This window comes from Chiloscyllium punctatum, chromosome 45 (genome assembly GCF_047496795.1).
Source record: "Chiloscyllium punctatum isolate Juve2018m chromosome 45, sChiPun1.3, whole genome shotgun sequence".
NCBI lineage: Eukaryota > Metazoa > Chordata > Chondrichthyes > Orectolobiformes > Hemiscylliidae > Chiloscyllium > Chiloscyllium punctatum.
Genome location: NC_092783.1, coordinates 47074974 through 47177408, shown reverse-complemented (window position 1 = coordinate 47177408; position 102435 = coordinate 47074974). Strand labels below are relative to the sequence as shown.

The 102435-nt window shown below is 41.3% G+C and overlaps 1 protein-coding gene across 1 annotated transcript; it reads left to right on the top strand.

Moving 5' to 3' along the window:
- The first annotated feature begins 15010 nt into the window (after positions 1-15010).
- Positions 15011-97213, top strand: LOC140467364 (TBC1 domain family member 30-like). The gene is made up of 13 exons (XM_072563676.1): positions 15011-15415; positions 28017-28078; positions 32824-32889; positions 38140-38265; positions 45929-46114; positions 64068-64236; positions 69363-69531; positions 79601-79697; positions 83963-84060; positions 84156-84277; positions 87220-87414; positions 90153-90891; positions 94852-97213. The coding sequence occupies exons 1-12, from the start codon at positions 15250-15252 to the stop codon at positions 90863-90865; spliced, it is 2169 nt and encodes a 722-aa protein (XP_072419777.1). The 5' UTR covers positions 15011-15249; the 3' UTR covers positions 90866-90891; positions 94852-97213.
- Positions 97214-102435: the final 5222 nt, after the last annotated feature.

Here is a 102435-nt window from a genome sequence, read left to right as displayed (position 1 = left end):
CAGGACTGGCAGCTTAATGTTCCAGGATGCAAATGCTACAGGAAGGACAGAAAGAGAGGTGAGATAGGAGGGGCAGTGGTGTTTTTGATAATGGATAGCATTACAGCTGTACTGAGGGAGGATACTCCCAGAAATACATCCAGGGAAGGTATTTGGATGGAACTGAGAAATAAAAAAAGGATGATTACCTTATTGGGATTGTATTATAGACCCCCGAATAGTAAGAGGGAAATTGAGAAACAAATTTGTAAGGAGATCTCAGCTATCTGTAAGAATAATAGGGTAGTTATGGTAGAGGAATTTAACTTTCCAAACATAGACTGAGACGGTCACTCTGTTAAGGGTTTAAATGGAGGGGAATGTGTTAAGTGTGTACAAGACAATTTTCTGATTCAGTATGTGGATGTACCTACTAGAGAAGGTGCAAAACCTGACCTACTCTTGGGAAATAAGGCAGGGCAGGTGACTGAGGTGGAGGAGCACTTTGGGGCCAGTGACCATAATTCTATTATTTTTAAAATAGTGATGGAAAAGGATAGACCAGATCTAAAGGCTGAAGTTCTAAATTGAAGAAAGATCAATTTTGACGGTAATAGGCAAGAACTTTCAAAAGCTGATTGGGGGCAGATGTTCACAGGTAAAGGGATGGCTGGAAAATGGGAAGCCTTCAGAATTGAGATAACAAGAATCCAGAGACAGTATGTTCTTCTTAGGGTGAAAGGAAAGGCTGGTAGGTATAGGGAATGCTGGATGACTAAATAAATTGAGGGTTTGGTTAAGAAAAAGAAGGAAGCATATGTCAACTATAGACAGGATAGATCGAGTGAATCCTTAGATGAGTATAAAGGCAGTAGGAGTATACTTATGAGGGAAATCAGGAGGGCCAAAAGGGGACATGAGATAGCTTTAGCAAATGAAGTTAAGGAGAATCCAAAGGGTGTTTACAAATACATTAAGGACAAAAGGGTAACTAGGGAGAGAATGGGGCTGCTCAAAGATCAGCAAGGTGATCTTTGTGTGGAGCCGCAGAAAATGGGGGAGATACTAAACGGGTATTTTATTGTGGAGAAGGATATGGAAGATATAGAATGTAGGGAAATAGATGGTGACATCTTGAAAAATGTCCATATTACAAAGGAGGAAGTGCTGGATGTCTGGAACGCATAAATGTGGATAAATTCCCAGGACCTGATCAGGTGCACCCTAGAATTCTCTGGGAAGCTAGAGAATGATTGCCTGGCCCCTTGCTGAAATATTTGCATCATTGATAGTCACAGGTGAGGTGCCGGAAGATTGGAGGTTGGCAAACGTGGCGCCAGTTTTTAAAAAGGTGGTAAGGACAAGCCAGGGAACTATAGACCAGTGAGCCTGATGTCAGTAGTGGACAAGTTATTGGATGGAATCCTGACGGACAGGATGTACATTTATTTAGAAAGGCAAGGACTGATTAGGGATAGTCAACATGGCTTTGTGCATGGGAAATCATGTCTCACAAACTTGATTGAGTTTTCCGAAGAAGTAACAGAAAGGATTGATGAGGGCAGAATGGTAGACGTGAGCTATATGGACTTCGACAAGGTTCCCCATGGGAGATTGGTTAGCAAGATTAGATCTCATGGACTACAGGGAGAACTGGCCATTTGGATACAGAACTGTCTCAAAGGTAGAAGACAGAGGGTGGTGGTGGAGGGTTGTTTTTCAGACTGGAGGCCTGTGACCAGTGGAGTGCCACAAGGATCGGTGCTGGATCCACTGTTTTTCGTCATTTATATAAATGATTTGGATGTGTGTATAAGAGGTCTAGTTAGTAAGTTTGCAGATGACACCAAAATTGGAGGTGTAGTGGACAGCAAAGAAGGTTACCTCAGACTACAATGGGATCTTGATCTAATGGGCCAATGGGCTGAGAAGTGGCAGATGGAGTTTAATTTAGATAAATGTGATGTGCTGCATTTTGGGAAAGCAAATCTTAGCAGGCCTTATACACTTAATGGTAAGGTCCTAGGGAGTGTAGCTGAACAAAGAGACCTTGGAGTTCCTTGAAAGTGGAGTTGCAGGTAGACAAGGTAGTGAAGAAGGTGTTTGGAATGCTATCCTTCACTGGTCAGAATATTGAGTACAGGAGTTGGGAGGTCATATTGCGGCTTTACATGACATTGGTTAGGCGACTAATGGAATATTGCATACAATTCTGGTCTCTTTCCTATCAGAAGGATGTTGTGAAACTTGAAAGGGTTCAGAAAAGATCTACAAGGATGTTGCCAGGGTTGGAGGATTTGAGCTATAGGGAGAAGTTGAATATGCTGGGGCTTTTCTCCCTGTAGCGTCAGAAGCTGAGGAGTGACCGTATAGAGGTTTATAAAGTCATGAGGGGCATGGATAGGATAAATAGACAAAGTATTTTCCCTGGGGTGGGGGAGTCCAGAACTAGAGGGCATAGGTTTAGGCTCAGCGGGGAAAATATAAGAGACCTAAGGGGCAACTTTTTCACGCAGAGGGTGGTACATGGATGGAATGAGCTGCCAGAAGTATAATTGCAACACTTAAAAGGCTGGATGGGTATATGAATAGGAAGGGTTTGGATGGATATGGGCCGGGTGCTGGCAAATGGGACTAGATTAGGTTGGGATATCTGGTCGGTTTGGACAGAAGGGTCTGTTTCCATGCTGTACATCTCTATGAGTCTATGACATGGATAGGAAAGCTTTAAGGGAGCATGGGCCATATGCAAGCAAATGTTTCCTCAGTTTAGGAAACTTGGTCAGCATGGACTAGTTGGCAGAAGGGCCTATTTGTGTGCTTATGATTTTATGGATCTCTATTGTTATTTTCTTTGAACATTTCTCTTTACCAGATTTAAATATATGGAAAATAGTGGATAAAAGTCAAGCTTCATCAAATTGGGTAATGAGTCTTTTAACCTTTCCAATTGGTGTAGGAAGGGACTGGGTCACCAGGTTGGATTTATTGGCTGATTAATAACTGGAGCACTGGACACAAGTTGTGTGGTGAAAGCTCCAAGAATAAATTCAAAGTTAGCAATCCTTGTGGTATGACCATTTGCAGATGTACGAGATGCACAATGCCCGAATCTCTCCAAATAATCTCTTGTATCTTCTTTCACCAAAATGACAAGAACCCACCAGTGCCTCTGAATGTGGGTCAGTTAGACCACATGACAGAGCAGCAGAAGTCGGCCATTTTGCTCATCCAGTTTCCCTCCGCCTTTCAATGCGATCATGGCTGATCTGATCGCCTTCAACTCCATTTTTCAGCCTTTTTTCCAAAGCCCCTGATTTCTTAATCTTTTTATTTCAATTTTCCTAAGGTTGGGAATCAGGATAGAGCCTATGGATCTGGGTTTGAAGATTATTATCTGGTTTGGGGATCTGGTTGGAACATTGGGGCATGGTTCTGAATTGGTCTGGTCTCCTTGACAATCCAGTAGACTGCATTGCTTCCTGCCCTGTAGGTTGGAGCCTTTGTATCTGAACAGTACCCAAAGCAAGTGCTGGTAACATCTAGGCCTGACAGAAAGCTTTGGTAAGTAAATTTGTCACCTCCATTTTCTAGTATTAATGTTTGCTCCATTGCAAAGGATTTAACTTTCATTTATTTTACAGAAGGTCCAATGAATAAAAGTGTAGACATTGAGCAATAAGGGTGGTTTTCGATCTATAATTGAGCTATTTTAGCTCTGACACTGGTGTACCCAGATAAAGTAGCTTTTTATTTCATACTCCTTGTGAATTGGACGTTGCAGACAATGCAAATAATTCATAGAGAATTCTATAACTATTCCTATCCTAAAAGAACAATATAAATCCTTTCTATATTATATATAGCATAAGGATCAAACTGATTCAGAGCTCAGTGAATACAGCAGAAACTATTACTCAATTTGGATGTAACAAACATTCTGACAATGGTTGGTGATGTTGGGGGAGTGCACATCAGCTCCTCTGAGCCCCTTCCTGCAAGGAAGCAGTGTCTTTGACAAGCCAGGAGGGTGCTGGGAAGAGGCCACAAGAAAGTGACAATGAATAAAAAGTAGAAACTTCTGGACTTGAAAGGAAACCTCTGATGTTGGCTAGAGAATCGAGAAGGGGAACTTGAGCACACATGCAGTTGCTCGATACCCACCCCAGCATCCCTGAGCAGGAGAGGTCTTTTGGGCCTGGGAGGCAAATTAATTGGTTTTGCATGGGCATGGGACATCAGCAGCAGGAACCCTTCCAATAAACTCGTTACCAAGCTGATTAATGATCAAGAGTTAGGCTCTTCAACATCATCCTGATGAATCTCCAACATTAACTGATATCCATTGTTCACAGCTGATTCCTACAAGTTATGTTTTTTGTTAAACATTTATGAAGCTTAATTGCCAACGGGACAAGAAAATTCTGTTTTATAAACATCCAGGAGAGGTATTTGGTAGAGATAAGTTGGAGGCTAGAAGACCTAGAACTGAGCCTGTCAATGAGGGAGGCTGAAGTGTCTGTATTTCTAACTGAGGTGCAGGGAACACAGGAGAGAGCTGAGGGACAAAGTGACCAGGATTCCAATGTACTCTCCTTTGAGACAACTGAAGATGCTCAAACTCTCTCATCGCAGGTATTCTACCCGCCAATGAGTAAAGGCCTGGAAAGATCTGGTGGACGTTGGGAGACATCTGATGATCACTTGGCTGAAAACTGACTGAGACTATAATCCAGGGGCCTCAATATGAGGGAGCATGTGACATTTGTGATGAAACATCCACGCAGGAAAGTCCATTGGGGAATACTGGGGAGATGTACAGATGTTCAAAGAAGTCACAGTGAACCTCTGAGCTACTGTCAAGTCTGTTGGCCAATCCCAGCTGCAACAGTGCTTTTCCTGAGTACAGGCAAATCTGGTCAAGCTGTTCAACCACATTGACCTTTTGGATCCTTCCTTCAAAAAAATCAGAGGCATATAGCTGGAAAATCATCTAGCTGAAGCAATGAGCGATGAAGGTGTCCAGTTGGAGTTGGGAAGCTTAACAGTGAAAAACTACAATTGTCTTTGTTTGACAGGGTGTGATTCTATCATCACAGTCATGGAGATAGACTACACTCCTAGAGGAGTGTCTGGTGGCATGGGTAATGATGGAGAGGTCAGCTTGAAGAGGTAAGTAGAATATGTTATTGCACAGGTCCTACGTCTATAGTTAGCAACAAGGCTGAGCCTCCCTAAAGGTTAACCCAAGGGGGTGCTGGAATTGTAAGGAAATTGGGCACTTCAAACGAGACTACTGTTAAAGTAGCTTTTTGAGACGGCTCAGGGAATCCCTGATGGATTCGGCCAGTAAGCCTCTCGTGGTTCGTCCCGGAGATCATACTCTGTGGTAGATCATACTCTGTGGCAGTGTGAAATATTGGAATATTTTGGAAAAATGCAGATGTAGCAGGGTTGTTGTTTTGGGTGATTTCAATTTTCCCAATATCAACTGGAACCTCCTTAGTGCAGATGGTTTGGATGGAACCGTTTTGTCAGGTGTGTTCAGGAGGGTTTACTCACTCAATATGTCAACAGACCGGCGAGGGGAGAGGCCATTTTGAATTTGGTGCTTGACAATGAATCAGGACTGGTGTCAGATCTTGAGGTGGGAGAAAACCTTGGTGACAGTGACCACAACTGCCTCACATTTACCATAGCCTTGGAGAGGGAAAGGAGCAGTTTACCGAGGGAAGATATTTAATTGGGGAAAAGGAAATTATGACACTCTCAGATAGGAGTTGGGAAGTACAGCCTGGGAGCAATTGTTCCACAGAAAGGGCACAGCAGACTTGTGGAGACTGTTTAAGGAGCAGTTATTGTGAGCGATACATAAATTTGTTCCTCTGAGACAGGTAAGAAGGGGTAAGATTAAGGAGCCTTGGATGACGAGAACAGAGGAGCTTCTTGTCAAAAGGAAGAAGGCAGCTTACATAAGGTGGAGGAAGCAAGGATCTGTCACAGCTTTAGAGGATTACAGGCTTGCTAGAAAGAATCTCAGAAATGGACTGAGGAGAGCCAGGAGGGAGCACAAAAAAAGGCTTGGCATGGATAATTAGGGAGAACCCAAAGACATTTTACTCTACGTGAGGGATAAGAGAATGATCAGGGAGAAGGTAGGGCCAATCAGGGATAGTGTAGAGAACCTATGCGTGGAGTCAGAGCAGATAGGGGAAGCCCTAAGTGAGTTTTTTGTTTCGGTTTTCATGAAGGAAAGGGACCCTTTTGTGAATGAGAACTCTGAGGAGCTGAGATACAGGCTTGAACAGATCAAGATTGATGAAGTTGATGTGCTGGAAAGTTTGCAAAACATTAAGATTGATGAGTCCCCAGGGCCAGACCAGATTTATCCTAGACTGCTCCAGGAAGTGAGAAAGGAGGTTGCTAAGACGCTGGCAAAGATCTTTGCCTCCTCATTCTCCACGGGAGTCGTACCGGAGGATTGGAAGGAGGTGAATTTGTTCCTCTTTTCTAGAAGGGTAATAGGGAAATCCATGGCAATTATAGACCAATCAGTCTTACGTCTGTGGTCAGCAAAGTTTTGGAAAGAATTCTGAGGGATAGGATTTATGACTATTTGGAAAAGCATAGCGTGATTAAAGGCAGTCAGCATGGCTTTGTGAGGGGCAGGTCATGCCTCACAAATCTTATTGACTTTGAGGCGGTGATAAGACAGGTCAACGAAGGTTGAGCAGTGGATGTGTTGTATATGGACTTCAGCAAGGCATTTGATAAGGTTTCCCATGGTAGGCTCATTCATAAAGTCAGGAAGTATGGGATACAGGGAGATTTGGCTGGCAGACAGAAAGCAGAGAGTGGTTGTAGATGGAAAGTATTCTGCCTGGAGGACAGTGTTGAGTGGGGTCCCGCAGGGCTCTGTTCTTGGGCCTCTGCTCTTTGTAGATTTTAAATAATGACTTGGATGAGGAGGTTGAGGGGTGAGTTAGTAAATTTGCAGATGACACAAAGGTTGGAGGTGCTGTTGATAGTATCGAGGGCTATTGCAGGCTGCAGCGTGACATAGACAGGATGCAGAGTTGGGCTGAGAAATGGCAGATGGAGTTCAACCTGGATAAATGTGAAGTGATGCATATTGGAAGGTTGAGTTCAAATGTAAGTGGCAGTGTGGAGGGACAGAAAGATCTTGGTGTTCAAGTACATAGATCCCTCAAAGTTGCCACCCACGTGGATAGGGTTGTTAAGAAAGCATATGGTGTTTTGGCTTTCATTAACAGGGGGATTGAGTTTAAGAGCCGCAAGGTTTTGCTACAACTCTGAATTAGTGGTGCTGGAAGAGCACAGCTGTTCAGGCAGCATCCAAGTAGCTTCGAAATCGACGTTTCGGGCAAAAGCTTATTCCTGATGAAGGGCTTTTGACCGAAACATCGATTTCGAAGCTACTTGGATGCTGCCTGAACTGCTGTGCTCTTCCCGCACCACTAATTCAGAATCTGGTTTCCAGCATCGGCAGTCATTGTTTTTACCCTTTGCTACAACTCTACAAGTCCCTGGTGAGACCACGCTTGGAATACTGTGTCCAGTTCTGGTCACCCAGTATAGGAAAGATACAGAGGCTATGGAGAGGGTGCAAAGAAGGATTATCAGGATGCTGCCTGGACTGGAGGGCTTGTCTTATGAAGAGAGGTTGAATAAGCTCAGACTTTTCTCTCTGGAGAGAAGGAGGAAGACAGATGACCTGATCAAGGTATACAAGATAATGAGAGGCATGGATAGAGTCAATAGCCAGAGACAGGGCAGGACTGACTAGCACGAAGGGTTATAGTTTTAAGATATTAGGAGGAAGGTGTAGAGGGGATGTCAGAGGTAGGTTCTTTACGCAGAGAGTTGTGAATGCATGGAATGCGATGCCAGCGGTGGTGGTGGAAGCAGAGTCATTGGGGACATTTAAGTGACTGCTGGACATGCACATGGATAGCAGTGAATTGAGGGGTGCGTAAGTTAAGTTACTATATTTTACATTAGGATTTCATTGTGGGCCAAAGGGCCTGTTCTGTGCTGTACCTTTCTATGTTCTATAAAACTCTTTCAGACAGTTTAGTTTAAATTATTACCTTTACTTACCAATGGCACTGACACTCTAACAATCTAAGCCCATCACCCTACACTATCCTATTATCATCCATATGCTTATCCAAGGACTGTTTAAATGCCCTTAATGTGGCTGAGTTAACTACATTGGCAAGCAGGGCATTCCACGCCCTTACCACTCTCTGAGTAAAGAACCTGCCTCTGACATCTGTCTTAAATCTATCACCCCTCAATTTGCAGCTATGTCCCCTTGTACGAGCAGATATCATCATCCTAGGAAAAAGACTCTCCCTATCCGCCATATCTAATCCTTTGATCATCTTGTATGTCTCTATTAAATCCCCTCTTAGCCTTCTTCTCTCCAATGAGAACAGACCCAAGTCCCTCAGCCTTTCCTCATAAGACCTTTGCTCCAGACCAGGCAACATCCTGGAAAATTCTGGTAGGTAAATAGATACCTACAAGCCAGGCTTGAGCTACGGTTCTCAAACCTTTAGCAGAGTAGCAGCGCCAACTCTTACCCTTAAGAGCTCTCTCAGGCTACTCTCCTTATTGCTGCAAACAAGCTGTCTTTATACAGAATTTGGTATTAAAAGTACAAAAACACCGCATGTCCTGAATCAGATAAGCAGCAATAAAATAGCAAACGTTTGCAGAGGAAGAGAAACTCGTTGACAGGTCTGAGTACGCTGACTAATTAAGCCACATGCACATCAAAGTGGGAAACCTTGATCAAGCCAGCCCCAAATGGATGATTGCTTTGGCTAGATGACCTTCCCTTTTAACAGTACATCATAACGAAAGACTAGTCTAAACTATATGGGAAAGGTCATGAGGTAGCCTTGCTCAGCGAACATGTCCAGTATCATTGTCCCACAAAATGACTTTTTCTTTTAAAATCAACTGAGATTCCCAGAATGCAAATTTAATTCATAACATCTCTAGATCTCATAACATCTCCAGGGAACAACACACAAACATTCAATCCATGACAAGCCTATGTTCACTCAAATCAGACCACAAAGAGTTCATCTTTCCATCAGCTTCCGTCCTGTCTGTCTCTTTCTCTCTCTCTCTCTCTCTCTGTGTCCCTTTAATCCTTCAGTTAGTGAATGTAATTCACAGAAGAATGTTTTCTCATCCTCACTTGAACATCTTCCAACTTCCCTACTATGTCAGTTTCAGTCTTCGTGTTTTCCCAGCCTGTAAGGGTAATGAGACATTAACAATCCAGAACAGTCAAGATGAGGGAGCTGAGCTTCATAAATTCAAATCTGCTCAGTATGGTTTACATGAAAATGTATCAGGATTGTTCTATTATGTGCACATTCCACTCAGCTTATTAAATTACAAGTTCTTTTCCGAAATGAGTATGAGTTTTGTTAAGAGTTTTCGACATAACCAGAATTTTAGCTATCTGACATCCTTCTGTGAAATATGCACAATCTTTCAGCCCCTGGTGTGAGAAGGAAGTACTGCCACACATTCCACAAGTGAACAAATGTTATCATCTTACTTACACCGATCCATTGACACTGAGAACAGATGTCCCCAATTCTCACTACCTGAACCAATCACAGGCACCACTGCCATCAGGTACATTCCAGCAGAAGTCCATTCCTTTAGGACTTGAGTATAAGAGTCGTGAAGTCTTGCCTTAATTATAGAATCTTCTATTCATTCATGTGACGTTGGCATCGCTGGCTGGGCCAGCATTTATTGCCCATTCCCTAACTACCCAAAGGGCAATCAAAAGTCAAGAACATTGCTGGATCTGGAGTCACATGTAGCCAGACTGGATCAGAATGGCACATTTCTTTATCAACAGGACACTGGAAAGCCAGGTGAATTTTATAAACAAACAACATTGGTACATGGTCACCACTGAGCTTTCTTTTCAATCCTAGATTTTTATTGAATTCACACTTCATCTCTCATTGTGGAATTTGAACTTATGTTTGCCTTGGCCCAGAGACAAAGCTTGCTTAGACTGTATCTGGAGTAGTGTGTACAGTTTAGGTCTCCTTATCTCAAAGACAATATTATTGTCATACAGAGAACGCAATGAAGGTTCACCAGACCATGAAAAGAAAATGGATTATTTGGGCCTGCAATCTCCAGAGTTTTGAAAATGAGAGGTAATCTCATTGACACCAATAAAATACTCAAAAGTGTTAGACAGGTCAGATGTTCACCCTGCTTGAGCAGTCTAAAATCAGGGGACATAATTTAAAAATAAGGGGGATGCCACTTTGGTCAGAAATAAAGAGAAGTTATTTTACACTGAGAATTGTGAACTTTTGGAGATCCCCAACACAGAGGGCTGTGTAGCCCCAGACTTTCAGTGTGTTTCGGGTACAGCTTGTTAGATTTCTGATTACCAGTGGCATACATCTTTATGGGTAAAGATATTTAGGTATTTCAATGGCAGGACAGACTCGATGAACTCAATGTTCCTATGTTCCCTCACCAGAGACTGGCATGGGTCATCGAAAACTGAGGCCCTCAGCCAGAAGACTGATCATAGGAAGCAACCCAGTTTTTAGAGTTTAGTCAGAATTTCACCTGATTGCAGGCTCAGGCCTCAAGCAAATGACAGTATTCACAGCCATACCTCTGCAGGATCTGCACAGAGCATTGTCCAAGTATCATTGGTGCATTTATGAGGCAGATCCAAAATCAAGAGATTCTCTTGCAACAGTCGTCTTTGAGTTGGGGTAAGCATTTCTGGTATCATGCCGTTATTTCGGAAGCTTGAATTATTCGATTATACCATTGAAGACTGGGCCTGGTATGTGGAAAGAATGGGATACTTTTTCAAGGCAAATGACATTGGGGCAGATGAAAAACAACTCGTAATTCCCCAACAGCTTGTGGATCTGCAGCTTTTTCAGTTATTAGGAGCTTAATGATTCCCAAGGCACTAGATGCTAAAGCCTTTTAAGAATTGACAGAATTTAAGGAATCTTACAATCACAAGCCTCTAATTCTGAGATGATATTGGCTTTACTTGGCAGTTCGAAAACCAAGGGAATCTGTGCCAGGACTTTTGACTAGGGTAGGTTGACTTGCAGAGGCATGTGATTTTGGTTTAATTCTTAACAAGATACAGAAAGACCATTTGGTATGTGGGATTAATCATGTAACCAAGCAAAAGCACCTACTAGCTGAAACTCAATTAGACTTTAATAGGCAGTACAATGGCTTTGGCATCAGAAAATGTGACAAGTGGAGCATATGAATTATAGGGTGTGCCAATAGAAGTAGACACCCTTGCCAGGCCAACTGAGCTTGGGGGACACCTCTTGAATGATAACAATTGTGTAGCCTCAGTCAGTGTATATCCTGAACAGAGTAAGAGCAGGCTCTGAGGAAGCCAGACCAGTGTCAAGTACTACTTGTGTGTAAATAAAGGGTGACTGGGTAATGGGACACTGGCCTCTGGAGTTATTTCACAAATGCAATTGTGAGTGGTGGAGTCACATATGGTTTCACCTTTGTTATCCATCACAACAGAGGACCTCAAGGATCTCGAATTGGTAGATGAGGACACAGAGCTTACACTTCATCTGAACATTATATGCCATCGACCTCGCATTACCTAAAGAAGGAGATCACTTGCGCCTGTACACTGCTGAGGTACCTGGGGAGGAAGGCAGCATTCCATATCGGTGACTCCATGGTGAGATGAAGCCGCTTCTCATTCCCGTCAAATCTCAAGCTTCGCATGGTGGAGGCTGACCCACAAGCAGGTATCAGAAAAGGCAGCTTCATTGGCAGGCTGGTAGTGTTACTGGCCAGGGATGGTTACCAATATTTCCCATTACCAACAGAACTGTCAAGAGATGTCCTTTGGACAAAGCAGGAAAATTCTGAAGCTGCCTCCTTAACAGTGCCCACACTATCTGAACTGCAACAGTGCACGAAGGTAGTTCACCACCATCTTCCTAAAGGAATCAAAGGAAGAACAATCACTGGGGGCCTAGCCAGCAAGGCCCCAACCCTATGAATGAATTTAAAAAACCAATCGCCTTGACCTGATTAAGATAGTAATATTACCTTGAAATAAATGCTTTATGTATTGTATGCATTTCTGACAGTAACTCTAATACTGTGAGCGTGCCATCACCGAGGGATACCAGCCTGCTGTAGAGGGGAGACTCCATTCCAACCTTCCAATGTCAGGCATATCCTTTGGCAGCCAAATTAAACTCTGTTCCTTTGTTATTAACAAGTATAAACAGCTACATTTGGATAGCATATTTAACATCTTTGGTGATTTTGAGTGCCCACCTGGCAATAGGTCACCTTCCAAGAGGCTTCAAATGGCACCATCCTGACATGGTGTGCAGAGTTTCCTGAGACATTTCTGATCAGAAAGCTCCGGGAAGCGGATCCTCCGGCCATAATCCCTGTATTTGGAGGCATTGCCTCCTACAAACTGCAGTTCTGCACTCCTCCCTTCTGTGCTGTGGAGCAGTGGGTCAGTGGGGTGGCACAGTGGTTAGCACTATAGCCTCACAGTGCCAGAGAAGTGGGTTCAGTTCCTGCCTCGGGCGACTTTCTGTGTGGAGTTTGCACATTCTCCCCGTGTCTGCGTGGGCTTCCTCCGGGTGCTCTGGTTTCCTCCCACAGTCCAAAAATGTGCAGGTTAGGTGAACTGGCCATGCTAAATTGCCCGTAGTGTTAGGTGAAGGGGTAAATGTAGGGGACTGGGTCTGGGTGGGTTGTGCTTCGGCGGGTCAGTGTGGACTTGTTAGGCCGAAGGGCCTGTTTCCACACTGTAAGTAATCTAATCTAATCTAAACTTGCTGCTACTCCTCTTGCTGCTGCTCATTCATCCCCTCATCTGAGGTTCAAGGTAAAGCTGCATCAGGGCCACCCGAACTGACCAGAGGTTTGACAGATGGAAAATGTCAGTCAGACACACTCACCTCCAGGCAGCAGAAATGACCTCTAGAAGAAAGGAAATCACCTTCATAGCACAGATAGCATGCTCTTGAAACACCCTGTGAGGAAAAGCCTTTCACTCTGAACAGGAAGCGGCTCAGTGGGGCCTGAGTAGGTTGAGGATTTTGTGCCATTTGTTCAACCCCCCTCAATTCCTGATGTCTCCATGTCTTGCTTTCACTGACAAGTTCCAGGAAATACTGGGAAACCTGGAAACTCTAGGTACATTCATAAGGCCCAGTAGCACCAGCTGGTATTGGCCTTTTAGCAGACTCAAATTGGCTACTGGTCTCTTCCATGAGAGATAAGAAACTATTTTCTAATCAACCTGTTCAGAGATGTTATTACACACCTCTGGAACAAGTGGGACTCGAGTTGACTCAAGATAAGGATACTACCACTGCCCTAAAGAGAGTATTCTTCAAATGCATCTGAACACACTGCTGTTAAAGATGAAAGTTAGCAGGCTACAACCAACTGACTGCCCATAAATATTCATTTGCTTCCAAAACTTTTGTCAGGTTAAAGATCACTCTATCCAAGAACAAAACTAAAAAATTAAACTTTCAGAAAACATTGACCAGACCTCGGCTGATGTGCTGTGATCAATTCTGGGCCTCACACTATAAGCAGGATTGTGAGGATGTTATCGGAGAGTAGAGGAGTCGGTTTTTGGAGAGACTGGGCAAGTTGGTGCTGTTTTCCTTGCAACAGAGAAGGTTGAGTTGAGATTTGACAGAGATGTCAGAAATTATGAATGAACTTGATAAGAGTTGATAGGAGAAACTGTTTCTGATGGCAGAAGGGTCACTAACCAGAGGACACAGTTGTATGTGTTTCTCTCTGTGCAGTGAACTATTGTGAGAATGCACTGCCTTGAAAGATTGTAGGAGCCTTAACAGATGAAATGAAAACGCTTGCAGCGAAAAAGGGTTCAGGAGTACAGAAAGCCAGCACAGCTCAATGAGCTGATTGGCCTTTTTTGGTGCACTGTGATAATCCACAGACTGATGCATGTTTGATTGTATTTACCTAAGCTATAAATCTTCTGTTATCTTGAGCAAAATCCGATATGACGACCCTGAAATCTCCACCAACCGAAACGCAATCCCCACAAAAATACCAAGGGCTCTGCAAATCCTCCTCCACTTTGGTGACTGCCGAGTTCTGCAATTGGTCGTTTTATCTCCTGTATTTACGAAGCCCTTGTCATTTTCCAAGAAAAGCAGGAATGAAGTGAGCGCGGAAGCAACTCCTTGAGGTCGGTGCAAAAGGTCTCCCCCAGGCGTTGACTGAATTAATCTATCCACTTGATACAGACAGAGATGTGTGGTCTCTGTGTGGTCTTGGTACAGTCCACGCCCTACTGTGTAACGGCGCCTCGCACCTGGGGGAACACACCAGAGGGTCGTATCCACGTTTTAGTCTGGGATATATTTCCCAGGTTGGCGATGTGGGGAAAGTTGGGGAGCTGCTGCAGATGAATCAAATCGCGACGTGATTTTGAAAAATGATTCATACCATATCTATTCGTTTCACTTCCAACATGCGGCTCGCCTACATTTAAAACGTTTTCAGTCAGTTATTGCACATAGTTAAATATGCATTGATGTGTTCCAGTGTGAAATGTTATTTCGAAAAGAAACTAAAACATGCACCGCCCACGACAGTCGAAAGTGCACCTCCAGTCAATTCGGACTTTATTTGAGTTTTACACATTCTGACAAGATGTCCGAGCTTCGATACAAAGGAGTTTGTTACAATTCCAGTGATCAAGCGGCAGGCTTACCAATTGCAACAGTATCTATAAGGTGACAGCTTCGGTCGACAATAGGAAGCCGCTTTCCAATGCATGGAGGCGGGAGAATAATAATAAATGTTTATTGTGTGTGAATCCGACCACTCACAACCCAAAGTATCTGTAACACCGCCCCAAAAGGGGGTGATGTCATGTAGCCAAAGTTGGTAATAAGGCGGAGCGATAGGCTTTTTTGTACATTGCTGCCTGATTGTGTAGTCTGAGGTACATTGCTCCCTCAGTGTGTTGTCTAGAGCAGACTATTGTAGAATTGCTTGGTTCTCGCTGTGCAGTTTAGGAGGGAGGGAAATATCAGTGACTGCAAAAAAAAACCTGACATCTGAAACTTGCATTGGCTTGTCTGGAGCTTATTTTACACTGTTTTGAAAGTGTAGATTTTCCCCTCTCCTGTGTTTCATGCGAATTGGTTCTACATGAACCACGATCAAATCCCTGTAGTAAATCTGAATGCAGCCAGACATGCTGGAAGGCGCCTTAGAAAAAGGAACCGCAGCCTCGGCAGTGTCCTCAGCAATGTTCTGCAGAAAAGGAAGTGCATTTCACGGTCTGCACCTCGATTGCTCTGCACCTTAGAATCAGGTACAGTGATGGTTTAATTTACTGGCGTGAAGTATGATGTTTTATTGTTACTTCTTAATGACCACGTCCTTTTCACGTATTTATGGGTGTACCCTGGATAATTTTCATAAACCACCTTTCTGGTGCACATTACATATACTGAATGCTAATAATTACTTAATTTATATGTGATCATCTTCATTTTTGGGACGCAATTTTGATTAGATTGTTGAGTATGTAGGTACTGCAGTCGTATTAGCCGGGTAATTCTTTCAAAGTATCTTTTTTTTGGAATTAATTATTTTACTTTATCACCTCCTCCTGCCTTTATTAAGGGCATTTTTCTACCGCGCTGCCTCTTGCAAAAAGTGAGACACTTGATTCCAACAGGCTTTTTACCCATCTTCAGAACAGGCGAGAAACATTGCTGAAGGTGTAAGAATCACAATTTTTTTTGTTTAGTTATTTCTGGTTTATTGTTAAGTGGCAGCTAAATTGCCCAAGATATTTATAAAGGTAGCAGACAAATCAAACGTAATTTTCAATTGTCTGACTCAGTCTTAGCTCTGTACTGGTGAGCAAGTGAAAAACAAGGGAGAGACTGAAATTGAAGTTTTTATCTTGAGCTCCTATAAGATTAGATTAGATTACTTACAGTGTGGAAACAAGCCCTTCGGCCCAACAAGTCCATACCGCCCCGCCGAAGCACAACCCACCCATACCCCTACATCTACCCCTTACCTAACACTACGGACAATTTAGCATAGCCAATTCACCTGCCCTGCACATCTTTGGACTGTGGGAGGAAACCCACGCAGACACGGGGAGAATATGCAAACTCCACACAGTCAGTCGCCTGAGGCGGGAATTGAACCCGGGTCTCTGGCGCTGTGAAGCAGCAGTGCTAACCACTGTGCCACCGTGCCACCTATAAATTGAACATCAGGAGCTTAGCTGGTATTTCAGATGTAGTAGCAGCATTAGCCTGTCCAGGATGTCACAGGCATGCGTTTCAAGGGTCTTGCTTGTTGCTGATGAAGTACAGTGGCTACAACTGCCTGGGATCAATTGAGGCAGAGGACTGTCGCAGCAAAATTATCACATTCATCCTTGCAGCTTTGAGGTGATAGTTGTAAAACCTGTAGCTTCCTAACTCCAGATTTCTGCTTGTGGAACAATCGAGAATGAGTGGTCATTATTTTCGGATAAGGGATAACAGATTTAAAACAGAAATGAGGAGAAATTACTTTTCATGAATCTGTGTCTCAAATCTGAAATAGCTGGAGAAACTCAGCAGGTCTGGCAGCATCTGTGGAGAGAAAATCGAGTTAGTGTTTTGTGTCCATTGATCCTTCTTCAGGTCCATGGATTTCACTGCCCCTGAGTGTGGAGAATGCTGGGACCCTGAAGAAATTAAAGTAGGTGTTTGACAGTTTTTGATTAGTAATAGGTTGAAAGGTTATAGAGTGTGGGTAGGAAAATGCAGTTGAGGCTGAAATGAGGTCAGCCATGATAATATTAAATGGCTGAGCAGGCTCAAGGTGCTGAATTGCATACATCTGCTCTTAGTTCTTATCCCACACTCTGTCATATGATGGAGACTTCTAGTGAATATATGCGCTAAAATGATCTTAACTGAGCAGGATGGGAGTGTTAACAAATCATTTTCTTCTCTGTATTAAGTGTGAGATTTCTAGGACAATCCTTTGAGATCCTCATACTTGGACATCTCAAGTTACTACACTGTCCCCAAAAGCAAAACTAATGATCTCAGTGGAATGTTTATATAATTGTGTTTATAGTATTGTATATAGTTACATTGTGTAGTTGTTGGTTGCTGCATCACTGTTAAAAGTAATTTTCAATATGCATTAAATGTTCGGAAAGTAAATGAATAGTTTCTTTTAACAGTTTTCAGCCTGACACCAAATACTTCTTGCTTATGAGACCCTTGTAATTAGAATGAAAAGTTGACTCTATCTAGAGGTAGTTGCTGTGCCTTGGTTAACATGAAAATTTCCTGCTTGAAGTGCTAAAATGAGAATCCTCTTTCTGATTGTTCTTTCTGACCACTGGCTGATCTACCTGTTCACTTTTGCTCAGTACTGGTATAGGTGGTCATGAAGTTCATCATTTCTTTTAGAACCAAAACCTTTCAAACACACTGTTCCCATTTCTCATACCTGAGATTCTGCATGCTTCATTGTTGAGTTAGTACCCACATCTTTTGAGGGGCTGAATGGCCTGTTTTGCGCTGTAACCATTCCTTAATATTACACTGATTAGAGGCCAGGTTGACTTCCAATCTCTGCTCCCATAATGGCCATTAACCAGAGAAGATTGGTGCTGTTGCTGTCATCCCAGTCGCATTGCATATTATAAATAAATAAATGTGATTTATTTTGCTAATGATGCATCCTTAATTAATTTGGAACATCTAGTGGAGCATGTTCCAGTTTCCTAGCCACAATTTGTGCTGTTCATATAACAGATATGGAGCAATTGAGTCTGAATGTGAGAAAAGCATGGATAATGACTTCAGCTCCTGAGGGACCGAAAGAAGGGAATGGTGGTCAGTGTTGCAGAGCTGCAAGTAAATAGTCTTCGAAATAGGTAGAATTTTGGATATGCAGCTAAATTCAGGATCCATCACAATGTTCAAGATTTCAAAATTAATTAAAACTGAATTATGCTTGGTTAATTGCTTTCAGTATTCGATATACAACTGGATTTACAAACCTTTTGTTCAGCAGTGTTAGGATGGTGCAAAGTTAAGCAGCAAGATAGAAAGGTACCTGATGTAAAGTAAGCTAAGAATTTTGTTGACTAAAACAAATTGATACATGTTTTCATATTTGCAATTAAGTACTCATCAGTATGTATCATTTGGAGTCAGTGCAACATAGGCAATTGGTATGGATCGTAGTTACAGAAACTGATACAGATCAGAGAGGGCACATTTTGTAAAGTGAATCAATTTTGTATTGTGAAATATTTACGACTTGCATCTATTTTCATAGTATATTTGGTATAGAATACTTCCCCAGGCTGTGCACAGAAGCAATACTGTATATAAGGTAAAAACAGAAAAATAGATTTGTTGATAAGTCATCGACCTCAAACTTTCCCTATTGCTCTGCACAGATACTGCCTGAGCTGTTGGTTATTTCCAACATATTGTTCTTCTTTCAGGTTTCCAGCATCTGCAGTACTTTGATAGCACACATAAGAGTTAGGCTGAGGATCTTGAAGTCCAAAATTCCAGTTTAGGGAAAATGTATCTTCAGTCATGCAGGAAATTCCAGTCGATGTTTGGTGCACCAGAACTGGGTAATTGAGAGTTTTGACAGCAATGAGTACAAGACAGTAATGGACCATAATGTGCTTTTAAAGTTACTGCTAATTAGGCTAATGATACTTTTTTGGTGTTTAAGTGCAAATGTTATTGCAGCTGCAGGTGATGGCTAACCTATGGTTAAATGTGGAAATCCAAAGCTAGCTGCCTGCGTTACACCAGTTCACCGTTAGCTTTATAACACTGGCATCATGCCAACTTCCTGACTATTGGACATGCATCCATTGATGAGACATTGCTGCATTTATGTTGTCGATAGCCTTGTCCATTTTGGTCTATATACCCTTTCAACAATGTTAATAACTGCCAATTAACTAGCAGTGAAAATAAACTATTATAATTATAGTGTGACATCTCTTTCAGATTTTAGTTGTTAAAGTCCTTGAAAGTGTAAAATTTACAATTAATATCTTTTCTTTACCTTTCTCTTTCCTGCTCTTTCTCTTATTCCAGTGTTTCTTTTGTTTCCTTTATTTTCCTTTATGTTACTGATTTGACATGAAATTATCCTCATGAACTTACAGTTCCTTCTTTGTACAGGTGCTGCTATTTTAACAATCTTAAAATCTGACTGGTTAAGAAGCTTGCCTTTTTCATTCAGGTCTCTCTCTTTTAGGGTTGTGATCAGTTCATTTTTAGGAACTTGCATCATAAAGTATTATCCCGATTGAATAGTCAAGTCTCACCAGTGGAGGATGGTGTTCCTTTGTCCTGTTATAGCAGGTTATGGCTCAATTGCACATCCAATCTAACCTCAGAGGAACTTATGGTTCTGTGCTCATTTTTGAGTCCCTATTTCAATCATATTGACACCTAACACAGCTTCAGAGGACACTATCAGTGGTCTGATGGTGCATTGCTGTCCAATTAAGGGAAGTGGAAGCTGTCAGGAGGTAGGGAAATTGAAAGGGTGAGCAACTGAGGTTATGGACGTCAGAGTCCCTGGAATGGCACTGAGCAGCAAAACTGCAGGAGATCGGGCATGTGTAAATGGATGGTCCCATAATTTTTTGATGCCTTGCTCTTGATCATACAGGTCAAGAGAGCAGACGCCACATGAGAAGGGGGTCATATTGATAATGGGGTACACAATTCACCAGCCGACATCCAATGTGGAGAAGACCCCTGATATTGTCAGGATAGCTACTTATCAGGCCATCAGTGCTAGCGATAGGGATGTCCATCCAGGAGAAAAGACTGAACCATCTCCAGGTTCTGGGTTAGAGATTCCTCCTCTTTTACTTGTGCAAAGTCCACCTTTCTCTAGAGAACCATGTCATGAAGAGTGGAGTGCCATAAAAGAAACCCTTGAGGAAGTACACCAGGAGTGTACCCCATTGGCCATTGTGTACCAGTGCAGGCTCTCTGTTGCTGCCTCCACTCTTTCCTGGTGAAGGGTTGTTCTTCCCTCTATCATGGAACCCCATCCCCCAGCCAGCCCCACACATACTTGTAAGATCCATTAGCCAGTTTCCTCTGCCTCGCCTTTCTAATCTCATTCTGAGAGCTCAATTACATTGTTTGCATTCCCCAGTGATGCACCACCACTTCAGGCTTCCACTACTGACATATGGCAACTCCATCAGAGCCAGGCAGCACAGTGGCTCAGTGTTTAGCACTGCTGCCTCACAACACTAGGGGCACTGGTTCAATTCCAGCATCGGGCAACAATCAGTGTGGAGTTTGCACATTCTTCCTGTGTCTGCGTGGGTTTCTTCTGGGTGTTCCAGTTTCATCCCACAGTCCAAAAATGTGCAGGTTAGGTGGACTGGCCATGCTAAATTGCCCTTAGCATCCAGGATATTAGGTTAGGTGGATTGATCATGGGAAGTGCAGGGTTACAGAGATGGTGGGGTGAATTTGGGTGGGATGCTTATCAGAGTCAGTATGGACTTGTTGGGCCAAATGGCCTGTTTGCACACTTTAGGGATTCTTATAATAAAAAAGAAACATCCATCAGGAAAGCAAGAAGCTGGCAAACTGAATCCTGCGCCAGGGAGGCTGGGCCCTGCCAGGAATCTGGCACACTGCTTGGTTATCAGATCCTGCTTCTGCTCCCACCTTCACAGTGTTATGAAAATTCAGCCCTTTGTGCTTGAAAGTGCTCCACATGAGCTGTAATTATAGCTTCAAGTAATATTGTTCCTGAACCTCCCTTCCTGTTGAGATTCACAGACAATTTCAAACCAGATATCTGATTTTGCTATAGTCCTGGCATGTTTTCTACTCAGATTGTGCTGGTACACTCAAAACCTTCAACTGGGGAATCTTCTCGTACCTTGAATGCGGTGAAAGTTATGGTCATCCCACCTGAACAGTTGATCTTAATCAGCCCCTAATGCCCAATTTTTCACATGTTCAGTAATATCTGCCCAGGAAATGGAAAAATAGCAATGGGCTGAATCTTATGACAAATTGGCTACGGGTCATTTTTGTAAGGTTTCCAGGAGGGTTTCTCTCTCTGACTCCTAGCGAGTTTCCGCACACTGTCTTCCCAAACTCACTTCATTCCCTATGTATCAAGACTCTTTGTCCTATTTTCCCACTTGCCGCAGGTTGGGACTTTGGGATTCTAGGTGTTGGCACCATTTTAAAGTCCAGCCGTTCACCTGATCAACTGCTGGCAGTCAGCAGTTGCCGTGGGTAGTTCCTGTCCATTGGCACAGACATATCAGAGGGAAATTGGCAGCCCACTCTGCAGATCGAGTCCTGGAGGTCCTGGTGGATGAGGGAGTGTTTGCAATCATTGCCCATGGAGTATGTCCTGACATGTAGGAGACTGGTGCCCAAGAGGGAGAGCTAAAGGAGAGCTTATTCTAACTTTCACCTTGGAATCCTTGTCCAGTTTCTATCTGGTGGTGGGAGAATAGGAAACTGCATATTAATGAGGTGAGCTGATGTAATAATGAAAATGTTAATGCATGCTAATACATGCAAATAGTCATCTCTCTGCTCATTAACGAGAACATCATCTCACTGTTGGAAAATGGGATATTTTTCTCTTGACATCAGGAATCTCTTTCTCGTGTGATTGCCCCAACATTTTTAGCAATGCCCATCTCATTCAGTGGCTGGGAACATTCTTCCGAATGTTTCTGAACATTTTATTTGTTAAAATGTTTCCCGGTTACTAAGGCAGGATTATACATTTGGGCACGAATTTCTCCCCAGTAACAAAACTTAAATCCTTTAACACTAATTATGCTGAACTCCAATTTCCCGAAGAGGCAATCAGAACAAAGCATCAGGTATTCCAGCTGAAGACAATGCTGGCAAACAATATGGAGTTCTCAGACTGTTGTGAAATTTGTTTTAATGTATCTGTTCAATTATGTTTGTTCCACTCCTTTAAGTTTGCATCTTCTTAGGCTATAAAATATTTAAAACGTAAGAGGTTGGTATATAGTTGATGTTAGGTTTGGAGCTGCTTTCACCTTGATTGCTCTCTGTGTCTAGCATCACGCTGTGTAGTAAATATCATAAAGTCTAGTGCCTCAACAATCAGTGAAGACCAGAAGCAAAATAGTTTCAGTGTCTGAAAAAAGCATGGCTAATGTAAAATGTTAGAAATTTAGTTTGACTATTCAAAACCATTTCATTCAAAAGAGGAAGATAAGTTGTCTCCAATTTTTTTTTACACAGATGTAAATATTTCCCTTCAGTATTTTCTGAAACAGTATTGGTTTTGCAGCTAAATATGCATTAATCATTTTCACAAGAGCATAATCAATACTTCAGATGGAAGGTTTAAAGCTTTTAATGTAACCATAAATTGCTATTTAACTAATATGTATATCATGTGCTGTTGACCACTGAATGAGCCATCAGTAAAGTGATGGAAAGCACTATCAGCAGTTACTTATTTATTAATAAACTGGTCACCAGGTTCCACCATGGCAACTAGACTTCAGATTTCATTACACCCTTGATCCAAAAGTGAAAAAGAACTACATTCCAAAGGCAAGAGTGACTGCCTTTATCATCAAAATTCGATTCATTGCGGAATCAAGGAGTTCTTGTGAAATGGTAGTCCATCGGAGTAACACCTTGTAAAAAGGAATATGCCTTTCGATTTTGAAACCCGAGAGATTTATCAGGAGTTCCTCAGGATAGTGTGCTAGGTTCAATCATCTTCATCTGCTTCATCAGTGACCATCCCTCCTTCATTAGCTCAGAAGTGAGGATGTTCGCTGATGATTGCCCTGAGTTTAGCTGCATGTGCAACACCTCAGGTACTGGAGTCAATGACCCCATGGCAAGATTTGGGCAACTCTCAGGCTTAGGCTGATAACTGGCAAATAACATTCCTGTCACACAAGTGTCAAATAATGAGCATTTTTAGCCAGAGTATTGAAACATCTCTCTTTGACATTTGACAGCATTATCACCACTAAATCTCTCACAGTCGACATTCTGGAAATCACTTTTGATGAAGCACTAATCAGCTACTTAAATTATGGCCACATGAGCAAGTCCAAGGTTGGGTATTCTCTACTAAGGTGCCCATCTCCAAAATCTCTACCCCTTTCCACCATCTAAAAAGAGTGTGTTAGAATACTTTCCATTTGCTTGCAAAGATATTCGTGAAACTTTGTACCATTTAGCTCAAAGAAACCTTAATGATCAGAATCCCTAACTACTACCTTAAACATTCATCCCCCTACCATTAACACACAGTGGTCAAAGTGTGCACCATCAACAAAGTACACTGTAGTGTCTTGCAAAGGCAGCATCAACAGCACCACAAAAACCCACAACCTTTATGCCTGGAAGTACAAGACCAGTAACTGGTGCACTAACTGCAAGTTCTTCCCCATGTGCCACACAATCCTGATTTGGAAATAAATTGCTGTTACTCTGTTGTAGCTGGGTAAAAATCCTGGAACTTCTCACCTCAGCGTACTACAGAAGCCCGTTCACCAAACGGACTGCAGAGGCTCGAGAGTGTGGCTGGCAACCACCTTCCAAATCTGGAATGGCATTGTGAAGATTGATGGCATGAATCCAAATTAAAAGGGTAAAGTGTGGGTGAAATATTAGAAATCAGTTCCGACATATTCAAAAAGTGTTTCAAAAACAGAAAACTCGAGACCCATCTTTCAGCCTGACAAGCTTCTGGGTCCAGGCTTTTGTTTGATTTCTTCCTGAGGACTTGTTTAAACAGTAAAAATACTTCTGCATTGAAAACCTAATCAGATAGGCCCCTGATTTCAGTTTCGGCTTGTGCTGACTCAGTAAGGAAGATGGAAGAGAGACTATATTTAGCCCTGACATCCCTGAGGTGAGGAGTGGGAAACTAAGCCAGAACCCTGTAGCTCATCGCCAACTCACTTGGAGGGCATTACTTGTGGGCAAGTTTGGCTTTGCCCACAAAGAATTAACGTAGATGGGCCACGAACATTGGCTAAGGGAACAGCAACCATGCACACAGCGAACCTGCGAAGGCCCCCTTATTAATATCGGGGGCTTGTGCTAAAGTTGGGAGATGATTGTGCTTGTTAGAGATCAGTGATTTCAGTTGTGGGGCATCACTGCAGTGCCCTTGGTCCAGCTATTTTCAGGGCATCTCCAGTTAAGACGATGAGAAGATATTTATTCTCACAGATGGTCATGACTTTTCAGGACTGACTTTCTCAAATGGCAATAGAAGTAGTCTTTGGATTTTTTTTTCGGATAGAGATGAATCGATAGACCGTTGATAAGTAAGAAGCTGAAAGGTTAGGCAGAAATGCTGAGTGATGACCTTATTGGATTCTACCACAAGTCTGAGGGGCTAAATGATCCACTTCTGCTTCTAGGTCATACGTCCATAATCATGTGAATGATACTTATTCAATGGTGCATATCCTCTCTTATGCTGTTGTGTAACAATGATAATAAAGCATGATTTATTAACTTGCAACGCTTGCTTAATTTATTTATCCGAATGTACTTAAATTCTAACCTTTGAAGAAGTTAAGTAATTGTAATATGGATATTGTCGCAGTTTCAAGCATTTTTTTAACCCTACAGTCCACTGGTATTTAAAAATCAAGGGCAACCTTACAATTCTGCATTTCCTGAACTGTCTTTGAATGTGAAGTTAAGTATCTGCTGCTTATTTGTGTTTAAAATATAAAGATAACCCACCTTGCCTTAGCCAAAAGTATTGCAACTGAAATGCCTACCATTATACTTCTGGTCTCCATATCACCAAAAGGATATGGAGGCACTGGAGAAGTTACAAAATGATTTACACCAGAACTTGAGAGATTTGAGCTATCGGGAAAGGTTGAGTAAGCAGAAGTCCTTTATGTTGGAGAAGAGAAATTTGAAGGGAAAGTATTCTAAGTTATGAAGGAATGTCATAGGGTTAATGTTCAAAGATGTTTCCACTTGTAGGGGAGTCAGAATAATGGTTGATCAGTGTAAAATGGGCACTAATGAGGATTTACAGAGAAACATCTTTACCTTGAGAGTGGCTGGAATGTGGAACCAACTACCACATGGAACAATTGAGGCAAATCCCAAAGGTGGATATGGGGGAAGGTAGATAAACAGGTAAGGAAAGAAGAAGTAGGAGATTAGCAATTAGGGAGAGAGTAGGGCCCCTTAAAGATAAACGAGGATGTTATTGTGTTGAACTTCAAGAGATATTAAATGAGAAAGAGATAAAGGCTAGGGAACTCAGAGAAATAAAAAATAATGTTTTGAAAACCTTTCACATTACAGAAGAGGAAGTACCAGACGCCTTAGAAAACATGAAGGTGGATAAATCTCTGGGACCTGATCAGTCATATCACAGGATGTCATGTGAAGTTGGGGAGGAAATTGTGTGGCCCCGATAGAAATACTTGTATCATCTGTAACCACGGGTGAGATGTGGGAGGACTGGAGGATGGCAAAAGTTGTGCCTGCATTTAAAACCGAAAAGCATGGTGCTAGAAAAAGCACAGAGGTCAGGCAGCATCCGAGGAGCAGGAGAATTGACGTTTCAGGCATAAGCACTTCATCAGGAATGTGGAGGGGAAAGGGAGCTGAAAGATAACTAGTGGGGGTGGGTGTGGGACTGGGTGGAAGGAAGGTGGGATGGCAACAGATGGATGTAGGTGGGAGGTGATTGTGGTAGATCGGTGGGGAAGCTGGAGCGGATAGGTGGAAAGGAAGATGGACAGGTAACTCCCGTCAAGAAGACAGTGCCGAGTTGGAGGGTTGGATCTGGGTCGAGGTGGGGGCTGGGGAGATTTAAAAACTGGTGAAGTTAATGTTGATGCCATGTAGTTGTAGGGTCACAAGGCGGAAGGTGAGGTGTTCTTCATCCAGTTAGCGGGTGGCTTCGATTTGGCCCTGGAGGAGGCCCAGGATTTTCATGTCCTTGGGGGAGTGTGAGGGGGAGTTGAAGAGCTTGACCACAGGTGGTGGGGTTGGTTGGTGCGTGCAGACCAGCGATGTTCCCTGAACCGCTCCACACGTTGCCACTTGGTCTCCCTGATGTAGAGGAAACCACAACAGATGTGGTAAATCAGAAAGGCTGTAAGAAGAAGTCTAGGAATTATAGACCTGTGAACCTGACTTTGGTGGTGGGTAAATTGTTGGGGGTGACTCTGAAAGACAGGATTTACATGCATTTGGAAAGACAAGGAATGATTAGGCATTTTCTGCATGGTTTTGTATGAGGGAAATCATGTCTCACAAACTTGATTGAGATTTTTGACAAAGTTACCAAAGGCAGATTAATGAAGGCAGAGTGGTAGATGTTTCTTGGATTTTAGTAAAGCCAGGTTCCATGTGGTAGACTAATTAGTAAAGCTAGATCATGTGGGATTCGGAGAGACCATGCCAATTGGATACAAAATTGGCTTTACAATAGGCAACAGAAGATAGTGGTGGAGGGTTTGATTTTCGGACTGGGAGCCTATGACCAGCAGTGTTCTACAGGGGTCGGTACTGGGTCCACTTTTGTTTGTCATTTATATGAATGGTTTGGATGAAATATAGGAGGCCTGGTTAGAAAGAATGCGGATGAAGCCAAAATTGGTGGTATAGTGGATAGTGAAGAAGGTTAACTAAGACTACAAAAGGATGTTGATCAATTGGGTCGATGGGCTTAGGAGTGACAGATGGAGTTTAATTTGGATAAATGTGAGGTATTGTATTTTAGTAAAATAAACAAGGGCATGACTTATACAGTTAATGATTGAACTCTGGGTAGTGTTGTAGATCAGAAAGGCTGAAGGGTTCAGGGACATAATTCTTTGAAATTTGCATCATAGGTGGACAGGGTGGTTAAGAAGGCTTGAGCATGCTTGCTCAGATTTTTGGAGTATAGGAGTTGGGACATTATGTTGAGGTTGTACAGGATGTTGGGTAAGGTCTCTTTTGGAGTATTGTGTGCAGTTCTGATCGTCCCATTATTAAACTAAAGAGGGTTCAGAAGAGATTTGCAGGATGTTGGTGGGAGTGGAGGGTTTGAGTTATAAAAATAGGCTAGGATTCTTTCAAATCATGTGTAGGGTATTGAGGAGTGACCTCATAGAGGTTTCTAAAATCTTGAGGGGCAGAGATGAAGTGAAGAGTAAAGGTCTTTTCCTTAAGTTGAGGGAGTTCAAAAGTAGGGGGCATATTTTTAAGGTGAAGGGAGAAAGATTTAAAAAGGATATTTAAATATGGGCAACTTTTTAAAACAGAAAGTAATTAGTGCGTGGAGTGAACTGCCTGAGGAAGTGGTCAATCCAGGTACAGTTACAACATATAAAAGACATTTGGATAAATACACAAATAGGAAAAGTTTGGAGGAATATGGGCCAAATGCAGGCAGATGGGATGAGTTTAGTTTGGGAACATGTTTGGCATGGACTAGTTGGATCGAAGGGTTTATTTCCATATTTTGTATTGTATGATTCTATTATGCTGAGTGGCGAGGTGGAATAGAGTAGATGAGGCTCACATACAGTACAGACTAGGTGGGCTGAAGGGCCTGTTTCCTCTGCTGTAAAATTCACATATCTCCATAACAATCACCAAAATTGATGTCCCAGGACACCCCAGTGCATGCTTGGCCTGCAATCCAATCTGAAATGTTTTTCATTATTTTCAATAAGTTTTATGGAGATTGAGTTCCTCAACACCTCAGCAAGGCATCTCCCACAAACTCGACTGAACATTTTCACTCCGTACTTTCCGTGTCCTTCCCATATTTTTGAAAACTCATTTTGTTCAAATTGGTTTGGAGATCTAAGTTGCTTTTGATTTAATCTGATTGTACTATGTTGCTTATTATTTTAACAGGTGCTGATCCACGAGTGAAGGTTAACACCGAATGTTTGCCTGTACAAAATGAATTTCAGCAGGTTTGTTGTCTTCTAGTTCAACTTCATATTCAGTGATAACTATGGGCATATGTAAATACTGTCATGACAACAGTGAATAATGACTGGATAACTGAACTGTTGAACTATGATATCCATTCCAGTCATTCCCTTTCTCAATCTCCCTATTTATCATTCAGATCCTTATGCACAATACCCCATTTTTTGGACAACAGTATGGGACAGCAATCTGTTCTGAGATATACCGTAAGGTATCATTTTGTGTTGCACTTGATGTGGCAATTTGTTGCTTCCTTAGTTATAAAGTCAGATAATTGTAGCTGAGGCTGCATGAATAATTGTGCATCTTCGTATTTTATCAGATCACCATCGAGCAGGGAGTTTGACCCAATGTATCAAAAACTGTACTCAACATTATTGTGGTCTTAGATCAAACTACTACAGTAAATATAACTGTTGTAATGAAATCCTTTTGCATTTGGCCCAGTGACTTCATGGAGAAGGGTAAACCTTTCAAGGAGTTAATGTATGTCAGAATCTAACAGAACCAAATGTAACTTTCTTCTGATGTCAGTAACAGTAAAATGAATGATCAGATAACACAGAAGAGACAATGGTCCTTTGAAGTGTTCACCAAGTTCACAATTATAAGCATAGACTCAGGGGATGCACAAAGCCCAAGATGAATCGTTAAGATCTTCTTAAGATTAGGTAATTAAATCTCTTTGATCTTGGTTTGAATCGAGGCCAGAATGCAACAACCAGGCTCTCATATCTATATAAGGTAAATTAATTTCAGCAACATTAACCCTAATGCATGCAGACTGATGGCCCCAAAACTGCATGCATTTAGACATAGCTTGGCAAAGAAAAAGCACAGTTAGTAGTCGCAGAAAAGATGTAGGCATAGTTGTTGTGAGAACTGGAAAGCAACAACAACAGTGTAAGGCTTTCAATAATAAACAGCTGAAGAAGTGCTAATTGGCGAAAGCAAAATCTACAATGTGGTCAAATTGGAACTGTTTCGAAGGAACTGAGCCTTACAGTTGAAAGGACCTGTTTCAGGGAGGAGCACTACATGGCAGATATTTTTCCTTTGTCAATATGGCGGGTGGCACACTTTGAGCTGGAAATGTGAATGTACTTCCTGATACTTTAATTGGGAACTGAATGGAACTGTTTGCATGTGGAAACCAGCATATTGAGGCCCAATTTATAGACCTATAAATCTGCTTTAGGCATCTCAGATAGAAATTGATTGCCATAACTATTTCCATTAATATAAATTTGATCTAAAAGTCCATTTGATGCTCTTTTATAACGTGAATTGATTCTAATGGTCATGGTCAGGCCTAATTGTAGAAAAACGGACTCAGTGAAGCTGAAATAATGTTAATTGAATGAACAAAATGGTATTGACCTCACATTCCAGACTGTTAGTGTTAAATGGTTATAGACATTGACCATGAATAATGTCCTCTGTATTTGACTTAACTGTACTCAGCCCTGTTTAGACATTGTCTTACATGAATCATTGAAATACCCTTGCCAGTTAGGTTGACAAGACTTCAGGAGACACTTGACAAAATGCCTTGCTCTTTCAATAAGGTGCCACATAAATGACACATATCAACGTCCGTTGAATCAGAGGGTAATGAAGCATTATGGGCTGAAAAGTGGCTACAAATGGAGTGTAAGTATGAAGAGAAGTTCCCAATCTTTATCAGTGATTTTGATTGGGAGACTTATTGCAAATTAACTACATTTACAGATGACACCAAACTAGAATGGTTAACAAAATTGAAGGACACAGCCCAGAAACTACAAACAAAATATTTCACTGTACCAGACTTAACTTAATACAGTTAAGTATAAAATATTACACACAGGAAAGAAAGATGTGCAATATGGATGCCTTGTGACTGATTTTGAAATGCCTGAGGATAAAAATTGAAAGAGAGCTCGGACCGTCGATAGACTCAACATTTAACATGTCCAGCCAGTGCAGAACAATAATATTCAAAGCTAACAGAGCTGAAACAAAAACAGAAATTGCTGGGAATGCTTTGCAGGTTTGGCAACATCTATGAAGAGAAATCAGAGTTAATGTTTCAGGTCAAATGACCCTTCCTCAGAACTCTGAGGACTGTTCTGAGGAAGGGTCACTTAACACGAAATGTTAACTCCGATTTCTCTCCAAGATACTGTCAGAATTGCTGAGCTTTTCCAGCAATTTCTGCTTTTATTTCTGACTTACAGCATCCCCAGTTCTTTTGGTTTTATTTAGAATGTTGAACTGCATGACCAATAGGTTGGAGTACAAATGATCAAACTGTGTAGTGCTTTGGTCAGACCACACAGCAAGTACCCTGGGCAGTTATCTGCAACAATGCAAGCTGTGTCTCAGTACATAGTAATTTTATGTCATGTCAGAAAATTGATGGTTCAAGTCCCAATCCAACAATTTGAACATTAACATCTGTGTTGGCACTCCAGTGCAATCCCCATGGAAGTGTTTTGGTTTGGATAAAACGTTAAATAACTTTCTCTGCCAGGTGAATGTAAAAGATCTGAGAGCATAATGTCAAAGAAGAGAAGTGAAATTCACCTTGTCATCCTGGCCAATATTTCTCACTCAGTCAAGAAAAGATTATTCCGTCATTATAACATTATTGTTCATGGGAGTTTGCTGTGCACAAATTGATTCGCATTCTTCCTACATTCCGACAGTGAAGATTAGCCTGGAATGCTACTTTAAATTAAAGACTGAATAAGGACAAGAGAACACTGCATTTAATGGGGAAAAGGAGAAGATGTGCCTTCAGGCAGAATAGTCAACGTCTTGCATGGACTTCAGAACTGAATGGTGAAAGGAGCATCATGATGCAGCAGTGAAGGGACCTTGGCATTGTCCCAAAGTGAGATATTAAAATGAGCCAGTTCCTATGATCTTGTGAAGTTATCAGGATTTGGAGTTTCAAGTCCACTGAAATACAAATTTTAAAACATTATAATTTAGATTGTTTTATTTCTTATACATTAAGTTGACCATCAGATTCGTTATAAATAGATTTCTGCAACAGAATCTTTTCATTACTTTGCTTTTGCCTTTAAAACTATCCTGTTGTAATTCCAGTCCAGCAAGCCTGATTGCTGCAGTAATAAGTGAATGTCTACCTTTCACTTTTAGCACTCATGGGTCTTTTTCTCAACCCTATATTGCGTGGGTTACAGATTATAATTGCCTTTATCAACTAGTCTGAATAAATAAATTCCTTCAGTTGTATTTATGACCTATTTCTTTTCTGCATCCACACAAACCTTCTTTGTCAAGATTCTGTTTGTGGATTTCTCTACTTGTGTTGCTAATCCTGCATTATTATGAGGTTACCATGACCTTCTTAATTAGTTAGATTTTTTTATGGGTGGATTTTCCTCCCTTAACAAAACTGAGATTGGCAGAATTAGCATTTGCATCTTAAAATTAGAATCCCTACAGTGTGGAAACAGGCCGTTTGGCCCAGCAAGTTCATGTCGACCCTCCAAAGAGTACCCCATCTAGACCCATTCCCCTACACCTATTAATCTACATTTCCCTTATCTAATACACCTAGCCTACACATCCCTGAACACTATGGTCAATTTAGCATGACCAAATCACCCAAAATTCACATCTTTAGATTGTGGAAAGAAACCAGAGCACCCAGAGGAAACCACGCACTCCACACAGGCAGTCACCCGAGGGTGGAATCAAACCTGGGCCCCAGACACTGCAAGGCAGCAGGCTAACCACTGAACCAGCAGGCCATCCAAAAGGATGCCAATTAAGTTTGCTCTTGTAGTTGATAGCAATGCAAGTAAATTGTAGCTGCTCATAATATTTAACAAGTGGATGCAAACTGTGATATAAACAGATGAATATGACTTAAATCTGTCAATGTCTACCAGCCAAAACAAATTAAATTTAGCACGATGTCATTTGCAGATTATCTGTTACTCCTGCCTGTAAGGTGTCAGTGTTTGCACTCACATGTAATTAACTAACTGTAAATTTCTTTGAAACACCCTATGAGTGTTAACGGCACTATATACCTGCACTGTATTTATTTCTTCAAATATCACCCAATAAAGCCTCAAGGCTGAATATTTAATGGCTATGACAGCGGCGCACTTCACCAGTTGGATTCAGTGCCCTCTCCTGCTGTAGCCATTCTCAGGAAGCCCTAGGGGATTTTCTCCCAATCTGACATTTCGTTGTCTGCTGTCGGGGATCCTCCTGCGGACTTCAGGGCTGAGGTGCTGCCTCCAAACAGCACTTTGAGTGTTTTATCAACTTAAAGACAATGAGTAGTCAGTTACTGAAAGGGCTGGAAGGCTTGGAAAAACGCTTCAAAAAGGTGAAATATCAATAGAAACAGCTATTGTTTTTATTCAAGTGACACATCATGAAGAGTATAATCGCTCACTGGAGGTTGGAGATGAGAAATCTTAAAAAATGAGTGGGAGCTGAGGTGGGGGGTAATTAACTGAACGGACTCTTGGTAGTTTTGGTGGTTGTGGAAATTGTGTTAGACTGTTAACAAATAACAGATAATAACAAATCCAAAACCTGAAAAATATGAATCTGCCTTTTAAGCTTAGAGTGTAAAGGAAACTGCATTCGACTGGCTAGCATCTATCAGCTGATCGTAATGAAGCTGTGATTTAAACTTCTAAAATAGACTATCTCCAGTTACTAATTCTGATCCTAAATGTATTGCTTTTAGTGGTTTGAGACCTGTCGAGCTATTGTTTGGTTACCAGCAGGAATTCCCAAGCGGTGGAGGCCAAGGGTAAGTGAGGAAATCTCTCAACAACTTGGACTATGTCTGTGCTCTTACTGCTGCCCCATTGATACCCCAGAGCATTTGCTGCCTTGTTTTATGCTCTGCATTTTACAAAGAGGCATACAGTCTGTCATAACCTTGCTGCGACTGTTATTTATAATAACCTTTGTGCTGTTTTTCTGTTGAAGAAACATTTGTGGAAGCCACCACTTTAAGGAGGAGAGTAAAATGGCAAATGGCTTTCATTACTATTATGTTCATTCCCTCTGTTTCCAGAAGTATTCTAAAGTAGCTGGTTGTGATGCCAGAATGGCAAATGAACATGGGACTCTACAGGATAGAAGGGGGCTATTCAGCCTAATGTGCCAGTACTAGCACCTGGAATTAATTACTTACTAGTTCCCCCTTCCTCTATTCTTTCCGTACTGCCCATATTTGTTCAGAAGTGGCAGGAGTACAATGCCATTTTAGCTGCCAGCACAAGCCCTTCAATGAGTCTGGATGACGGTGACAAATAAGCTTATTTGCTGCACTGCCCGTTATTTCAGTTTGCAGTCAGAAGGATTTACATTTGTGTGCCACTCAATTCACAAGCTCATGTCACACTAATGCAGTTCAAACTTTTGTTTTTAGTGATATTATACCACATGCAGGTTTAAAACACATGCAAAGCCAAATTGAGTGGCCGTGCCTCACTGAGTGCTCTCTGACAGTAACAGCTGACTGATGAAGAAATTAAGCTGTATCTGGAAATACTTGAACAGAATTATTTCCTGTCGAAGTCAAACAGATTCATTTCTGCTTGAGCATTAAAAAGCAATGGATTAAGTAAATTATGTTGGTGGATTTAAAACTAATTTAAAAATCACCATTTCTAACACTTGAGGCTTGTCTTGAATAATCAAGCAGGGATTATCTTGTAGCTTTATATCCATGCTGCTTTGAGAAGCATTGAAAGTAGGAAGGAGGATTAAGCTGTATTTTCTGGATTGTTGCTTAACCTATTAAATGTTAACTTAGTTCACAGGAACATTGGTATGTTGGTTTTTTGCCAAATGTGATGGAAAGTTTTTGCTTTGCAAGTGTTGATGTGTTGAATATTCTGCAGCATTATAAGTTGCAGGATCTCCCTGTTCTTGTCATCCAAGCCTCTTGCATGTTCCGGATTTCTACCACAATACTGTGACTGTGCCTTCAGCTGTCCAACCGCTGAAATTTCTTCTCTAAATTTATCCCTACATCTATCTCCTCCTTGAAGAAACTCGTTACAACCTTTTGTTAATCAAGCTTTTGGTCACCTGTACTAATAAGATTTGTTTGATAAAGATCCCCTAAAATGTCTTGGGATGTTTAATTATGTTAAAGGCCCAATATAAATTTGCTGTTATTGCCTCTATATTTAAAAACTTCAGTTGGCAGCATTTTTAATAAAAAAGTGATTACTTGTACTTCTCTAAATCAGAGATTTAAAATTATTGCTTCAGGAGCTACAAAATTGTGTCAGTCTCAAAATAAAGAAAATGCTTAATGACTGAAACATTAGCTTGTTATACAATATTTCCACAACTGATATCTTCACTTAAAGTCTGCTGTTTCTTGATCTTTTCATCACAATCTGTTTTATCCTCCTTTTTTTTTATTAAGATTGTCGTTTGTTACAGAGGAGAAGCATGGCATGTGTGCATGAGAGAGGATGCTAGACCAGTAGCTAAGAGAGAAAAGGATTGAAGGATATACTCACGGGATTAGATGAAGAGGATTGAGTGGCTGGTGATGTGGAATGTATGATTCAGCCCATGTTGACCCAAGCTGATGTTTCTAACCTGTAAATACTTTTTAACATTGTAATAGCATTCCTGTAATTGCCTCCCTGAATGCTTTGGCCTTGTTATTCTTAAATTCAAATCTCGGCTTCCTGTACAGACTTCTTCTCCCCTGCATTCTTGCTTTGTTCAAATCAAGAAAAATCTTGTACCAAATTTATCTCCTTTCTCATTGGAGAAAACTGTAACTCTTATTTTCTTCAAGTTTCCTCTTCTACTTGCAACCCTCTGGACCTTAATGTTTAACAGCATTTAAGGATTGTTTTATCTCACTTGCTCTTCTATTTTCAACCAGGGGTGCGCAATACAATAAACCACTTAGAGAGATATCTTTTATTTGGTATTCTGCCAGAATTTAATATTTTTACTTCTTTCAGGCAGATAGGAATGTCAGCCTACATGCACGTCATATTCATTGCACGGTGTTCCGCAAGGATCTGTTTTGGGACCATTGCTGTTTGTCATTTTTATAAATGACCTGGAGGAGGGGCTAGAAGATTGGGTGAGCAAGTTTGCGGATGATACGAAAGTCGGTGGAGCTGTTGACTGAGGAAGGATGTGTCAGGTTACAGCGGGATATAGATAAGCTGCAGAGCTGGGCAGAAAGGTGGCAAATGGAGTTCAATGTGGGTAAGTATGAGGTGATTCACTTTGGTATGAGTAACAAAAAGATGGGGTACTGGGCTAATGGTCGGATACTTGGTAGTGTGGATGAGCAGAGGGATCTTGGTGTCCATGTACACAGATCTCTGAAAGTTGCCACCCAGGTAAATAGTGCGGTGAAGAAGGCATATGGCGTACTAGCTTTTATTGGTAGAGGAATTGAGTTCCGGAGTCCTGAGGTCATGTTGCAGTTGTATAAGACTCTGGTGCGGCCGCATCTGGAGTATTGTGTGCAGTTTTGGTCGCCATACTATAGGAAGGATGTGGAGGCACTGGAACAGGTGCAGAAGAGGTTTACCAGGATGTTGCCTGGTATGGTAGGAAGATCGTATGAGGAAAGGCTGAGGCACTTGGGGCTGTTTTCATTGGAGAAAAGAAGGTTTAGGGGTGACTTGATAGAGGTGTACAAGATGATTAGGGGTTTAGATAGGGTTGACCATGAGAACCTTTTTCCACGTGTGGAGTCAGCTATTACAAGGGGGCATAACTTTAAATTAAGGGGTGGTAGGTATAGGACAGATGTTAGGGGTAGATTCTTTACTCAGTGAGTCGTGAGTTCCTGGAATGCCCTGCCAGTAGCAGTGGTGGACTCTCCCTCTTTATTGGCATTTAAACGGGCATTGGATAGGCATATGGAGGACAGTGGGCTAGTGTAGGTTAGGTGGGCTTGGATTGGTGCAACATCGAGGCCAAAGGGCCTGTACTGCGCTGTATTTTTCTATGTTTTATGTTCTATGTTCTAAGTTTTGTTTGCAAGCGCATGCTGCACTTGTGTGGATGCATTCTTAATTGTGCTTCATCCTACTAATGTCCCTTAAAGATGCTGAAGCTGTGGTACAGATTATATAGCACAGGTCAGTCTATTTCAACTTGCACAAACCTTTAAACAGATTCCTCTAAAGCCACATTATTGTGTGTTTTGCTAGACTGACACTTCTGAGCACCTTTAACCAATGTCTTTGCAGAACGATGACCTGCATGCGTCAAAAGCAAATTCACACAAGTTACAAAATAGGCTATGATTATTTTGGAATGAGATGGTTAATTTGCTTTAAAAATGAAGGAATGAAACCTGGTACTGAGCTGATAAGATGAATATTACGGAAATGATTTGACAGTTCAATTCCCCCCACCGCCACCACCACTGAGACTCCTGTCCAGCAACATGTTAACATTTAGATAGATTAGCTTAGAAATTTTTTTGCAATAATTGTGGCAAAAGCGGATTTAATTTCTAACTGTAATGAAATGCCACAAATTATTCTCGCTGTATGGATGTGCATCCAATGAATTTGATTTACATATCATTAATATGGCAGAAAAATATTTTTAAAAATTGATCTGGTTCAATTTTCGGCCTTCTCGCTGACTCAGTTGAAGATTGTGGAGAATATAAAATTAGTGTTTATTAAAACGTTCTCTTGTAGAATTTTCCATAACTCAGAACAAACTGCATTAAGAGTAACGTTGTGTTAAGCATAACACAAAGTCCTGCAATATAAGCATTTTCATCCATCAATGAGCTAACCGCTGATAACCACAACACACAAAAGTGGACAAAAGACTGAATGAAACTGGCTCCTACATGCACAATTATTTTTGTTTTTTGAAGTTGCAGAAACAACTGGGTGATTTATAGTCTCAACGTTCAGCTGACACACAAATTACTTGGCTTTATCACTGCAGTTTGAGATTATCTGAACCCTTTGATTTGTTGACAGCATTGTACTGGTTCCATTTTATTGTCTACATGTTGGTGAACTCAAAGCAAATGAGTTGCAATGAGCATTCAGGGAGGCAATTACCAAATACCAAATGAGTTGGTACTATCCCTGAGAGTTCGTCCTGAGTTGCAGTGGTACTTGAGCTGAAAAGTGCCAGTTCTCTGATTGACTGGCAGTGAGATCCTTATCTTCGAAGCCTTGGGAGTTGCTGAATTGCGTTTCAATCTTGTTTGGTCTCCTGAAGAAAATTGTGCAGGTGATGCCACCAGCAGTGAAGTGAACTGTACTGTGGCCATTAAATTCAGCCTGTGAATTGTTTTGCATGACTATCCTAGACTGCAGTTAGAGAATAGCACTGTTGTTTTTTCCAGCTCCATTCTCAACCAGATGAGATAGTGTGAGCAGAAAATGTGTTGCTGGAAAAGCGCAGCAGGTCAGGCAGCATCCAAGGAACAGGAGAATCGACATTTCGGGCATGAGCCCTTCTTCAGGAACCCTTTGCCCGAAACGTCGATTCTCCTGCTCCTTGGATGCTGCCTGACCTGCTGCGCTTTTCCAGCAACACATTTTCAGCTCTGATCTCCAGCCTCTGCAGTCCTCACTTTCTCCTCGGAGACAGCGTGAGCAGGTTACTGCCTGCCCAATCAGTCTTCTATGAAGAAAATAAATCATTCACAAAATGTGTAGTTTTCTGAGAAGGTACAGCTGAACGATGTAACAATTCTATGCTTTGCTTCCTGTTTATGTCCAGTTTGAAAGCCTCAACACCTAGTTCCTGTGTGGATTCTACCTGATTGATGTTTCTTATGCTGCCTGGAATACTTATTAGAAAACAGATTGTTCAGGGTTGTTGGTTTAATATCATTGGCTTATAGTGACTTTATAGTTATTCTCTAATCAGTCTGTTTAGGGATGTTATTACACATGCCTGGTGCAGATGGGACTTGAACCAGGGCCTCCTACTCAGAGATAGTGACTTGTGCCGCATGAGCCCTTGTGACATTGTAAGCTTGTTAAAACTCTGTTTATTAAATGCCCTCTTGTAGGTTTGGATAACGTTGGCAGACCATCACCTTCAAAGTATCTCCATTGACTGGGAAAAAATCAAGCATTTTTTCCTGAATGGGCAAAGAAATCCAAATGAGGATGCATTAGGAATCCAGATAGACAAGGTAAGTAATCAGTAACTGAACTTTGCCATAATTCCTAGTCATTAGTGTGAAGATAATTGGAGTTGAATGTAAATTAACATGAGACCAGAAATTAAAGGTAGACCTATTTAACCTCTATTGTAACATTAAGTTGTCACAAGAAGAAAATTGACAATGAAGTGGCTAGATCTACTGCTGTGCTGCACCACAGCATGAGTATATAGTCAAATAAAAGTCAAGATTAAAAAATAAAACTTTCAGTTACTAAATAAAGAGTCAATTTTGACAGGAGCAACATTTCAGAAAGGTTTAAGTCCACCCTCTTCCTCACCTCATTGCTGCTGATTTGACGGGTAGATTATTTCCAACAAAGTCCTCTTCCCCAAACATTTCCCCACAAAAGGAACACAAAACAAACCTTGTGTTTGGCGTTACCCATTGATGTGAACAGATACAAGGAGCTGAACAGCTGCCTTAAATAAGGTACCAAAGAAAAACAGAAATTGCTGGAAAAACTCAACAGGTCTGGCAGCATCTGAGTAGAGAAACAGAATTAATGTTTCAAGTCCAGTGACGCTTCTTTGGAACAGTTCTGAAGAAGGGTCACCGGACTCAAAACGTTAACTCTGCTTTCTCTCCAGAAACGCTGCTGAGTTTTTCCAGCAATTTCCGTTCTCATTTCTGATTTCCAACATCAGTTCTTTAGTTTTCTTTGTGATGAGTGAATTAATTCCTCTTGAGGACCTGGAGGTGGTGAGCCAGCAGCTCTGTGACTTGGAGGCTTTCTGAAAGACACTGGCTTCAGCAGGAGGGAAATGAGAGTTAGCAGAGTTGATCCCACCAGTGAGAGCGGGGACAGAGCAGGAAACAGGGTGATTACAGCAGTAACACAGACCACCAGGATGGCTACAGTATTAGGCTACACAGGAGGAATTATATGTTGCTTCCCTTCAAAACTATCCTCAACAGTATTAATCAGCAAACCTTGCGGACTTGAATGAGCAATTGGTGGCGGAGGGGAAGGGAGACATGGTAAATGACTTTGGGGGTTGGGTGAGTGAGTGAGTAAATGACTGATTAACAAGGGTCACGGGTGAATGAATTACTGGGGTGACTGTTGAGTGAGTGGGAGTGAGTGGACATACACCGCCCATTCCCACAAAACCACATCCACAAAGCATGCTGGGAGAGAAGGAAATCATTGACTGAAGGAAACCCACTTCCCACTGAAATTTTTACATGAATCCTGTCAGGGCCAACTCAGAGTGTGCCCCATTAGAAATGACCCAAAGTGAGTGTGGTTGAAAAACTCCCTGGTCCTCACCCCTTACCTGCTGATCAGTACTAGATGCTGTGTCTTTTTCTGTCTCTAGTGCTGCTTCTGAGCCAAAAGGGAAAAACAAAGGTGCTGCTTGGTACTTTTTAATAGTAATTTTGATTAATTACTCATTCAAAATAATTTATTGCTTTGGAATGATTTTTTTTTTCTGAAATTCATGTTAAGTCTTGTGGTAGATATTACCTTTCTAAAATTTGCTCGCTCGTTCCCGAGAAAAAGGAATATTGAAATGTGCCCCCCTCCCTATTCAAACTATTGAACAATCTTTCTCTAAGTGATAGAGGTCACTGGCTTAGAAGGTGCTTGTATGTCTCTAGGAGGGTCTTATGTGACCAAGTCAGATTGTTTCGTGTATCTGAACTTCATAGGTGGATGAGGTGATGGGCTTAAGAGTTGCTATTGAGGCAAGACTGATATTAGATATAAAGATATAGGACATACTGTAGTCAAACTGAGGGAGAGAATGACTATTGCATTTGCTGACAGGGATATCTATCAAGTTTGTAAAGTTGGTAGAAGCTGATTTTATGAATAATTTTAAAAGGGAGTTGCACAAGTGCTTGAAGATGAGGAAATGAGAGGTTTATGGATCTGAATTGATTGTTCCTTCAATAACCAGGCATGACTGGCCAAATGGTTTTCTTTTTGCTGCTAGTTTTGCTGATTTTGTGAAATGGACTGTTCTGTCTTGGATGATGTCAAGGTTCTTGAGGTTTTTTTTGTGGCTGAGTGCATCCAGCAAAAGCCCCGTTACTTCTGATGTCAATCAGCATCAAGGAATCACTTCGAAGGTGTTGACTTCCTGGTGTGACCTTGTAACCTTGGTGTTGATGTGGCTGGTCTATCAAGCATCTGATCTGGAATGAAAATGTACTGGGTTTTAAATGTTTGGCGTCTTTCTATATATCTGTCTTCCTATGTCAGATGACACCAGGGGATGTTGTCAAATATTTTTACTTGATCCCTGATAGCCTTGAACTCACTTTTACCTTTAGAGACATACTCTCGCAAATGTTGCCTTGAACTGAAGTGTTCTCACTTCTCATCTTTTGTCTGGCATTTTGTTTTCTTGAGAATCTGCTTGGGTCTATATCTAGCCTGTGATTCTGATTGGAACTGAACTGAGAATTGGTGAACAAATTCTTGATGCATAGCTGTCCCTTGATGGAACAATTCATGACTCCTTCCAACATCTTGCCTGGGGATTAGCAAAAAATATACAGATTTCTAATCATGAAGGGAATCAAGGATTGTGGGGGATAAAACAGAAAAGTGCAGTTGAGGATTATCAGATCAGCCATGACTTCATTGAATGGTGGAGTAGTCTCGATGGGCCAAATGACCTACTTCTGCTCCAATGCCTTATGGTCTTATAGTCTGATGGACAGTAGTTGTCTGTATTAGACTTTTTTGTTGCATACTTGCGTAATTGTTCATGTAGCTGGTTATATGCCAGTGCCACAGTTATACTGGAATGGCTTGGTTAAGAAAGTAACAAACTCTGGTGCTCGGGTCATCTCAATACAACCATACTTTACACCTCAGCCCATCGCGTTCATTGTATCCAGTGCCTGCACTTCATGAGGCATGAGCCAGAATGGCTGGTTATTGGTATCTATTGTGATAGGACCTCAGGAAGGGACTGAATAGTTCCTCACAGCAGCAGGGTCCCAGGTTCAATTCCAGCCTTGGGCGACTGTCTGTGTGGAGTTTGCACATTTTCCCCATGTCTGCGTGGGTTTGCTCCCACACTCCAAAGATGTGCAGGGGTTAGGTGAATTGGCCATGCTAAATTGCCCATAGTGCTAGGTGCATTAGTCAGAGGGAAATCGGTCTGGGTGAGTTATTCTTCGGAGGGTTGGTGTGGACTGGTTGGGCTGAAGGGCCTGTTTCCGCATTGTAGGGAATCTAATCTTTAAAAACGGGCAGCACGGTGGCACAGTGGTTAGCACTGCTGCCTCACAGCGCCAGAGACCTGGGTTCAATCCCCGCCTCAGGCGACTGACTGTGTGGAGTTTGCACGTTCTCCCCGTGTCGGTGTGGGTTTCCTCCGGGTGCTCCGGTTTCCTCCCACAGTCCAAAGATGTGCGGGTCAGGTAAATTGGCCACGCTAAATTGCCCGTAGCGTTAGGTAAGGGATAAATGTCGGGGTATGGGTGGGTTGCGCTTTGGCGGGGCGGTGTGGACTTGTTGGGCCGAAGGGCCTGTTTCCACACTGTAAGTAATCTATAAGGTGCAGTGGATCATGTGCAGGTGATCACCATCATCATCAGCAGCAACAAAGTTATACAGAACAATCTCTAACCTCAAAGCATGGAGAATGACACTGATTCAATGGAGTGGGTAAAAACTCCAGACAAAGCTGGACTGAAGCACCATCGTCCAGGAAACTATAACATAGCTACGTACTAAATACCAGAAGCCAAACAATATAAACAGAGCTAAGTGATTCTACAACAAACACATCAGCTAAATCTCGTTAATACTCTCTGATCCAGTTGAGAATGGTGGTGGTCAATCAAGCAACAAGTATGAGCAGGAAGCTCCCTGAAATTATCCTTAACTATGGTGTTGCCCAGCTGTGAGGCAGCAGTGCTAACCACTGAGCCACCGTGCCACTGTGCCAAATGTGTCTGCAAGTTACAAAATATTAAGGACAAACATCTGAAAGCAGATTACCTGCCCCATTGACTAGATAACGATGGACAAGTTGGAGAACTGGCACAGAATTGTAAGGAATATACAGCACAGAAAGAGACAATTTGAACACTTAACCTCTGCCGTCTTCCTGTCTATCATCAATTCTAATGACCACAGCCATTCCTGTGGTGTTGGGTTCCACATTTTCACCAGACTCTGTGCGAAGAAATTTCTTATGAATTCCCTATTTGGCAGGGGACTTTTGTGTGGATGGCCTCTAAGATTTTTCCCTCAAGTGTTTATCAAAAACTTACCTTTGACAATTGTAAAAATTTTTCTTAGATCCATTCCTCTTCAAAAGAAGAGTCTGTTTATCCTTTGCTGCTAAGCATGACTTTACATTTCTAGACCAAGACTTTTTTAAAAAATTACATCATCTCTCGTGCCTGTAGTATGGCAACCAGAACCATGGAAGAGGACGAGAATACTTAGTGCTTGACCGACTAAATCTTCTTAGCAAGTGTTCACAGGGTTTGGATATTCTTCACCTCAACAATGCTCAACTCAGCACCAGCATCAAATGTAGCAAAGTAGATTGTGATAACAGAAATTGTGATGTTGTTTGACAACTGTACTTCCCATCATCATGAAGGATTGGAGACATTTTATAACTTTTGCTGACTCATTCTTTTTGGGGTTTTTATTTTGTAGCTTTAGGGGTTTTGAAAGTACCAGTCATGCTTTTAGGAAGGACCTGGATACGTTAATTTTAGTGAATATTCTCAGTGTTACCAGTTGATCGAAAAGCTGACTTTTCAATGAGATGTCAAACTGAGGTCCCATTTGCCTGTCCAGTTGGAAGTCAAAGATTCCATCTCCAAGAAGGGCAGAGGATTATACAGTGTCTTGGCCTATCCCTGATCTATCCCTCAATCAACAGTGAACAAATAGGTTAGCTGGGCATTACCATAATGTTAACTCCTTTCATAGTAAACAATGTTGGTGGAACTCTGATTTATTAATTCCCAGCATGTGGGCACTGCTAGATGAGCCAGTATTTATTGCCTATCCCTCGTTGCCCTTGAGAAGGGGATGGTGACTTGCTGACTCCTCCACATAGGGTGGGCACTCCAGGGTTTTGGTTTTGTGACACTGAAGGTATGGCAATATATTACCAAGTCAGGATGGTGGGGAACTTGCATGTGATGGTGTTCTCATGCCCTTGGCCTTCTGGATGGAAGTGGTGACATGTTTGGAAAATGCTGTGCAAGGAGTCTTAATGAATGTTTTGCAAGATGGATATTTACCTGTACAGAAATACAATGTTTACCTCCCTGTAAGTCACATTCAGGGATTTTTGTACGATTGAGTTATACTTATTTTAGATTTTTAGACCCCTCTAATGCTAACTTTGTAATTATAAATTTATATTTTGTTGGCATTTACCTGAGTGTCTCAGACTCTTTATTTCAGTTCAGAATTTAAAATTGATGTGACGTTGGGTGAGATTTTCAATAGTGTGTGAATCCTCAGTGAGAAAGCAGTGGGCTGTGGCATACATAACCTTATCAAAGAAACACACAATGCCGCTACAAGGAGCCTTATCATTAAAAGATAAATAGAAAATGCTGCAAGTACTGAGCAGGTCAAGCATCGTGTGCAGAAAGGGAGAAACTATGTTAATGTTACAAGTTGGTGACCCCTCGTCAGAACTGAAAGGTCACCAGCCTGAAAAATTATCTTGATATCTTCCTGTGAAAACAGTGCCTACCCTGCCGCGTATTCCAGCTTTTTCCATTTAGCTTACAGATTCCCAGCATCGGTGCTATTTTGCCTTCACACCAAAATACTTGTTATCAGCAGTTTCGCACTCTGATATCAAGAGAGGATTGTGAAACATCAGTACATGCATATTTATTTTCCTTTATAGCCTTCAGCACTGTGTGACCAGAATTCAGATAAATAAAGCTGCCTTTGATAAATTGCATGTTGTTGAGGATTTTGGAGTCAGCCCGTAGGCAATTGTGTTTTGCTTTGTTTGTGTTTGAATATATTAGCCTTTGATTTCACTGTGGAGTACCTGTGATTGTTGATAATCATTATAACTTTCCAGTGCAAGTGATGATTTGGTGATTTTTTTTTCAAATTTCGAGTATTATGGAGGGAAAGCGAGGCTGCAGGACGAGATCAAACAACTGAGACAAACAAGATGGGACAAAGGATTCCCTTCTATAATTCAATGAAGTGCACCATTTCTCTTAGCTCAGACGGGTCTCATAACAAAATAATACATCAAAAGATTGCTGTATCTCTGTGGCCTGGATTCATAAAAAGGCAGATGTTTCTACATGGTCGCTATGGTAACTGCCAAGCCCTGGGGAAGCTGCAGTCCATGCTGAGTGGCTCTGATGCTCCTAGTGGTGCAATTAAAGGAACATGTTTTACAATTACAACCCAAATTAAAATGATCACTCTCATCTGGTTAGCATATTCGCCCCCCCCACCCCAAACTCCCTGTAAAGATAACCTACCCCCTCCTCCTGCTTACCCCCCAACCACTGACAAAGATTATTTCCCACAATTTGGACTAGCTTCATTTCTGAAGTGGAAAGCTCACTGTACAGCAGATGGAAATAAAGAGCAGATGCTACAAAAACATGAAGCATTAGCCGAAGAAATGTGAGTAGTGGAATAATAAGCATCTGAAATTAGAGGAAACAGATGAACATTGTAGGTCTGTGTGTATTTTCTGCTCTTCAGACCACACCTCTTCCTCAGCACATTGTATTACTTTCACTTTCGTATTATGGAGTCAGCCCGTAGGCAATTGTGTTTTGCTTCGTTTGTATTTGAATATATTAGCCTTTCATTTCACTCTGGAGTGCCTGTGATTGTTGATAATCATTATAACTTTCCAGTGCAAGTGCAGTGCAAGGAAGGAGAGGCAGTGTGAGGAGAAACATCCTTAATGCAGCAAGAAGGAGTGCGGTTGTGATGTATTCAAACGTGACTGTCGAAAGGAATTCGGATGATTACCTGAAGAGAAAGCATTTTCATGGTTTCAGTGAGGAGTGGGCTGAGCTGAGTTGCTCATGCAGTGCGCTAGCACAGATTCAATGGACTTAATGGCCACTTCCAATGTTGTAACTAATCAATAAGACCAAAAGATGTAAGATTAGAAGTGGGCCTTTCAGCACATCAAGTCTACTCTGCCATTCAATGAGATCATGACTGATTTGATCATCTTCAACTCCACTTTCTTGCCTTTTACCCATAATCTTTGATTCCATTACTGATTAAAAATCTGCTTATCTCAGCCTTGAATACACTAATGAGATGCCTTGACCACCATCTGCAGGATAGAATTTCATAGATTCACTACCCTCTGAAAGAAGAAGTTACTCTCATAACATCATTAATCTCACACATTCAGGCTGAGGCTGAATAGAAATGTATGAGTAAGAGGCATAGAGAATTTACCTTTGTATGTGTAAAGTTTGGAGAGTTGCAGGAGAATGTAGAGCAAAATTGGGAGGAGATGTGGAGACTATCTAAACCAGGATAGGACTCACTAAAATCTGTGGCACTGTCTAAATTGAGGCAGAGGAAACTATAATGAACAACATGATAAGAGCTAACGGCATTGGTTTGTCAAAGCTCAAAGAGAAAAACTAATTTTGTCTTCCATGGATTTCTTGATTCCAGGACCTGCGTCAGTCCAGCTTGAACCATTACAGTGGCACTGATGTGGAACAATTCCACAGTGCACTGAAACGACTTTTACTCGCCTATACTCACTGGAATAAGAGTGTTGGCTACTGTCAAGGTTTCATAATACCAGCAGCAGTCATTCTGAAGGTGATGGAAAGAGATGAGGGTAATGCATTGAAGGTAGGTTGAAATGGCTTATATATTTAGGAAAAAAAATCATGTTTTTGTTAGCTTTTTTTCCATTTGTAGCTCATTTCCTCTCCCGAGCTTGTGGTTATTTGGTATTAGCCTGCGTCTTATACTTGGGAGATGGGAATACCCCTCATGCTGCAAGGTAAGCACCATAATCATCATCTTACTAATCTGTACTTCTCCTTGATGAGCAACAACTTAAATTTATACAGTGTCTTTAAAGTAACAGAACATCCCAAAAGTGTTTCGTAGGCGTGAATACCAAACAAAGTGCTATGCAGATGTTCATATTTTACCCATATAAATATGTAGTTGAGTGAAGGTCCATCAACATTCATGAAACTCAGCACCATCCAGGACAAAGCAAATCCATAACTTGACCAGCTAGAAGGAGGAGGGTAGTCTATTCCCACAGTGCTGTTTGGAACAGATATTTCCACAGTGCTGTTTGGAATAGATATTCCACAGTGCTGTCTGGAACAGATATTCCCACAGTGCTGTTTGGATGATGTTCTGGAGCTTTGACCCAGTGATACTGAAGGCATGGCAACATATTTCCGAGTCAGGATGGTGAGTGATTTGGAGGGGAACTGGTAGGTGTGGTCTTTCCAAAATCGGCTGCCCTTGGCCTTCTAGAAGGTAGAGGTCATAGGTTTGGAAGGTGCTGTCGAAGGCAATTTCTTTTAATTCAGTCATGAGTTTTGTGTGTCATTACCTTGGCCAGTCCTTGGTTGTGCTTGAGAGGTTAGTGAACTGCCTTCTTTAAAGACTCCAATCCAAAAGTGTAGGTAGACCCACAATGTCATTAGGGAGGGAAGATGGTCTGTATATGTGCTGCTTCACTAGTCCTGGGTCATAAACCTGGTAGTTCTTTCCTAATAGGTAGGTCTACCTAAGCAACATGGAACTGCAGCATAATTCAGGGCCCAAGAACAAATAAAAGTAAGGATAGGTGATCTAAACTTGATCAAAGAGGACTTTAAAGGATGCAAGTACTGAAGAGTAGTGGGGTCAAAGGTTACGTACATGTAGCATTCTCAACCTTTTAAATTTAGTTTACACGATAATTCAATATGGACGTTCTGGTAGGTAGGCTATCACTGCACCACAAGATCCCATGTATGGAATTGTTTTAGCTGTCAAGTCAGACCTATGCCAGTCAATGAGACAGAAACCAAGAAACCTTTCTTTGTGGACAGAGTTTATTAACTTCTGGAACCTTCGAACATCAGTCCCATTAGTTAGCCCTTTATACCTCTATAGTCAATTAATTAATCAACTAACCCCAATCACCACTTAACAACTTGCTGTATTAATATTTGTAATGTGACCAGCGTCATTGTGGTCAGCCTATAATTCCTTCCAAAGAGGGGGCTCTTGTGGTGCAGTGGTAGCGCCCATACCTCTGAACCAGGCAGCCCAAGTTCAAGAAAACAAAGACAGAAATTGCTTTAAAAGCTCATTGGGTCTAGTAGCATCTGTGGAGAGAAATCAGAGTTAATATTTCGGGTCCGGTGACCTTTTCTCAGAGCACAAGTTCAAGTCCCACCTGCTCCAGTGGTGCGTAATGACATCTTGGAACAAGTTAATTAGGGAGTAAGTAAATAATTTAGAAGAATAATTCTTTCCAAGTGGCAGGCAGGAAGACCAGGGGAATTTCCTAGTCAGCCTCCTTGAGACATTAATAACAAACCACAGCCATACTTTGTTCATAAGCATGGACCAAACCAATAGAAGCTCATTGCCCAACCTTTGGAAAAGACAATGGGAGAAAACAAAGTGTGGCAAAGAAATGATTCAGTGTGTATTACTGATTTATCTTGAGCGAACTGAACAGGGACTAGACGGGATAACATGATACATTGTTCAGTATCATCAACTGCTCATAAGGAATACCATTTTAGTTTTGTAAAAGTCCACAGTTCACAGATATACAAGCCGATAACTCTGTTTTTTTATCAGATGTTAACAGATCCCTGAAGGCCCCAAAGGGACAAGAAGTGGTAGGCTTTTCAGTCTGGAAGTACAACAGGTGCCATATTGGGAAGACAAGGAATATCTTCTTAACACCACATTTACATAGGCATTTCAATTGCAAATGTTACGGCATGGGATAAACCTTCCTGCTTAATTTAAAACCAGCAACACAGAACAGATTTATCCCGTGCAATAATCTGTAAAAATTCAAGCGAGGACTACTTAAAGTAAAATTAACAACTTTATTTCTTAAAGTATAACAGAGAATAATTAACTAACCACTATTTACAATTTCTTTCTCTAACCTATCTTCTACCTTTTGCTTCTATAATAGTGTCCGATAAAACTCCCAATTAAGATATACAAAACAACACTTCTTATCTCAAAACCAGGCAGCTGTAGGTTCGTCTTCGGATCTTTCTGTGTCTTCTTTTCCCCTTGTTAGGAATTTCTGTGTCACAGGTTACTGATCGAAAAGGTACTTTTAAGAGAGATGGTTTTTCAAGCAGTCTGGTACATGCTAGGATTGGCAGTTCTCATCTCAACTGTTCAATTTTCCCCCGGTCTTATATCCCAGAGCATTGGGTTATGTCATTGGCTTTAAAGATTGTCAATATACTCAATTCAAACTTTATTGGAAATTGGTATTTTTATCAGGGTATAATTTAAATTGATTGGCCGAATTTGAATTTGTTTTTGTCTCCAGGCAATGAACTACTCGAATTGTTCAACCCAGTGTTACATGCATTGTTGCCTTATTGAGAACACTTGGTGCTGTGTCTGGTAGTTCTGCTGCTTTTAACGTTCTTAAAGGTAACACAGAAGATGTTTAATTCCTGTTTTAGCACTCCCTCTCCCCAAAATGTTGATTTGACTCATTAAAACCAGTTCTGAATGTGGAGCCAGGGTGAGCAGGCGTATACATCAATAGGAAAATACATTTAAGAGTGCTCAATTGTGTTCGATTGCCACTCCAACCTCTCTTCATTCTCCTAGCCACTGACCCCTCTAACTTCACACTTCTTGAATCCCAGTTTTACAGCTCACCCCAGACTCCATGCTTTTAATGTAGTCCTCAGATCCTGGGACCTCTGGCTCCTAATTGCCTGATTTTTATTCACTTTATAAGCCACTCCATTGCAATAACTTTGGGGTGATGGAGGACCCCTTGATTCGCACCATTCCAATATAAAGTTGTGCTCTAGGTCACATGAAGTGAGAAGTGTGGATTTTTACCCTTTAATATTTATATATATTTTTGCCAGTATTTTTCTCAATGAGGATGCAGCATCTTGTGGAATTCGACTGACAAAGTTGTTTATTCAAATCACGACTGGACTGCATAGCTAAGGACTTTGATCGTCAGTCAGACTGAGAAATTGCCAATGACATGTTCACGAACTGAACTGATTCCCTGCACTGCAGTTCTATCTGTAAACCAGTCCCAAAACAGACCCCTGCAATATACCAGACTGCAGCTCTACTCTCATTTATTAAGACATTGACTAAATCATATAAACTGTCAAAGCAACATTTGGCTATGGTTGTGACTGTTTTGCTAAAAGTAAATTTGGAAAAGAAAATTATTCTGGTCAGTTTTGTGGTAACATGGACAGGCTGTTCATCCCTTTGAGCGTGTTTTACCATTCCAAGAAGCCATGGCTGATTTGTACATTGATTCTCTTTGGTCGCCTGTGAGCCATTCCTTATTGCTTTCATTTGACAAAAATATATTGAGTAAGTCCTGAAACTTCATATTGACCTCACATTTCAGCCTTTTTTCAGTCTGAGTTCCAGATTGTGTTGTGTGAAATAGACGTTTTCTACTAATACTCTTGAATGCCCTCATGCTGATTTTGAATTTCAGTTTTCTCATTCTGAACATCCACACTGAGGGAAGTCAATTCTCTGCATCACTTCTATCGAGCCTCTTGTCTCTTTGTCTCCTTGTTGAATCCCTTTACCATTTGAAATGCCTTGGTCAGAGCAGCCCGTCATTTTCTAAGATCAAGGAAATACAAGCCAAGGTTTAGCAGTGTGCTCCCATTACTTACTGAGCAGCACCATTCTGATGAATCTGTGCTGTACCCACTCACGATCCAGGATAGCATTCTTGTGGTATAGTACTGAAAGCTGATTGCATTCTCCAGTTGGGGTTTGATGAAAGTTGTGTACAGTAGGGCAAACATTGTCTCCATTGTATTCTGAACAGTTGAACTAAGGCCAACATGCCACACAGCTTTCTGATATACATTAGTGGCCTGAACTTGGATGTACAGGGCAGAATTTCAGAGTTTTCAGATAACACAAAAATGGTGTTTTAGTCAAAGAATAAGAAAAGCAATGTAAACCGAAAGGTAGGATTTAAAAAGGATCTAAGAACTGAGAAACCTTGAGCTGTATGTACACAAATCTTTAAAGGTGTCAGGACACGACAAGGAAATAGCTAAAGTCAGATATGGGATCTTTGGCTTTCTTAATAGAGGCATAGAGCACAAAAGATAGGAAATTATGCCAGAACCTGTTTCTCCTCAGCTAGGATATTTGGTTATTTCTGGGCATCACATTCTAGAATGGCTTTCAAGGGCTGTGAAAGGATGCACAGGGTATTGTCGAGAACGGGCCCAGAAAAGAAAGTGTTTAGTTAGGAGAAGAGACGAGAGAAATGTTGGTTTTTCTCCTTAAAGCAGAAAGTTCAAAACCATGTAAGCTTTTAATAGTGCAAATAAGCAGAACCTATTTCTGGTGGCAGAACAGTCAATAACCAGAGGGCACGGATTTAAAATAAGTGGCAAATGTTCCAGAGGCAAGACTGGAGAACTTGTTTTCTTCAGTGAGTTTTTATGAGCTAAAATGCACGATGTGTAAGTGTGCTTAAAACAGATTTTGTCATAATTGTCACAAGGACATGGAAAAATACAGATACTTGAAGGCGAAGAAATAGCAGGTCCACAGGGAAAAACAGTGGAGTTGAACTAATTGGATGATGCCTTCAGAAACTTGAAACAGTTATGACAGGATGCTTGGACATTTTCTGCGTTGTATCATTGTGTGGTCCTGATTGTCTGATTACCTGTACTCTAGCTTCTAAGGATTTATGTACACTGTCATGCAAATCACTTCACTTCGCTACCTAATCTCCCCATATTTAGAAAAAAAATTCCAATTTCTTGGTCTTGGATCCAAAGTGAAGAATTCTGTACTGTACATTGAACTTCATTTTTTAAAAAATAATTTCATGCCATATGAGCATTACTGCCAAGTCTAATATTTATTGCCCTATGCATAATCGCTCAGGAATAAAAGCTACTAAGAGACCACCTTGAACCACTGAACCCTTTGTGGTGCAGGTACGTACACAAGTGTTGTTCAGGAGTTCTGTGATTTTGACCCAGCAACAGTGAAGTAGCAGTGCTATAGTTCCAATTCAGAGTAGTGTCATTTGGAGGGGAATTTGTAGCCGGTGATGATTCCATATAATTGCCGTCCTAGTCCTGGCTGGTAGAGGCCACAGATGCAGTAATACCACTGGGATAGTAACCTCGATCCTTCGACAGATGTTCTGGGGACGTGGGATTGAATTCAACTGTGGGCACTGGTGAAATCTGAATCTGAAAAAAATACCAAATGAAAAGGCAGCCTATTGGCAACCATGGAACCACTATCAAGTGTTGCAAAATTCTATCTACTTCAGTAAAGATTTTTAGGGAAGAAAGTCTATCATCTTTATCTCGTATGGCCGACATATAATTCTAGATACCAGAGAATGTGGTTTGCTCTTAACCGCTCTCTGACAATTGGGGGTGGGCAATAAATGACATTGACTGGGCAGAGAGACCCACATCCCATAAATAATTTTAAAAAGCATTTTATTCTTGACTCGTTTAATTGGTCTGCCATTTACTTACATTGTTATCTGAAATGGGCCCAACATTATCTTTTACCATTTTCTTGACTTAACTCCACTTAAGAGGAGGTGATGGCCCAGTGGTGTTATTGCTGGACTGTTAATCCAGAGAGCCAGGTCATGTTCTGGAGACCCAGGTTTGAATCCTGCCACAGCAGATGGTAGAATTTGAATTCCCCCCAAAAAATCTTGAATTATGATTCTAACAATGACCATCAATTGATTGTTGAAAAAATCCACCTGCTTCACTAATTTTCTTCAGGGAAGGGAATTGCCATCCTTATCTGGTCTAGCCTACATGTGACTCCAGACCCACAGCAATGTGATTGACTCCGACCTGCCCTCTGGGCAATAAATGCTGCTTAGCCAGTGATATCCTCATCCTGTGAATGAATAAAAAAAAATTGTAAAATCTTACAGTGTAATCTTTGAAATTTTTGACAAATTTTTATCATATTCTCTTGTTCTAACTCTTGTTACTGTCTTTATATTCCTTTGCTGCTTTCAATAGCGTTGGTAATACTTTTCATTCGTAAAACTCCTTGCAGTTTTGTAAACCTGTTTGCTCAGATTGATACTTGTCCCTTACCATATTTGTTGACCAAGGTTCTTATCTGCACAAGCCTGAGGCTATAGCATTTATGAGGGATGTTGGTTTTGTATTGTGCCAAGAAATTCTTTGAACATTTTCCTCTCTGAGTTCCTGTAATAATGATGCTACGCCCATGGTATGTGTAAGCAATTTGAATGCTTCTATTACTAGGGTTTTAGTTTTATCTTACTCATCTCTTTCCTAAAATAGATTGTTATTTTTCTTTGAGTATAGCAACTCTTCTGGCAATTAATTCTCAGAAACATTGGATTTTCAATTTAACCTGAATTTTGAGCAGAGTTTAAGAAAATCCCTGAGCGTTTGAAATTTGAAATGAAGACAGAAAATACTGAAATTGCCTGTCCATCAGCTTCCTAAAGAGAACGATGGCTAAATGCATTAAATGTGATATTACTTCAAAATTGGCTCATTCAGACTGAAGGTCTCACCCTAAATGTAGTCTGATTTTCTCTTTCAACTGCTGACTAACCTGCTGTGAATTAACAGTTTTTCATTTCAATGGTGAAGCCAACAGACAAATATAAGCTTATTTAATGGTCACCATGAAGCTTATGTCTGGGTTGATAATCAAAGTATATTATCCTTTCCATCTTTCTTGCAAATGGTGCAGGGAACTGGAAAAGAAGAAGCAGTGGGATTATTCTTGTTTGAAACATGGGATATAGGTGACATGGTCAAGGTCAGTATTTGCTGTCCATCCCTACCTACCTTTGAGAAGGTCATGGTGAGCTGCCTTCTTGAATCATTGCTGTCTATGTGTAGGTACACACACAGTACTGTTAGGAAGGGCCATCCCAGATTTCTAAGCTACGATGTATAGGGAGAAATCAGGAGCAGGCGTAGACCATTTGGCCCCTCGAGCCTGCTCTGTTATTTAGTAAGATCGTGGCTGATCTGATTTTGGCAACATCGAGGGTTATTGCTAAATCTGCATTATTTTTGAGTCATTTGATGTTTGAAAGAGGGCAGAGTGTATCAATTTAAAATGATTCGGAGTGAGACAATGACCATTTTCTGAAAAGTGGTACTGTTCTTGAATCATTTACTGTGGGATCATTCACAGCACTTAATGTGCTGGAGGTTATTTTGCATTATTAGTGTCCTCCTGATTATTATGATGTAATGAGACTGTCTGTCACACTGGTCCCACTAGAACACTTTACACCTTTGGATTTCAGTGGTGGCACAAATCCATTCCATGTTTCAGGGAACCACTGAATGTGTTTATGGGTGGCACGGTGGTTCAGTGGTTAGCACTGCTGCCCCACAATGCCAGGGACCCTTGTATTCATTCCAGCCTTGTCTGTTGGAGTTTGCACATTCTCCCCGTGTCTGCATGGAGTTTCCTCTGGGTGCTGTGGTTTCCTGCTACAATACAAAGATGTGCAGGTAAAGTGAATTAGCCATGCTAAATTGCCCATTGTGTCCAGGGATTATGCATTAGTCAGGGGTAAATGTAGACTAATAGGTTAGGGGAATGGGTCTAGGTGGGTTGCTCTTTGGAGGGTTGATGTGGACTTGTTGGGCCTAATGGCCTGTTTCCGCACTGGAGTGATTCAGTGATTTGTGCCTGATATTTCTGTATTTTTATATCCATACATCTCACTTGAAGAGTCCATTGTACTTCAGATAGTTACTGACGTCAACTGACCTTGACTAATGATCTTTATGCATTGAATAAATGTGAAAGTGGGATGCTATGATCATGTGGTACCTTAATACATTATACTGTTCTGCAGAATGATATGGTGCAGGCTTATGTCCTGAAAATGCATACAGTAGAGGAAGAGAAATGTAGGAGAAGTATAGAAATTTAATTTGCTGTTATTCACCCACAAATAATAGTGTGAACTTGAGGGAGAATCAACTCTTTGTCATTTGCAAATGGTGCAGGGAACTGAAACAGAGGAAGCAGTGGATTACTCATGTTTGAATCATGGGGTGTGGGTGACGCAGGCAAGGCCAACATTTGCTGCCCACCCTACCTACCTTTGAGAAAGTGGTTGTGAGCTGCCTCCTTGAACCATTGCAATCTATGTGACGTAAGTACTTGCATAGTGCTGTTAGGAAAGAAGATCCAAGATATTGAAGCAGTCATGATGATAGGGACAAATTAGGAGCAGGAGTAGATCATTTGGCCCCTCAAGTCTGCTCTATCATTCAATAAGATCATGGCTGATCTGATGTTTGGTATTAAGTCCAAATTCCCATCTACCTTTCTTAAGCTCTGACTCCCTTACTTAGCCTTAACATGACCTTGTCTCTGGTCCTCAACTCTGTTAATAGAAGATCCCTAATTTTTAAACCATGGTCCAGAGTTACCTATCTGTCCCACAAAGGAATATATTCTTTCAGCACTTGCCCTTATCAAGTCCTTTCAGGATCTTATGTTTCAATATGATTGTCATTTTTCTTCTTAACTCCAGTGGACTCAGCCTGTCTTCTTGAGTTGTCTTCAGTTGTCTTCTTGAGATAGCCCCACTACTTCTATGCCAGGAATCAGTTGAGTGAACCTATTCTGAACTACTTCCAATGAATTTATATATTTTCTTAAATAGGAGACCATAACAGTATCTCATACTTCAGGTGTGATCTCACCAATGCCCTACAGTAAAATATCTGTACTTTTATATTCCATTGCTTTTGCAACAAATAACAACATTTTACTTGTACTAGACTACTATATTTTATTCATGTACAAGGTCATTCACTGTCCTCGTTTCGTCAGAGTTCTGCAATCTGTCTTCATTTTCATTCTCCCTGTCAAAGTAAAATAGTTCACATATTCCTACGTCATATTCCATCTGCCATTTTTGCCCACTTATTTAACCCATCTGTGTTCCTTTGTAAACTCCTTCAAATCCATCAATTTGCATTATCACTTGCATTAGTATGCAGATTTAGCAAACATACATTCAGTTCCTTTGTCCAGATTATAAATACTTGAGACCGTGTCCCTGACCCCTGTGACACCCCCACTCGTCAGATCCACCCAACCCAATTATGCCTACAGTCCATTCCCTATTAACTAACCTTCCTCTATCCATGTATTATGATACCCTGTATACCCTAAGCGTTTGGTTTGCACAATATGTTTTGATGTGGCAACTTGTGTCTTTTGGAAATCTAAGTATGGCACATCACAGGCTTACCATTATCCAAACTGCTTGTTACTTCTTCAAAAGATTGATACTTTAGTCAAACATGGCTTCATTTGTGGACTCTGTCCAATTATATTGAGATTTTCTAGGTGTCCCATTATATCTGCCTTGGTAAAAGATCCCAGCATTTTAACGATGATATATGTTAAGTTAATTGGCCTGTAGTGTACTACTAGCAGAAACTGAGGACTACAGATGTAGGAGATCAGAGTCAAAAAGTGATGTGCTTGAAAAGCAGAGCTGGTCAGACAGCATCTGAGGAGCAGGAGAGTCAACGTTTCGAGCATAAGCTCTTCACCGGTTGACTTTTCCAACAGCACACTTTTTGACTCTGTAGTTTACTACTTTCTGACTCCACCTTTTCACAAATCGGGGAGTCACATTTTAGGTTTTCCAGTCTTAAGGGACCTTTCCAGAATCTAAGGAACTGGAAAATTATAAACAATGCAACTGTTATTTCAGCAGCCACTCCTTCCAACAGAGCAGTGGGACTTGTCAGCCTTTAGTTCTAATAATGCTCTCAGTACCCTTTCTTGGACAGCGATAGAGTTCAAAGTCAGCATGGTATGTGACTTGGAGGAGAGCTTGCATAAGGTGTTGCTCCAATGCTCTTATTGCCCTAGACCATGCAAGCCAGGAATCAACAACTATTTGTACCTGAAGAGTCTTTTAAGGGAAGCCACGAGTTATAAACTTCAGTGTTTCCATCCCAAATAATTGGCCACTTTTTTTTATCCATTCATGAGATATGGGCATCACTAGCTAGACCATCATTTATTGCCTAACTCGAATTGCTCAGGAGCCAGTCAAAAATCAACCACATTGCTGTGTGTCTGGAGTCATATTTAGGCCAGACCAGGTAAAGATGGCAAATACTGGATTAGTGGTGCTGGAAGAGCACAGCAGTTCAGGCAGCATCCAACGAGCAGCGAAATCGACGTTTCGGGCAAAAGCCCTTCATCAGGGCTTTTGCCCGAAACGTCGATTTCACTGCTCGTTGGATGCTGCCTGAACTGCTGTGCTCTTCCAGCACCACTAATCCAGTATTTGGTTTTCAGCATCTGCAGTCATTGTTTTTACCTTGTTGATTTTAACCCTACTGCGAATCCTCTTGCAAGGATGCCTGCCTTGAAGAAGTTTTCCTCCTCTCACCACAAAGATGGCAAATGTCTGTCCCTAAATGACATTAATAAACTGGATGGGTTTTGTTTAAATTAACGTGGTCACCATTAAGCTAGCTCCTTTGTCTAAAATTTCATGAAATGTAAATTTCACCAGCTGCCATTCAAACCATTATCCCCAGAATGTTAGCTTGAAGTTCTGGATTATTAGTGCAGGACATTACCACTACACCCTGACTTTCCCTGATATCTAAATGTCCTAGTATCTTTGGAAGAATGCACGTTTGCAAATGAAATGCAAAACATGTATGTGACTTTTGTAGCAATAGAAAATAAAATTTAACATGGAATAGACCTAACTTTGAATAATCACATTTATTTTACTTTTTGGTTATAGCTTTCAGGAAAGTCATCTGTGAAATAGACTTTAACTGATCATTTTAAATTGGTTGTGAGTGTATCTTCTGCGAGAATGGGATGGTTGAGTGCTGCCTGTCATCCCTTCAGCCCTTCCTGAGTCCAGCATTCATTCAGTACATATCTCCTGTAATTCTATTTCCTAGCACATGGCCCATAGCTTTGTATGCTGCGGCATTTCAAATGTTGATTCAAATACTTGTTCCGTGTGGTGATGATTCTGACCTCTACCACCCTTGCAGGCACTGAGTTCCAGAGTGCCCTCTGAATGAACAAAAATTGCCCTTAAATTCATTCTAACCTTGCCTTAAGTCTATGCCCCTTGGTAATTGACTCTCTCTATTAAGGGAAAATTTTGTTCCTAATGATTCTATCTATGTCCCTCATAAACGTATAGGCATCAGTCAGGACCCCTCTCAGCAAGTCATTGGAATTTCCCGCCTGTGTACCTGGCATTGCACCAACGCTGAAACCCATACATGTTGCTCAGTCTGGGCTAGAGCAGCATCCATTTGGTGGAAGATATGACTTGCACCACTATTGGATAGTAGGAGCGTAAAACGGCTCACAACAATGTATGGGTGAAACCAAAAGAGAAAATGCTGGAAAATCTCAGCAGGTCTGGCAGCATCTGGAAGGAGAGAAAAGAGCTGACATTTCGAATCTAACTGACCCTTTGTCAAAGCTTTGACAAAGGGTCGATTAGACTTGAAACGTCAGCTCTTTTCTCTCCTTAAAGATGCTGCCAGACCTGCTGAGATTTTCCAGCATTTTCTCTTTTGGTTTCAGATTCCAGCATCCGCAGTAATTTGCTTTTATCCAATGTATGTGTGAATTTGTTCTATGCAAACTGAGGAAATATGTTCAAGCCTCATGCCGTTTTTAATTTGCATGGGAGCTTTAGGAGCAACCATTTTCCTCCTGTAGTATTTTGTGAAATTTGACATGCTTGTGTTTGTTCTGATGAGTGCAGACAAAAGACATAGTAACATGCTTCTCTCTTCACCAGTACTCAAGTTCTCTACTGCCAAGTGGCTGTTATTGGATAAATTTGCAATAACAGTCTAGCATTAATAATAGTAATCACGAGACTGGATATTAAAATTCATCTGGGAAAGAAAGTCTGCTGCCCTCACTCATTCTGGCTGCATACCCATGACAATGTGGTTGACTCTTAACTCTCCTCTGAAAGGTCTGAACATTAATTCACTATGAGCAATGGGCCATAGGTTCATGCCTTTCTGGCACAGCCTACGAATTAATTAATAAAACATGTTGCCCTTTAAATGTCAGGAGGAGATGTTGGACATGACTGTTAGTGCAGGGAAAAGGAAACTGCTTTACAGAAGCATTGTTCAGTGAGCTGCTGCTGAAGAATTCTGGCTGGCGGTTAAGTTCAGGAGCCTTTTTACTTCCTCAACAAATAAGGTCATTGATGTCAACTTCCTCAGCAGTGGTAAGGTTGTTTGCAGTAGTGACTCTGCTCTGTGTGTCATCAACAGAAACACATCAAATGGTATGGTCTTGGTGGGTGGCCTATATTGCACGCGCACGCACGCACACACGCACCCACACAAACACCCTCATTTGTTGAGCAAGGACAAAGAGTTGGAGGACCATTGTGTAACGATTGTAGCAATGGTCAGAAAGCCAGGAGAAGGCCCACAAGATGCAATTCTAATGATCAACCAGTGGTCACATTTGAATAAAGTGGAAGATCTTGTGATTTTTTTAAAGCATTGGGTTGTCTGAAGGAATTTGTGAGGAAACTAGATGGAAAGCCTACAACCCGTGTGAGCCAAAAACTGCTCTCCTGCTCCTTCTTCCCAGTGAACAGTGTTCACTGTGTAAACATGTGAGCCACTGGAGACTGACTAATATCTCCTCTAACAGCTTCAAAGGAGCTCAAGGCAAACATGAGAGCTGCAGTGACCTTGACTGGAGCAGAGTATTCAGTGTTGCCTGTGGCATGTGGGTTGTGCATCTAGATGCAGATGTCAAGAAAATGCAATGACAGTAGCCCAAGAGAATTACACCCACCTTATGCACTGCTATTCTGAGAATTGCAGTTATGATGTCTGGTTACTACATAGCCCAGTGGGAATGCTTCATTTCTCCTGTAGCTGACTGTTACCTGCTACTTCCTCTGCTCGTTGTCTCATGGTATCCTGCCAGAGTTGAATTTCCAGAGGGATCTGTCCACAAAGAATGCATTATTGAAAGCCACTTTGTAAGGATAAATAAAACAAAATCGCCAAAAGTGGCAAAATATTTGCTCAATTAACTAAGACAAACAATTATATAATGGCTATATCAGAGAAGGAGGACCCTTCAGTTTGTCATGCCATGCTAGCTCTCTGCCTGAGCAACTCAGTCAGACCCACTTCTCAGAGCCTTGCACTTGTTTTCCCTCTGGATTTAATTATCAAATGCCCCTTTGAAAAACACAACGACCCATGTCACACTCTCAGGCCATGCATTGCAGGCCCAAACAACCCACTGCATAAAAACATTTCTCAAACTGCCTTTTGGTTCTTACATTGTAAATCACTGTCCTGTGGTTCTCAACGCTTTTCCTCGTGGGAACACTTTCTCCCTATCCACGTTGTCCAGACTCTTCGTGAAAGTGATGATCCTTTTACAAAAAACAGATTCCGTCTGAATTATAATAGAGCTTGCAGGTGGATGATGGACTTTTGGTATCAGAGTGGACAGAGTTGAAAACAATTCTGGAGTCCTGGCAATCTAAAATTAATCTTAATTTGCTCATATTAATGAGTCTTGTGCCTGTTTCTGTTTGAACTTCCAGTGGTAAGTCAGCAATTAATCTTTTTGCCTGCAATTTTGGTTGAACCTGCTACTCCATTTTAGCTGAATATAGCAAAACGAAAATTGGCCTCTAAATTCATTGGCAGAAACAGAGAAATCATTTGCAGTTACTAATTTGCAAAATATATCTTTCTGCATTTTTGCTTCAGCTGGTGTACTGCATTCAGAGATTTGCAAATTGCCTATTTCATCTGCAGTATTCAAGCCTTTCCTCATCAGCCAGTTGCATATTTTTCAGATCTATTTCTATTTAAATTCTTTGTAGGGCAGAGGAAGATTTCGAACCTTAGTAGAGAGCAGGGTTTTTTTTTGTTTTGGCCGGTATTCTGTTTTTTTCATTCCTCTTCTGCCATTTTTTTTGCTTGTTCCAGGGCCTCACCATCACTGGATTGAAAACTGAGATAAACAAAGTGACTGAAAAGTAGGCTAATAAACTGATCCCAAATCTTTCCGCTGATGAAATTCTCATATGGACAAGAGTAGCTCAAAGTGATGATCTGTTTCTGTGAGTGGAACATGTCAACCGTATTTTAATTTGACAATCAAATTCCGCTGCTGGTTTATTGATAGAAAATTCTTCCCCAGTGATAAGTCAGTATTTTCTTCAGTTGGAATGTGGCATATCTTTACAATTGTTAGCCTCGAAAGACTAAGACTGAAGTCTAAATAAAGTTTTGGGAATCAAGGAATGTAGGGTTAGGGCAGGAAAGTAGACATCACCTAGAGATTCATCCATGATCTTATTGAATGGTGGAGCAGGCATGAGGGGTCGACCCCCACCGTTACTTCTTATGTTAGCCACTGCCTCTTAAGTCCTCCAACAGAGGATACAGTCGCAGAATGAAAAGACTAAAAGTGTCTACCGGGTGCTATGCTCACATAAGATTCTGCACCCCAACACTGCAAGATTACTGCACAAACAATTTTAGTTTCCTCCCCACTCCCTGTACAATGGCACTAATGAAATAGCTGAAAGTGTGTTGCTGGAAAAGTGCAGCAGGTCAGGCAGCATCCAAGGAGCAGGAGAATCGACGTTTCGGGCATAAGCCCTTCTTCAGGTTATGCCCGAAACGTCGATTCTCCTGCTCCTTGGATGCTGCCTGACCTGCTGCGCTTTTCCTGCAACACATTTTCAGCTCTGATCTCCAGCATCTGCAGTCCTCACTTTCTCCACTAATGAAATAGACAATTCTCAGTGAGTAATAACCTGATTTGATTCCTGACGTTAGCTGAACCCAGCAGGATCCTTTGTAGACTGAAAATGCCTTCATTGAGTTAAGGGCGTGACAATTTGAAACAGGAGATATCATTGAATCAAAAAGTATAACAGCCTAGAAGAACCTCTTCAGCTCACCATGGTAATTAATCACCTATCTACTCTAATTCCATTTTCTGGCACTTAGGTTTGTAGCCTTGTATGTACAGTGTTTCAAGTGCTCATCTAAACTATTGCTTCGATGCCTTGAGTGTTCCCACCTCTGAGACTCTTTCAAATTTCAGATCCAGTAACCCTTCTGCAGAACCCTTCTTGTTTTCGTTTGAGACTTCCAGCATCTTCACTTCTTTGGTTTGCAAGTTCCAGATATCCACCACATTTTGGTGAAATATTTCCTCTTAAATTCCTTCTAAACCACCTGCCCTTTACATTAAATCTCTGCTCCTAGTAAATGAGCCCTTTACTAAAGAGGAAAAGCTTTTTCCAGTCAACCCTATCTATGCCATTCATAATTTTGTAGACATCAGTCAGGATCCCCTTCAGCCTTCTCTGCAATCCTAGTCAATATAGTGTCTTTTCAAAACTGAATCACTCCAGCCCAGGCAACATCCTGGTGAACCTCCTCTCTGCCCACACTAGAGCAATGACTTCCTTCCTATAGTGTACTGACCAGAACTGCACACAGTACTCCAGCCGAGGCCTAACTAATGGCCTCTACTAATAAAGGTAAGTATCCCTTAAGACTTCTTAACCATGCAATCCATTTGTCCTGTTGCCTTCAAGAATCTGTGTAAATGCACACTAAGGTCCCACTGATTCTCAGTATTATCTAGGGTCATGCCATTTATCATGTACTCCCTTAGCTTGGTAGGCCTCTCAAAATCCATCACTGCACACTGTTCAGGATTAAACTCCATCTGTCATTGCCCTGTCCATCTGACTAGCCTGCCTATATCTTCCTGTAGTTTAAAGCTTTCCTCTTCACTATTTACCATGCCACAAATTTTAGTGTCATCTGCAAACTTACTGATAAATCAGTATGCAAATCAGTAACTTGCATTACAAATAGCAAGAGCCCCTGCACTGAGCCCTGCAGTATGCCACTGAACACAGGCTTCCAGTCACAAAAACAACCTTCAGCCACACAGTTAATTTGGATCCAGTTTGTCTGGATGACAGGCTATTTTTATAAAAATTATAAACTATCAGATCGACCCAATTTATATTTCCATTTTCTTAAACAGAAATGAAAATCTGGAGTGATGACTAGCACAAAACATTGGACTAGGAGTACACCATTCAGTCCCTTGTGTTTGTTCTGCTGTTCAATTAGATTGTGTTTGATCTCAATCTTAATTCCATCTGCTTGCCTTTGTAGTAGAAACCAAAATAAACTTACCTCATATCTTGGTTTTAGTTGACCTAGCCTCAACATTTTGGAAAGGACCATTTGTGGGTGAAGAAATGCCTCCTGATATCGCCCCTTAACAGCATCACTGAAATTTTATCATTATTTCTCCTTGTTCTGGATTTCCCATCAGAGAAAATAGTTTTTCTTTCTCTGCAATGATAAACCCTTTAGTTATCTTCAGCACCTCAGTCTTTCATACAAAAGGGATACTTGCTTCATCCGTTAGAATCATTTAATCTTTCTAGTGAATCTGTACCCACTCCATTAGCCAAAAGCTAGTGCTTCCAAATAAACCTGTTGGAGTATATTCTGGTGTTGTGTGATTTTTAACTACCAAGACCAATACTATGTATAAGTTGATCTTTAAAGCCTTGAGAAATCCTTCCATAAATTGAGGTGAAGTTAAGTTCCAGAATGTACAATGCAAATCACCAGAGCTTGTGGCCATTTTGAAATGGGAAAATAAATGGAACAGTGGTAACTTAAATTGTATCAGTATGACACATGTTACTGAAGGCATTGATTCTACAAGGATTAAATTAAGCGCAATCAAAATTTCTAAAAATGCATCAAATTCATTGCCTTTGGCATCCAATGCAAAGAGTTTATCAAACTCATTCTGAGTTACATTTCAATTCAATACAATTATTGTGGCTCTGTTCTATGTGTGTGACTGGGGGTGATACCTGTGATATCGGGGCACAGGAGAAAAGAGCTGTGAGACTAGGGAGAGGGAATAGTAGATTATAGTCCAAAGTTAGAAATTCTCCCTGAATGTCAGATAAAGTTCCCATTTCTAACCATCGTCCAGTGAATCTTTCTGGAATGTGCATGGCTTTGAGATTTGAAGAGGTCTCAGCTGTGAAGCTGTCCATAGTTGAATTAGCTGAATGACACACATTGCTGAGGCCCACACAATGAGAAATGACCAAATGTAGTATTCCAAAGTACTGGAATGTGGCCAAATAATGTTGAATTGTGCTCCAGTAAAAATCAGCTCTTCCAGCGCAGAGACATGGACTGCTCATACACACTGGTGCTTGCATTTGAGTAAAGTGTTATAATGATGTAATTAACATACAGGTTTTTCATTGTTGACTGCAAAGATTTCCAGTTTTCATGTGTGTTTGATTCTCTAATTGGAGAGTGAAAAACTGAATGTTGTCAACACAGACAGATACACACATGAATATGCAAATTCTGTAGTGTACCCACACACTGTGTGCGAGAGACTTCAGTTTTGGCATTAACTCTAGTCATATGCTCTTTGTTTTTCATTTTTCTCCAAGGTCCTCGTCTATCTACTTGACAGAGTTCTTCCAGACAATTATTTTGCTAGCAATCTCAGTGCTTTGACCGTTGATGTTGCAGTCTTCCATGATCTGTTAAAAATTAAACTCCCTGAACTTTCACAACATCTGGACCGTCTTTGCAAAGCAGCCAAAAAACCCAATGATGGTAGGTTCTCAGATATAATACAGTATTGGTTATGTACGATAGGCATTATCAGAACAATTCATTGGATGCTTTCATAAAGTATTGCCAGTTTAACAAACTGTTTCATTTGGCAAACATTAAAGTATGATTATAGTGCAAGACTTTCAACTTAACCTTTCTGTATTAGCATCAGCTTTGCTGTGTATGTGTGTGCATGTGTGGTGTGTCTGTGTATCTGTGGTGTGCATGTGTGCGCATCTGTGTGTGTGTGTGCATGCATTTTTGTATGCATGTAAATGTATATGTGAGCATGTATATATAATATATGCTCATGCACACATTTGAGTGTACGTGTGTGGTGTGTGTATATCTGTGTGTATCTATGTAAGTGTCTGTGTGTGAACATGTGTCTGTGCAAGTATATGTATCTTTGTGTGTGTCTGTGAATGTGTGTGAGCGTGTGTGTGTATCTACACATGTATGTGTGTATGTCGGTGTGTATGCATGTTTGTGCACGTGTGTATCTGTATGTGCATTTATGTATATATGTGTGCGTGAATCTGCGTGTGTGCATGTGCATCTATAATTGTGCATCTGCGTGTGTGTGCATCTGCATGTGTGCATCTGTAATTGTGTATCTGCGTGTGTGCATCTGTAATTGTGCATCTACGTGTGTGTGCATCTGTAAATGTGCATCTGCAATTGTGCATCTGCGTGTTTTTGGTGGGAGGGCAGCATTGATGCCTTGCTCCATTCTGTTCTGAGACCACTTCTGCAAAAGCAGAATGGATATGAATAGGAGTATAGCCAATCCGACTCGGCAAGAGCTTAATAAGGCCAATGAAGGACATCCTCTAGGTTCCCATACTTTAGGTGGCAGGGGATGGTCTCCGGGAGGGGGACTGAAGAGCACTCCAAGAAGGTTTAGAAGCTCAATCTGCCTGCCAACGAGATCCATTTCTGTACCAACCACTTGACAGCTTGACCTGGCCATTTTTCTATATTCAATTTTAAACAATTTGTGAAAGAGGGCCTATACCTTGAAGTATTCTCTCTTGGTTGCCCTCTGGTGCTGCTTTATTTTAAGGTGAAAGGTGTCTGATTGGTGCTCCAGTTTTGAGAACCCATGTACTGTCCATCATTGGAAGTGAGCGCTCCCTCTGGTTATTATTTGGCTGCAGAAGAGAAACCCATAAAGAGTAACAATTCATCAAACGATGCAGGAACCTAACAATGGAATTCAGAAGCCAACAGGAAAAGTCCCCAGCCTCTTAATCTCATGGCTGCAGTGGTGGATTCCACAAGTTTCTGTACACATTTTTTTTTCTGTAAAAAAAAATTCAACAATAGATCTCAATCCAGCTTGCTATCTCATAATTATACTGTGAAATTAACTGGAGACAATATTGGATGAAGATGAGGTTTAGTATCCATATTATACCCTCAACAATCAAATGTTTTACCCAAACTCCCTGCAGACTTACACATGAAGAATATCTATTTGGACCCAATGATAGTGAGCTCAACTTGAGTCAGCACTTTTCAGCAAGGAGAGGGAAAACCTGTGAAGGGATTGGAACAAATTAGGATTGTGCTCTTAACTCCAAATCCCCCCCCCCCCCCCCCCCCCCCGACCCTGGATTATCTTGTAAATCACAAACGTGACTAACTCTGTGTTGAATATATTTAATGACCCAGCTCCCATTGCTTTCTGAATTATGGAACTCCAAAGATTAACAGCTCTCCAAGACAAGAAATTCCTTCTTGTTTCTAACTTAGACAAGACACCTTCAGTTTGTAACTGTTCTCTTTAGCTGTATATTGCTAGTTTTAAGGGAAGCATCCTCTCAACGTCTACCCTATCAAGTCACTTCAAAATCTCATCAGTATCAATCAGTTCTTCTAAACGCCAATAGATATAACTCCAATCTACAGACCTGTCCTCATTATACAAACCTCTTTGTCCCACAAAAATCAACCCCACTGAAAGTTTTCTGAACTGCTTCCAGTGCAAATATATCTGTCACTAATTAATGAGATCAAAGCTGTATGTGTTGGTCTCACCTTCTTAGCTTTATACTCGATAACCCTTATAATGAAGAGCCCTAATCCCAAATCTTGACCAACATAGTGCAATATTTCAAACATTTAGACAATACACATTCAGACCCACCAACACTTTTTTTTCTGAACATGTGCCATCAGTTCTGCTGAGTATTGTATTTTAAAAACTTCATTTTTTGAAAGTGATGACTCTTCCTGACATAGCAGTTTCTTGAAACAAGGAATTTAATTATTTCTTTTTCCTTAAATTTCTGTCTCCACATTATATTCCTCCTGCTTGTCCTGGGTTTTCATTAGTAGTTTTTGTAGTTGACTTCCAGCTGTTTAGCCATCTGAGGGATTTTCCCTTCCCTTCCTGTGTATAAATATTTAGAACCTGTTCTGTGTCCCTGTGACAGCATGGTTCCGAACAGGCTGTCACTGAATGATTGATTGCATGAGCTGCTTTTCAGAGATTTGCTGTTTTATCTGCAATTTATAGAATTCTAGATTTAAGCAGAATATTTCTTGGCTAATGAGCTGCGTGTTTACCAGGTTTCAATTGTGCTTGGATTCACTATGGCAGGATGCCAGCTGGCTGAAGCCTAGTGGTTTGTTTATTGCTGTGCAGAGACACTACATTGGCGAGATTTCCAGAAGCTATTGAAAGATAAGAATTGATTTGTTTTCTATTTTTTGACAAGCCTTGGTTCAGGACTGTACCAATACAGTTATTTTGCTAGACACAAAGACACATAAAGTGACTGAGGGTGCAAACATGGAGTTGCTGCTTTTCCATTGTGATATAGTATTGCCATATAGACCACCATATAAACCAACACATCTAATAACTTCACCAAGAGTGTCTATGACACTTAGAGAAACAAACTGTTAACAGCTAAAAAAAAGGCAATTTTTACTTTAATTAAGTTGGTGTTATAACTTAACTAGCATGGATTTACTAATTGTTAAATCTGTAAGCAGAATTAGTGAGCCTGTTTAATATGCTATTTAAATGTTGCATTATAACAGTGACTACACTTCACAAACACACCATTGGCTGTTAAGCACTTTGGAATGTCTGCTGGTCATAAAAAATTCTCTAAAAATACAGTTGTTTCCTTTCAAAACTGACACATTTTCTACTTGTCAAAATTATTTCAGAAATTAGAAGTGCAGTATTTTTTCTGGGAACATAGGAACAGGAATAGGCCATTCAGCTCCTCATGCCTGTGCTGCCATTCAATGATATCATGACTGATCTGTTTTTGGACCATATCCTTTAATATCTCTCCTTAACAAAAAAAATCATCTATCTCAGATTTAAAAGAAGCAACTGATCCACACCCTTTGCTATTTGGGAGGGAGCTCCAAATCTCCACCACCCTTTGTGGTCTGGCCCTAATTTGTCTGCTCCACAACCCTCCATTCTAGAATCCCTAACTAGTGGAAATAGTTTATCATTATCTGCCCTGTATGTTCCTATTAATATTTTGAAGACCTTGATTAGATCACCCCTTAACCTTCTAAAGTCTAGAGAAAATCTAATTTGTATAATTTCTCCTCATAATTAAATCCCTGAAATATAGGTATCTGTCTTGTAAGCCAAGGTTGTAATCCCTCCAAGGCCAATATATCTTTCCTAAGGTGTGGTGCCCACATCTGCTCACAGAATTCCAAGTGGGGTCTCCCCATTAATTTTCCCTGTAACTTAATTTCCTTACTCCATCTGATCCTTCTCAGCTGGGAATGTGTATGGATGGGATTCCAGGCATGTCTGGTCTCAAACCAGTTTATATTGCTACTTTGAGAGAAAAGGGAGTATAAGGAATTAGTTTGCATTACCCAAAGACTTGTGTGGTGAGAATCTTAAACCTAATTTTTGCATTCATAAATCCTTTTTTGCAACAATGGTTAGGAAGGACTTAGACTTGTATTATTTATTTAATGCAGTGAATCATGGATTTAGGTTTCCTCGCTGAGCTGGAAAGTTCTTTTTCAGATGTTTTGTCATCATACTAGGTAACAGCATCAGTGAGCTTCCAAATGAAGCACTAGAGGCATGGTCTGCTTTCTATTTATGTGTTTAGGGTTCCTTGGGCTGGTGATGTCATTTCCTGTGGTGACATCATTTCCGGTGGTGGTGTCATGATCTGTTCTTTTTCTCAGGCAGTGGAAACTGGGATCCAAGTCAATGTGTTTGTTGACAGAGTTCCGGCTGGAATGCTATGTTTCTAGGAATTCTCATGCGTGTCTCTGTTTGGCTTGGCCTAGGATTCCTGGAAGCATAGTGTTCCAACCAGAACTCTTACCAAAAACACACTTGGATCCCATTTACCACTCCTGGAGAAAAAGAACAGGAGAAAAAGAAAAAGAAAAAGAACAAGAAAAGAAAAGTTGGCGGCACGGTGGCATAGTGGTTAGCACTGCTGCCTCACAGCACCAGAGACCCGGGTTCAATTCCCACCTCAGGTGACTGACTGTGTGAAGTTTGCACATTCTCCCCGTGTCTGCGTGGGTTTCCTCCGGGTGCTCCGGTTTCCTCCCACAGTCCAAAAATGTGCAGGTCAGGTGAATTGGCCATGCTAAATTGCCCGTAGTGTTAGGTAAAAGGGGTAAATGTAGGGGAATGGGTGGGTTGCGCTTCGGTGGGTCGGTGTGGACTTTTTGGGCCGAAGGGCCTGTTTCCACACTGTAAGTAATCTAATCTAATCTAGTCATTCATCAGCAGTGTAACATCACATAAGGGCAGACTAACATACTGGGGTGGATTTTGGAATTGAGATTTGCTGTATGGTGGTCAGTTTTGATGTTTCTGAAGTTTCAGAAAGTTGCCATAAAATATAAACTGAGTTACAAAGAAGAGTCATATTGGACTTGGAATGTGAATTCTGAACCTTGCTCCATAGATGCTGCCTGACTTGCTGAGTTTCTCCAGCACCCTCTGTTTTTATTTAAGTGTTCCAGTATCCACACTATTTTGCTCTGGTGGAGGAAGCATGATGGTAATGAACATAATCGCTCAACTTCACGCTGTCACTGTTTGAAGAATTGTAACTTTGCTGGAAAATCCATTTCATATCATTAATGTTCTTTCCTAACAGGGAGATGCATGCTACCGCTTACCAGTGTCATCACCATGCAGTGGTTTCTGACTCTCTTCACTTCCTGTCTTCAAAAAGACACCATCCTCCGGGTTTGGGATGCCATCTTGTTTGAAGGGTCAGAGGTGCTATTTCGAGTGGCTCTAGCGTTATGGGCTCAACTTGGAGAGTGAGTAAACTGGCATTGTTTACTTTTCCATAAATTCCTAAACTGGAGCAAGCTGAAAAATTGAGAGGAAACTGTTAGGACAAAGTAGACTGCACTTGGAGTACTCTGTGCAGTTCTAGCCAAAATGTGTGGCCCTGGAAAAGCGCAGCAGATCAGGCAGTATCCGAAGAGGAGGAGAGTCGATGTTTTGGGCATTATGCCCAAAACGTTGACTTTCCTGCTCCTGCGATGCTGCCTGACCTGCTGTGTTTTTCCAGCACCACACTTTTCCACTCTGACTCTCCAGCATCTGCAGTGCTCTCTTTCTGCTTGTGTGCAGTTCTGATAAGTTAGAATGCTGTTAAGAGTGTTGTGTGCAGTTGTGGTCATCATGAAAAGCATACTGAGTCACTGAAGGGAGAGCTGAGAAGATTTACATGAATGCTACTAGAAATCTTATGGGTACACATATCAGTGATCATTTGACAGGCTAAATCTGCTGTTTTGAAAATGAAGGTTGAGAAGTGACCTAACAAATAATCCTAGGACAATACCGCACAGGAACAGGCCCTTCAGCCCTTCAAGCCTGCATCAATACGTTTTCCACTTCCATATTAAAACTGTCCTCACTTACAGGATCCGTATCCCTTTATTTCCTTTCTATTCATGGACTTGCCCAGGTGCTTCCTGAATGCTGCTATTGTGGCTGCTTCTACCACCTCCTCTGGTAGCACGTTCCAGGCACTTATCACTCTTTGTGTAAAAAACCTCCCTCGCATATCTCTTTTAAACTTCTTCCCCTGCATCTTGAACCTGTGCCCCTTAGTAATTGACCCCTCCATCCTGGGAAAAAGCCTCATACTTTCCACTCCATCTATGTCAAGATGTGCAGGTTAGGTGAATTGGCCATGCTAAGTTGCCCGTAGTGTTCAGGGTTAGGTTAGGTGCATTAGTCAGGAGTAAATGTAGAGTAATAGGGTAGAGGAATGGGTCTGGATGAGTTACTCTTCAGTGGGTCGGTGTGGATTTGTTGGGCCAAACAGCCTGTTTCCACACTGTAGGGATTCCATTAAAAAGAAAATGCCATTCAAAATCTTATAAACTCCTATCAAGTCACCCCTCAACTTCCTGCATTCCAGTGAAAACAAATGCAATCTATCCAAACTTTCTTCATGGCTAAAATCCCCCATACCAGCCCATACCAGGCAACATCCTGGTAAACCTTTTCTGTGCCCTCTCCAAACCATCCACATCCTTCTGGTCGTGTGGTGACCAGAACTATATGCAATATTCCAAGTGTGGTCTAACTAAGGCTCTATAAAGCTGCAGCATAACATGTCTGTACTTGGTTCAATGCCCCTTCCAATGAAGGCAAGTTTGCCACAGACCTTTTTTACTAACTTATCTACCTGCATTGCAACTTTCAGTGACCTGCTGACCTGCTCACCCAGATTCCTCTGCATGTCAATACTCCTAAGGGCCTATATTCCTGATGAAGGGCTTTTGCCCGAAACTCGATTTTCCTGCTCCTCAGATGCTGCCTGAACTGCTGTGCTTTTCCAGCACCACTCTACTCCAGAATCCTAAGGGTTCTGCCATTCACTGTAAATAATGTCCACCTGTACTTGACCTTCCAAAATGCATCACCTCACATTTATCTGGATTAAATCCCACCTCCCATTTCTTTGGCCATGCCTCCAGCTGATCTATATCCTGCTATGTCCTCTGACAATTCTCCTCACGATCTGCAGCTCCACAAATCTTTGTATCGACGTAAACTTACTAATTAGACAGGCTACATTTTCTTCCAAATCTATTATGTAGACCAGCAGAGGTTCCAGCACTGATCCCTGTGGAACACCACTATTCACAACCCTCCATTCCAAAAAGCATCCTTCCACAGCTGCACTCTGTCTCCCATGACTAAGCTAGTTCTGTATCCATCTTGCCAGCTCACCCCTGATACCATGTGACTTCACCTTTGGTACCAGTCTGCCATGAGGGACCTTATCAGATGCTTAACTGAAGTTCATGTTTTCAAAATTACAAAATGTTCTGAGACTGGATACAGAGAAGGTGTTTCTGGTCTGGGGAATAACATAACTAGAGACCATCATTGTAAGAAAATCACCAAAGAATTCAATAGCACATTCAGTAGAAACATCTTTGTACAAAAAGTGGTGAGACTGTAGAGCAGCGTGAACAACGTGGATGCATTTAAGAGGAAAATACCGTATATACTCGAGTAATAGCTGATCTCATGTAGAAGTTGACCCCTGTATTTGGCCAAAAAATCTGGGATTTTCCATTTATCTCGTGTAAATACGACCCTAGTTCTTCACAGATAACAGATCAACATTTATGAGTCAGTGTGCTGGTTGTCGCGTTCTACTCCAGGTTTTTAGAATTACCATAATTCGTTGTGTTCTTGTTCTTTATTCATTTAGAGATCGGAGTTGGGCTTCAGCTAATGATATGGTTTGAATTTCAGCCCCTCAATAGTCGTATCCATGTAATAATTGACTTCATAACCTTAACCTTAAAAAGTAGTCAAAAAGATTTGACTATTACTCGAGTATATATGGTATATAAGCACATGTGGGAGAAGAGAATCAAGGATTACAATGATGGAGTCAGGTGTGGAAAGGTTGAAGAAGACATGAGAGTAACATAAATACAGCACAGATTAGTTGGGCTGAACAGCCTGCTTCTATGTTGGATACCCCTGTATAATTCTATGAAACTGATTATTTTATCTACCCATATTATAACTACTTCTTCCTATTTCAGCCTCCTTGCTCCTTCTGTCAGCATGACCTGGTTTACTGCCTTTTCAGTCACCACTGCCCTTAGAGAAAGGAGCTGCAGAGTGGTATAGCTGTCCTTGCCTGATTACTTCAACTGTCTTGAAGTGCAAAATCTAGTGACTCAACCAGAAGTCAGTGGAAAGTGTCTATTGGGGTATACTTTATATGGTGAATAATAGGAATTCTATTTTAAGAACCCTAATTGAGAGGCAGTTTCTGTATATCATAAATTCTTCACCTACTCGTATTGTGCAGTGCTTTGTAGGAATATCTGAAGAAGGGAACTAATATTGTTCTTAAGAGTACATGAAAATGGAAATGTTTGGAACATTCATTAGAAATTTCAGAGTGCAAGTCCAAGATACTCTGGTTAGGGTTGCTAGGTAACCCAAAAACCTACGGCTGCCTCAGGTTACAAAGCCCAGATAAAAAAATAGTGGGCTGAATCATTTGTCGGGGGAGGCCTATGTCTCAACAAGGGGCGAAAGCAAGAGCTTACCCACTTTGATGGTGTCACAGTGGCATAGCGGTTAGCACTCCTGCCTCACAGCACCAACAACCCCAGGTTCAATTCCAGTCTTGGGTCTGTGGGGAGTTTGCACATTCTCCCTTGTTTGTGTGGGTTTCTGCCAGATGCTCCGGTTTCCTCCCACAGTCCATAGATGCGCAGGTTAGGTGAATTGACCATGCTAAATTGCTCCGTAGTGTCCAGGAATGTGCAGGCTAGGTGGATTATCCATGGTAAATGTGGGGTTTTAGGTAGGGAGTGTTGGTGCTGGGTCTGAGTGGGATGCTGTTTAGAGAGTCTGTGCAGGCTTGATGGGCCGAATGGCCTGTTTCCACACTGTAGAGATTCTATATTCTTTTGGAGTCAGTAGGACCCTGGGCAACACATTGGCAGCGTAGCCAATAAACAGGCCACTTACAAAACTCCCAGTTGGAGACAGAGACCGCAGACAGAGGGCAGCACAAGGAGTCTGTGCATTGCCAGTGCTAAGGGTGGTCAGTGCTGAAGCTGCAGCTCCTGAGAGAGGGTGCCTCAATGTCAAGCCCCAGACCATGGTGATTAAAGTAGGGATGGGTGTTTTTGATGGCAGTGCTTTGGGGGCAACAGTGATCATTGCTGCTTGAGGACCCCTCCTGGTGCCCACTGGAATAGGTGGTTCAATTGGCTGCCCACTGTCAATATTCCCACAACTGCCGATGTACCGTGTACTCTCCTCCTCTTACCTTCCCACACCGCCTGGTCAGCCTTTGCAATTCTCAGTCCTTCTCCAATCTGGTGGGAAAATTCAGTCCAAAATTAGCCTTACAATGAATGGTCATTTTCCAGAAGGGAAATATCCCACGCACCATTATAAATTTAATAGGAGAGCCACCGAAATCCTGGGCAAGTTGTCTTTCCAATATTTCTGCTGCGCTTTGGCAAATGTCACCATGGTAACCTGTAGAACTGATAGAGATTCACTCCCATTGTCTTACATCAAATACTTGACAAGACAAGAATTACTTCTTTAACTAATCTAATCTTATTGGCCTGTCATTTCCAATAACTTGATTAACTTCACTGTATCATATTTTTAGACTCTGTGCAGGATGATTTAACATTAATTTATTTTTCAATCTCCATAGCATCGTGGGATTTGATAACATTAAATATTAAATTGCTATCTCAATATGATACTGATAGTTATGAAATATCTTGTATTTTTTAATACTCGGTATTCAGAGGATTGCAGTGGGAAGAAGATTACAGAATATATTTTCTCATTCTTACTGATTGAAATGTTTTCCTTGATGCCGATAGATTCAAAATCAAACACACATGCGGTTGCATATGATCTTCTTAAGGTGGATTCAGACTTTTCCAAAGCCTTCTTTCATAAACTCTTACTTCCTTAATGATAGGCAACCAATAATGTTTTACCTAAATGTCACCTCTGTTGGGTAAGGAACATTAACTAGAAACAGGAGTAGGCCCTTTGGCTCTTTGAGCTTGCTCTGCTATTGAATAAAATTGTGACTGATCTGATTGTGGCCTCAACTCAGTTTTCCTGTCTACCTTCCATAACCGAAACATCGGCTTCTCCATCTCCTGATGCTATCTTGCTTACTGTGTTCTTCCAGCCTTCTGCCTGTGATTAGATTAGATTCCCTACAGTGTGGAAATAGGCCCTTTAACCCAATGAGTTCACACCGACCCTCCGAAGAGCAACCCACCCAAACCCATTCCCCTACATTTACCCCTGACTAATGCACCTAACACTATGGGCAATTCAGCACAGCCAATTCACCTGACCTGCACATCTTTGTGACTGTGGGAGGAAACCAGAGGAAACTCACGCAGACACCAGGAGAATGTGCAAACTCCACACAGACAGTTACCTGAGGTGGGAATTGAACCCGTATCCCTGGCTCTGTGAGGTAGCAGTGCTAACCACTGAGCCACTGTGCCGTCTAATTTGAATTCCAACATCTGCAGGTTTTTTTGTCTCTTCCATAACCCTCAACCTCTAACTTTTCTAATTTCCTTCAAGGTCTATGTGTGTGGCCGTGCTTTTAAAAGCTGGAAGTCAGCTGTGTTTGCCATGTGTGAACCTTGGATCAGTCGTACAGCTTAGAAAGAATGTTTCTTTCAGCTCCCTTGTGGATCAAAAACCTGTCCAACTCAGCCTTCCGTACATTCAATGACTTAGGCCATTTGCTATCTCGGGCAGAGGTTTCAAAATGTAATGATGCTCTGAGAGAAGAAATTCCTTCTCATCCTTTTTAAGTTGGAGATGTTTTATCTCGAAACTGTGCCTGTAGTTCTTGGTTCCTTTGAGAGGGAAAGCATCCCCTCACCAATATCCTGACAAGCACCTTCAGAATTTTTTATGCTTCAATTGCATCACCTTTTACTTCGACAAACTGCAATGGTCATAGGCTCAAGCTGCTTCATCTTTCTCATAAATCAATTACTTCATCTTAGGAATCAACATAGTGACCTTCTCCCAGTCCAAGTAAGGAGACCACAATTGGATGTAATCTTCTAGGTGCAACTCACCTAAGTCCTCTACAGTCGTGCTAAGGTTGGTGGTGAGATCCTGGAAAATATAAGCCATTTTTCTTAGGTATAGAGGCTTCCAAGCAGGTACAGATGGTGAAATTTGTCATCACCTCCAGTGTGCCAGCTCAGGGTTCAGCCAACTGAGGAAAAGAGGACCTGGATCTCAAATTCAAGATGGAATTCCTGAAAGCAGTGATCTATTTCAGAAGCTTGAACAACATCCAGCAGGCACATCGAAGAACTGGAGAAGTACCACTCGCAGAAACTGAGGAAAGAAAGGCTGTCCAACAACAATATCTTGTCCCTAGACAAATTTCCTCGTATTGAGGCAATGATCACTCAAAACCAGCGCTTTTGGGTGAGACATGTTGATCGTAAGTCTCATGTCAAACTCTTGATGCTCTTGCTGTATTATGAGCTTGGTTGTGACAGGAGACGCCCAGCAGGAAACACTTAAGGTTGCCTAGACCTCAGACATCCCTTCTGAGTCTCGGGCGACCCAGACCTGTCATTAAGCTTATTTCAGGAAGGAACCGGAAACATCAGATGATCTCATTGGGGCCGTGCAGAAGTGGCTTTGAAGCATTGGACACAAACAGTTTGTCTTTCTGACCCTTCAAGCTCCACTTGCCCCTGCATGTGGCAGAATCTATGAATCACAACCATCTCCGAACTCATCAAACCCAAGTGGAAGCGAGTCACCATCGACCCAGAGTGACAGACTGAGCGGGAGACAATTGTAGCAAGACATCCCTCCACTCACTTGCATCCCTTTTGCACAACAGAGAAACATTTCATTTGCCTTCCTGATTACTGTCTGAACTGCATGCTTACCTATTGTGCTTCATGTATGAGGATCCTCTGTTCACCAAATGAAACATTGATACAACTTGGCAGACAGTTCTACAGGCCACTTCTGTGTACCACTTTCTCATTGTAACAATATCGGGACATGAAGGAATATTTCCTAATCACCTGATATTAGCCACATATCTCTGAAATGGTACATGGTCTAAATAGAAAAGTCGTCATGCCAAACACAGAGTCCTTTCAATTTGTACATAGTTTGTACATTTCTGCCACTAAATTTTGTTCATATTACGTGAGTCAGTCAATACCAATCACAATTAGATTATATGTGAGTGCCTTCTGTGGTAATTCTCTGAGCTGGTAATAGCTAATTATACTGACACTGGTAGATTTCAGTGTCATAACAATTTTTGTATGCTGGAAAATTGTAATTAACCACTTGGGCAAATTATCTTAATTTTCTGGGCATCTAATTAGTGATGGAAATCATTATCTACCATATGTAATTAAAGCAAAAAATACCTTGCAAACAAGAAATTTGATTGTATTGATTGTTGCAGTGGAATTTATTACACGTATTTGGGTTCAGATAAATTAAAATGGGCACCTCAGCTATTTCACTCTGTAGAGTCATAGAATCCCTACAGTGTGGAAGCAGGCTGTTTGGCCCATCAAGTCCTTGAGTACTCAACAGAGGTAGAATGAGTTGGTTGGAGAGAAGAAAGATTGAGGGCAACATTTTCACACAGAGGGTGGTTCAAATGTGGAATGAACTGCCAGAGGAAAGGTAGATGCAGGTACAAGTACAACATTTAGAAGACATTTGTACAAGTACATGAATAGGAATTGTTTAGAGGGATATGGGCCAAATGCAGACAAATGGAACTTGTTTGGGAAACCTGGTCGGCATGGAGAAGTTGGATCGAAGAGTCTGTTTCGGTTTTGGTATGCTTTATGATTCCATACAGTAGAGTCATAGAGATGTACAGCACGGAAACAGACACTTCGGTCCAACCTGTCCATGCCGACCAGATATCCCGATCCAAGCTAGTCCCAGCTGCCAGCACCCGGCCCATATCCCTCCAAACCCTTCCTATTCACAAACCCAACCAAATGACTTTTAAATGATGCAATTGTTCTAGCCTCCACAACTTCCTCTGGCAGCTCATTCCATACACTTACCACCCTCTGTGTGAAGAAAGTTGCCCCTTAGGTCTCTTTTATATCTTTCCCCTCTCACCCTAAACCTATGCCCTCTAGTTCTGGACTCCCCAACCCCAGGGAAAATACTTCGTCTATTTACCCTATCCATGCCGCTTATGATTTTGTAAACCTCTACAAGGTCACCCCTCAGCCTCCGACACTCCAGGGAAAACAGCCTCAGCCTGTTCAGCCTCTCCCTACAGCTCAAATCCTCCAACCCTGGCAACATCCTTGTAAATCTTTTCTGAACCCTTTCAAGTTTCACAACATCTTTCTGAAAGGAAGGAGACCTGAATTGCATGCAATATTCCAACTGTGGCCAAACCAATGTCCTGTACAGCTACAACATGACCTCCCAACTCCTGTACTCAGTACTCTGACCAATAAAGGAAAGCATACCAAACGCCTTCTTCACTATCCTATCTATCTGTGACTCTACTTTCAAGGAGCTATGAACCTGCACTTCAAGGTCTCTTTGTTCAGCAACACTCCCTAGGACCTTACCACTAAATGTATAAGTCCTGCTAAGATTTGCTTTCCCAAAATGCAGCACTTCATATTTTTCTAAATTAAATTCCATCTGCTTCTTCTCAGCCCATTGGCCCATCTGTTGTAATCTGAGGTAACCTCCTTCACTGTCCCTACACCTCCAATTTTGGTGTCATCAGCAACTTACTAACTACATCTCTTATTCTCACACTTAAATCATTTATATGATGAAAAGTAGTGGACCCAGCACCAATCCTTGTGGCACTCCACTGGTCACAGGCCTCCAGTCTGAAAAACAACTGTCCACTACCACCCTCTGTCTTCTACCTTTGAGCCAGTTCTGTATCCAAATGGCGAGTTCTCCCTGTATTCTGTGAGATCTAAACTTGCTACCCAGTCTCCCATGGGGAACCTTGTTGAACACCTTACTGAAGTCCATACAGGAGCAGGTTAGCTCTGATGGTTAACGTATGATTCAGAATATCACCAGCAGCATTGGTTCAGTTCTTCCTGTGGCTGGGGTAGACTTGGGATCTGCTTTCTCACTCTGCCCCTGCGAGTGCAAGTTAATGCAAACCACCATGAACAAAACTGGCACTGGAGATGCCAGACACCTACCTTTGGCAGTGCACTTATGGAATGGAATGGTGAGCTCCTGAACAAAACCTATTGCATACTAGGAAATCATATTCCACATTTGATTGGTAATGTTGAACTCGATTTGACCACCCCTCTAGAGAGGGGCTGGGAGGTGGTGCGAACTGTAAAATGGTAAGGGAAAGCATGAGCTGGACTGGTGGTGTCTTGCCTCTTGTTTTCACACTGCCATTGATAGGGAAGGTAAAGGATGACACTCCTGTCCAAAGCCCAATGTGTGATTTAAGTAGCTGATGGGAGGCCACTTCATGCCATTGCTGGGCCCTCTGCCCTGTGGGGGTACCGCCTGGAAAACTCTGGGACTTGGGGTGGGACCCTGTGAATGATCATGAAGGCTCCCATGCCAATGGTCACCACATTGAAAACACTCGACTTGACCTCAAAAGCACTTAACTGGACCCACGCCTTTCTGGGAGCTATCTGTGCTTATCCCGGCTACCTTCGGTAACCAGACTGTACACATTGTGAATATTACAATTGGAAACAGTTGTGAAGATTTTGTGCACAGTGGGTTGTCTTTAAGGTGCACTCAGAGTAATTGTACCTCGTGCAAGACTTTCTAATGCTGAATCCATCGTAAAGGATGTATGGAGCTACTTTGCTATGTTGACCAATGGTCCAATTGGGAGCAATTCATTGATATAGAAGGGCAAGCCCAGTTACTGCATTTGCTGAGAACAGTGATTATCTATTTTTGAGTCAACCAAATGAACTTTAAAAACATAGTGCCTGTAAACAGATAGAAATGGTCATTGGCCTTAAGAGGCTTTCTGTGGGCAGAACTGTACCGACAAAGGAACTCTGAATTTGGCACCTATTCTTTAGTCATGCTGCATGAATTCATGAGTGCACCATGTGAATAGATATTCCATGTATTGTAACTTTTCTGATGCTTTCTTTTCAATCCTGAAAGGAAAGGATGGTTCATTTATCAGTGTTCTGGGTTCGCCCCACTGTGACTTGAAGGAGGTGACTTTGTTAATTAAACCCAATATTATCTTTGCCCACGAAGTTGGAATAGCTGCTTTTTGTTATTATAAGTTGATTTCTGTTAACAGCACGTTGATTGTTACAGGTGGATCAAGAAGTGTCAGAGCCCTGATGAGGTTACAAAATGGCTGAATCAGGAGATGATGGAGACTAATTTGATGGACTGCAGTGAGTTGATGCAGGTAAGAGCATAAGACCCAAAAGTACTTTACTTTGATGTGAAAAGTGGTAATCCCAAGGTATCTGATCTAATGATTCCCTTCTGCAAGTTAAGTGCCAGCTTGTGATACCATTCAGAAAGACTGCAGCCTGGCCTCGGTACTGAGGAAGGGTCATCAGACTCGAAACATTAATTCTGATTTCTGTTCACAGATGCTGCCAGACCAGCTGAGCTTTTCCAGCAACTTGTATTTTTGTTTCTGATACATGTCTATTTCAGAAGACAGTGAATTCAACATTATTCCAGGGGCTTCAACCAGGTAATCTAGGATTCACAACCTGGAGAATACAAGGCTTCGAACAGTTCGCCAAATCAGCATTGTACAAGAGTAAAGTCATTTTAAAAATCCCTTTGAGGAATAAAAATTCTTCTGCATTATTCCTGACATACACTGTGAGCCCAATTCATGACATTACACACTTTCAGTAAAGGAAGAAACACAAAGTGGAAGTGAACATTTAAAAGTATATTTGTGCCACTGCCCCTGGTGTTGGCTGAGGAGAGCCCATTAGCCACATGTGTTAATGGCAGCAATTTCATTTCCCAGCAGATTGTGTGCTGTGGAGGCTCTTGGCTGCCATGTTTAAATCAGGGAAAGTGAAACGACAGGCTGATGCAGTGTTCTAACCCATTTTGTGGGATAATGACCTGAAAAGTAATGAAAGGGGTTTGCCTTTTGCCAAACTTCACCTTTTGCCCCTGATGTGATTGACCACTGATTGCCATAGCAGCTATACACCGCCTGGAAAGGCAGCCCAGGAAAACCTCGCAGCTTCCTTCTGAGCTTGGAGCAGGGCTCCCTTCTGAATGGGGGCATGTTATGGTCCATGAAGGAGTCACTAGTGGCAAAGAACAGCCCCTTTCGGAGACGCCCTCTACCCACATGAGTGCCCACACTTGCCAAGGCTCAGACAGTTGGTCTTGGCAAATGCTGACCCCACTAAACTCCAATGTCCAGGCTTCCTCAATGGTGTCTTGACTATGACTACAGCAGTTCCAGCATTGGCCTGCATTCCTGGTGGTGCTACTGAGTCACTTTGATTGGGCTGCCTCCAAAGGGAAGAAACCATGATTATTGATATTTTCATTGTGGAAAGCATTAAGATAATTTTCCTCAGAAGTCATTTGTTTGAAAACATGCCTCTTGTGATGGAAAGTAGGATTTTCAAACCCCATTACAATTGAATTATATCTAATTAACAGTGACTGACTGTCCCACATAATATCAGTATTATATATGACTCTGACAGTTTTGAATATGTTGCTGGAAACAAAGCAATTACTGAAGTTAAGGTCAAGTACAGACTTGCTGGCACATCGCAACACTTCACAATGCTGGCAGGACCCAACCAAACTCAAGGTAATCTAGTATTGGATTTATGTCCTGACTACTGGAACCACTAAAACTCTTTATCACATTTTTCACATTAGCGTTGACCTGATTATTTCACAGAACTCAATTGTGCTGTCTGTTTACAAAACATCTTATTGTGGGCAAGACAGAACAGGAGTGTTCCTTTTGGTCGCTGGTGAAAATGATACAAATGTTGGTCTCAGTTCTACACCCCACACAAAACATTCTTCAGGCAATGGACTGACTCACGAGGCAGCAGAACTGTACTGTCATTTGGATATTTTGCTTCAAGCACACTTGAATACCTGTAAATTGTTTCCTGAATTACTTTCACGGTCAGCTAGTTCCAGGGAGTGGCTGCAGTTGTTAGCAACAGTTTATCTAGAATCAATAAAAAATGAAAATCTATGTCTCGTTCAAGCAGCACCAGCTAAAGGGCTGCCAAGTGGGGGGTATGATTTAAGTAAAGGGGAATGTACATTTTTGTGTGATATTCTTATTTCGCTGTGATATGACTTGGAGCAAATTACCTGCAACTCCACCCAGCAGGTAATCACTGCATCTGGCCGTTAAAAAGAGAGCGCGAGAGATGGAGCAAATGGCATCCAAGAGGACGGACAGAGAAAAATGGGAGAAAAATAGTGACTGATTGCAAGCCTGACAGGACTGATCTTCAGTTTGACACAAGGGTATTCCTCCAAAAGTCATAGACCAGAATAAGATACAGGATGTGTGGGACCCTAGACCCCATAGGATCAGCAAGGCAAGACACAGGCCACACTCGTACTGTTGAACCAGTGGCTTTGGGGGGAAACCTCATGAAAGGGTTCACTGAAGAGGAAGGGGAATTTCTTGATGCCAAATTTCTGGTGGATCTTGTGGAGCCTGGCATCTCAGTCATTAATGTTGCAGATCCTGAAGTGTCAGTGTGATGATCCCAGTGAAGCGGAGTAAGGAATTCTGGAGTGATCCTGGAGTTTTGGAAATTCCCGGGGTGCATCCAGTGTGGGGAGCCCTACTGCCACCCTGGAAAATGTGCAGAGAGGACATGTCTCCAGAATAAAGCAACAAGTGCCACTGATCACATGACTCCTGGAGACCTGACTGATCCTGCCCCCAATCTTGATGATGCCATAAAGCCTGGATCCCTTGGAACGTACCCATATGAATAAGGGAAGTTCCTCTTGAACAAATGCTGGATATCACCTCAAACCCTAACAATTTGCCCAGATTGGCAATGGAGGAAGTGAATGCAGACACCAAACTGGACTTGCACATTTTGTCCTCATGCACATTTGAACCTGTTAATCATGCACCTATTTGTAGTTGTCTGGTTGGTAAGTGTCAAACAGGGAAATGTGTACTGGAACTTCCAGCACCTGGTGGAATCTCTCCTTCCAGCTTCTTAAGAACAGTATTGACAAAGGCAGAAATTGCTGTGAAAACTCAGCAGGTCTGGCAGCACCTGTGGAGAGAAAACAGAGTTAATGTTTCAGATCCAGTGACCTTTTTGCACATCTGAGTTTTCCCAGCAATTTCAGTTTTTGTTACTGATTTCTAGCGTCCACATTTCATTGGATTTTTTTTTTGTTCAATATTGGCAAAGGCCTGTGGACTGATTTGGTTAGCTAAGGAACAGTTTCTAATGTCAAGATACCTGCAAGAGGGGTGGAAATATTACAGCAACCTATTCCAACCATAATGAGTCCAGGTTCCCTTTATATAAACATGTGAAACAGGAACAGAAATAGACCATTTGGCTGCTTGAAAACATTCCACCATTTGATAAGATCATGGCTGGTCTGTTTCAGTTTCAAATTCCACATTCCCACTTAAGTCCAGATAATTTTCCTCCTCCCTGATGGCTTGTGGTGCCTGTTGTTCAGCCTCCAGCTCATAAGCTCTGAGCCAAAGCACCTTAAACTTCAAACTCTTACAGCAAGTAATCACTGCATCAAGCCATTAAAGAGAGAGAGAAAATGGCATCCAAGAGGTTAGAGAGAGAAAAATGCAGTCACATTGTCCTGGATTACAGTGATGTTTAGGAGCTCCAACATGCCACAGCCCTGGTATTTCCTGTCGTTAACCCTTTTGAGATAAAAATTGCTGGAAAAGCTCTGGCAGCATCTGTGAAGAGAAATCAGAGTTAATGTTTTGGGTTGAGTGGCCTTTCCTCAGAACTGGTTAATTCTTTTGAGTTAGCTATTTAATTATATTATACACTTACTTATGTTGCGATTTATATATTTTACATTTCATTTAAATCAGGCTGCAGTCACGTCATTTTATTACTTGTTTTAGATTAATGACTTGGGAATGAGGAACACCTGGGAACACTCCAATCCCAAAGCCACAGCCTGCTTTTTGGTATGGGAGATGGTGTGCTTCCATATGGAAACCAATCCTTCAGGTTGCTCCTGTTATTCCTAATCACTTGGAAGCCACCAAAGAGCAGGCAGTCTGCAGGAAATGCAGATATGCCTCTGGTGAATGTTAAAGATAACACTAAACAAAGTCTACAATGATTGACTTTGTCATTGATCAAATGAAAATACATTTTTATAGACAGTGCTTTTCCCATATGAATACCTTTTACAGTCTTGCTGATTTCTTTTTGACAGGGATTAATTAAGCTTGGGTCAGCATGGACGAATTGGACCGAAGGGTCTGTTTCTGTGCTGTATGACTCTACAACAATAACTCATGGCCCTCTTGCATTTAAATAGCAACAACAGGATTTTGTAAATGTACTTTATTTGCTGGTTCAGAGACATCACCAGTCAAATGATACAGCCACCCCGATGCTTAGAATTCATAAACTGGAATAATTTTGTGGTTTTATACATGTAATGGCATTGTTATGTATCTTGCAGGCTGTGTATTCAATGGCAACTTTTCCCTTCCCACAAGTGGTTGAACTGAGAGAGAAGTACAGTCCTTCCTCATTCCAAGCAAAGGTCGATGCCTCAAGGTATTTTTCCAATGTGCTAAAAAGTGTACACTTCTTAATTTCAAGTTCTTCCACTGCAGTAATTTGATTTGATCTTCTTTTGTTTTTACTTAAAGCCATCAGTTGAAGGAAGCTCAGTGCAAGAGAAAAGCATCAAATGAAATTCATGGAATAGACACTTTGCTTTCTGCAGTGGGCTGCCCCCGGGCACATAATCCTCTACACTGTCAGAAAACAGGTAAAAGACCAGGACTCTTCAGGGGTGTTACTGAGGTGATCATATGGAGAAAGTCTGAGCAGGATAAGAGAAGGGAAATGAAGACCACAGAATGTCAGAATTAAAGATCAAGTAAACCATGGGGAACATCTAGTGTCATAGTGGACGGTCATTATTATCAGCATTTCTGGAAATGCTTTTTCAGAGTAGTTACCTGAGCAAGGCAGTGTGAGAGTGTTGCATCAAAAATTGAACTGATTTTATCTTATAATAAGTGATTGGAGTTTGGTGGAAAACATACCGTTGCTGAGAATAGACTGGGGAGATGGGGGAAATAATCTGAAACATCTTCAAAAGGAAAGAGACCCTGGGTTAAATCAGACATCAGAATGTTGACGATAAACAACTAATCTGGCAGAGGAGCCTCTTTCTCCAATGAGTTGTTTAATTTTCCGCCACCATTTACAGCTGGATGAGGCAGAAATGCAGACCTTAGATCTGACCTGTTGTTGTGTTGATCCGTTAGCTCTAATTATTGCATCCTGCTTCTGCTGTTTGGCAAACAAGTGGTCTGATGTCGGTTCACCGGGTTGACACCTCACTTTTAGATATGCCTACTGACCTGTCCTCCTGTGCTTGTCATTGAACCAGGATTTCTGCTGTGGTTTGGTGGTAATGTTCATGAGGCGAGATTTGTGATGGAACAGTTCTGCAGCTGCAGATAGCCTGCAACTCCTTTTGGATGTCTATTTCAAGTTGCTAGTTCAGTTTGAAGTCTGTCCAATTAGCACAGTGATAATACCACACAAGACGAAGGAGGGTACCCTTAACGTGAAACTGTCCACAAGGATTGGACAAACATTGTTGCTGTACTGGGTCTGCTGCAGGGTTTTGAGGGAACCAAAAAGAGGGAAAACCATACTTAATCTCATGTTCACCAATCTGCCTGCCACAGATATGTCTGTCCTACTGATACAGTCATTTTCAGGACTCAACCAGCTGGGCCATTCATATTGCTGTTGAGCCCATCTCGATGATGGACATTGAAGCCCCCACCCAGAGTACATTCTTTCCCCTACCACTCTCAGTGCTTCCTCCAAGTTCGTGTTCAACATGGAGAAGTATTGATTAATTAGCCAAGGGGAAGCAGTATGGGTAACCAGTAAGACTTTTCCTTCTTGATGTTTGGCTTGATGCTATGGGACTTCATGCAGAACAGAGTCAATGTTGCTGACTCCTAAGGCAACTCCATCCTGACTGGAATGCATTGTGTCACCACATCTGATCATTCTTTCCTGTCGTGGGGCAGGACACACCCAGGGACGATTTTGGTGTCGTCTTGGACGTTGTGTGTAAGCTGTGATTCCAGGATTATGACTATGTCAAGCTGTTGATTGAACAGCGCTCACAATTTTGCCACACGCCTCTAGACATTAGTAAGAATGATTTTGTAGGGTTGAGTTTGCCATTGTTGTGACCGGTGCCTAGACCTATGTTGTGTGGCCAATCTAGTTTCTTTCCTTTCTTTAGACCGTGTAGCAATTTGGTATAATTGGTTGTCTTGCCTAGTATTTCAACGTTCAGATAGGAGTCAACCACATTGCTGTGAGTTTGGAGTCACATATGGACCAGACCAGGTGAGGACAACTTTACCGAAAGGCCAAGGGGAAGCAGAGTTTTTTTCGACATTTGAAAGTAAATACATAGTTGACAGAGACTAGCTTTTAATTCCAGATTTTTTTTTAGCAAATTCAAAATTTCCCATATGTCATGGTGGGACTTGAACCCATTTTACAAGAACATAATCCTGGGTTCTGGATCATTTGTGCAGAGACATTACCAATACACTGCCAGCTACCCACGTGTGCATATTCCAATTAAATAATTGCAGCAGCAACTTTTAAACTAAAGGTGATTTATTCTCACACATTTACCCTAAATTTAACACTATTTCACACGCTGTCAGACACACACATGAAGGTAATGTGCTGTTACTTTTCCTAATTATCGCAGTCTCTAGTTTACCATCACCCAAATCCCACAGGCCAGCCTTATTGGATTGCTCTGACAAGTTAAAGCAAGGATTCTGTAAAGTGAAGGATTCTTAGCAGGCAGTAATGTTTTCTTGTCGTGGAGTGTCTAGGAAGTTGAACTCAGGTGAACTTACAGTTGGAACAGGTTCTTCTCTCTGTTGCAGTCATCTGCTTTCAAGACTTTTGGTCCCTTGTTGTCTTGCAGCTGACTCAGGATTGGCTTATTGACCAATGAAGTGCTGGCTCGCTCAATATCTGGTGGAATTGTGTGCAGACTTTGCTGATTTTCGACAGCAGACAGAAAACATGGTTTTCTCCCTATCTAATTTTGCTCAAGTTCCAAATCCCTTGCAAGTGAAGGGGAAGTGTTCATATTGATTTCAGCATCTTGGTATTGTCTAACACCTTTGAGAATATGTGATATTGAGTGATTTGGTTTTTGAATGTCCAGTTCAATCAAGTTAAAAATCACACAACACCAGGTTATAGTCCAACAGGTTTATTTGGAAGTACAAGCTTTCGGAGCGCTGCTCCTTCAGCAGGTAGCTAGTGGGACAGGATCGTTGGGCATAGAAGTTGTAGTAAAAGATCAAAATGTCATACAACTGATATGAGGTATTGAACAAACCTAGATTGCTGTTACTTCCAAATGAACCTTTTGGACAATAACCTGGTTTTGGGCAATTCAATCCAAAGTACCACAGTGTGTCTCAGGAGGAAACAACGGAAACATTTAGATTGGTGTGAATCAACACCCTTTGCCGGGACTGTTAAGTTTGAGGAATGACAGACATGTCCTAAGTGCAAATGTCTGACATACAGATATTTTATGTTTTACAATACTGATAATTTAATAAAAACGTGTATGTTCAAGGGGAAAAATAATAAGACAATTATTTTGGTGTGTTTTGGCCCTATGCCTTTTTCCAGCTCAAAATGAAAAGCGAAAAAGCAGCTGTAATGTGGGAAAGACTGTTCCAGCCACAATTGCTGAGAGTGTATCACAGCCTCAAACAGCAGTAAACAACACAGAGTACACAGCAACGCGTACACCCGTGCTGAAGCAACAGTACTCAAAAATGACCAAGAGACAGCAACAAAACCAGTACCTAACTCCCAGACATGGTAAGGTGTTATATACCTAGCAACTATCAATGCTAATAAAATGTTATTTCAAAGATGTAACTAAGATACAAAATAACCATATAATCCATATGATTGAAACAATGGCATAGTAAGTAGTACCAGTGTCTCACAAACTTGATTGAGTTTTTTGAAGAGGTAACAAAGAGGATTGATCAGGGCAGAGTAGTAGATGTGATCTATGTGGACTTCAGTAAGGCGTTTGTCAAGGTTCGCCATAGGAGACTGGTTAGCAAGGTTAGATCTCATGGATTACAGGAAGAACTAGCCTTTTGGATACAGAACTGGCACAAAGGTAGAAGACAGAGGGTGGTGGTGGAGGGTTGTTTTTCAGACTGGAGGCCTGTGACCAGTGGAGTGCCACAAGGATCGGTACTAGGCCCACTTCTTTTTGTCATTTATATAAATGACTTGGATGTGAGCATAAGAGCTCACTGCCTTTATTCCTGATGAAGGGCTTTTGCCCAAAACGTCGATTTCGCTGCTCCTTGGATGCTGCCTGAACTGCTGTGCTTTTCCAGCACCACTAATCCAGAATCTGGTTTCCAGCATCTGCAGTCATTGTTTTTACCTCTGTGAGCATAAGAGGTATAGTTAGTAAGTTTGCAGATCACACCAAAATTGGACAGCGAAATGGACAGTGAAGAAAGTTACCTCCGATTACAGTGGGATTTGATCAGATGGGCCAATGGCCTGAGAAATGGCAGATTATATTTAATTCAGATAAATGCGAGGTGCTGCATTTTGGGAAAGCAAATCTTAGCAGGACTTATACACTTAATGGTAAGGTCCTAGGGAGTGTTGCTGAACAAAGAGACCTTGGAGTACAGGTTCATAGCTCCTTGAAAGTGGAGTTGCACGTAGATAGGATAGTGAAGAAGGCGTTTGGTATGCTTTCCTTTATTGGTCAGAGTATTGCTTACAGGAGTTGGGAGGTCATGTTGTAGCTGTACAGGACATTGGTTTGGCCACAGTTGGAATATTGCGTGCAATTCTGGTCTCCTTCCTTTCACAAAGATGTTGTGAAATTTGAAAGGGTTCAGAAAAGATTTACAAGGATGTTGACAGGGTTGGAGGATTTGAGCTGTAGGGAGAGGCTGAACAGGCTAGGGCTGTTTTCCCTGTTGCGTCGGAGGCTGAGGGGTGACCTTATAGAGGTTTACAAAATCATAAGCAGCATGGATAGGGTAAATAGACAAAGTCTTTTCCCTAGGGTTGGGGAGTCCAGAACTAGAGAGCATAGGTTTAGGGTGAGAGGGGAAAGATATAAAAGAGACCTAAGGGGCAACTTTCTTCACACAGAGGGTGGTAAGTGTATGGAATGAGCTGCCAGAGGAAGTTGTGGAGGCTAGAACAATTGCATCATTTAAAAGTCATTTGGTTGGGTTTGTGAATAGGAAGGGTTTGGAGGGATATGGGCCGGGTGCTGGCAGCTGGGACTAGCTTGGATCAGGATATCTGGTCGGCGTGGACAGGTTGGACCGAAGTATCTGTTTCTGTGCTGTACATCTCTCTGACTCTATGACTGTACTGGACTAGTAACCCAGAGGCCTGGAGTAATGATCCAGAGGCATGCTAGTGGGGCCGCAGTTTTTTAACTTAGATTGCTATGTCACTCCTGGACCAATGCTGCACCCATGCCATCTCTGCTGCAAACTGTTTTGAAGAAAATAATTCTTCCCTGTTCACTAATCACTCTCAGTGCTGGTGCCATTTGGATGTCCTTCTTGAGATGATTGAACACTGCCTGGCAGGTTTTGCCTGAGTCCCTTTCAGAAGACCTGGAGCACAGAGATTGCTTTGGTGACGTAGCCCTCAATGAAATCACGGTTGTCCCTTATGAGCTCCAGGGAAGATCTGGCCCTGATGTCCTTCAGCAGTGCTACGTCCTGTGCTGTCTTCCTCCTTGCCTCCTCTGTGCAGCACTCCCCTGCTTGGATGGTGAAACGCAGAAAGTTTACTTTGGCCTGACTTTCCTGGGATTCACCCTGAAGTCCAACTCCTTCACTATCCCCAGTTGCTTCTGAGAATGGCCCATGCTCCTCATCCCCTTTGTGAAAAAAGGAACAGATCATCCACATGTTGGCCTAGCTGGTATGCTGAGTGCCTTGAGTACATCAGCCATGGAAGGTCAGCATAGCTCTGGGGAGACAAGTCCATGTCCAAGTCAATTCTGAAGAAGTGTTAACTCTGCTTTCTGTCCACAGATGCTGCCAGACCAGCAATTTCTGCTTTTGATCCAAGTATCCTGTTGGCCTTTAAAGGTGAAAGCCAACGCTTACTTTGTCATCCAACTTTAAGAGAATTGACCAGAACCCATTTGAAGTATCCAGCACTGAAAACACAGTTATGAAAACCATTATCACAGTTAAAACAGTTAACACAGTTATCACTGGACTAGTAATTCCAAGAGCAAGCTATTTTACATCCCATGAAACATGACACCATAATCTCAGATAATAGCTAGTGACTAGTAACACTTGGTAGCTCATAAAATATGCAGCTTGGAAACAAGGGCATTTGGCCCATCCTGATGTTAATGTCTCCTGCCACTCCTCTGTGTCATCATGAGTTCAATCCAACTAATCCTTTTAATTTATTTTAGACTTGGAAAGATTATGTGTATTTCACTAAGAAAGAATAAGAGTTGAAAAATCAAATTATAAATTGCACCTGAAAGAGCAACGAGTAACGTATAAAATACTTCTCTGTTTTTGCAGGTAACAATGAATCTTGCTCTCCTGGGACACCACTTCATTCCAAAAAGTCTAAAGTTATAAATCGATTCCTTGGTGGAAAAACGTTAAAGAACAGCAGCAAAAATAACCGAGTTCACCACACTCCAAATCCCAGAACACCTCAGCCCATACAGAAACAACAGAAAAATAAGATAACGGTCCCCTGGTGTTCTCAAAACAGAGTCCCCCGGAATGTCTTGACCAGGAATCTGAAGGTTAAGTCAGGCTGCAGTGATACAGTAGGCCTGCTGGAAGACCAGACAGATAGCACCAAGGCAGAAGTTGTCAAAGTTAATGATCCAGTCCATAGAATAACGGAAGAGAACAGGAAAGGTTCTCAGTTACACTGCGAAGCCAGAATGAATTATAGTGAACAATTGGCCATTCAATTGTGCAAAAGGGAAGTTGACAATTTGGCCAAGGTTGAAAATTTACTCAAGACACTTCAGATAGGGGAGCCAAACCATTCTGTATTTGCAGCAGAATCCAGCAACCAGCTCGGGGTCCATGATGGTTGTGTGGATTTGAGAAAGGATCGGTTCAGAGCAAAGAATTTCACAGCTCAGTCTGTTATCAAAGCGAATACCACAGACAGTACTCCACTTGTTCACCTCTCTGGAAACTCTCTCAGAACACAAAATCTAGGTTTATATGGATCTTGCAGCAACATCCAGATATCGCCATTCAATAAATGATTAAGAAAAGAAATGCTACTGCCTTGGTGAGGAGAGGGCATGGGTAAAAGGGAAAGGACAATAATTTTCGCTTATTTCATCTAGCCTATTGGACAACAAGCTTGTTACTAAATGTGAAGTATTGTGATGCTTAATTTGCACAAATAGTTTAGCACAAGTTGAATAATTTGTCAGAAACCACTCGATTTTAATGACTAGTATGAGTTTAAAATCCCATTTCGCAGAATCATCTATTACTTTGCTATTAGGTCATTTTGTGGATAGTTAATATGTGTGCCCTTTAGAAACCTCTAATCTGAATGCAATGCTTACGTCTTTGCTTTGGGAGCCTTTAAGAATTACACACTATATGTAATTGCCACAATATCACAAACGTGTCTAATATTGATAACAATGTGATTCTTCAATCAAAACTAACGTCAAAGCTTGTAATATTAATTTTAAACTTCTGACAATGTTATCAGTTAGTTATAAAAACCCATTGTTTTAAAAAATTGTATGTTAAAATATTTTTTATATCAAAAGTTTGCCATTTAAAAGGAAAAATGTTAACTTTTCACACAACCAAATAAAACCTCAAATCTAAGAAAACAATCTGATACCACTAACATAAAAATGCTGAACTTTCATAAGTTAAGTCGCTGTAGGGCACTAAATAATCTATGTCAGTGCAGAGAGGGACTTAGATCAAGCATGATATTTTCCAAAATGAACAATATCAGTCATAAAATCCTCTAATGCCTTCCTATTTTAAACAACATACCCCTCTATCCACTCCATCCTCCTATCCAACCTATCACCATCACCCTCGCCTTCATCTACCTATCGCATTCCCAGATACCATCCCCCCCCCCCCCCCCCTCAACCCCTCATTTATCTCTCAGCCCCCTTGGGCCACCCCCTCATTCCTTATGAAGAGCTCATGCTCAAAACATTGAATCTCCTGCTCCTCGGATGCTGCCTGACCTGCTGTGCTTTTCCAGCACCATACTTTTCGACTCTGATCTCCAGCATCTGCAGTCCTCACTATTTCCTGGGAAGTACAACCTGACAGACTTTATCTACTCTCGCCGTTTTGTTTATTATTTTAATAGCACGCAGAATCTTCTCCTTGTTCCTTTTTTTCATGGAAAAGTAGGATAAGTACTTGTTTGTTTCTAAACTTAGCAGTCTGCTAATGAAGTCACAGGAACACACAGTTTTGAAGCTCGTTATATCAGTGAACATTCATTACAGGGGAAAGCAATTATGTCAGTTATTGAAAAGAAACTGGCTATTTCAGACATCATGAGTAATGTGAAAATATTGACGACTACTTCATTCTTATGTACAAGGCACCTTCAGGCTTGTTAAGCTAACATGCAGGTCGCATGTCTGATTTACTCTGCAGTCAGCTGTCCAGTCTTGCACATGCACGTTAACAATCCCAAACTTTCAGAATCCCCATGAAATTGTGCCCAAGAATGTATTTAACTGAAAGATCGGGTCACTTGCGATAAACTTGCAACAGTTGGAATATATGAACCTTGCGAATGAATGAATATTAACGAAATATTTCTGAAATATGGCGAGAACAGAAAGATCACTTTCTGTTGGAGCTTGGAGTAATTGCAGCATCTTCTTTGATTGCAGCTGACTTGTCCTAAAATTTTATAACTAACCACAAATATCTGGGAAGAACAAAAGCAATTTGAAATGAATGCATTTTTTTTCCGATTAGGTGCAATGGGAATTTGATAATCCAATCCAATATATTGTGATAAAAGCTCGATCCACTAATAAATCAGATTGAGACACGTACTCATTACATATCTTAGGAATAGGTATTTAAAGTAATAACCATTTGGCTACCTTCTCATTGTACTTGGTATGATTTCTACCTCAGAACCTTGGGCATTTTAAAACTTAGCATTTCCCTTTTAATAATTACACATTATTAGTACATAGGAACAGGAGTAGGCCATTCAGCCTGTCAAATCTGCTCCAGCATTTAATTTGATCACAGCGGATAGAATACGTCAGGGAGTTTTACACTATTGGTAATCAGAAATCCATGTTGATTTTAAATATACTCAAAGACTGAGCTTCCGCAGCTCTCAAAGTAAACAAATTTCTCCTCTACTTAGTCCTAAATGGCATCCTCATTATTTTTAATTGTGCCTCCTGGTTCTAGACTCCCCATTCAGGAGAAACATCTTACCTGGATCTACCCTGTCTATCTTTTTAAGTATTTTAGGGGTCTCAAAGAGATCACCTCTCATTTTTCATAACTCTAGCGAATACAGGCCTAGTTTGCCTAGTCTCCCTTCATAGGACAGATCTACTATCCCAGGAACAGATCTGGTGATTCTTTGTTGGTCTCCATCTACGGCAATAATATTTTTCTTGAGAGAAGGATCCAGAACTACACACAGTACTTCAGGTGTTGGTCCAACCAAGTTTTTACACAATTGAAGCAAGACTTGTGATAAAGACTAATGTTGCATTGGTCTTCCTAAGAGCTAGCTGCAACTACATGTTAGTCTTCATTGATTTATTGCCAAGGACACCCAGGTGCCTTTGCACTTATGCACTTTTCAACCTTTCTCCATTTAAGAAACATTCTGCACATCTGTTCTTCCTACTAAAGTGGGTAACCTCATGTCTTTCGCATATATTCCATCTGCCATGTTCTTGCCTGCTCACAAGGTTCCTTTACATCTTCCTTGCATCACATGTTCCTACTTAGTTTTGTATGATCTGCAAATTTGGAAATATTTCATTTGATCCCCATATTATTTTATCATTGATATTTGTCAAAGAATAATAGAATCCCAATAGCATGGAAACAGGCCATTCGCCCAATGGATGGAGTCTGTACTGACCCTCTGGGAAGCATACCACCCAGATCCACCCTATCCCTATAAACCCCACATTTCCCATGGCTAAGCCATCTAGCCTGCACATATTTGGACACAGGAAAAATGTGCAAACTCCATGCAAACAGTTTTCCAAGGCTGGAATTGAACCTGGGTCCTTGGCGCTGTGGGGTAGCTAACCACTGAGCCATCGTTAATAATGGGGTCTAAGTACTAGTCCTTGCAGTATCCCACTAGGGACAGCATGCCAATGTGAGAATGACCCATTTTTCTCTCCTTTCTGTTTTCTATCTGTTAGCCAAATCTTAATCCAAGTACAGTGTGCTTTAATTTGCTAACTATCACAAGCCTGTGTTGTATATTTCTGCACACCAAGATAAATGTAATTGATATTTTCCAATGTCAACATACTTATATCAACTTAACAGCAACCATTGCAGTTTGCGACACATAATTTGTAATGTCGTACAGGCAAAACAGTTAGTGCATATCTGGGAAGAGGTATATTTGTCAGAAAATTTCTATTATTCTGAATAGTATTCTAGGTGTTACAAATTCTTGCTTTAGCTACTAAAAGCACAGAAGTCACTTTGATGAAATATTTTGTTTTTTTGGTTTTTAAGAACAATTAACCTAATAGTTCAAGAGCTCAATATTGTTTCTATAGCAATAAAAGCAGAAAATACTAGGAATTATCAGAAGGACAGGCAGCACCTGTGGAGAAAGGTAAGAAGTTAATATTTTGGATAATTGACCTTACATCAGAATCCAGCAGAGTGCAGTCTCTGCAATCCTTTTGTGTAAGCAATTTTAGAGATTAGGAATCTATATTAAAAGTAGATGATGGAAAGACCCTTTAGCTGTAGTATCCTTGGCAAGTTTTGTCAGTGCAGTATTATCCATGATAACCTTTATATCCATTCCTGCATTGTATCATTCAGCATAAAAATAAAAGCAATTTTCGTCTCAGAAGTTCAGTCACTATATTTTTATTACCACTGATCTGTCCAATGGAAAAGTACTGATTACTGGTTGATTTTGTGACTTGTACAGTTTTCTTCTTTATGTTTTCCCGTTTTACTCTTTGACAATTTTAAAAGCAAAACTGTTTGTTTTGTACTTGCACAGGTTTCTAATGGAAGACTGTTCAGTATGGACCAGAGCCCAGTCTCAGGGTTCTCACAGCAGAGAGGTCAACTGGGTTGTGTGTGAATGTTACCCTTTCATTCATTCGGTGGGTGCTGGCTGAGAAGTGAAGAGCCATCTGGTGCATGGAGGAACTGCCACCACCATCTGGATCTGGAGCAGCTGCACGGATGAGTCGCCGAAGTATAAGCACGACATTGCTGCAGGGTGCATCTGCTACTAAAGATGCATTGCTGCAAGTGATCTGTCAAAAGAGAGACAACAGCTGCTACAAGAGACTCAGACTTAGGGAAAGAGCAGTGTATCATAAATATCTCAACTTTGATAGAGGGACTACTGTGAGGTGCCCAGCCTGGGACAGACCAGACATATGGCTGTAGCATTTGTAGACGTATTGTACATGGAAACACTACTGTTTTGTGTAAAATAAGCATACTTTTTAGAATCCAGTATTATCTTACTGGCTGTACACGTTTTCTGATATTCGAGTCTGTTGCAAGAAATGTAACCTAACATCAGAATACTGCAGTTAAATCCTTGGAGAGAGTATGTTACAGCATGCTTTTCCATTGACAGAATGTGTGCTGTATGATTCCAGATCAGGCTGAGTTAGCAATTCCCATTAGGAATTGTTAATTTGTTAATTTACTCTTCATTGCAGTGTTATTAAACCTGTCCATTATTGCAATTTACTTTCAAATGTTAACTGGTGTATCAAACAATAGAACAGCAAATACTGCAGATGTAAAAATATTCCATAGCTTTATAAAGATCCAGAGTTCTGCTTAAACATTTGGAATCAGATTTATATTTTTAAAGTTCTGGCAACAGAAATGGTTATTTTGAAAGTCACACAATATTCGGTGCTCAAAAAGTTTAATAAAACTCACGACTGTTAAGCGGTGCATGCTTCCTACATGAAATATGTAATTTTTCGAATTGATGCCACTTTTAAATGTTGGTGCATGCAGTAGAAGAGATCCTGTGTCAATTGTGCCTGGAATACTTCAAGCTTACTCACAAAGACAATAGCCAATTGCTATTTCCAACACAAACAACTACTGACATCAAATAGCAATTAAATCATGTAGGTCAATTGGTTTTGACTTTCCATTGAAAATTCAGAACTTAACAGCAAAATCCCACAAGCTAGTACTTTGCAAGTAACAATTGCTTTCATGATGGAAGTGCCAATTTAAGAGACAAGGGATTAAATACAATTTAAATCTAGGTGTTAGGAAATATTTGAATGTTTTACTGGTTTGTTAATAAATGAAACACATTAATCTGCTAAGTCTTGCAGATCTAGTCGTGATGTATCGTATTGCCAAATGTTGCTTTAATTCTTGTGGAAGTGTTAAGCAAACTAAAGCCATATATATATTGACCAGGAATGAATGCATTGTAGAGGTGGGTGCCAACACCTTGTAGAACAGTGCAGCTTTGTTTTGAGACATTGGTTTGAAACTCAACTCAATACACATGCACACTTCTTCTGTTGAATAGGTGTTTAAAGTCCCTCACAAACTGATTCTGGGTAACCTTTGATTCATATCTAATGGTAATGGGACTAATACAAAGATTTTGTCAAAGTTCATTTCAAAGAGAAACACTATGTTCTTAACTGCTTTCCTAATATCTGGACTGCAGCACAATGTTAGTCCATTGTGAGGGGAGCATTAAATTGTTTTTGTCTTGTGCTATTGTTGACCAATACCTATTTAATACAACCACAAAAAAAGTCTTCCATTTTCTAATATTGCTAATCTTTACATCAGTGATTCAAGAGTCATTTTTCATCTGCATTCCAGAAACCTTGACTTTCCCAATTCAACTACCATCAAAATGTTCAACTCTAGGAAGTAGAAGGTAACTACAGAAACAAGAAATAAGTATTTCCTACCATTTACAACAGCTATCTGAGAAGGAAGCATAATAGTATTAAAAATAAGCATTAGAATACAAAACAGAAGTTCATATAGGAAAACCAAGGACAAGGATTAAAATCTCAAAGCAAAATGAAAGGCAAAATGTGAAATCTAAGAGATGTGATTCACTTCTAGGAAGCCAATAGTAGAGATAATTGAGAATTCAAGTGGAAGATAGTACAGAAAACTACTATATCACTTGATTTGTTGATCCAGGTTTTGTCACAGAGAAATAGATAACAGTGCTTCTTGAGAAGGTAGGCAGTGGGAAGAAAGGCCCCAAACTAAATAACTTAAATGAAAAATGACTTATTGTCTGAAAGAATTTGAATTAATGCATGCAAAATCATCCATAAATATGGACCATAACCAACTTAGAATATTGAATGAAGATACATACTAATTCAAAGTTTGTGAGAAGATTTGTAGCTTGGGTGTTCGTTGTTGTGGTTCTGTTTGCCGAGCTGGGAATTTGTGTTGCAGACATTTCGTCCCCTGTCTAGGTGACATCCTCAGTGCTTGGGAGCTTCCTGTGAAGTGCTTCTGTGATGTTTCCTCCGGCATTTGTAGTGGTTTGAATCCAGCGGACAGCTGGAACTGACAACCGGAAGCGGCAGATTCAAACCACTACAAATGCCGGAGGAAACATCACAGAAGCGCTTCGAAGGAGGCTTCCAAGCACTGAGGATGTCACCTAGACAGGGGACGAAACGTCTGCAACACATATTCCTAGCTCAGCAAACAGAACCACAACATACATACTAATGAACAGAAATGTATCTCTCCATGCCAACGGGCGGCACGGTGGCACAGTGGTTAGCACTGCTGCCTCACAGCGCCAGAGACCCGGGTTCAATTCCTGCCTCAGGTGACTGACTGTGTGGAGTTTGCATGTTCTCCCCGTGTCTGCGTGGGTTTCCTCTGGGTGCTCCGGTTTCCTCCCACAGTCCAAAGATGTGCAGGTCAAGTAAATTGGCCACGCTAAATTGCCCGTAGTGTTAGGTAGGGAGTAAATGTAGGGGTATGGGTGGGTTGCGCTTTGGCGGGGCGGTGTGGACTTGTTGGGCCGAAGGGCCTGTTTCCACACTGTAAGTAATCTAATCTAATCTAATCCAACCACAAATAGGAAATCCAAAATGTTGCGATAAATCAGTTGTTAGAACGTACTCGTGAGGGCATTCCTTTTTAAAGAAAACAATTTTTTAAGAGATTCAGAGTGCAAGCCAGGAGATAGGGCATATCATTTAGGTAAGTGGCTGTCCTCATAATTGAGGAGAACTGTCCTTTCTGCTTCCTTGTTCTGCTAATTGAATCTGAGTTAATTGGTGTTAAGAATAATTTGAAGGTGATATACAGCTGTGTGCCATGTTTGAGAAAGCTAAACTGCTCAGTAGGAATCTTCTCAAGTTACAAATAACAGCCAGGTCATATCATACAATTTGAGTGCAGGGAAATTTCAAGCTCTGATTAAATGACTTTAAAGGTGGTCAACGTAAGACCATTGGTAGATTTTGTATACAAAGGATGAGAATGGTCTGTGCATTTGATTTGTCAGACTGTCTGGAATATTGAAGGGATTTTGTGAAACTGCACAATGGGGATGATTTTAACCAATCTCACCAGTTAGGAAACTGACAGGATTGGGTGCAATGCTGGTTTTACACCCCACGCAACTTCACATTGAAGTCAAAAAGTAACATTGAATAGGGTATAAAATCCATGTTTCATCTAATCCAGTGAGTTTCCCGCCTGAAGAAATAGCTTATTACTCCCCAATGTCAATCAAATAAAACAGCATGTCATATTGACATTAAAATTCAGTTAATCTTATTAGACATTGTCATAAGAATAGTGTCACTTGGTAATACAGAGTGTTTTACTGAACTATTGCTTGTTTCATTCAGCAGACAAATCACATTCACTGCTTTATATGTACATGGCTTGTCCGTTGTAATCCAACTGTTTTCAAAAATAAAAAAAAATGTGTTTGATGTAGAAATGTAATTTCGGGAGGATCACTGAATAAATTACAATTTTTTCCATTAGACCGCAAATTGGTTGTTCTTTTCTATCTGATATTTCCATATTTAAATCTGTTCTCCATTGCCACCTTTTTTTAAAATGTTGAAACAGGTAAAACTTTATTAGAATAGATTTCCCCTCCTTCCTAAGTTGATAAATTCTTTCTGTGAGATGTTCCCTGAAATGCCAATAGCAGATTTATAGCCATGTTCTTCCTTACATACATTACCAATTGGAAAGGCAATTGTTACAATCATAGCTGATGGTGATACTGACAGGTCAAATCCCAGAACAAAACCTGGCCTGATAAATCATAAGCTCAACTTTTGCAGTTAGTGATCATACTGGTAGTCATCTACTGAACATGTTCAGACGAGGCCTCATTGTTCTTTCAGAGCAGAACAAAAGTTTAATGCACAATAGAGAAAAAGCTATAAATATAGCAATGGACATTCTGACTGTGTTCATTCTTAGCACTCAAACACAGTGAAACCCAAGCCACATGCTAGCTAGCAGAGAACAGGAGTTGCATTTGGTTTTTAACCCCATTACTTGAGTATTTTGTGAGGATAAGGGTATATCTTTCACACACAACTATCATTCAACTAATATAATGTCTGCAGTCTGGACACAACTCACAGGAGATGGTTTTCTGCTGAGAAGGGATAATCAGCCTCTATTTACCCCTGTTGCCAAGGGAGATCAGTTCACTTTGTTTTTGAATGGCATCTGAATGGCATTTGAAGTGATGCTGCCTAAAACTCCCTCAACATTCTTAAAATGCAATATCCCAGAATTCCTTGTGATAATCCACACAAGAACATTCTGGACAGCCAATGAATTTATATCCTTAGCCTTTATTTTTGAAAGAAATACAAATGTCATACTTAAAGGTTCAATAATTTGGGTCATGATCCACTGTCATGACAATGGGAAAATGAGTCATACAGCATGGAAGCAGACCTTTCAATCCCAACTCACCCATGCTGACCAGACATCCCAATCTGACCTAGTCCCATTTGCCAGTATTTGGCCCATATCCCTCGAAAATCTTCCTAATCACATACTCATCCAAATGCCTTTTACATGTTGTAATTGTACCTGCTTCCAACACTTCCTCTGGCAGCTCATTCCATACACATACCACTCTTTTAAATCTTTCCCCTCTCACCTTAAACCTATGCCCTCTAGCCTTGGATTCTGCCACCCTAGCAAAACATGTTAGAACATAGAACATGACAGCGTAGTACAGGGCCTTCAGCCCTCGATATTGTGCCGACCTGCAAAAACAATCTGATGCACATCTAACCTACACTATTCCGTTATTGTCCAATGCATGTCTAATGCCCATTTAAATGCCCTTAACATCAGCTGGTCTACTATGGTTGCGGGCAGGCTGTTCCACACCCCTACTACTCTGAGTAAAGAAACAACCCCTTGATATCTGTCCTAAATCTATCAAGATAGCCATCACCATCTGAGGAAAAAGGCTCTCACTGTCCACCCTATCTAACCCTCTGATTATCTTATACATTTCCATTAAATCACTTCTCAACCTTCTTCTCTCCAACGAAAACAACCTCATTTCACTCAGCTTTTCATCATAAGACCTTCCTTCCATACCAGGCAACACCCTAGTAAATCTCCTCTGAACCCTTTCCAAAGCTTCCTATAATGCGGTGACCAGAACTGCATGCAATACCTCAGGTGCAGCCTTACCAGTGCCTTATACAGCTGAACCATGACCTTGTGGCTCTGAAACTCAATCCCCCCTCCAATACACGCCAACACACCATTTGCCCTCTTAACAACCCTATCAGTATGGTTGGCAACTTGCAGGGATTTATGCACTTGGACACCAAGATCTTTCTGTTCATCTACACTGCCAAGAATTTTACCATTAGCCCAGTATTCTGCATTCCTGTTACTGCTTCCAAAGTGAACTATCTCATACTTTTCTACATTAAACACCATTTACCACTTCTCAACCCAGAGGGATTCTGAGTAATCCAAGATGGAGGGTGGGAAAAATTTCTGGCTATAACAGCTGTTCCTTTGTTGAGGTATTTTAGGCGTTGGGGGTAATTTCCTCAAATTCCCGGAGCAGCAATTACAGTTTTATATGCTGTTGCATTGTTTTGGAACTTTGGAGAAAAAGAAAGAGTCAAAACAACAGCACTTTTAAAAGGGAGAGGTACAGACAAACGAAGCAGATGGTAAGGTCAGTGCAGGAGAGAGTGAGAAAAAGAAACCCACATTGCTAACTGACAGAGTGGTGAATCTGCACAGTTACTGCCTTTGCTGTTTGAATTCACGTATTGCTGGACATACCCGCCACAGGCGACTGAATGTGTGGAGTTTGCACATTGTCCCTGTATCTGCGTGGGTTTCCTCCGGGTGCTCCGGTTTCCTCCCACAGTCCAAAAGTGTGCAAGTTAGGTGAATTGGCCATGCTAAATTGCCTGTACCGTTAGGTGAATGGGTGAAATATAGGGGAATGGGTGGGTTGCGCTTCGGCGGGTCGGTGTGGACTTGTTGGGCCGAAGGGCCTGATTCCACACTGTAAGTAATCTAATCTAATCAGAGTGCATTTGGAAAAATAACAAACAGTAAAATTCATAACTGATCTTGGAGGAACCTGTTTGGGAAAGGTCACAGCACAGAAACAGATCCGTGGATATTTTAAGCGAGGCCTTACTGTAAGTGCAGTAGTGTGTAGAATAGGTTCTTTCCTGATTATATGTTTTATTGAGATATGTCTCTTGATTAAACTTAAAATAGATTAGATTAGATTAGATTAGATTAGATTAGATTAGATTAGATTACTTACAGTGTGGAAACAGGCCCTTCAGCCCAACAAGTCCACACAGCCCCGCCGAAGCGCAACCCATCCATACCCCTACATTTACCCCTTAAGCCATAAGTATTAAATTAACCTGGAGCAGTGTTTTGTAGAGGAATAAGACAGTGCTATTTCTGAGTCTGTAGATTGAAAGAAGCAAAAATGGCCTTTAGTAGAGTGATATGCTCTTCTTGTCGGATGTGGGAGTTTAGGGAGAGTTTATGGGTCACTAAGGAATATACTGAGGATTCTGATTAAGGATGATCAGCCATGATCATATTGAATGGTGGTGCAGACTCGAAGGGCAGAATGGCCTACTCCTGCACCTATTGTCTATTGTCCATATCTGCAATAAATGCAGTTGGTTGTGAATCCTATCAGATCAAACGGATTGGTTGGAGAGACAGAGGCAATGAGAAATTTGCAAGAGCAAAGGGATGTGATGGATGGCAGTTATAGTAAGGGGGAAAGTTGCAAATACAGTTAGATAGATGGGTTAACTCCAGGAAAGGTAAGAAAGGTAGGCAAGTAGTGTGGGAGTCTTCAGTGGCTATCCCCATTCCAAACAAGTATGCTGTTTTGGAAAATGTAGAGGGTGATGGATTATCAGGGGAATGTAGCACAAACAGCCAAGTCTCTGGTAATGAGACTGGCTCTAATGCAATGAGGGGTGCATTGGGTTCCAAGATATCGATTGTGTTAGGGGACTCTCTAGTCCGAGGTACAGACAGATATTTCGGTAGCCAGCAGCGAAAAATCAGAATGGTGCATTGA

What these genes read in the sequence shown, in the direction of transcription:
- LOC140467364 (XM_072563676.1), top strand. Translation starts at nt 15,250, where the DNA reads ATGAACCACGATCAAATCCCTGTAGTAAATCTGAATGCAGCCAGACAT. An exon ending in ATGAGGGTAATGCATTGAAG is followed by an intron (nt 46,115 to 64,067) that starts GTAGGTTGAAAT and finishes TTTTTCTCCAAG; the next exon opens with GTCCTCGTCTATCTACTTGA. An exon ending in ACTGCAGTGAGTTGATGCAG is followed by an intron (nt 79,698 to 83,962) that starts GTAAGAGCATAA and finishes TGTATCTTGCAG; the next exon opens with GCTGTGTATTCAATGGCAAC.